Source organism: Rissa tridactyla, chromosome 1 (genome assembly GCF_028500815.1).
Source record: "Rissa tridactyla isolate bRisTri1 chromosome 1, bRisTri1.patW.cur.20221130, whole genome shotgun sequence".
NCBI classification, from domain to species: Eukaryota; Metazoa; Chordata; class Aves; order Charadriiformes; family Laridae; genus Rissa; species Rissa tridactyla.
In genome coordinates, this window is record NC_071466.1 from 184074061 (window position 1) to 184218239 (window position 144179).

A 144179-nucleotide genomic window follows, 5' to 3' on the forward strand; every position below is an offset into this window, starting at 1 on the left:
ATTTGAAGACAAGTATATGAGTTGATTGCTGTATTATTTTAGATTTTTTTGATTACTGACTTATACTTTATTCAGCAGAGTCTTACCCTTACAGATGATCAGGAGGAAACAATAATTACCATTATTTTCCTTTAATCACTGAGATATTATAGTGAAGAGCAGCACACACTTCTAGAGTTGGGAAGATGAAGTCCAAAAATAAAGAAAAAAAAAGATAGGCAAGCACAGCATGGCTGGGAGAGAAGGAATAATATTTACAAATTGGAAAAGACTGAAATAATCACACAGATTTCAGTCATTTCTTTAGAGACAAAAAGACTAGATATGGTGCCAAGCAGTTTTGGTTTTCTTTTTGTTCCTTACCAAGGATGACCCAAACTTGCACTTAGTAATTATGTGTCTTTTATCACCAAAAAAAAAAAAAAAATACATCTTTGAAGTGAGACTCCATGAGCCAATTAGGCAGATTAGTTTCAAAACACACAGAATGCAGCAGTCCTCATCTGTTGACCCTTGGACAGCTGTGCTAATGGCTTTTTCCGTAGATTATCAATGTATTAGCTCAATTACAGCTACTTTAGTTTTTAAAAATGTTAGGAACCTGATTAGTGTTCCCAGCCTAGTTGGAATATGTCGGCTGACTGTCTAGCTGTATCTTCTGTTGCTGAGTTTAAAAAACATAAAGAGGACAAAGACACAGTCAGTGAAGTGGAGCATCAGCTCAAAGTCCAGATCTAAATGTTCCTAATTGTGATTGCTTTAATTGGCTTTATCAACAGAAATTTTCTCTGTAAACAGTGTATTGTTTATTTAAGATACAGCCAGCAACACTGCCAGAAAATGTACGTATTTTTCTCTTACTATATGAGAGTGATGAGTGAATTCTAGCTTGATTTATATTTTAGAAGGTTTTTAATTTCTACATTTTTACTTTCAATATTGTCTTACATATAAAGAAATTTACTTTAATTAATGTGAAAATACAGAAGCAAATGCTGTAGTCATTACTCTTCAGTAGTCATATTTATGTCTTGTCTTGAATTTAAGAATTATTTGTAATAAGGTAAGGAATCTACAGCCATCCATTTCCCTGTTATAGTTATGAGGAATAGGAAACTTGCAAAAAAATAGTAGGGCTTCATTTTAATATTTCAAGAGGAATAAGTCAGCATATTGTATCATAACTTCCTCTCAGCCCTCTGAATATTAATATTGAATCTAGTAAAGGCCAAGGAAAAAAAATATAAGAGTTGAAACATGATGATCTTCAAAAGATACAGAAGCCATGTGAAGGTTATTACATCATTTCCTCTGCTTGCCAGTAATGTTATAGGGGAAAAGACCCCTGGACCAGAGTTCTGCTATCACATTGGTGCTGGTGATCACTGTACTCTGAAATGCGTTAGACCATTCCTGATGAGAGTAAAAACAGTTCAGGGAGACTCGTCTGTGCAAAACACCATGGGGATCAGGGTTCTGTGAAAAATAAATTTATGAACCTCAGCTTGATCTAGCCATATCCCAGGGGTGAACCAGGTTTATGGTAATACTGGATTTTACTGCTTGCAAAAAAAATAGTTCTTACAGGATTTTTCACTTTGATAAGGCTTTTGTTGATTTTTTGGTTGGTGATGAATGCAAACAATGTTTTGTATTTTTTCAATGAAACCTGAAGTGTAAAGAAAAATTAAATTTTGCAGGGAGAAAAGGAGCGAGGAAGAAGGATAGGGAGGAGAAGAGGAAGAAGGAGAGGGAGCGGGAGAAGGAGAGGGAGAGAGAGAGAGAGAGGGGGAGGTATTCCACAGTTGTAGTGTGCAGGAAGAGACAGACGTCTCTAAAAGTAATTAATCTTACCTTACTTAGAGATTTGACAACAGCAGAAAACCCCCTCTAAAATTAATGAAAAGAAGGAGAAAAGTGACTTGACACGTCAAATGACTGAGGTATCAGATACTAGCAATATACTAGTAGAGAGTTATTTTCAAATAGTGTAAAGCCAGTGCGATAGCACAATACATGCATAAATAACCATCAGGTTTATTGTGAGTAGGGGTACAAAATCAGATCTGTCATGTAGCGAATGCATTTCCAGTGAAAACGTTGGATTTAGTTATTGAGCTCATGGAAAAAAAGAGCTCCATTTATTTTCTTGGAATGCTTTCTACTACCACAGAAGAATATTCCTTCATCAAATTTCATTGCTTCTAGATAAAACCTGCAGTGTAACCTTTGCTCTTTTTCTTATTAGTTGAGTGCAATTATTATGTAGGAAAAGACTCATTTGAAAAAGAAAATACACTATGTTGTGCTATGCAAAATTTCAGTAATAGTGCTGATTTACATCTGATGAGGATCTGGGTCCTCAAAGAGCATTACTTATATTATCAAGTGTTATGGATACATTTTTACTTGGATCTATTTTTGCTTAACACGTACTTTCACTTTTCTGTATATATTCAATCAGTTTCACAGTTTAGACATGTGACACATCGAATACTCTCCTTTTCCCCCAAATTATTTGTGACAAATTCATAGCTTTTAGCACCAGGCTTGGAAAGCTCTAGATGATGTATGACTTACATGGTGAGCTCCTCAAAGGATCAAATATCAGGTGACATATCTCTTTTATATACCAGTCAAATCTCATTTGATTCTGTGAAGATAATCTTATTTTTTAAACTACTTCTTGCATTCCGTCAACAATTTATTTTTCCCTCACAGAGTTGAATACAAATATCTAGCAGAAATAAGACAAGAGTTTTCATGGAAAACATATGCCACTGGGAGCAAGGGAAGCTATTGCTAGATGAAAGTCATGATGGTGACATTTTCCTTAATGCCATGGAAATACAAGAATCAGAACTGGAGGATTACTGACTTTGCGCAGGTATTCACTCCAATGCAATGGGCAGCACACTGGAAGATCAGGTTAACGGAGACATGCTGAAGGGTCAGAAAGCTGTAGAGGGCCATAAAATTGAAAATTTTCAGATGATTGCATAAAGAGTTGTTTCAGCACGTTAACCTGGCTTTTGATGAGCTTAAAATATTTTTTTTTTTAGTAGTGGGAACAATTTGTTGTACCTGAGTGTGCCTTTTCAAACTATTTTAAAAGATGTAGAACCCCAACTGGATTTCTTACAGTAAGACTTGAATCACTCTTTAAAGGCTTAAACCTAATTTTTTATTCTCCTCAGCTTAATTCTAAGCTGCAGTCTTGAAGTTTGAAAAGGCCAAGGATGCCTTTCATTTCTTCTGTTAAAGTATGGATTTCATGAAGAGAGTAGCAAGTATGCTTTTTGACTTTACACAACTTCGATTACCACAATGTTTCAGGGCCATTCCTTTAATCTTCTGAGAAGATTCTCTTGATGACTCAGATTATAAGGATAGATCTCATTTACTGATCAGTGCAAGCAGACTAAGTTTCTGACACTTTCATATATACTCTTTTTTTTTAATAATCTTTCTAACAGAAGAGCTTAAGAAGATGAAATATAAAATAGACAGTTAATTATGAATATAGAGAAACTGCCTGAATTAAATGAGGATTGTTCCCTATGAGCAGGAAAGCTTTAAAAGTTGAAATATGAAACATTTTTTTAATAATTAATATTTTAAAATTGAAAGGAATCAAATAGAAATTCAGCTGAAAGCTACCTGGAGAGCTCCACAGGAAGTGTATACTCAGTACAGCAGCTTCCTATGGACCTTCACGCATACATGCTAGGGAAAATGAAAGTGAAGAGATATAAAAGCTGTATTCAGTACTGGGATTTTAAATGATTTGATTGGGAAGAGAAATTTCCTTTTTTAGGGATGAGCGAAAACTTGTCTGCCCTTTTTTACAACCCTACTTTCTTTAAATGTAAAAGAGACCAAGTAAATAGCACTAAGACGTATCTGCTTTCTGAAGCAAATTATTTTCTTTCTTTTGTCTTTAGGAACATTTACAAGATATTGAACATTAAATAAAATGTGTATACAGATGTGATAAAACAACTTTTACAAAAGTATGCATATTTTTATATATTTAGACTATTAGAATTAGAATATAAACATGTATATATATCTGTATAAACATGTATATATATCTATATAAACATATCTATATATATCCATATAAACATGTATACATCTATATATATACACACATGTATATATATCTAGATATGTTCCTGAGGATTAATTTAAAATTGCAATTCACTGCCATCACAGTCAGTTTCCAGAACTGTTACCTGCCTATCCAACTGGTAGATTTTAATGGTAGGATTTACCCAATGAAACATATGGCTGGTATTTTCAAAGCTGCTGCTGACATCTCCAGCTGAGAATCACCAACCCATTTAAAACAGGTTGCAATCAAGCAACAAAACTGTTGGACAAGACTGAAGTTTGCAGAGCTCCATGAAGGCCTTCGTAAGTGTTCAGAAATTCAGTTGTAAATCCAATGCTAGGTTTGGATGCATGTGAGAATGGGCATGTTCATTCTTGCTCTGTATTAAAACGTTAAATGGAGAAGGCATAAACTAGTTTCTTGGAGGTTTGTTTGTTTCAACTGTTCTATAAGGTAATGGGAATAATGTTTTAAATAAAAAGCGCCATTCACAATTACATCACAGCTGGCAGAAACTCTGCGGTGCACCGGTGAGTCACTGTCATGTCAGGCAAGTGAAGGCAGGAGGCTGATTGAGATTTTCATCTGCTCACAAAGAGTTTCAGAAACATGATTGTTAACTGAAGTGAAAAGACTGCTACACTTTGAACATCATAAATCATACAAGAAACAAACAGAGATGACCACGTTCTTTTTGGATTGCACTCATTGTTTCTTTACTGCCTTCTCCTTGTCTTTGTACTGTTGAAATGAAGGCTTTGGGGAACACCTTTTTTTCCTGATCCTGAGAATACACTGACTTCTTTCATTGTAGAGTCCCAACAGGTAACTCATTTATTAATTTGTCATGGCCACATGTACAGATATATGTGGGTTGGTAAAGCTGAAGCAATCACAGCATGTGGCGCTAGAAGGCCTCCCCATTCTCTCCTCTCACTTTGTAGCCTTGCTAGTGAAGAGTCCGAAGCTAGACTGAAGGTCATATGCTGCCTGTGGGGACCCCTCACATACACCCTCTTCAAACTTGCTCACCTTGTACAGGAAGTTGTTGCTTTCAGGTGGATGGAAACAGCAAAATGTGATGGGGTTCAGAGAGCTATTTGTTTGGTGATGTGGATCAGCCAGGCTTAAGGATAGCAGATACAACAGAGATGATGTGGATAATATCTTAGCAGAGATGCAAGTGATATGATTCTGCATTTTGAAGCAAGTGGCTGCTGCGATGTTGATGTTTCACTGAATCTCTACAACATAATATGTCAAAGCCTGTCATGCAGTAGCAGAACCATATTGCAGTAAGATTATTCCTACTCAGCAGCAATAACGTATATATGCAGTCAGAGAATATTTGAGAGACAAGAGTGCATTTGAAAAGCCCATGTGAATGGAAAAAGTAAGAGAAAAGATAGATAAGAACCAGCTCCTAGAGTCCACTACTAGCTTTCAGTGTAGGTGCTGCTCACACGTTACTGGGAAAACAGAGCCTTTCCCCTTTGTTGCGTCCTGTCTCCAGGCTGGGAACTATGAGAGAGCATAACTTACCTTGTGAAATGGAGGAAAAGATGTAGTTGGAAAAGAACACATTATACCAGCTTAGCAGCATACGACCTTGTCTTCAAGAACTGGTGTCAAAAAGGAGCTGTGTTTCAACGCAGCACCCAGGATTGCTCAAAGGAGTAGGAGACCTTATAGACCTTCCTTTTGCTCTACATCCTCTGCAGGTCCACAAAGCTGTATAATGTTAAGCAATTAATACAATGCAGGGGTAACCAGCTGGATTTACAGATGCTTGTTTACATAATAGAAAAGGAGATATGGTGACTGTAAGCAAGATGATTTTTCATACAGATTAGATACTGCTCCTGAAACTCTGGTGCTTGATTTATATTTTTAGCTTCACAGAGCTTTATACGTTCTTTACCATATAATCCACTGGCACTGTTACAAATGTCCATATCTATTATTTCCTATGGTAATAAACCCCACCTAGAAATAAGCAGCTGAGTAGAGAAACAGTTGCCTTTAATTTACTATGTGGCTTTGAGTTTTGCAGAACCATGAAGTTATTTCTAGGCCAGAGGTGTTAGAAAGTGAGTAGCTGTGTGGTACTCTTTCTTCAGGGATGTTAGCAACCTCATGCTGAGAACTTATTGCCTGCAATTCTGTAACAGGGGAAGTGGTTCTTCAGCTGCTACAAAGGTGACAAGGAAAACAGTATGTGTTCTGAGAACATAAAAATATTAGTAATCACTGATATTACACCTTGAATTCATAGGTTTCACCTTTCTTTGCAAAGGTCTCTAGACATAATTTCTTGTAAGCTTAGAAATGTAGGAAAATAGAGACAAATAGAGTCCAGAAAGTTGCTTGGAATTTTTCTAAAATAATCCATAGGATACATATGAAACAATATGCATTGTTTACGCATATTGCAAAAATGCATAATTATATGCATTTTGATTTCTGTGATCCTGTTTTGAAGGGGAAACTTTCTAAATATACAAACTTTCCCATAAAGTCTTTTGATACAGAGAGAATCTTTTCAGGGGTGGAAGAAAGACTCCTGAATACGGTATTCCTGAATCTTCTTATATTGGAAGGGTTTTTGTGTTCCTTCCACCCAAAGATGCTTCCAGCATGGGATTGCTTATAATTTTCACAGGTACATGTGTTTGGTCAAAAAAAATTATTCCATAATGTATTTTGCCATACGATGACTGAAAATTCCTTGACAGAGAAACCTTCCCAAGGCCAGGCATCCTGAATTGGAAAAATCTATTTATAAAACTATTTGATTGGTTCCATGTGAGGTTTGTGAGGTTTTTAAGTTTTTTGGCAAAATCCATCAGAAAGAGAAGTCCCGAAACTAAAAACTTTACATTTTCCTTGGAGATTATATTCATGCACACTGAAGCTTACAAATACCAGAGAAAGAACCGCACAAACTGTTCAGCCTAAAAGTTTTGTGGTTATCGCTTGGTGTGGTTTGAGTCAGAGTGAGGAAGAATCTGGACCGCGTTCAGAACAGACACTTCTTGATGTAACACAGTGAGAGACAAGCCCCTGGACTGAGCACCTTGCAGTACTGAAGCAAACTGTTGCTTAGTTGTTGTGCACTGTGGATGCTTAGCTGTAAGATGGAGAACGTGCAAAAAGTGTGAGGCAAGCAATTTCCACCCCAGGCTCTGTGGTCAGCCGGCTGGTCTGCACTCGGCGGAAGGTGAGAGAAAGGTTGTCGTGGAGGCCTCTCAGTGACTGTCGCTTCGGTAAACAGAAAACACATTGCTGAGTCTGATGACACAGAAGTGGGAATAAGTTATTAACTGATACACAAAATGCAGTTGCAAATGGCTCCGGGGTGTTTCATGCTTGTTGTTGATGCCCTGCACCAACTGCAGAACTTAAAGCAGTCCTCTGTCTGCAAACCCCCGTTAATCGCAAATTCTTGAGGGCAATTAAGTATGTCACACTTTTGAGCCCCTGGGACTATAGACTTGTGTTAACAGCCCACTTGCCACCCTCTGCCAGCTGCACTGAATCTCCTGCTTGGCTGCTGCTGCTGTTGTTAAAGCAGAGTTTAAGAATGAGTTTTTAATATCTTTTCACTTGATTAATTTTAAGACAAAATCTTGCTTTAATAAACCTGAGCGGAGCCCAGAATTAAGACCATTTATTGACACTGATACTTGTGTGAAAAATACTGCTAGAAAGATTAACTCTCTTGGAAAATAATTGCTACTTTGGGGCATTATGCCCCATTTCCAGTTACTTTTTGTATCCAGACCAAACTTCTGCGCCTCTGGGTGTAAGGATGGGAAAACAAATATCTAGTTGGATGAGGCAGTCATTTTCAATCAACTCAGACTGCACCTCTGATACAACAAATCCAGTGTCCGTGTAAATACAAAACGGCTGACTGTGGATTTTATTAATACCCAACAATAAAATCTTTTATTTGCAGTGGACATCAGCTGAGGTAAAAGACAAAGGATGTTATCAATGCCAATCTACTTTATTTAAGTCTTTCAAAAAGCTCTGGATATTGTTTCTTTTCAAAATGATGCATTTCCTATGATATTCCCTAAACACAATTCCGCAGGATTTTTCTGGCATGCAGGTATTAGCAATGTCTTTTATTGGTGCTCCTTCTCTTCGCAGAAAATATTTGCTGTTGGAAGACACATAATCCAGGTGCTAGAGTGCCGCCATGTGAAATGGAACAAAAGGTTGCTATTGCTGGTCTCTGCAGCAGTAAGAATTATCAGCAGGGCAGCAACTCGCTCCTGAATCCCCAGCAGCTTTAGAAGAAGGAATCGCGGGTTCATTCACGTCAGGCAGAAGAAAGAACTGAATCTGTCTCTCTTTATGTCTGATGAATAAAGTGATCATTGCTGAATCCTGTTGTTTCATAAACGGTATCCAACTCTCCCTTTATTTCCATTCAGAAGGTCTGAAATGGAATCGAAAAGCTTTGTTTTGTAATTAAGGCGAAGAAACACTCTTTCTGTGAGGGGAAAAAAACCCTTCAGTTCAGCCTCATCCATTTTTCCCCAATTATTCAGTTCAGTGATTGAACTGAATAATTACACTGCCTAACTGCTACTCATCTATCATTCAGGCCAAACTGGAATTGCAGTTATTAATCATACTATGATGGTTGGCAAAATGTATCACTGTTCCTCCAAAATAAACTCTTTGTCAGTGAAAACTGATACATCTGTGATATTTCAGAAAACTTTGCCATTTCTTTTGGTATCTAGCTACAGGTTTAGGCTTCTACAGGAACATTTCTGAAAATATTTATTTTTGTAAAATACAAGCACAATCTACAAATGCTGAACAGTATCTCCTCCAGTCATGCATTTTGATTCAGTTTTTTCTTTATGGAAACTTCATCATTTCCACGAAATTTCTCAGAGATGCTTTTTATAACATAAGACTGGAGAGTTTTCACTTTTCCAAATGGCTGGAAAATAACTTATTTTTTTCCAATTTTTTTTTTTTACTTACTGTTGTTGTTAAGGCATATATTTTTTTAAAGAAGTTCCATGTCTAGGAGCTAAAATATATTACTTTACTGGATGGATATTTTTTCAGCATGATCAGTATGACAGAAGTTAGGAGGAGAAGAGCACATGAAAGAGGGGAAGTAACTTAACTACCTTCCAGGCCCATTTACTCTAAATTTTGACAAAATGATAAAAATAAAATCAATTAAGATGGATATTCATTTTTACAACTTACTTTTCCTTCAGATATACTAATTTGAAATATTGATTTGCGGTAATTTCCAAATACTACTTGGAATCTGCAATTCTAAAATTTTAAACTGAATTGAAGAGAGTACAGTTCTAGATGCTTTAAGATTTATCTGTGCTAATGAACGTAAAGTGGGTTAAGTGTCCTTAAAATATCATTCTGCCTGAGTGTTTCTGGATTTTCTCCAGGTAAATCACCTTATTTTATATATTGTGAGAAAAACAGTGGAACTGTGGCTTGGCTCAAGAGTTCCTTTGTACAGAAAAGACTGCAAGACTGAAGACTCATGGTAGTCAAAGAAACAGCAGACTCACATCTGTACATCTCAGTTTTGAGATGGTTAATTACATTAAACAATAGGGAGAAAAACAGTTGTTCGAAGGGGTGGATATATTCCAACCAAATATTTGTTGCCGCATGGGATATACTTGCAGTTAGTTTCACTAGGGACTGAAAATTAGAAGTCACTTAATTAAAATTGAACTATTTATTCATCCAGTGAATGTCAATTACCAATTATGTGTCTCTTTTTAATGCACTATATACACCATTTACTTTTCTTTGGCTTATGATTCTGATTTTGTATTTAAATAATAAACTTGGTATTTCTGATCTCTAGAGATCAGATTGTCTTATCTCAATTTAAGAAGTTGAACTGAAACAATGTGCTATGGCAAATGCATGCATACCGGGCCGTATGAAGAGGAAGCATGAGGAAAAATAAATGTTCACATACATACTATTAGAGATATATTATGTGTATTATAATGTATGTTTATTATGTATTAGGAATTTTATTGAATCGCAATGCTTTGAAGTCTTGATCAGAGGTAACAGAACTGTGGAAGTGATTACTGCTGGGCTGCAGTGGTAAATGTAACCTATTAGCTCAATTTGGGATAACCAGTAGTGTTAAAAGGGCTCATTACTAGAATAAAATACCATTTCTGGTAAAACAAAGTAACAGGTGATCTTAGAGACAAACTACAGATTGAGGTCACCATCTATCTTGCCACTGAACTATCAAAATACAAAACCTCAGGAATAGGTATGATTTGTCTGAATTCAGTGTCTATTAAATATTCAGCTACGTATTTTAGTCATGCAATCAGATTCAGTGAGGTAACATACTTTAGGCATCCAAGTGATAACAATGTCTTTAAGCAGGATTAAATATCATACCTGGTTCATTGTGCCAAAGGGACAATTTAACAACTATGTATTTTTAACTTTATTTTTTTGCTTGGTCAATGCCTGAATATGGATTATTTTAGAATATTACAAATACTCAAATATGGAAATATTACAAGGGGCTAGAATCTAACCAAAATCTAAATATATTCTGGCAGCTGAATCAACACTTCCATATCAAGAAGATTACAGATAACATTATTTGAAAATAGATTTTAAAGTTATTAGAATCTAAAAATAAAGACCACTAGCTTTCATAGGCAAAGTTATTTCTTTCTTATTCAATAGTTCATCTTTTAGACTTTTGTTTCCTAGTATCTTATTGTGCTTCTGTGTAAAAGGTGCGTAGGTAACATGCAACAGATGTTAGTATCTCTAATATTAATATTATTGCTAATATCTCCTTAATATTTCTAATTTTAAATATCCAATCACATTCTATAAATAAACACCAATTTAACTTGGGCAAGCAACCATAACCTTAAGTCAATTGACAAATTCATACCATCTGAGAACACTCAGAAAGATGAAGAAGAAACAGTTATCTACATCCACTATTTCAAGACATATGGATAAATTCCTCTTCTGTAAGAAAATGAGTATTATCAATAAATGAATGACATTGCGTGTACATCCAATATAGAAAAACATCCCAATCAGAGTAATGGGGGAAAAATCCTGGTTGTCCAGATGGTATCTGAGTAATGTATGAGATTTAGTCATAATTATGGTGGAACTAGGAATAGCAAGGGGCTGCTGGCATGTTCTGCTGCTAGTAGTATCTTTCCTACAGAGGAAATCTTCCAGTTCTGTTTCTGTATGCAAGGAGAAGTGATTTTGACATCTTAGCTCCATTTGAATAGTGAATCAGTTAATATATCTATGAATATTTACACACTTTAAAAGTGTAAATGACTTACTATTAAAGAGTCTAATAAAACAGCACTTACATCCTTTCAGAAACTTTACATTAAAATTTTATTTTCTTTTTTTTTTTCAATTGTTTATCATACACATTTTTCATTGCAATTTTCCATAAATATATATGGACAAACTTGACATATTAGAGACTAGTACAAGCCTGGAATAGAAGTTAATGAGCAAGTATGCATTTAAATACAATGTAATGCAGTGCATAACCATTTTACAGGGTTAATATACATTATGAACAAAGAATTTTGTCAGGTCAAAAAAAAAGGATTTGGCATCTAGAAAGAGAATGTTATCATTCACCCAGATCTCTTTGGAACATAAATAGCACCTCTAGCTAATAAATGATTGTCAAAAAAAAAGTCTAGCCAATATATTCAAGTAAAAACCGTACTGTATTGCAAAATACAAAAAGGAAGAAAAAAAATTGTTAGTCAGCAACAATGGCCACTGCATGTTTAATTATTGCATAGCAATACCAAGTTCTGTTGGTAGAACAGAACAGTAGATATGGTGAACTTTCCAAGTAGGCTAATACAAGTGAAAAATGCACCTATGTCACACTTCAGGAAGGGTATTTATGTTAAGTACTTAATGTACCACTCTGAAAAAATCTCTCAACAACTTTAAGGTAGAACTTTTGAAGAGTCAGAGACAAAAGTAGACTTTTCACTGGCTTGCCTACTTGCAGGCAAAATAAAAAATCCAGAACCTGGAAAAGGTATGAAAAATTGTCAGTGTTTTAGAGCCTAGTGTTCTGGAGAGTTTCCTGCAAGAATTTAACAGGAATATTGTTTACGGGGCCTTGAGTATCCTCATTCTCCATACTTTTTACAAGAATATCATGTCCCTCAATGCCTCGTATGATCTTGTCATACATACTACGATAGATGAAAACTCAGTCTATGTGTTGCAGTCTGTTCAGAGATCACCTCGTTAATACTTCTACAGCAAAAACAACCAACACCCCTCCACCAACAATGTAGGTTTCACAGTCTAACAACAATGAAAATTCTCAGTGATCTTATGCCACTTTGAACTGAGTCATGGTTGAAATACCAATGTTAGGTAATATTGCAGTTTTCTGAATGAATTGCTAATATAAATAAAACCAGCAGAAACTGAAAAATAATAAAATATACTCTTGTAGAAAACCTTTAAATTTTTCTGTCATTTGCTGAAGTCATTTATCTGCTTACAAATATGCTTCATTTATCAGGCACAGTATGCAACTTACTCTAAGACATTATATATATTTTATATATACATAAATATATATAATATATATAAATTAGAGTTTTATATATAGGGGAATACATATATACACACATACACACATATGCATATATATTCCCTTATATATAGATCTATATATACATTCCAAAAGACATAAAACATTTTCTTGGAAATAACAAAAATGAAGATTATACACTGCTGAAGGAAAGCTTGAAAGGAAATAGATAATTTCTTTTGGTGTTAAACAGATTTGTTCGGATATTTATTTAAATATATCCTCTATATTTTATAATCTACATTCAGAGTTTATGTTTGTTTTTTTATTATTTACATAAGCTATTAAAATAATACATATTGTGCATTATTTCAGGGACTGATTCATTAGGAATATTATGCAGGCAGAGCTAAATTGCCATTTGCCACAAATTCTGCATTTGCTGTGTTATATCTGATACTCCTGAGATTTGATATGGAGAAAATAAGGCTGAAGCCTCCACTGAAGCCACATCACCTCCAATGTCTGATGAAGCTTTTTGACATTGGAAGTTTTTTTTTTTTAGTAGGCTTCAGTGGACTTTGTACTAGGTCCTAGAAGGCAAGAATGGTTTGCAGACTAAAAAGAATATCTTTGAAGAAACAATCATCTCTGTTTTTGTAAAGAGCATATGCACAACAATCATTATTCCTTGGCCCCAGTCCAACGTTTTCTGTCCATCTCCCTCAATTGCCCCACAAAAGCAGGGGCAAGATAAAATTCTCTATTTAAGCTAAACCAAAGAAACTTTTTTTTTTTCAGGGATGCAAAATGCAAAGTATCCTGTAATATTTTTTAAAACTGTTTGGCTGTATTAATTATGTAATGTTTCCATGGAATTACTCTGACTAACTCAGAAATGGAAAGAAAATTAAAAAAAAAATGGAAGGCTAGCATCTCAAAAAAAGGGCAGTAGACTTTGGATATCTAAATGACATGCTGAGTTTTTATACCAGTACAGTGATGTAAAAACTACACCAATGTGAGTTAAATTTTTATATTTAATAAAGCTATGGCAATTGACACAAGAATTTGGTCATAAATATGCACTGCCTTAAAAATAGAACTCTAAGTAGCTTCAAATAGTTGGGAGACTTTTTAATAGTCTGTACAGCTTTTATCATTATGCTTTTGTCAACCGTATTCTTCCAGGGTAGTGCAATTCTCCAAACTTCAATTAAGAGGTAGATGATGAAAAAAAAATTGAACTGCAAAACAACAATATGCAAATTATGTTGACATTACTCAGCAACGCTTATGCAAATTGTGATCAAAAAGGTGATAATACATGCAAACACTTCAATATATATATATATGCACAAATATCAGAAAAGCATTCACCCCAAAAAAAATCCAGAAAGCCTTGTTAAAATTGATATGTCATCTCGGAAAATAATTATTTAAAAATTCCCTTTATATTCCTCTCTGTGAGTAGAAAAATAGTCATCTATAGAGAAATTAACAAAAGGTGCCTCTATTCAATTTTGTTATAGGCAAAATTGTCAGTATCAGTTACAGCATGTTCATCTATAAAAGTGGTCACTGGCTTTGTTAATGAAATCCTGATGGCTGCCCCAAACTTGGCTGTATGTGGTATCTGTAGCTTTTTATGTATCTGAATATTAATACTTGCGGACATCCAGACCTGAAAGTATCAAGTAAAAATGTTGCTTAGGCATTTGAGGAAAGGGAATGACAAGAAAGCATTTAAGAAAAGCCCCTACATGCCAGGCCCAAATTCTTTGTGTTAAATCCAAATGGAGAACAGGGCTGCGCGTGGGGAACCTTCAAGAGGAACAAGAGTCGCCTGGGAGGAACAGTTACATACACACTGCCAAATGTTTTTTAAGCACACTGGATGCTGATATGCAAAAAAGACCATTAAAATTCATGTGAATTTTGAATCACGATGTCAGTGAAATTGCTGCCATTCACTTCAGCAGTAAGTAAAGTTGGACTTCCTCTCATAAGGACAGCATCATTAAAAAAAAAATCTATTTGAAGATACTGTAAGACTTTCCCTAACTCTGTCGAAACAGTTCACAAATCATGCTCCTGAAATAAAAGGATTGTAGTCTGACTACTTATAAAAAGATGCTTTTGTGAAGTTAATGGAAAGACAGAACTGACAACATTGGAACCACAGTTCAATGGCGAGAGGTGGGAGGGTGAACTTTCGATATGTTCTCGAAAAAGTACTGAGAATTACTGGTGAGAAGTCTTTCTCTGGAGTTGGAAAGGGCACCAAAGAAGAACCCTCCAGCTACTAGAGAGTACGATGTCAAAAAACCATAGAGATGTCTACTCTGAAACTACTTGAAACTTAACCTCGATGTTAAACAGGAAAAAATATTATTGATGTTATCCCCTTTTCTACTAATTTTAAAATTTTGGCATTTTTTTTCTTGATTGATCAAATAAGAGCAAGATGATAATTAGGCTCTGTGATATCGTAGCAGAGAAATGAAGAGCATAAGTATACATGAGTATAAATGAGATTAAGAGCAATCTTGCACTGACTGACAGAGACTAGAGACCATAGTGTGTAACAGATGCATCTGGTATGTCTTGAAGTTTGAGAGTACATTTCTTGATTGTAGGGCAGGGGCATCTCTTAGTCTTGACCCTGCAGTGGTCCTGACTGGGGGCGAAGTAAATAAAAGAAACCAGGGGGATTTAGAGAGATGGTATATACCCGGGTCTTCTCCTGAAAGCAGAAATGTAATGATGAAATGATTTGCAGTACAAATTACAGCTCAGTGCAAGTAAGAGTGATATTCAGGGATTTGAAGGCAAGTTATACTCATTTTGCTACTCTGCTGCTCAGTATAGAATTGATTCAAGGCAATTTATTATTATTATTACTTTTAGAAATAAGAGCTACATATACAAGGCAATTGCCCCTTTAGGACCTGTTATTTGGAAGACACAGTTTTTTTTAATTCCAGGCAGTTTTTGCATAGATATGGTTCTAATTTTATTCATTCATCTCTGGATTTTAACTTCCTTAATATTCAGCAATAACAAGAATATTCTGATGTTTTTTATTTTCTTGCTAGTATTATTAGGAAAAGTAATGAAACAGGTATAAGGGAACGTTTCACTTGACACAGTTCATATTTTATATTGCTCCAGTTGCCTTTTACATCATTTTACCTTATGGGATTAAAAATTGCACATTGGTGAGTGGTGGTAAAGCAGTTCTTTCATTCCTATTATTTTTTGACATAACTGACCAGAGATGAAAGAGTAGTAGCTCTGCAGAGGGTTGTGTTTATATAATTTTTTATTTCCTCTGAGGCAGTAACATGATTTTTGTTACTGGTGGTCAGGTGTGTCTATGGCTCGAGGAACCTTGCTTTTCCCTTATTTCCTATGCCATGTTGCTTTGCATTTTATGATCCTGCATAGAACAGGTAAGTTGCCTGCATGTTTCCTGAGAGCCTTTTTTTTATCATCTTTCCTCTAAGTCCATCATTTGTTCAACAGCAACGTTCAACAGACTTAAGTCAACACTTGACACCTGTTGTCTTCTACTCTATATTCTTAATCACGCTGTTTTTTGCAAAGAGATAATAAGCACCTAGCATTTTTGCCTCAGTCATTTTGGTTCATCTCTTTTCAAATATCTCTACCTTTCTACCACTTGCTGTCAAGAGCAGAGTGATATATCTGATGACTACTCTTTAGCTAAAATTTCAGTTCATCTTTTACAATCCAGTATTTATAACTGATATTCCTCACTGTATGAAAGCTTAGCATCTATGAAACTCCTCATCACTTTCTGATTCTGGGCACATAGGGCCTTCACAGGTATTGGAATTCACCCTGTATGTTTGTATACCCAAAACCAGAGGAATAGTTTTACCTCATAGGGTGCTGGCAGGACTGAGGTTCAGAAGGAGGTGCAATGTATTTATTTCTTCTCTGAAGCTGGGGGGGTGGGAGAGAAACTGTAATTTACTGGGACTAAATCATTCTCCTTTATACAGTTCACTGCTCAACCCATATTTTCTCCCCAAACTCTGAAATGGACGTATTTTGTTGCTGATGCGCCTATAAAATTAGAGGACTTGTAGAAGGTGTTTGGTTTTCTTGCACATAATTAGGTAAAAAGTAGGTATTAATTGCTGTACCATGCTGTGAGTAGATTCATGATGGTTCTCCCCCAAAACAGCGCTGAGATAATGAGAAAGTTCAGCGTAACTGTGGTAGTTCATAGTATATAAGATGATAACCCAGCAAAACAGAAGCAAGCACTACCAAAATTTTTAGAAGAATGAAAATAATAATATTGAACACTATTCTTTCTTAAAAGCACTCACATATTCGCTAGATTTTACTAAGTTGTTTCTTCTGTTATTGGTGCTTGAAAGTATATTTAACCCAGCTAGCTGTCTGTCCAATATCTTTGCAACTTTTTGAGATTTAAAGAAGTGCTAAAATGAATGGTATTTTTTTCCCTGAATTGAATGTATGTGTATTCTGCGTAAATAGTGTATGAATGTTTAATGAATCAGACCCTTAATTTTCACAATTTCTGAGGCATTTACATGTATCTCACCAAAACGAATAGCACCTTTCCTCACCTACAAATAGAACAGAAATATTTTCACTTAATACCTTCATAAGCTTGCACTTTTAGCTTTCAACTGCAATGCTAATTTCTGCAAATTAAAATTGTTGACTTATACTTTGTCTAAAGGAACAATTGTATACTTCTTAATTGATATGAGTGTCTGTGTGACATTGCAGACAGAAGACCAAATATCCTGCACAAAAAGGATACGTTAATACAAAGCTTCCAGACTGGCACTTTCAATGTGCCTTGCAGCATTTTTGTTCAAACTGGCATTACAAAAAAGAATTAGCTTTTCACTAAATACATGGGAAAGGGAGGTGAGAACTGGTATAAAGTTATTTGTCTGCAAAAACCTGAAGTTAGACCTTAAATCTCCTCTCAGCAGACCACCAAACAACTCATGACTTGCCAATAAACCCAAGCATCTACTAAGTCATTGCCATGAAACTGGTTCAGGCCACAAAAGCCAAGGGTAAGTATCCTTTTAACATCAGCAGGTTCCGAATCTAGTCCCTTTAGGAAGAAGGTGTCACAGTCCAATCCAGTTCCTTCAGCCATACAGGAATACATAACCAAACAAACTAATTGCCACTCTTGTTAGCAACGTAAATCTTGCTTTTAAATCATTTTATGTACAGGCAGATTTTAGCTTAGTTTGAATTAGTGAGGTCTGAACGTACTTTGTGTTCAAATGTGTATGTTGAAGTACAATGTAGCCATCTATCACAGCTATCACAGGAGGAAACAACTTCTGGAATATATTGTAATTCAGCTGTTTATTGTATTTTAGAGATGGTACCCACCAATTGTTTGTCTTCTAGCCTTAACTTTTACATCCATATTATATTTTTTTTTTATACAGACATAATGCATCTTTTTGATCTAGTGGCCATACAAAAGAGAAAAAAGTTTCAGTGTGCTTCAGGTACTCTGTCTCTTTTGAAACAAATCTTTGAGTTTATATTCTTTTTAGTATCAGCGGTAAATACAATTTGGGCAGATTATTTCAACAGACTTTAACAATAGTCTAAAGACGAACACAAAGTATCTTCCCAAATAAGAGTTAGAGATACTTTTTTCATTAGATATACTTTTAGAACAAAACTGCTTGTCACTGGAGGGCTTTATATATAGTCTAGTTTACCTGACTCTTGATTGTCCAGAGTCATAGTTTGATGGACTCATTTGCATGGAGTCACTACCTCTGTAATCTCAATTTTGTATCACTGAAACAAATAAGCTATAGATAGTAATTTAACTTAGAGTCTTGCCACGGGGCAAAAATCTGTTCCCATCCAATATTGTGACTGATCATTATTACCACAAAACCTGGCCTGTGTCTTGAAGACATATTTCTAATGGAAGTCATAAATGTTGCCTTCTGAGCTATATTGCAGATTAAATATTGGTTTCTCTTTCTGAAGGATCTTCAAGAGCTTTATCAGCTCTGCTGGCAGCATCTTCGTTCTCATTATTTGTTAATGGTTCTGCTTCCTTTGAGTCAGCGTTCTTCTGTGCTTTCTGCTTCTCATCTTCTAACTTCTTTTCTTTTGCCAAAAGCCTGTAGTTAATGGTATTGCCAATGAACAACCAGATACTGGCCACAATCACAATCACTCCACAGACAAAATACATGTACTGATATTCACCAGTAACATCCACTAACCAACCTGAAATACAAAGACAAGAAGAGAGAAAAAGAGTCTTTAGAATAGAATACCCAATACAATCTAGATTTCTTCCTAGGAGAAGTACCTATATATTGCTTGTTTTCGAAGTTGGAGCAAAAAAGCCTTTTCAACATGTTCAAATGGTCTGACATATACAGCGTAACTCTAACGAAACCTGTATTAGTCAAGTTAGCAATTGTTATTGCAATCACTGACAATGATAAAATATTGAAGAACAAAGTAACTAAAGCTTAATGAATAATGACAGACAGTTTTTTAGTTCTTTCATTTTCCTTCTTTCATTGTCTTATTATTTTATTCACCTCCTAATTTTGTTTCCTATTGTTTTGGAGTGACTGTCTGACACTCACGGAGGCTGCATACAGACAATAGGATGAAGAGGTATGTGCCTTTTTAGGCTGCTGTCACTGTGCATCAACTGCTTTCTTTTCATTTTTACTTTCCTGTGACTGGCGAAAGAGATAGAAGGGCTTGTCCCTTCAGCTATCATGCTCAACTGCTGAGTTTTGAACTCTGAAGCACGTACCTAAAAATTACATCCAGACCTCTGAGATTAATTTGGTCATGACAAGGAGAAGAAAATATAACTCTTCTTCCATTTTATGAGCCATTCTTTCTAAATTTTCCCAACTGCCAAATCGAGATTTGTATGTATCTAACTATTTAGCTCTGAACTCTGCTACACTATCATTGAAATTCACAGGATAACCTGCACACTTCAATTTGGTATGTATTTAGATGCTTTTACTGGGTTGAAGCCAGCCTATTCACCTGATACATATTTACAAGCCATCAAATTATTTTAGTCTTTTCTTTATTTCGCAAGCTTAGTATTACGAAAAAACTCAAATAGCACTGCATCTGTATAATTCACCTATTGGTGTAAATTGTACAATTTACTGGTTTTTATCGATGAGCAGTCTCGTAAAGGTGACAATTGAAAGCAAAATTCTGCATTAAAATTACTTTAGCATAATATTTTAAAGGATATGAACTAGTCAAAACTGGGATTTAGCTTTTAGATGTGCTCACCTTCTGTTGTCTCTATTTAACAAGATAAATCAATTATTCATACAGTTATAGGACAAACACATGCTTTTCAAAACTTCTGAAAAGCCAATACACTGAAAAATAAATAGTTGCATATGCTATTGCTCCATAAATATTAGATTTAATGTCTTTAGAGTTAATATTAATATTGATTTCAGAACCTGACTGAAAAGGCTGGATCCAGTGGTCACAGGCTCAGTCCCCCCACTAGGTGGCATAGGAAGAGTCTGCGTGAGAAGAATATATTTCGCTCTACCATTACCAAAATGGATTTGCGTGTTAAAAAATGAGGGAAATCTGGCATATCTTGAGGACTATTAAACATTTACTTGTATAAATATTATTGTACTGAAGTGAGTGGAATTCTTTTGACATATTTGAAATTTCACTCAACAATGCTATTTTCATACAAATAGTGAGAGTAATCCTTAAAGCATTTTGATAATTATAAATGGTTTTAGTCACGTATAAACTTGCTGACTTTTGTGTCTTTGTGGGTATAGTGTATGTTCACAAGGCTGGTAATCTCAGTATCTTTATATTTTCATATTGCTGGGCTTACACTGCAACACACACACACCTTTAGCAAATATTTTTCAGTAAGACTTGAGCATTTTTCTTTAGTGTCTTATAGCATCAGAAGCCTTAAGATTATAAAACTTACTAACAGCATTACTAAATACTGACTAAAAAGCTAGCAAACAGAAAACACTTCAGGTAAGACTCTTCATCATTTTTGGTGCTAGAAGACCAAGTTATAAATACAGTCCAGGCTGCACACCTAGCCTCCCTTTAAGCTCCCCTTACACCTGAAAGAGACAAGATGGCAACATTACCATCTTTTAGTCAATGTAGGATGGTTCATACTCTGAATTGCTTTAGACATATCTGTTGGCTACCGAAACAGGCTAATGGACTGGTTGAGAGTGAGTCTCCGTCGTGAAACCATGCCAGGGCTCAATGCTCCACAGCCCAGGCCCAATCCCACCAGGCCCACACCGTGTCTAGGCTGCTGAGCATGCCCCTGTCCTTTCTGGCACCTCCCTACTGCTTTCTTCTCTCTAGAAATGCCAGTTCTCTCTGTTTAGACAAACTAAAGTTGATATTTTAAATTTATGTGGGTGCTCCTCTAACTGCCATTAGGTTAGAGAAACCACAAGTCACTGTGAGATCTTCACAAAAACCGATCAGTGGATTCGACCAGTTCAAGAGAGTAAGAACTGTGTTGACAAAGAGCAAATTGGAGCTGAATACATGTAAATAAAGGCTGCAAAGTTAGCACTACATGCTATCAGGAAAATACATTTATCACATGGATTTATGGGCCAGTAGAGATATGCTCTTTATCTACTGCACATGTACACATTATATGCCTTCAGATTCTCAAGTGGATCTGCAGCTGTAAAGTGCAAAGATAACTGATGCAGCACACTGCTGCCACACTACATTCCTAGTCACACAGAAAGCATTAAATAACATTAAGAATAATGTTTATATTAATTCAATACTAAATTGCAAGATTATGCCGTAATGTCTGAAAAAAATGGACTAAAAGAGACTCTTACCTCCTAGAGGAGGGCCTATGAGCACAGGGCAACATTCCACGATGGTGACAAGTCCAACTGCACTGGAAAATCTGGCAGCCCCAACGAGGTCCATCAATGTCTCAAAAAGAACACTGCTAACCATTCCAAATGCAAACCCAAAAAATACAGCATATATCACCAAGCCAGTATAATTTGTTGCCAGAGGGCACAAGATATGACAGACACCATTGTACAACACAGCAAAACTAAAAAAGTACTGAATCTTTGGCCGGATAAACTTGGAGTTTGCTACGAGTCCCATTGAAGGCCTAGCAAACATGTCTACAAAGGCTAAGATAGATAGCAAAAAAGCAGCAGAATATTCATCGATTCCCTTGTGCTTAGCATAAGGAGCCAAGAATACTATTGGAGCGAAAAAACCGACAAACATAATGACATTTCCTGACAAATAGATCAGAAACCCTCTGTGTTTGAAGAGGGACAGATCTAGATATTTATTGATAGTTTGCCAAAAAGATTTCTTGTTGTTTTTGTGCAAGGTAGAATCTCCTGTGCCTTTTTCAACATCTTTTTTCGCAGGAGGGACTGTTTTTGGTCCAACAGGTCTCATAAGCGACCCAGCCACACAGCAGTTCAAAAGAAGTCCTCCCAGAATGAGAAAGCTTCCTTTCCAGCCAAATGCATTAAAGAGGAATTGATTGAGAGGTGCCAATGTGCTCAGAAACACTGGACTTCCAGCCATGGCCAATCCATTAGCAATGGGACGCTTTTTATAGAAATACTTGCCAATCATGGTCAAGGCAGGCTGTAAGTTGAATGCTAAACCCAGACCTAAACAACACATAAAAGACAGTATTATTGGAGGTCATGCACTAAAAAACATATCACACTTCTTTCAAGTTATTTTGTTAATGACCTGTATCTAATCCAGTGATTCCCAATGAAGACAGAAACCAACTAGCATTACAGAATGAAATACAGCTTCATTGCTGTCCATGTGTTAATGCCAAGACCATGTCATGGTGACATTCTACTATTTCCCCCTGTACCACTGCAATAAAAGCCAAAACTCCTTGTTGTGTTTCAGCAGTGATAGAGACAGGAGAACTGCAGAGGAATGATGGTATCAGAGCCTTGACTCACCATTTTTATGTTTACCAAGCTGTAATGCAATTCTCTCTTGGCTCATTTCACCAAAGTTATTAAATGTCACCTCAGCTACAAGGAATACAGGGTATATTTAAATGCATAAATCTCCTAATTTCTTATTTCCAGCCCTATTTAAGATCAAACTTGCGTACAAAAGTGGAGCTTAAAATGGCTAATTATTTTGGAGCACGTTCAGCTCCACTTCCCCAGGTATGGAAGTCACTACTAAAGGTGGAGGAGTAGTAGAGGACATGCATGGGAGCAGACCACCCATCCACATCAGTTGAGTGTACAAGCTGAACCTCTAGGCCTCTGTATTAAGACACCTCAGCAATAAGGTCTAAATAGCTGTGCATCTGCTGAATAGCACAGGAGAGAAGTTTTCTTCTCTGATAGGCCTGTTCCTGGACCCTGACTTTATTCTTTGAGTGAGCATTAAGTTTAGGATGTAAAAAATAAGAGCTTTAAGAAATAATCACTGAACAAAGCAGGACTCTTTTAGTTCCAATATAAAGAAAAATGAGCTTGAATATAGGAACAAGTATTATCTCATTCATGAATGACCTGCCAATATTTCACCTCACTTGCCTTCCTTATTCTGAGGAGGTAGTTTTAAAAAAATGCCACAACTTTTGATAAGGAGGTTATTTAATTTACTGGCTTTATGATCACTCTAGTTCATTGCCTTAGGCAATATCCAATATATGAATAATTTTATTTGGGGACTGACCTTGGGAGATTTTAAACAGAAAGCTATTGTACTGAAAGTTGTTACACTTGTCTGTAAGAGTAAATACAAACCTGTATATACAAACCTACAGAAAGCTGGTACTAGCTTTTGCATTTTTACTAGAATTCTACTAGCCTTTGCCACCCCGTTTGAAGTGCAACATGATTGAAAGCTAAAAGAATGAATGTGAGATTCTACACAAAAGACTGTAATAAGTGCTGTCATGAGCCAATCAATTTTTATACCATAATTACAGTGCAGTGTGGAACAGTACATACATACAGCATTTATTGAATAAAATCATCAGTTGTTCCTGAAATATCCTAAGAAATAATTTAACATCATACCAGCTAATTTAAAGGATTTGATAGATCAGGTAGCTGAAATGAACTGATCTTGCTACCTTTTTTTGTTTGCATTTGTACAACGCCTTGCACAGTGGGTTCTTGATCAGTAAGGCTCATTGGTAGAACAGTATTAAAAATGAATCAATATAATAATATAATATAATATAATATAATATAATATAATATAATATAATATAATATATAATATAATATAATATAATATAATATAATATAATATAACAGAATAATTCCTTTTAAACAAGACTCTTACCTCCAACGACACCAATACATAGATAAAGTTCGAGGACGCTATTGCAGAAAGAGGAAGCAATCATACCAAATGAACACAGGATACCTCCTGCTATCATCACAGGCCGGCTACCGTACTTATTCACCAAAATGCTGCTTATGGGACCTGTTGGTAGAAAGAAAATACATTAACAGGTAACAGGTAACTCCATCATACGTGTCTTTGTGTTTAGTTTAGATATGTTGGAATGCCTTACTCTTACATCCCAGCAAAGGCTTAGCTGTTTCTATACTGATTTGTCGTACAAACACACTTTGTGAGTTTGCAGACACATGAGCCTGGATGTGGATATATTGCCTCCATGACAATATAAATATTGATTAGTCATGGAGATGGATCAAAAGATTAAAGACATCAGACAAGTAAGAGGGATTGTTACAGTTCACAAGCAATCAATACTGAGATTGGTCAATGGAAGTTTTGAAAGTGCAAGGACTGAAGAATTTCAAGTATAAGACAGATATCAAAACTCCGCAGAGCAGGTGGAATCTCCAGGCAAGCAAACTAATAACTGATCTTAATACTGTAGCATGTCCTGGACCCCTACTTAAAACTACACATAGACTTAAAAATATTGTCAAATCAGATTGTAAATCTCTGGTGCCTGAGGCTCGTTTTCCCTTACCTCATCCAGAAAGGAGTGTTAATGGGCAGTAAGATGACTATAGGTTGTCTGTGAAAATCTAAGATGTGGTTTAGCATAAAGACCTATAAACTTTGAAAATATTGCTACAGGACCATTTTTCAGTTTCAACTGCAATTCAGTTTATGGTGTAATTACGTCCGTATTAAACAAACTGCTAGTGTGCAATTTAGCATGACATGCATTATATGTTTTTTAAACGACCGTGACTAGAATAGATGGTGTGCTACATATCAAGATTAAGAGGTTGCCAAAGCTCTTTAGGTAAACCTGTGTACCAGCTGGATGCGCTATATTTGGCCCAAACCATTACGAATAGTCTTGCTTTTGCAATAACTAATCTTATCCAATTCATAAATAAATAAAAAACCCCCACCATAATAAAAAGCAATAAATTTCAAACTCAAGACAAAGCAGGCACCTGGCATAAAGTGGAATGCCAAGCTCTACATTCGGTTTTACTGCAAATCATTCACTGTACTCGTAATAGTTTTAAGTCTCTCTTTTTATAAATATCTAAAGGAACAAATGCCAGAAACTCCATGATGTGAAAAAGCTAAATCCAAGCAAATTTAAAAGTGTATTTTCATAGGTACAGTGTTATTTTAGACTCCACTGTTTGAATTACCTTAAACGTATTAAAGTACTACTATGGATGTACTGTAAATGTTAATTATTACTTGCATATAGAATCATAGAATAGAATAGAATTGTCTAGGTTGGAAGGGACCTTTAAGATCGAGTCCAATCATTAAGCTAACACTGCCAAAACCACCACTAAACCATGTCCTTAAGCATCACGCCTACCTGTCTTTTAAATACCTCCAGGGATGGTGACTCCACCACTTCCCTGGGCAGCCTGTTCCAATGCTTGACAACCCTTTCAGTGAAGAAATTTTTCCTAATATCCATCCTAAACCTCCCCTGGTGCAACTTGAGGCCATTTGCTCTTGTCCTGCCACTTGTTACTTGGGAGAAGAGACCAACACTCACCTCTCTACAACCTCCTTTCAGATAGCTGTAGAGAGCGATAAGGTCTCCCCTCAGCCTCCTTTTCTCTAGTTCCCTCACATGCTCCTCATAAGACTTGTGCTCCAGACCCCTCACCAGCTTTGTTGCCCTTCTTTGGACATGCTCCAGAACCTCAATATCTTTCCTGTAGTGAGGGGCCAAAAACTGAACACAGTGTTCGAGGTGGCGCCTTACCAGTGCCAAGTACAGGAGAACAATCACTTCCCTAGTCCTGCTGGCCACACTATTTCTGATACAAGTCAGGATGCTACTGGCCTTCTTGGCCACCTGGGCACACTGCTGGCTCATATTCAGCCAGCTGTCAACCAATACCTCCAGTTCCTTTTCCACCCGGCAGCTTTCCAGCCACTCTTCCCCAAGCCTGTAGTGTTGCATGGGGTTGTTGTGACCCAAGTGCAGGACCCAGCACTTGGCCTTGTTGAACCTCATACCATTGGTCTCAGACTATCAATCCAGCCTGTCCAGATCCCTCTGTAGATCCTTCCTACCCTCAAGCAGATCAACACTCCCGCCCAACTTGGTGTCGTCTGCAAACTTACTGAGGGTGCGCTTGATCCCCTCGTCCAGATCATTGATAAAGATGTTAAGCAGAACTTGCCCAAGTACTGAGCCTTGAGCCACACCACTTATGACCAGCCACCAACTGGATTTAACTCCATTCACAACAGCTCTTTGGGCCCGGCCCTCCAGACATTTTTTTATCCAGCGAAGAGTACACTCGTCCAAGACAAATATCAACAACAAAAGTCTTAAGCTTATGCCAGATGATGCATTTTTAGCTTATTTCCTTATGGAAACAAGCTTCTATAATAGTTTTGCCCTGCGTCTGACTATCTTTTCTAATAGCTTGGGAATCCAGAGACCAGTTTGAAATTAACTTCACCGAAAAGCAAAGATCTGAGTGATGTTTAGATCTTACAGTTTGTGCATTCGTTAAATAGCTTGGGTCATAAGGAGTCAAGGGCAGCATCTGTTTAAAAAAGGAGGTTCCTGCCCAGGCAACACAGACACTGGCCAATATACTCAGCTTCCCACTAGTAAAAGCAATCTATCTTCTTGCCCAGGCAGCTGTACCGTTCAAGGTAGGTGTGGGCACAGAGGATAAACAGGGTGGCTGTTTTACTGGAAAGGTAAAGGGTGCTCAGACTGAAGGCATCAGGGCTCATCTTACAGACACATAAACACAGGAGACCAAGCTCTGCTGCCCACTGAACTGCAGTTTAAGCATAACCGTATATTTAAACCAACAGAGTTGAAAATCCACAGCATGGAATGGCTCACCAAATATACAGTAGCCCAGAGGTTTATTAAAAGACTTTAAATCTCATATGAAGCACTAAAACTTTTCACTGACAGCTTATATTATAAGATACTTAACACTTCTTTATTTCCATTTGGGGGGAAACATTGAGCAGAACAGTGACAGTGAGGTGGGGTTTCTCCTTTGAGGTCATATGGAGAAAGCAGTGAAACGTGAAGGATCGACACATTACACTCCAAACACTTTCCAAAATTATCATGCTTACTTCTCCTGTCTTAATAAACTTGTGCTCTCATACCTATGCTGAAGCATAACTTTGATCACAATTTTTTTATTTATAGAGCTATGTTTGGACAACCAGTAGTTTGGCTCATGTTTGAATTAGAAAGAAAGCCCTTTTGAAATACGTGAACAATACAAATATTTCCCCTGTATCAAAAAAGATCCTTTTAACTTGAACTCATTGTTTAACTCAAAGCAAAAAGTTTCACCCCTTACCAATTAATATTTATATTTTTTAAAAGAAATTAAATTAAAGGCAATTTTCTGAAAAAAAAAAGTTTTAATCGTTATCATTGCTAAACACAATAACAATATTTCACTTCAAAGATACCAGAATAATGTTTTTTTTAATTATTTTCAAGTTCTTTTTCCTGTGATGAGATGAAAGATCTACAAAATTGTAAATGAAAAATTTGTGTAGTATTTGGTAACATTCTGACCTCCCCCCAAACTACTACTGTAATAAATGTTGCCTTCCTGTAGTCTTACTTAAAATGCTCCTTTGCTGATCCTTAGAAAAAAAATTTGTAAAGAGGCATCATAGGAGGTAAATATTTGACCACATAATTTACAGATTTATTCACTACAGGAAACACCTTGAATTGTACCCTTACGTAAATACTTCAGTTATGATGTAGATAGACCTGTCAGCAATCTGCTTCTTTACTCATTCAACAAAGACAGCAGGAAAAGCCAGAAGGACGGGTGTGAGACCAAATGAAAAAGATGAGGTAAATCCACACATAGTAGACTATCAAGTACTAGAAAAAGAATAATGGCATTAAAAAAGATTGTTGCACAATATTGCCATATTGCTAGCATTTTAAATAAAACTATGGATCAAAAAGACAGCATTGCACAGCACTGACAAAGTTTTCCAACATAATCAAGGGAAAAGATGAGCTCTGCTCTAATAGTCACCGCAGAAGAGTACTGACTATAATAATTACATTCTTTACTATTGTTTGACCCATCTTTCCTTCCTTCTCCTGTAGAACATGGAAATGACCCAGATTCTTGTCTGTTTAAGGTTTTTGGGGAGAGGTTTGGTTTTAGTGTTTGGTTGGTTGGTTTTTTTGGGGGTGTCCAGGAATGGCAAGTTCCATAGTACAGTCCTTTGAGGAAGATCATTTTGCAAACAGTTCCTTATTAGGCACAAGAAAACTTGACCTCTTAACGGTGGATCTTAACTGTGGCAGTTAGGACAGGACTGTAAGTTACAGCTTTTCAGATCAAAGCATGCCATGTTAGCCTCACCTACAAGACCTGTTAGCTAGAGGTCAAATATGGATGTATTAATTTAGGTAGGCAGTGGATGAAGGCACCAGAGGAAAGACAAAGCTGTCTGAGGGGTCTGAGCTCTGTACTTCCAAATGACCTACATCTGGAATGTATTATGAATTTAAAATTCCTTTAAACATAATATTCTCTTTGAGATATTTTCCTTAAGTTAATGATGTGTATTTACCACCACAGCTCCATTTATTTTCGGGTTTTCTTTTAGTATATTCCAGTATTTTGATTTAAAATTTGCGCATGTGGGAAATATTAATTGTTCTATAAACCATAAAGTTAGTTTAACCTTTCTCCCTAAGCTATCTAGGAACCCTTCCAATCTGATGAGTAGGTTAAATGTTTTCTTGTGGCACCTATGTATATACTTGTGTTTTGAGTCTCATAAAATGGTGCATATTCATACATTAATGTGTACAAATCTACATAAATTCCAGCTGTTTGCCTGCCATCATATGTTTTATGGCCATGCACAAATTTAATTCCACATCTAACAGCTTCTACAATTATTTAAGCAATGCTCACATGCCAGCATGTATCTATATTCCTTGCATATCTTTTCTTTTTAGCAGAAGGCAGATTAAGCTGTTTAAGTACTGTAACACTGCCAAAATCATGCTATACATTTATGCACGTTAATGCACTAAAGGACTGCTGGATCTCTGAGTCTACTTTCCTGAAGCCTGAAGTAACTACATAACAGATGTTAAGTCAGGAAGCCCAGAAGAATATTTACTGTGATCTCTCCCTTAGCACCAACAAACCCTCAGCCACAAAAGACTACACACTCCCTAAACCAAATTTAAGACCATTATCATAATATGCTAACAGTCTCCTGGTTGTATTTTTATTTTATATCTTTCTGTTTGAGGCAAATGACCAGACTGTGAGAAGGAATGGGACAGCAACTGTAACCAGTGCCACTGAAGAACAGTTTCAGGGCTGTGCAGGAGGACACAAATGCTTTAGAAGAAGACAAGAAACAATTGCAGCTTTTCATACTCTTCCTCATATGTTAAGGGAAAAATGGCAAAAGTTATTTCAGCTATGTGAGCAGAGACTGGCTCGTGCATTTGGGAGCTGTTTATGATGTTTTATACAAAGCCTATAATAACGTGACACCTACGTTCTGTTTTGATGGCTCAGAAGAACCTTCACTTGCACATTTGTATTGTGCAAGACATGAGGACAAAGCTGCTTTCACTGGTCTTCAGTGAATACCAAGACCTCTTGGAAGAAATATATTGCTTACAAATGAGTTTAATTATTTCTTATAATAATAAAGGTAGCAATAATCCGTATTTTCCTCTCACTTCCAAGTTTAACTTTTCAATCACTATTTCAATCTTCCTTCTTCTGCTATGCCATACTGTGGTAAATTAAAAGCAATAAAGACTACATAACTGAATAATAACTAGATATAAAAAGCAGATGTTTTAAGAAATAATCACTTTTTTCCCTTGAAAAGATGCTTATTGTGCTAATATGGTTTAAACATCCCTTGAACATTAAAATTTCTTTCTAAAGAAACATATTGCTTGCTATATTTGAGGAAATGAACAGAGGGCTCAAACTATGCACTATAAATTTAATATTCTTTCTCATATAGTTACATTCTCAGAGATACACACTCATATACATACATCTATCCATTTATTTCTTTTTTCAGCCCTAAGAAAATATACACTTTTAAAAAATGATCTGACTCTGGAGAGAATGCAACAACTTTATATCTAGTATCTCTAAAAGCTTAAAGGATGCAAACCAGATAACAATATTTCCATTTTGTAATACTTTGAGGTAATGGTACAGACAGATCAGTTTTAAGGCCACAAAACAGACTAAAGGAAGATTTATTTGGCATAAAATCTATATCTTGCTCAGCTCTCAGGTAGAATAACATTTATAAGTCCAAATGTATTAGGTACACTCCATTAATTTATAAGAGGAAGAGAATCTAGGACACTAGAATTCTTGCTGCCTTTTCTCTTTTACATCAATTTTTTCTTCACACAATGAAAAAAAAATATTTACTTTAGACAGTTCTCCTGTAAATAGACACTACTTTCTGTGAGGGATACAAAACTGTTCTGCAACTTAAATGGATAATAACTAGTAAAAATCGTTACAATAATAGGAATCGGTTTGTAGCAGTATCAAGCTGCTATAATTGTCTTTTATGTCCTTAATGAGGTCATCTCTGGGTCTATTCTATACGTACATTCACTGTAGAAATGAAAGTTTCTTTAGAAAGTGTATAATCTAGGTTTTAGTATTGAATTTATTTGTCCTGGTTTGATTTCTCACTGCTATAATACAGTGATGTAATTAAAGATCATTCACATCTATAATTTGTTTCAGATACAGACAGTGCATTTATGCTTTCTCTTTTGCTACCTGCATTATTTTATTATGGAACTAGAGATGAGCCTTCTTGATATAAAGGTAATTTTTTAACATAAATTGACAATGTCATACAGTCTTCATAGTGTCACTGATCCAAAGCAACCTGAAATGACTCAGTCTGAACAATTTGACATTTATTTAAATAAAGTGAAAAGCTGAAAGAAGTTGAAAATAAATGCAATAATAATATTTCAAGTTGCACTAATGCAATATTGTAGATTGCATCCTGTCAAGTCAAATGATTTGAACACAAGTCCATTCCCAGCCATCTGCTCTGCAGAGTCAATGCAGCTATCTTTCCAGTCCAGCTTTATTTTTTATTTCTGTTTCGTACAAGGCTGGAAAATCCCGAGGAGCTACAAGAATTAACATTAGGATAAACTACTTGCTAATATCAGTCAGAGTTTTTTCTGCTTCTTCTTCTTCTTTCTTTTCCTTTTTTTTTTTTTTTTTTTTTTTTTTTTTTTACAAAATATAAAATCCACTTGCAGGAACTGATTTGCTTTGTTTGGCAAAGAATCCCCCATATTTTGCTATAGCAGAGCCTTATCTTTCACTTTAAAAGAACTCCTTCAACCACAAAAGCTTTAAGCAAATACTTAGTACTGCTATTAGAATGTTATCTCTGGCATCCAGAGGAAAACCAACTCAAAATTGATTCTGATCATGTTTAAAACCTGTTCATTAAGTTAAAAATACGCTGCTTTTCTCAAGCGGGACTAAATCAAAATACTGAGCATTCTATAACAGCCTTATCTCTAGTTCAAAAACCTTTGGCTAAATACTTTTAGTACTCTTGGACAGGCATTTAGAGAAGGCAGACAGAAAAAAAAAATCCCCCAAATATTGATAAATTTGAAAGTACTAAAATTTTTATGCAACTATTTTGTGTAAGATTCTTTATCACATTTCTGGGAATGGTAACCTGTGTTTCTGACATATCCTGTGTGTTTGTGTAACAGCAATGAAAGTAACATCATTCAAGAATTGTTGGAAAGCTTTCTCTGTAGTTTCTCTGTGCATTTGGCAGGTGTTTTTTTTCCCATTTCATACAACATTTACAACTGTCCGCACTGATTCTATAAGCCCAGATAATATAGTAACCTTGACAGAAAGCAAAGGGCAAAAAATGCTCTTGCAATAAATATCACCAAAAAGAAATGGCTAATGTTGAGTTAGGGTTGCTAAACTATGAGTTAAGATAGGTCAGCAGCTGAAAGCGCAGCATGCCGGGGAGAAAGCAGTCGGTCGTTCAACCATCCATCACACTTTGCTCGCCACTTCCCCTCCTCTAACTACATTTCCTCAGTGTCATTACCCTGAATGCACACATTCTCACTTGGGTCCTGAAGGATCCTTGAATTCTATTAAGCTTTTTATCTTTTGATTACTAATGAGGATTAAATTGACCTTAAGATGTTCCTTAGGACTTTTATAAGAAACACAGTAATCATGTGTGTGGTGACCCCCAGGAGCTTGGCTGATGGTAGAGCGCCTTGACACACTTGCTGCTTCTTCATGGTTCCTCCTCCCCAAAAGGTTACATCTGATAATTTTGAACTGATGTGCTCAAGTCAAGAACACATAAGTCTGGCTGCAAATATGAGACGTCTTTCTCCCGAAATGATCCGAAGAAACAAAATAAGTGAACAGTGGTGCTGGTGCTTGCTCTAAGTGTATTGCTTTTATGTAGAAATTACAAACCCTTGATCTGTTTTGTTATTTTGTCTTTCTTTTTCCCAGCGATACAGCAGAGATATGAACCAAAGGTATTACGTATTTTGATTAAAGCTTTTGGCTTACAAGTTTTTTTCTTGTTTGCTAGTGTGCATATGTGTATGCAGTTATGGACCATGTAATTTAGAAAACATCTTCAAGTTAGCAAATTACTCCATATGAATTTTTAAAAAGTTGGAAAATTGCCTGGTTTTTAATCAAGGAGTAGCCATGCTGATTATTATTTACATGGATACATATCGATGCTTTATATTAATTAACTTTTGCATGCTCTGCTACAGAATTTTTTTCATGAAAGGCTAAAACACTTGATTACAAAGCAGAAGATCTTAAGATGATTTATGATATTTCATTTGAAATCAGCAATATGAAACTTCATAACATTTAATAGGAAATTAGTGTAATCCTATGAGCTCCTGAACACTCAGTGGTTTTCAGAAACATTTATGGTCACCGACTACAAAAAAAAGCTCTGTCCCAAAATTAATTGCACAAATTTCACATTGACGCATTTGTTGTGAAATGAAGTCAGATGCAGCAAAATACTTCAGCATTTTTTAAAACTTTCCTTATTTTTTTATTCCTTTTACCTTCAGTATCACTGAGTAAAGCAGAGCCCATGCATAGATACTTGCAAAAAAATACTCTTTCAACTTGGAAAAAGGCAAGAAACAAGAAAGAAGAAAGGAGGGAACAAGTTAATGATGAGATGGAACCAAAGCACCTATAAGCGAGATGTATATAAACAGAGACATTGTAACACCGGGCATACGGTTTTCACAAAGTGGCCTGTGTGCATCTGTAATGGGGATAGCTGGAAATAGCATTAGCACATGATACGTTCACCACAAGTCATCTTCTCAGAAAAATATTCTTTTCTTCCCAGAAAAATATTCTTTTCTTCCCAGAAAACCGATGCAACCAACTTGTAACTTAAGCAGTAAATGTCATGTAGTGTATCAACATGAACATTAGAAAATTCAGTGGCAGATATGAGGTATTTGGAAGAATTAATGAAAGTTTCCTGCAGAAGAAAAGACAATGGATTTTTAAAGCTTAGTATTTAACTGCAATTTACTCCTCAGGACTTCATAGGCTTGCATGAAACTAAAATTAAAACAGCTTTTCAGACCCAAAAAATGCACTGGGGATTTCACCTAAATAATACTACCGTTGACACACACAATGAACCTGTGCCATTAAAGGTTACTTCTCCTTCAAATGAAAAAACAAACAAGGACTTACTCATTTTTCCTCTCTGGAAATATAGCAAAGATAGTAATACTAATATATAAATATTAGTAAATATATTTCTCTATAGCAGTACTTAATATGAAGGTATTAATAATAAACTTCACTAAATTTATATCCTTTTCAGGGTTTCACCAGGAATTTCAGGAGGCATTAACTCTGCTTCAATGCAAATATTTAGTGGATTTCTTCCAGAGGTCTCATCTTTGAAGTATTATTCATTCATCTCAGTGGCTGCTCCGTCTTTCTCTGTGGATGGTTGCAAGTGAAAGACTTAGTTCAATTTGGTAATATGTGTTTGAGCGCTTGTACTGAAAGAAGCATCACATTTCTGAAAAGATTAAAACAAATCCTATCTAATATGTCTGCTTTCAGGGAACAAAGGAAAATTAATACTTATCAAAACTAGAGGTTCATTTATAGCTTTCCAGTACTTCTACTAGTTTATCTTTCTCAAAAATCATCTTACTAAAAACCTGCTATGCCCAGTCATAGAGAGTACATATTCACACAAACATACACACACAAAAAAATTCCAAAAAACCCCACGACTTCTCCTTATCCAATTGTTTTACTCCTAATGATACAAATGAGTTGTTTTTTCCTGGGATAATAGAACGTACTCATCCCATTTATACATATTTTTCACCTGCAAACTTCTGAACTCACTCTTTCAAGTTTAAAGAACTTGAAAATTTGTAACTGAAGAAGACAGTGTTTAGTGATTTGTGCCTTGCCAATGCAGATTACAATTTCTAGCTACAAAACTTGTCTTTACAGCTTGCTAACTGCATGAACCAGATTGCCAAACAAGTTTAGCATATTCTGCTGTTAGAAAGGGAGAACAATTTTCTGTATTGTTGTAGATCATAAAACTGGAAAGAAAGACAGAGGTTACATTGTCCCATTGTTGTGACCATTGTCACAACTACAATTATAGCAACTTGAAAAAAAGAGATATGTTGTTAATCTCAGAGCTAATTATTGGGAAGAAAAAAAGCAAGACAAACAGTGCTTGCAAATATTTATTTTAATTCTTCATAGACATTTGCCTAAATGATGCTACTTACAAATATTTTCCTTTTTTTATTCTTCCTCTTTGAGGAATGCCTGTCTTTTCTACAAATCTGTGTATGCACATGTGAATACAATAGTCATAAATGTATTCATAACTCACCACTTCCTGTTTATTATCCCCTATTATCATTCAAGATTTTTTATACACCTTCTTAAAAATCTCTGGCTACTTTTCCTGAAAGCAGAACAGTACTTTGTCATTTGAAATCCTAGCAGACATCACAGAGCAAAAAGTCAGAGCAAACACTTTCAGAAGACCTTGCACAGACTATTTAGTAATTCTTATGAACCTAGGGTACATTCTATGCAACTCAAACCATTACATTTTTCAGATAATGCATTCACTGAAAAATTTAGCCAACTTCAGTTAAGATTAATGTTGTCATTTGGATTTCTCTGTCTTCTTGCAATTGCCCATCATATTAATGTTCATACGATATCCCATTTTCACCCTGCATATCACCTTACAGTTTATTTGTTTTCTTCCAGAATAATATTATAACTAGCTCAACTCGGAAATGATTCCTTATATATTGTTACAGGCAATAATATGTAATTTCAGAGAAAGCAAAAGATAATGCTTCTTCCTAGTTGCTCCTTTATCATATTACTTTCTGGTCTTAATTTTGCACTGTATAATTAAACTTAAAATTGAAAATACTCAGTCTACTACCTATGATGTTTCCGTGAACCGCTTACTGAGAATTATGGATCATGAGTGGAACATTAAATCTCATCTACATATTTAGAAGATATGTAATGAGAAGCATAAATCTGGATGTATTTATAACTTGGAAGTGTCCTGAGAAGTCATCATACTTAGGTCATTGACAATAACATTGTAAATTTATTTCCAAATGCATTTGCTGTTTAACACATGTGTATCATTAAGCTTAAAATTTACTTTATACAAAAGTCTTTCTAAAACATTCTTTTATCATTATTTTAATTATAACTGTATTTTTAATAAAATCCAGTAAAACGAATATAGTGACTTTCAGTGGTAACAATTAGAAGCTTAAGAGTGGGAATTTCCCAAATTCCTTTACAGTCCATAAATTAGATCATATCTGAAGAACTGCGTAAAGTAAATATATGTGAATTATCTTCAGTTCACAGCATACTAGGGGAATGGGAAGAGGCAGCAAAGGGGGAAGAGGGAAGAGGGAGGGGAAGGGAAATGGAAAAGGAAAGAGGAGGGGGAAGGGAATTCATTTGTGTTTCAAAGATATCGTACAAAATGGGAACTGAGCATTCTCAGTAGGTTTTGGCACCTAAGGTATTTAGAGTGTAATTGCAGGCAATGGTAATGTATTAATGGGATCATACCAAGTACAGAATTTACATTTTTCCCAGCATTTTGCAAAAGAGGAGACTGAGAAACTGGGGTGAGGGGTGGGGGGAGACACAGTTACATTCAGTTGTCAATTAAAAGTGACAATTTTTGGAGTGTGGTTTGTGGTTTCTTTTTCCTGTTTTCGGACAAGTGAAAAAATAACGTATCTTGAGAAAATCTGTTTAATTGCAGAAATTTGTAAAGGCAACCCTGAATATTTTGTCTTCCATGTCAAAAAGACTAAAAGCAATAGAAACTGTTAAATGGCTAGAAACATGAAGAAAAAAATCAAAACTAGACTAAAGAAAAGCCAAAAATTATAAAAAGATTATCCTCTTAATCAACAACAGTACGATTTATGTGATGGTTTCCATCTTTCAATGCATTTCTTTATTCAGTAACCTTTATTACACCCTGGAGGAAGCAGAACCTTTGGAGAAAACGTGGCGAATAGGCCCAGAATTCTGAAAGCGTCCCACGAGTTCAGATCAGAACATTTCCCAATTTACTTAAACTTTAGACAACCCACATTTAACTGCTTTTTAAAAAATATTAATCTTCAGGAAAATATTTACTGATTAATCGGTAATTTAAGAATGAGTCTTAATCCCTTCTCTCCTCATTCTTTTTTCCTTGCTTCTCCCTGGCCTTTTACAGCAAAATAGACATGCCTGAGAATAATACTCTATGGAATAGAACTGAGAAAGAAATCAGATGCATTTTTTTCAATCTATGCATTATCTCAGTGGATGTCGGTTTACCTTTGCATATTCCCATACCCACCTCACATACATTATGTCATCAGGGTTGTATTTGTCATCAAGTTGACACTTCTAGATTTCTATCTACAATGGAAAGAACTTTACCTGATGGGTCTTTCAAATTTTCAGATGTTTCCTATGTATAGACACATGCTATTTCTTTTTTGGGCTGGATCAACAAACACACTTTCCATGGACTGTAATCAACTAGAACATGATGACTTCCTTTAATGAGGGGGAAAGTACGCCTTCCCCTACGAAAACAATATTTCATAAAATATGACCAAGTAAGGAGTGACAGAATCATGAAAAATTAGTAGAGGAAGCCTGGGACTTAAGCAGTGAAAAAGGAATATATTGTAAGGGAGTTGAGCAAAGGTCTTTATGGCATTTGTGTTTTAGCAGGACTAGAGAGGAAACAACATGTGTGATGCTCTCTACACAGCCCTTTCCCTTGTAGCAGCAGAGGATGTATCTCCATAGAGAAGGTAAAAGGGGGTGTGTGGATGGGTGGGGGAAGTCTAGATCAGGTCTGCTTACATGAACAGGGAATATTTGAGCTCTGCTGCAAAAGGCAACATGAAGCGGCTTGGTGACTTAAGGCCATCTTATTGCACTTGAAGTTAATATTTGTGTGGCTTTTAAAGCAGGCGTATTTTCTTACCTAGTGTGAAGAAATAAAACAATCCACCACTGGCAGAAACCTTATTGTCCACCGAGTAATGTCAAGCAGCTTATTTCTAATGATTATGATGCATCATAAATTCAAAATAAATTAGTGCCCATTAAAATATAGGCTTCTCATGATTTGTATTGCAGATGCTGCCTAAACATCATGCATTCCTGGAGCCCCCTTTCATCTAAGGAGTTATGTTGATGTTCTTCAGCCAGAACACATTAAAATAATCCAATGAAATATACCCGCTTCTGCAAGGATTTAACATGTGTGCCTGTGAGGAGAATCTTCCTTAGGTTTACTAAAAAAAGAATTATTTTCTTCCCACAGGAGGAACTACGTGTCTTTAGTAAGCTTTAACACATCTCACTGAAAAGCAATTGGTTAGAAAGTTGACTGATCTAGGAAATATGTATATATCTGAACACCTTGTCAGGTAAATTTTTTATAACATCAGGAGAAATAATTCAGAAGAAATTCTATGATACAAATTTGTTCTTGTCTTAATCCCATATGCCACTTCAGATCCGTTTCTCTGAGCACAGGGTCAAGTGCTTTGCACTCAGGTTACTGTTTACATTTGAGTAAGTAAATATGAAAAGCTTCTAAATCACAATGGCAATGGTTTAAATAACCTTGCACACTCTTTGCACAGGTATGAAATATCGCGTTGTGTGAAAGACAAGAGAATCACTCCCATGCGTACTATCATTGAGACATGCTATTTGATTTTTAGGGAACGATACATAAAATTAGAATTAGCATTGCATGAAACACTCTTACGCTTTAACATCCATTTTATTCCCAGGCTGAAGTAAACATTTCAAGTCTCAGAATTTTCAGCTCAATTAAAAATCTTCAAATAAGTCACTCTGAAATACCTCAAACATCTTCTGTTGTACAAATAAAGACAATGGCATTCCCATGATCCAATTCTTCCTCTTGGCTTTTCAAAATAATTGCAAACGTTTTATTTCAGGCAATGTGGTACTATATTGCATTTTATTACCACACAACCTTAAAAAAAAAATGCAGCACAACTGTTTCTTAATTTAGTATCAGCCCAATTGCTGGACTGCATTGCTCATTATTGTATGTGCAGTCATACAATGCACATTGGACCTTGCTCTGAGATGAATTGCCCCATCACATTTTGGCCGTGTGGTCCTTCTGCAAGTCCAGCCCATAGGACAGAGGGGTTTGTGGTTGGTTTTTTTTTGTCAAACTTTTTTATTTATATATATTTTCTGTAACTTTCTATGACAATAAAAATGTGTTAATCAAAAATGAATCAGGCCATCAGCCCCTTACAACCACCTCTAATATTGACTACATTCTCTTCTCAAGTGAGAATCATACAATTTCAGGTCACTCCCTGAAAGTGTTTTGCTACATAGTTTGTTGCTTCAGTGAATAATCACAACAATCCTTACAGTCAGAGTGCCTGATTCTCCACTCCACAGTGCACTTCGCAGCGCTGGAATTCTATGGATTCCAATAAATTAAAATTGAAGTTAGGAGGCTCATACTTAAGGTTAAATTGTACTGTCTCCTTAGATTTTTATTTTTTATTCATGAAGCAGAGATAAGCTTACTGACAAATAAACCAAAAGTTTAATCAAATTATTACTTTACTAATGTGAATACCACCAGTTTTACTCAAATACTGTAAATCCTGAAACCTTATCTTTTATATTTTATTTATATTTTATTTTGGGGAAAAGACATGAATCTTTTATAGATAATGTCTTTTTAAAGTTGATATAAATAAAAATGAGATTTCCATGAGTGCCTCTGGGAGCACTTAAATCGTTGAAGGTAAACTGTTAAGAGATCTTGATGTTACAAACACCTATGGATAAACATATTTGCATAAATATATAAACATGTTTATATGTTGACTTTAAGCAGGTGAAAAATTTATTTTAACTTAGAAATTTATGAGATCACTAAGGTGTTTAAAATTAAGCACGTATCGCAGGATTAGCATCATGGTCCCTACACCTGGAATGGAGTCCCAGGCAATTATTTTACATGTCTCTGATAAGAGCATAACATTGTCAGTGAAAACTGTCATTCATCACTTTGTATATCAATGGATCTGTTGTAAGTTTTCCTACTGTCAGCTTTAATTTTTTCCAGTGCCACTAGCCAAAATGTGACTTTAGAACACTTGGCAATAAATTCAAAGATGACTTTCAGATTCACCATATGTAACATGTGAGCTAAAGTTCTTTATCAATAATGTAGCTATTTTACTTTAATTCTTTCACTTTACTTCAATACTTTCATTTTACTGCATTTTGCTGGGCAGATGTCCAGGCAAACTAACTAACTAACTAAAAAGTCTTATTTCACCATAAATAATGTCATGCTGCTTCTCACCAGCTTTAAAACCTTACGCTCCTTACTTAAATGTTTCATGGTAACAGTTATAGAGTCTTGGTTTCCTATGGATTGAAGAGTTCCTGCAAAGACAGTCTTTAGAATATCCAGAAGTAAAACTTCCTGCATTTTGTTTATTTACTTGCTGTTCTGGGAATTACAACAATTCTGATTAGGCAAATAACAACAGACTCAGCTACATAATTACACACACTCAAAGCTTAGCAATGTCACAATAATGAGGGATTAATTCTGACATTTGGTTATATGCCAATAATTCAAACAATTTAGATCAGAACTGCTCTTGAAGATTTTCTGAGAGAAATTTGACTTCCAAGGACACAAGATTACTCCCCCTTCCAGGGAAGACCAAACAGGACACCCATCTTCTCCTCTTGTGCCAGGCCTACCCTGAAAGCCATTGCAGAGTCCTTGTGAAGTCCTGACGTTAACTTTTATTCCTCGATTTAGAATATAACAAGAAGATAAAAGCTGCAAATTTGGAAGCAGCATGTGCGGGACAGAGAAGCTCATTCTTGTAAAAGAAGAAAAAATTTCAGTCAAGTAATTTCTGTTCCTGGAAAAGCAAAGGAGTCCTCCATAGGGGAGCAGTATAAGTAAGGTTGGTACCATGACAAAATTGGTACTGACAGCTGATACTGACAGGGAAGTGTTTGGGGATCTTGTTACAAAGAAGGTGAAGTGTATTCAACTTTCAAATCATTCACACAACAGAAGAAAATATAGATTTCTAGACAGATGCATAGATTTCTATCAGCTTATAATCAGCTACAAAAGAATGTAAACTTGGTCAATCATTAGACAAAACAGCTATTCTCCAAGTTGTGTTTTTTTCTTAGCTGGTGATGGAAGAAAGGGAATTATGGGTATGTGGAAAGTCATTGCAAGATCAGAGAAGATTTACAAGCTAATAGGTAATCTTAAAATTACCAAGTATAAAAACTAGTACAGCTGAGTCAGTGTCATTGAAACGTGTGAGAATTACAACCCATGCAACATACAAGAGGAAGATTAATGTAGAAAATCAAACCTTAACCAGAACAAGCTCAAAATCCCTAACCATGGGTGCATATGTCTAACAGGAACATTCTTAGATTGCAAGGTCTCTAGGGAGAGAAATATAATGTATTAGTATAGGGCAACAAAAACGTAGGGTAGCATCACCTCAGATTTGTGTAAAATGGACATCTAAACTTTTTCTCTAGGTTCATTTAGCACTCCAAAGAGAGAGAAGTCTTTCTAAAACATGATTCATTTGATAAGGTTTGGACATTTAACTTAGGAAGGGATGAATCAGAAATTCACATTTTTATTGACTGACAACAGATGATGTCTAGACAACTGAATCAGATGTAGCTGTCCATGCGGAGGAAGACTAAACACATAAATCCTGTCCATATAATCTCTAGTTACTATTGTTAAAAAGTTGTAAGGGCAGCACTACTTCCTTCAAAGTTTTCGAAAAGTCAAAGGACTTAATGATAAGTGTTTCAAAGTAGCACACACAGAAAACCAAACAGGCACATGTTCCCATCACCAGTGGGAAAGTGTTGCAAGAAGCGTTTGAACCAGATGAGGAAATCAACGTCTTATTTCACAACACAGTCTCCTATTTTAATCACATTCTTTCATTTGTTTGTCGAGTCATAGTACATATTCACCCGAGTGGAAGTCAGGTAAAACTGCAATGAAAATGCTTAACTATTTCTTCACAATTAAAAAAAAAAAAACCCTGGCAAAACTTGTGGAAAAGAAAGGTAAGATTTTCTTTGGTTTGTATGCACCAATGAAATATATATTACCTACTAAAGCTGCAGTTGTTTGTGCTTTTTGACATGTGTAAGCTTAATAGAATATCACTGTTAGATGAAAAGGTTCTGACTGATCAAAAACTCTTTGCATGGTATATATATTTATCTACATGTGTCATACGTGACCTCTGCAAAAATCTTCAAAAACAGGGTGTTTAAAGTAATCATACAAGTTAATTTAAAACCACCTCATACTTTGATTTCTGTAGTTGCCCTGGCATCAGCATAAAACTGTCACTAAGTCCCTGGTCCACTTACTTCTGTTAATGACTATAGATCTACAAATCTTTATGAATCACAGTAAAAATCTCAGCTGTTGCCATTTGATGCTGGCTTAGAATATCTTCTAAACATATCAGTACAACTCTGTTTCCCTTGAATATACCCTTCAAAATAAACAAGGAAATAGTTCTTAGACATTCCAAAACAATGGACCAGTAAAATTCTATAATAAGGTCTTTGTGAAGTGCTGGGTTTATTATTTCATTTGAAGTGCTGGTGTGATTACAATGGTACACACAGACTTTTCCTTCCCCACAGTACTTCTCTGGTATCTGCTTAAATATCTCATGATTCCCAGTTGTGCTAGACCATTGTTTCACTACCTTTGAATTACGCGACACACATCACAAGTACCACCATTGTATGATCCAGTGATATGAAAAACTATATGGGAACTAATCCAACATTATGAGTACACACAAAATAAGCATTCTTTCGTCAAAGTTCTACAAGCTCAACGAACATATCAAAGGCCCGTGTCCCTTGATATCTTTCTTAAACAAACCCAAGGTTTTAGTCCCTTAGAAAATGTTTTCTTATGATGTATGTTATTTATTATTGTTTGACTTTGACCCATTACTTGAAACTAAGTGGGAGAGAAAAAAGAATCTTCTTTGCAGAAGCTGTCAATATTGATTACTTTTATTTATTGAAACCCCTGGCTATAAAACCAAATGAAGATGAAGACAAATCCAAAGCCTTAAATAAGAAAAGAGTGCTTAACTAACGTTCATTATGTAATCCATGTTGCCTACTTGTATGCAAATAAGAACTGTTTTAGTAAAGGGCTTGAGCTCATTAAATTTAAGTTACCACAAATATTTCTTTGATATGCATCAAATCATTGCTAATAACCTATGGTTTGAATACTGAAAGAGCTTGGTAGAAAGCACAGTGGGAATTCTTTGTCACGTAATGTCTTTCCGACAATTATTCAAAATTAACATAAGCATACAATAAAAGACAAAAAGAACCCTTCTTTCTCTCGGTGGCAGCATGTCTTTAACTTTGAGACTGGCTGCCTGAGTGTGGCTAGAAAAGCAACTACGTTTCGTGAAAACTTGACAAAATTGGATCCCCAAAAGGCACTGACTATTTAACAATTAGATCTTATCTGTTCAGCCAAACATAACAAGTTGCAGGGTAAAAAACCAGCTTGCTCTTATAGATAGGATGACAAACCTGTTCGAAAAAAATTTGTAAAACCATCTACAACAGATCTGCTTTTTCTCATCTTTCTTCCCATGGACCATTTTAAAGAGTGTTTTCTAAACATTAGGGGAGGCCTCTGTTTAAAACAGCTATTGCTACCGCAGAACACTGCCTACATGGTACAGTTCTACTAAAACTCAAAGCCTTCCAAGGAACACAAGAAGCGACTGTATTACCCGTCAGAGCTTTATCAGGCTTTCTTAGCATTCAGGTCTTCTTTTTAAAAACTGAACTGCTGTAGATTTATAATATTTTTGTTACTCTTGATACCTCTTTTTGTACTTATCTCCATTTGCTAGTAAGATTCAGAATGCTCTGTTCTTGCGTCACCTCATTATGACTTCTTTTCCTTTATCTGCGAGTCTCAAATTAACTTGACATGGATGTTTTACATATATTTTAGGCTAAATGTGAAGTATTCCCTTATGCCCATGACACATTTGGAAAGTTGATAAGTTCTGCTTTCAAGGACGCTCTAAATGAGGTTATTAAAATTCAACACTTTGTATATTCTGATGGCGAAAAATGCTTGTCCCTGACAACAAAGGACAAAGGTCAATTTAAGAAAGCTTCTCAATCTCCTTATCCATGGCCACTGAAATGCTTGCGCCAGTATTTGTAAAACCAAAATAAGAAAATGTTACCAGGGAGGAAAAAAAGTGTAGGAGCCTAGGTCCTGTCCAAAAGTAAAAATCCATAACCATCTGTTGTTTGTGTTACATGGATTTCGCAACTGTCATCTCCACTGTGCACGCCGTTTCATCTTCACAGCAATATCACCAAAACACCCACTGAGATAAAATCACAAATATTTTGAACATACCATATGATATGCTATTTTCCAAATTAATATTTGACAAAGTCCAAATGAGAACTTGTCTATAGGTTACTTTTCTGTTGTCACCTGAAAAATCCTTTAAGGGTTTGCTACTGTTTGGAAATACTTAACATCAAACTTGAATAACTTAAGAAATACAGAAGAAGAGCTATTAAATGCTGCATTTTTTAATTATAAGCATGTTTTGAAAAACGGTAAAGGCCACTACTTACACTTATATAGCATCTTTCTGCAAAAGGGGTCTAAAGGTCCTTCTTAAATTATTTACTTAGAAACATCATCTAGAATTTAAATGGACCTTTCTTTTTTGAACTTCACACCAGCAAGACTATCCCAGATTTCACCGCTGAGTATGGCTTGAAGGATTTATTAGCTCTCAAGCTAATCTCTATAACCCAATGTCACACCCAAAAATTTATTTTGGGGAAAAAAACCAACACCAGACAAACAAAGAAATAAAAACCCCAAACTGAAATTGTCCTTGGAAAAATGACAGAAAAAGAGTTAAAGACAAGTGAGTAAACCAACTGCTTTTTCCCTAAGGAAATTTAAAACTCAAGGTCAGCTGTGTCTGAAATCACCGGACCTGTCACATGGCTTTCATAGCTGCCACTAAGGCTCCTATCAAACCTACGCTGAAAGCAATGAAAACATTTTTAATGAAAACAGATCAAGCTCCGATAAGAAGCTCTCTAATCACCTTCGGCTGTTAACGCTGCGCAAAGTGAGAGGTGAAGTTTTGAAAAAGAGAAGAAGGAACTAAGAGAACTTGAGGTCAAATGAATTTGAGCTTTTTCTTGAATTCCTTAATGCTTGTGCATGTTAGAGCATAAATACAGCTCTATGAGTATATGAAAACACATATAGTTTATGTATATAAGAATCCATACACGCACACACATTTTACATACATATGTGTCCATACACATACAGAAACACAGGTTGCCCTGTCAGGATAACTCAACTAATTCTATTTTATCCCAGCTCCTGTCCTCCAGTAACAAAAGTTTGGTGGTCTCAGTCACAGTCCCTTGGGTGTGGGAGTCCATCACAAAACCATCACCCTTAATTTAATACAATTGACAGTCTCTGCTCAAGAGAGGCAGAAGAAGGAGTTGCCATGGAGACTGAACTATTGCTCTTCTCCAGAGGATGCTTTTTTCAAGTATGGGCTGCACAGTAGAAGCTGTGCAGTACCTGTAACCTTGATCACATCACAGGATCTCAGTTTTTGGGATGGCTTTTTAGTAAACTCTAACAAACATCCAGAAGATGGGGGGGGGGGGGGGGATGGGAAGAGAGAGCTTAAGAAAACAAACAAACAAACAAACAAAAATAAACAAAAAAAAACCAACAAAAATGAGTACAAAAGTGTGTATTATGCCAGACTGAGAGGGGGCAAGAATTTCATATTGATTTGATTTATCAGATTTGTCACCTCTGCTTAGTGCTTTCCTAACAGGGTGAATGCTGTGCTTGACCTATTTGCTGGAATTAACCAGGACTGCAGGAGACCATATGGATTGCCAGATGGTCTGCTATAATTTAATGCCATTTATTCTAAGTATGAAGTAAGTGATAAACATAATTAACATTCTTTTAGCTCCTTACTGGATGCCTTTTATTAGTTTCTTTTTTTTTTTTTCCTCAAGCATTGAAAGGTAAGTTAATACCTTGTTACTGAAACACAGATGCCAGCTAATTACTGCAAGAGGCTGCAGCCTCCAAAGCAAAAAGTGTCTGCACAGACTCTAACTTATTCACTGACCCCACTGTGATGATTAATAGGTTGAATGCTAAGCTGTAATGAAGATGACAGGTCTTAGATGTTTTCAGGTTACCTTAATTAGTAGTATGATGAAGAGAGTGTTTATCGCAGACGTACGTACCACACTTCATAGTAAACAATACACCTTGTACTCATGTTCTGGACGTGTATTTCACATTACAGCACATCAAATGCTAAGGAATCAAACTACCTTCAGACAGTAAAAACAATGGAGTGATTTCCTTCAGAAATGTTTTTCCCGATTGCTATTTCATATTCTGCCAATGATTGTCTAAATGGCCTATTTTTTAGGAAGTGATTCTAGAAAAGCTATGGCTTCAAAGAGTGTTTATATCATGCAGGGTCGTCATTCTCAGCATTTTAAAACCAGGAGTCTGTAACAAGATAGCCAAACAACTTTGCCTACTGTTCCTGTGCTGATAATCTTCACAGTGACTAGGGCAGGTGTTAGCAGAATGAATAGTAAACCGTTTTGTAATTTTTCGTGTCAATGTACAGGTGAAGTTAGCATGTTGGTACTCAGAACAGTAAAAGAAGTATTAGACAAAAGGCAGAAGTACTGAATGCTTTGTATTTTACATGAAAAGTTGTGCACATTGAACTTCACAGATAAATGACCACAGCTACATGTCCCGTGATTTGCATCTGTATTGTTAATAAAACTTGGGTGCACTTTGAGATGACAGAAACACTGTAAATTAAACATTGTTCAAAGATTAAAACAAAAGAACAGCACCTGCGCTATAAAGCAAATCTGCCCTTAGAAAAATCAGCTCCAATTAGAAAACATGGTGACAAAGAGTCTGTGTCAAAAGTCACAGCATAGAGAAAGATGACACAAACTCTGGCTTTTCAACATCTACGCTCTTCCCTTGTTCTAGATGGGTCCAGCACTTGTTCAGGGGCCTCCAGAGTTATACATGTACACTCCACAGTGCAAGCGCTGATGTGTCCTTTAAGAAGCAACTTACATTAGAGGAGACCCGAGTGTGACAGGACATACCTCCTCTTTTACTTCACTCTTGATTGCATTAGTTCAAGTTACTTCTTCACCCAGTGAATTCTGGTCAATCACTTGGTTATTGCTGCTGGTCCTATAAAATCCTTTATGATTCTCTACTTGTATATGAATAATTTATGAACCTCTACTAGTATATGAATATAAATGGGATCAAAATATCTGAAGAGCAAGCTTTTGTTGATATTGACACCGCTTGTCAAGACATCTTTATAAGGTCTCTGTCCCTGCATTTGAAAAAAGGATCCATTTTTCCATCCCATTAACTGAAAAATATTTACCTGAGGTGCTTAAGCTAATCCTATGCTGTCTGCAGGTTCATTTTTATAGTCAGAGAGGAAAAATGGGTACTTAGAGACAGCAACTCAGGTAGTCTGAATTCCTCTCTGTAGGCACCTACCTTTCTGCCCTGACTGCTAAAGGAGCTCGGGTCATTCAGGTGTCAAAACTTACACAGGTTGAAATCAGAGATAAAAAATTACCATGCTAAAAACGAGACTTCATGCTTCCTTCCGCAGGCTGTTTACTGGATCTGATAAGACCGTACTTTGCTATTACACAGAAAAATATTGGAGTGATGCTCTTCAGTGATTATGGATATTGAATCTCAGTGTGCTATTGGCACAATGTTTTCAGTTTCTAACCATATACATTTATACATATGAACATAGACATACACACATACCTATATATAAATGTATGTGTTTAATTGCTCCATCATTGCGAACAGTCTGAGATGTTCCAAGTGGTTACCTCATAACATCCAAAGAAAGGGCAGTGCCAGATCTATCGACTGAAATATCTCTTATTCAGACCTCTGGACTGACTGAAAAAACGTTTTGCCTAATTAGCACCTAGTTCCCACCAATACTTAACAAAACATACTCAGAAAGAATCAAGAAATCAAGCCAACTTTAACAGCTAGGCTTTGAGGTTGATAGACACAAAACCTGCCAAAGCAGGTTTGACACTTACTACTTAAACATAGCTTTATACTTTAAAATCCTTTTTCATCTGTCTTGTTCTTCGCTTGCTTGCTCACAAGAAAAAAGACATCAGAGAATTTATGTCCACCGTTCATTTCAGTCCCAAGAATAAGATTGTCTGTATCTTAGCTGTCATACAGATGGCACGGATGAAACATGGCTCTTGGCCTAAATGGAAGGTAGGATTTTATTTTAGGACAAATAGGGGCAAGATATAAAACCCCTGTCTACAGAGGAATACCTGTGCCTGACTAATGAACCTTCATTGCCATAATAATTTTCTGTTTAAGCTCCATCATCTGATCTACTGAGAGATCTCACCCAGGCAGTGGAAACTGAGCAAATATATCCCCAGTTCCAGGAGAAGTTGCTTGGGCATTGCTTTGATGGAAAATGTGACTCAGAAACTGTGAATGTAGGGCAAAATTGCAAAATAGAATTAGGTAGAGGAACAAACAAAACGCCCTAAGGGGAAAACAAAAAGGAAGAGAAAACAAAATGTTTTAAAAGAGAATGTAAACAGTGCTTTAATGATGATGTGGCTACCAGTACTCTCTGATAAAGTATGATACAAAAAGAAGCATATAGTTGGGTAAATTCTTTAGGTAATAATGATAAAATCAGGTAGCAATTAACTTTAAATGCTTTAAGACCATAGGGAAAAAAAAAATTATGATATTTGCAAATTTCGCGAATGTCTTACCTCCTGCATACATGACAGCCAACATAATCGATGATATCCAAGCTATCTCACTATATGATGTGTGGAAGATTTCTTGTATTTCTTTGAAGAATACCGTGATGGCTTTGGGGAATGCATAGGAAAATCCAATGGAGATAAAAGCCCCAAAGACCACAACCCATCCCCAGCCTCCATCTGGTGGTGGGTACTGTGGTGCTCCTGTTGCTGGTGGCATTTTTGGTCTCTGTCTCTTCTCCAACTAGGCTGAAAAAGAAGAGAAGAAACAAAGTTTCAAACAGTTTTCCTTTTTTTTTTTTTTTTATCAAACCGCAGTATTCAATCATCATCTGCAGGGATTATAAAGAATCCTCAGAGCAGAGACCGATTTCTAGCTTTCATGTGACCACAAAACGCAAGTACCTGTTTTTAGAAGCAAAATCTGTTCTGCCAAAAAACTTGTGGCGAGAATATTTGTAATATCCTGTTCAGTATGTGGCAACTGCTACAAATCACTGGTCTAAGTCACTGAAGTTGTATTTGCAATTAGTCACTTATTGGAAAGTGACGTGTTTGTGTAGGCTAATTTACATAGCTCTACTATCTGCAATGTGGATTTATCATAGGAATGAAACAGGAAAAAAAACCAAACAAACGACCCTGGAAATTGGACTTATAGGAATTAATGGAAAAAGAGTTACAGTAAATTATCACTAAATGCCATTGTGTTAGCAAGATTTACTGGTACCTCATCAAAATCATCAGCAACTACAGCAAAGAATAAATTTATTACACAGTTTTTTATGATATGCTGTCATTATCCAGTTTTTGACCATTGTTGATATCCCTTGCTTATTTCATGAGAACACCTAAGAAGCGGGTTCTAAGCAGAGATTTAAAATTCCCTGTGTGTCCATAAAATAAGTGCAAAATATTACAATTCCATATTGTACTCTTATTTTTAAAATTTTCGTTTTCATACTAGTTGATGTCGATATTACTTGCAGGAACGAGGTGGAGCTTGATGGTACTATTTTTGTTCTGTTTCCACATGTCAGAAGACATCAGGAAGTCTTTTACTAATAACCTCACAAACTTTCCACAGCTGTTCTCTAATTTAGAATTTACCATAATAGATATCACCAGAGTGATACAGAGACTCTTAGAGGTGCAGCCAACACTTTCAGGCAGCTCAAGACATCATAGGTAATCCACATAAAACTCCTAAGGCCTGAAATAAATTGTTATTATCATCCTGATATCTAAAATCTTAAGCTTTCTACACTCTGCACAACCTTTTCAGAAAACATGTAGTACCAAGAATCCATTTTGTAATTCTGAGATTTTTCCACTATCAAATCCCTTTATTATTAAACAGAGCTGGAGTCCACCGTGTTTTCTTCTGTGTAATTCAGCCTACACAGAGAGCGTGAACTGAAAATTCCTCCTTCCTCCCTGTTTCTTTCTTGGGCATTTAGGCAACTTATTACTCTCGATTGGTCTCCTGCCATACCAGTATCAAAAGCTGTGAATGATAACAGTGTGTAGGTTGCTGTTATGCTTATGATTACCGGCAAGTTTCTATGTGATTTCTTCTATGCCACTTACAGCATATTCCAATTTCTCGCAGCAAACTGCATTAGCAGTGGGAGTGATAAGATTACCGTAACAAAAACTAAAAAACGAACTGTGTCAGCTTATATTAATCTCTTGGGATAGTGCCTGGAGTACTTTCAGGGTAAACGCCATGTAGCATTGCATGCAATACATGCCACAAAACTTGCAAAGTGTTGCTTTTAAGATTATCTATCACTAGCCTAGCCCCGTGATAGAAACCCTCTTTACTGCTGATTCTCCACTTTACTGAAGGTGATTGTAGACGTCACCCCGATACTGGCAGACCTCCGGCAGGAAGCTAAGTCAACTACTAAAACATCTGGCTTCTATGCAAGGTTGCAAATGCCCAGGTAGTTTGGCTTCTGCATGATATCATACAGATTTGCTGTTGGCAGCAATAGGTATCTATTGCTCTGTACACAGAGCATATAAATCTTTTTATATGCATGTCCAGAAAGAACCTCTGCCATGTACTTTGTTTCTGCTTATCCTAGTCTCAGCTTAATATAGATCACACAGATCAGTGAGGAAAACCTGGGCCTTCCACCAGAAGAAGCTGGACAAGCAGAGACAATTCTGGTTGCTAAGACTTAACTTTGGCAAAGCAGCTAAATACCAGTTTGTTTTTGCTGAGTCAGGGCCCATTAGAAGGAGGAGTATCTCAGAAAGCCCACAGTGACTTACAACACACATAGTGATGATCGATTGCCTTCAAAAGCACAAAACCTCAAATTGGCATGAAAAGCAGAACTCTGTTTCTGTGAAATGAGTGACAGTAAACAATCGAGTTTGCTATCTGTCCCAGAAAGCTGTTGTTCCGCTCATCTGAGAAAACTTTTGGTTATTTCCTAAAAAAGGTTAACTATTGTTTTCTTACACTTCAAAGGTTTGAGCATATTTGTTTTCATATTTCATATGCACATGACAACACTTCTATCTCTATTATAAATTTTAGTAATGCCACACAACATCAAGGCATTGCTCTCCATAAAAATGGAAAGGCATTATCAATTTTTTGAGGAAGCACTCCTCTTCCTAAAAATAACACACAACCACTTTGAAAAATCACAGCCACCACACCAGTCAGAAGAACGCTGGAGGTTCCTGAAAGTCACTAAGGCATCTGCGCTTTGGAAAGATCCCATTATATCCATCCCTCTAGGGCAGCAGAACAGTGCTCTGGCAGTTCAGTGCTTTCCTCCCTTCAAAGGCTTCACAGTAAAATAAGGGGGCATTAAGGAGACGAGCAAAGGAGTACTGGCTGCTAGGCATTCCACTGTCACAAAGAAGAGCCTGGATCATTGTATCTCACACCTCCTGTTTATCCCACAGAGCAGAGTTAATAATAGCTTCCCTGATGTTCCTTTATGATCGTGATAGCCAACTTTAGCTCCAGTTAATAAAAGGTGAAAAGGAAAAAAATAATAAATACATGTTTGCTCCAGGAGGAAAAGTACTAATTCTGTCAGAAATGTTAACTCCAACATCTCAAACAGCCCATACCTGCTCAGGAGCTCCCTCCTGTAAAGCATCTCTCTCCTGTAAAATCTGCACTTAATATCCCTGAAACTGAACTCCTCCTAAAGCAGTCTAGCGCATTAATATATCTAGCTCTAATCTAAGCCTAACCAGTAAGATTTGGGTAGTATAGGTAGTATACAGAGAAGTGAAAAGTCCATTAGCAATCAAAACAAAACAGCACTTTAGATGAGTGGATATAAACGTTGACAAGGGAGGAGGCAGAAGAGGGGGGAACGAAGCAGTGATGAGCAAAATGACTTTTCAGAGTTCTCAGAGCTTATTATGGGCTGTGAAGAATAAAAGAAATACAGTAGGAAGCATGAAAACAGGCACGTGTGACGATGTTCATGTGAAGGACACAGTACCAGACACACACGCACCAAAAAAAAAAAAAAAAAAAGGCAGCACTTGTGTAAATAAAGGTCACCACCAGTGTTTTCAGTCAGTCATATGAATTCCATCATGTGCTTAAAGCTACCGGGCGAGCACTGCTCATACCTATGCTTTTATAGGCAAGCAGTGGGTGAGGAACGCTGCCTGCCCTCTGCCCAGGGAAGCAGCCAGGGAATAGTGACTGAAGGGCGTCCTGAGTGAAGCCATCGATCTCCCTTCTCTCTGTCAGATACAGAGAGGTTGCTCAGCCTTTCCATACCCTGAGTCAGACTGTGCACAAGGATTTTCTCCTAAGCTCCTTCTAGTTCCCCTGTATAAATCCCATTTATGTAAGCAGTGAACAAGAACATAGCTTACTGTAGTAAGAGCTACATGTGTCTACTCACAAATAGTAGGAGAGAAACAGGGCAAGAGGACACTTTGAAAACATCTGATAGGCAACATTTTTATTATATAGGTCTCAGTGCATTTGAACTTAATTAGGCAAATGAGAAGTGAATGAAAAAGAGAAAGAGAAATAGGGAGGGAAGGAGGAAAGGAAGGAGGAAGGAAGGGAAAAGAAGAAAAAAGAGGAAAAAAGAAAAAGAGAAAGCAGCAAGCAAGCTACAAGGTCAAACTAAGAGCAAATGCTACAGACAAATAATGTATCTTGATATCATGCACTGCAGACTTCAGTCAGTCATGATCAAACTGTTCAGACTGCTCTTGTACCAATGCTTCATTAATATTCTGCAGTTGCCAGCTGCCAGAATCAGCTATCAATACAACAGCCTGTCAAAGATTCTTCTGAGGAGGGGTTATGTTGTTCTCTTGTCTACAGAGACTCTGATTTTACCTTTACCTAAAGTTTTAGCTTTGGTTTTTTGCAACATTAGAGTAACTGTTTGCTTTTTTGCTTGCATTTTGTCTGCCTTGTCCTCAATGTGCCCCCTCAGCACTTGGCTCAGCAGCCATTTGTCCCAGAGTAAAGGAGCTGGTATGTGAAAAATCTGTCCCCAGTTGCTGCAGGATAGTAGGAATATTTGGCATGTGTGTACTGCATTCCGGTTCCACACAGTAAGCCACGGACCGCAAAAAGCTTTGCAAACTTCTGCAAATTCAGTCTTAGAACATCCCTGTGTGGTGAGGTGGGCCCATGCCAACCTCATGAAGTTCAACAAGACCAAGCGCAAGGTCCTCCATCTCGGTCGGGGCAATCCCAAGCATCGAAATAGGCTGGGCAGTGACTGGCTTGAGAGCAGCCCTGAAGAAAAGGACTTGGGGGTGCTGGTGGACGACAGGCTCAACATGAGCCGTCAGTGTACACTAGCAGCCCAGAAAGCCAGTCGTATCCTGGGCTGCATCAGGAGAAGCGTGGCCAGCAGGTTGAGGGAGGTGATTCTCCCCCTCTACTCCACTCTCGTGAGACCCCACCTGGAGTACTGCATCCAGTTCTGGAGCCCCTACTACAAGAAAGATATGGACGTGCTGGAACGCATCCAGAGAAGGGCCACGAGGATGATCAGAGGGCTGGAGCACCTCTCCTATGAGGACAGACTGAGGGAGTTGGGGTTGTTCAGTCTGGAGAAAAGAAGGCTCCAAGGAGACCTTATAGTGGCCTACCAGTATCTTAAGGGGGCCTACAAGAAAGCTGGTGAGGGACTTTTTAGGATGTCGGGTAATGGAACGACTAGAGGGAATGGATTAAAACTAGAGATGGGTTGATTCAGACTGGACGTTAGGAAGAAGTTCTTCACCATGAGGGTGGTGAGACACTGGAACAGGTTGCCCAGAGAGGTGGTGGAAGCCCCATCCCTGGAAGTTTTTAAGGCCAGGCTGGATGGGGCTCTGAGCAACCTGATCTAGTGGGAGATGTCCCTACCCATGGCAGATGGGTTGGAAGCAGATGATCTTTAAGGTCCCTTCCAACCCTAACAATTCTATGATTCTATGATTGAGAAGTATCATCCACTTTCAGGCATGGGAAACAAATATAATAACAGGCTAAATAACCTAAGTCTCATCCCAAATCAGTTGCATAGCTGGGATGTGGACTAATATCCAAGCTGTGAGTTATGACTGAGATTTTTAAGTACATGTGTGTTTTAGAAGCTCATTAAGTAGCAAATGCAGATTAATTGTACTGCTTAATACTTGAGTTAGGTGCACAGGTGGGTTACAATGTTTGCTTTATAGGTTTGAATAGTCTGCTGCTCTTACTTAACCCTAATGAATGTTAATTACATTGCTGTATTTGAAATAAATGACTTTGTGGTAGCATTAGTAAAATAATGAGCTATAAAGGAATTATACTCTTATAAAAGATCCTTGCTTGGAAGCTGCAAAATTTTCAATTTTCTTATTTTTATTAACCGCTCTTTAACGAGTTCCAAGCAAGATGGCAGGATAGCAGGTATTATCTCATCAAATGGTATTGCCTCACCAACTTTTACAAGCTATTGTCATTATATTGTGGGCAGTATTCAGTATTTGAAGAAAAAAAAAAAATCTCCTGTTAGTTTTGTGAGAAGGTTTTGCTCTAACTTGGAATTTTTTTGTGGAGAAAGGGAGGGCGCAGAAAGACTCTGACTGAAGGGATCAAGAGAGTTTGTTCTCTGCTTTTAGCTCTAACTGCCCAGTTCTGGAGGCAAAGTAGCTCCTAAAGAGCCCTGGTACCCAGCCTTAAAGAACTGGCTAATTGTCCCGAAAGATGAGAAAAGTCTCCATTTTGTCTGAATGTCTGTATTCAGAGACTGAGGGGTATGCGATAGATGAAACCCAGGTAGGTGAAAGCTACACTCAGAATCTGACTTTACTGCCTTTTCTCCACTGGGGTCTAACCTGCAGGACAAATACACCCAATGTAAGACCACAACTGTTAAAACATGCCCAGGCTGTCTAGCATTTTAGAAGGCTGCTGGTTTTTGCAGTTTCTCCAACAGCCTTGAACCAAAGGGCCATGTCTGTGAATGCCTTCCAGACTTTTATGTGACAATAAAATAAATTATATATATAGTATATTATATTAAATTGTATTTATGGTGCTTACGTTAGGATTTACTATTTTTGCTAGAAGTCTAAGAAAATTTTAATAAAAAACCCCCAAAATCACCAGCCTTACTTAATTTTAAAGCCTATTTCACTTCAGTCTTTAATAGCACCATCTCGAACAATATTAAAACATACAACTACAGGTATTCTAAGTATAAAGTTATATCTTACTGAGAAAAAACAAAATTTATTTTTTCTTGAAGAGGGGATGAACGAACTAGTTCTTAATATTGACATCTATGAAACAAACATGGAGTTCTTCAAGCCATCCATAATTTACAGTTAAAAATCAATATTGTACTGTACTTGTCACCTCACTGAAGCAGTAACAAGACAAGTATGTGCTTGAAGAGAGTGTGGGAAAGTAATAGCCCCTCACACATCCGAAGCAGGCATATTAATATCATTCTTCCAAATGCCTAGGAGGTTGGCATAGGCAGGCTCCGTGGAGGGAAGCAGAAGGGAAGGAAAGGCACATGTTGTAAGATAAAAATAAACAAACAATCCAAATAATTTTCTTTCTTCTTAGGGTCTGGCACTGTAATGAGCTGATTCTTAGTAACAGCATCAGCTGAGCAGATAATTGGATGTAAAAGCAAAAGCTGTTTGCTGAGTTAAACAAGGATGATTACAGATACGGGTCCCTGATGGCTGTGGGAATAATGAAAGTTCTAACTCACTTTTACCAAGAAGACTGGAATAAAGGCACATACCATGTAATTCCTTCTTCCTGTTTGAGGACTCAAGATAGGACTACCGAGGCAGAAGTGAACCCTGTAAGATATTGCCCTATAAAACGCAAAAATGTATAAATAATGCTGTAAGAGTGTAATTAAAATCCCATTTGTACTAGGGCTCTACCACATCATGGTTTAAACAGAGGCTGAGGCCAAAAGCTATTATGAAGTCAGTCTCTACTGTTAGGTTTTTACAGAACTGGAACCCCCATCTGAAAAAAATCCATTGAAACAGTCTTGGAATTGTTGCATCATTGAAATCAGATTTTGAGCACTGCTGAGTCAGTAGTGAGATGACTAATGTAATTCGTCAAAACTAATATTAATGCAGCATTTATAATTCATTGGAATTTTGCTGGGGAGGGTTTGTTGGGGATTTTTTGGTTTTTTTAACCTCATATCTTCTGCTGCCACATTCTCCTGGGAAAACATAATCTGTATTCACAATCCCAGCTATGGGTTGGACTTCCATTCATCATGTCTTCTGTTATTACCTTTTTTCATTGACTTCAAGGGAAACCTAAATGACTGGCTTACTCTGGATGACTAAATGCCTAGATAAGTAAAGTTAAGTGAAATGAATTCCAACTAAAGTGATTGCAATTCTGTTTTAATTACTGCAAAAAAGCAGTCAATAGGATATCTAGCCTGAAGAGGCTGGCACTCCACCCAAATTGAAGTGCACTGAAGTGAAATGTTGACGGCTAAATTGAAAATGCCAGTGATCCAGCCTGAAGAATTAATCAGTTTTAACAATAAGTTGATTGAGGTTGATGAAAAATTCTGCATACCTGGAAAAAAATAAACCATCAAACTAATCAACTTTTCAAAAAAAATCCAAATCAAAACTTTGTGGTGCCATTAAAGAACTAGTTTTAATAAGCTCAGTTAAACCATTCCTTTATAACTCAAAGTGTTGGCTCCCTGCACTGCAAGAATATTGATCCACTTATTAATTCATTACTAAACATTTGCACCATCCTTTAAATTCTACTACGACCTCCCTCATATTTAACATGATAGTTACCAGCTTTACAACCTATTGTATAAGCTTATTATTTTACCTCTGTATAGACCAATTCTGAACCATTTTTGGTAATATAAGCCGTTTCAGTACATCAGCACATTCATCATTAAAATTCACATTGAGTGAATATTATAAAAAAGAAGAATACCCAACATAATGGAAGTCATGTAAATCTGGAGCTGTATGTTTGATGCATATTTTTAAAAGTTCTGATCTTTAGAAGACGGGAAGTTATATTTTCTCTTACTTGTAATATTTTATAAATGGAAGAACTAAGGTTTCAAGTCAGTGTTAATGGAGTTGTCTGCACAGCTGCTGCACATTGCTTGAAAAATAAATAGGACAGTCTTTCCAAAGCAGCAGATTTTCCATTATTAATAATAACAGATATTCATTTTAATATCATTCTCTCAATACTAAGCTGCAGAAAAAAAAATATCAATGATGGGAAAAGCTAGTTTATTCTTAAACTGTGCTATTAGTTAAGGTTTTCAAAATCCAAATACATCGCTTTTTACATAAATAATTTGGAAGTGGACATATTTAATTCCTTTATTGCTAAAGATAATATTCACATCCAGCTATCACCCTAATATTTGACATTATGGATGTGCAATAGATTCCAGTTCAAATTCTGCTGACCCTAATTTCTGTGAACTTTAACAAAGTTACTCTGTGCTCTTGAGATAAGAAACCAACCACTGGCTGTCTTCTCTACTTCAGTATTACGGCCCACTGTATTTTCTGTATGTGTCCTAGCACCCACCTAAAGTCTGGCCTGGATGCATCATCTCACACACACTGGGAAAATATTTTTCTTCTATTCTTGTGCAGCACATGACTCCCATGGATGGAAATAGTTACTAATGCTTAAGTCTCAGTGACAACTACTTAGATTATGTAATAGGAAGTAAACTGATCTGGAGTCTGTTCCCAAGAGCATATGACTGGAAACACATAACAGGCCAAAGCTGGAAAATAACTCCAGTCTGCAAAAGCTTATACAGTGTTCACATTTCATTTATTCCTGCCAGTTTGGAAATTGTTACTCGTTTAAGAAATAGTTTCTATATTATTAATAAAATGGAAAAAGTTAGGAACACTTCTGATGACATGGAGACTTTCAGAAGTGTGAACTGGGAAATCTAATGAATTATCTGTCAGCAAAACTACAGCTAAATTATGTACTATATAGAAAATTACATAAATAAGGCCAAAAGGAAATGGTCAGAACCATCAAAACTTACAATGAGGAAAATAGCTTTTAAAAGAAATTACTTGGAAACCATTGTATCTTGGAAAAGCCAGAATAGTTTCTGCAATTGTAGGTATCCAGTCTAAAAAACTCTTCAGGATTTAGGTCATAAGCAAGAAACTATTCAGTTAATGTAGATTTTAAAAGCTGTGTGAGAGTAAAGAAAGTAAGCCATCTATTTGTATGAAATAAAATTGATGTGTGAGCTCTTTCTGCCAGGGAAAGTTAAAACGTGAGCCACTGATTCCAAGCACAATATAGCCAAAAGATAAATTAATCCAGAGGTCATTCCAGAATGACTAGAATATATTAGGTCCGTAGAAAGAAATGAAGACAGGAAGACAGGAAGAGAGGAAGAGAGGAGAGAGGAGAGAAAGAAAGAAGAAAGAAAGAAAGAAAGAAAGAAAGAAAGAAAGAAAGAAAGAAAGAAAGAAAGAAAGAAAGAAAGAAAGAAAGAAAGAAAGAAAAAAGAAAGAAAGAAAGAAAGAAAGAAGAAAGAAAGAAGAAAGAAAGAAAGAAAGAAAGAAAGAAAGAAAGAAGAAAGAAAAGAAAGAAAGAAAGAAAGAAAGAGAGGAAGAGAGGAAGGAAGAAAGGAAGAAAGGAGGAAAGAAAAAGAAAGAAAGAAAGAAAGAAAAGAAAAGAAAGAGAAAGAAAGAAAGAAAGAAAGAAAGAAAGAAAGAGAAAGAAAGAGAGAAAGAGAGAAAGAGAGAAAGAGAGAAAGAGAGAAAGAGAGAAAGAGAGAGAAGAAAGAAAAGGAAGGAAAGGAAGGAAGGAAGGAAGGAAGGAAGGAAGGAAGGAAGGAAGGAAGGAAGGAAGGAAGGAAGGAAGGAAGGAAGGAAAGGAAGAAGGAAAGGAAGGAAGGAAGGAAGGAAAGAAGGAAAGAAAGAAAGAAAGAAAGAAAGAAAGAAAGAAAGAAAGAAAGAAAGAAAGAAAGAAAGAAAGAAAGAAAGAAAGAAAGAAAGAAAGAAAGAAAGAAAGAAGAGAAAGAAAGGAAGGAAAGGAAGGAAAGGAAGGAAGAAGGAAGGAAGAGAAAGAAAGAAAGAAAGAAAGAAAGAAAGAAAGAAAGAAAGAAAGAAAGAAGAAAAGAAAGAAAGAAAGAAAGAAAGAAAGAAAGAAGAAAGAAAGAAGGAAAGAAGGAAGAAGAAAGAAAGAAAAAGAAAGAAAGGGGAAGAAAGAAAGAGAGGAAGGAAGGAAGGAAGCGAACTTCATCCAACCTTAACAGAAATTTATCAGAGATGAAAACTTTTATACATTCATAAAAAACTGAATCAATGTGGCTTCATAAAATGAAGCAGAATAATTCTAAAAATGTCAACATTTTTTCTCACGGACATAGTCTACCTGAGAGTTTTTCAAAACAGAGACACTAATTTTCATTTTATTAATCTCATGATCAGTGATAACCATGTCTCTGAAAAAGCAAAACATGACAGCAAGGTATGCTCCTCACTCCAAACGTCTCTGGATCCAGGCAGATAGATAATCATGCGGATATGTTAACATGGTGCTGGTGTTTGGGGGCCATGCAGGGGCCATCCTTGAAGATGTACTTGTCATTTCTTAAGTACAGAAATCACATTTTTAATAGCACCTTGAGGACTGTACAGGGGAAGGTAGCACCTCTAACCAGCTAGCATTAAAGTAGACAGCGATGTCAGCCTTTCTTATGCCGATATTTATGCTGGTAAAAGATTGTAAAAGAAGATCTATTCTTATTGGATAGCCCGTAACTTTGAGCACAGAGCTAAGCAAATGAGGAGGTATATACTTACGTGGAACAGTGTAGCACTAACAGATACACATGCTATCTCTTGATGGCTAAACGTGGCCAGTAGAAGCAGAATAGCTATGTTAGCTCAGAATCCCACTGAGGCAACTTAGCTCTACTCAGGTATCATGGCATTGTGCTACATAAAATAAGTACATGTATGATGATTATTTGTCCTGTCTGGAACATGATGATAAAAAATTCATTTGAAGTATGTACCAAAACTAATATAATTTAGGCAATGTTTTAGCATAAACAAATACAGGGAAGGAAGAAGTTATGTTTTAGCATAAACAAATACAGGGAAGGAAGAAGTTATGATTGTATTTGATTTCCATGGGAAGGAAGAGGATGTTTAATTACAAACTTACTATGTACTTTGTCCAAGTGTTAATGAGATGACATGCTGATATATATACAAAACAACTTTAAAGACCAAGACAGTTTAATCAAATTCTGATGTGTACTCCTCCACCCATTGTGAGAAACTGGACATGGGGAGATCAAAAAACCTCTCTTGTCTATTATGGAGGACACTTTTTCCGACCACAGTACACAACACCCGAAGAATACAAAATACTGCTGTACCTCTCAGAGAGTAGTTCTACAACTATTTTGCACCAAGCTTCAGAATTCATCAAGAGTTGAATATAAATCACATTGTATATACATGTATCATTTGCAACGTTTTATTCTGCTACTTACTAAATCCCCATAGAACATCCAGAATATCTGTGTGAAGCCTGTGGTTCAGCTCTGGCACAGCAGCACTGAAAAGTTGTTTAGTGCTTGTCAAGACACTCAAAGAGATGAAGAGATGACCAACCACTGAAGGATGCAAGAGAAGGGCTACATAATTCTGAAACCCCTCCCCTCTCATGCTGACATCAGGAATTTCTGAAGAATCTAGAAAATCCAATATTTTTTCCATAGTTTTTCACAATTTCCATTTAATTCCAGCACTATGCATTTATCTTATACAACATCCATTTCCCCAGCTTACAGTGAGGAACATAAGCCTTTTGACCACAACTCACCATCTATCTTAGCCTGTTACAAAAGCGCGGCTTTCAAACATTAAGACAAGAGAAACTCCTTTTCCTACTGCAAATGGATGATCCAGGCAGGCCACTGTCTGGGTTGCAGACCCAAAAAGCAGACCTGAAAACTGAAGTCCTGAAGCGCAACAGCCTGCTAACTACGTGATACGAACTTGCTATTGCAATAGTTCTGGTTTAGCTGGTAAATTACTCATTTTTGACAGAGAATATGGGGTAGCATTGCTTCATTACTCAAAAGCAATCTGATAAATCCACAAGATGCACTTTTGTTGATATGTGCTGGACTATAATTGTAAAACTCCCATGTTCCAAAGTGCTTTGCTCCACATAACCCTTCTTTGCTAAAACCACACCAAAGTAAACAGACTAAAAAGTCTGTTAGCTTTTACATTTCTGAATCATCACAAGGAAAGCTTTACATTTCAGATTGTTCTCCTGTGAACTGAGATAACAACACGTATTATTCTCATCATTGAGACTCTAGATCAAAATAATTCAAACCCTCAAAACTTTGTTTCGCTATAATAGCTGCAATAGAAACAGCAGTACAGTTGGGGTTTTTTTATAAAGATACAGCAAATGAGACAAGAAATATAAAGATTTCTGTGGTATTTGCAAGTTTCCAATTAGCAAAAGGGCACAGTAAAAATATTCGCAGAAGAGACTAGTTAAATCATATTTACCTGAAACCTTAATAAATCAAGAGCAAGCCCTAACGAATGTAGGGCAATGAGCGCATCAATCTAAGCAATGACTCTGTTGTCCCTTTCAGGACAGAAATTTAATCAGTTCAGAGGCAAAAAATTGAGTTGTGTTTTTCCTCGTGAAAAGCATACACACATTTGGTTGTTACCATATAATTTCTACTGAAGGCCAATTTACACTTAAACCCAAGAGTTTAGCCAAATTTTCTACATGTAAAATTGTTCATAATGTGTAAAAACATGTATAGTACACCACATAATATTCATTTTGTCTTGACAACAAGACAAGAAAGCAGCAGTGGAGTTCTGTGAATCTCAAGGTTTTTCCTTAAGAAAGCAATACAATGCTGGGATTCACAGCCTAAAAGTGTATAGTCCACAGGAGATTACTCTTTCAGTCTTCAAAACAATAATACCTTTCTTTGTGTACAAAACACCCAACTCTGGAGTTTATATTTTTTTCTAAAACCTTTAAAGACATCTCTTTTATTTGTTTCTACTGCAGTCTTAAACTATTTTTCTACCTATGCATAGGTATGCATAGACTATGTACAGACCTCCTATACATAGACTTTTACTTTCGCATACAGCCCAACTGACTTCAGAGGGGTTTAGATGGATTTGAACTACAAATCCATATTTCTAATTGCCATTTAGCTAGATCCTTTCTCAGTCAATAGCTGCAGATGAAACAACAACCACCTTCTGGGATGACCAGATTTAAGTAAGAATATTTTCTTTTTCTTTACGGATTCTTCTCCAAACACACTTTTCAATATTTCACTTATCTCTCAAAATATTACTGGATGTACTGCCAGGTGTTCCCGAGGGGCGGTTGTACTTGTTTTAATCCGTTTGATTCAAGCACAAAATCTGTTTTCTGTTCAACCTTAGTATTATTATTTCCTTTTCATTGTATCTTGCATTTCATATATTAACCATGCGATTTGGGTTTTGCTCTTTCCCCCCCACCAACCCATAACTTATATAGGTTGAGACTCATTTCTTCAGTCAACAAAATGTTTATACTAAGAGACAAAGATTGGGTAAAATGAACTCTGCCCTGACTCTAAACTAATCTGTATGGCTTTCATGTATAGAAAGAGCACGTGTTGTTCCTTCCTCTTCTCTCTAGTATAATTTACTGATTCAAAAACTATGTCTGTAAAATGCCTCACACATTTATTGCACCATTTACATGATAAAAGATGCATATGATGGAAAAACATACCTAAGTTGCATTTTTGTGGCTGCGCATCTCAGAAAAATGCACAACGTATGTAGGTGGTAGTACCTATGAAATGAAATTTGAATGCACTTCCCTTTGTGGGGAAATGTGTGATTGCCCCCTGCAGAATAAAGCTGACCATTAAAAGATGCTGCACTGATAAACCTTGAACGTTTAGGAAGTTAAAAAAGACGGTAACAGAATGTACCTGTTCAGGAAACCTGAGCAAATATCAGAGTGCAAAAGGATGAAGCAAATAGTGTTGTTTTCATCTCCAAAATGTGAGCAGAGCTATGACTCATCTTCTCTGCAAAACAAAATAGGTCTTTGAGGAGAAGCACATGTGATATTGTCTAGTTTTGGCTATTTTTGAGTTTTTCAATTGGCTTGAGCTTCTATATCTAAGCTTCCAGATCTAAACCCGCCTTGTAGGGCATATGCATTCTATAAAGTCACGCATACATTTGCAGTACGTGTAGATTACAAAATAGCTATTATTATTACCTATAACTGTGCGTATTTTAACTGGTAATTTAACACAAAGTACTGTTTAATTTTCCACCAGTCAAAGAAAAATCTTCATCTTTTCTAGCACCATCCCTAAATAAGACTATTGTAGGATTTTTTTATATGCTAATTCATAGATTTTTTTACGATTATTCAAATGAAAACAACATAGTAATGTAAAGGTGATGTACAAATTCTGTACATAAATGAATAAAATATTTTCTAATGTACACTCCTTCAGCCGTATTTCTGGAATAGACAGAGTGGGGATTCCTTACATTACAATCTGTCAGTTCAGTAAAACTGCAGAAAAGCAACAGAACAGAATGCAAAAGTTTGATTTTGGATGATAGCAAACTTTTATGTATTTCTGACACTTTGCACACCCCACATTTGAACATGCAGGTGGTGGTTTCGAACAAATGCATTTTTATGTATCTATCTCCTGCAAATTTAAGCATAAGTGCTTACTGAAGGAAAAAAAAAAAAACCAACCCAAACCAAAACAGGTCCCTCAAGAATAAAAGATTAAACCTGTTTTAAATAGAACAAGTACTGTAATTCTTGAATTTTTCTTAGGCATAAAATGAACAGATTGAAGCTCTGCACTCAGAATACTTGTTTGGTTATACTGGTTTTGTACTATTAGAGCAGCCAAACACAGATGTAAGATAAAATTACATGTAAAATAGATATTAAAGGAATACTTTGGTAGACTCAAGGATAAGACTGAATGATTACTCATTAGTTAATGCATAGCACATGTATTTCAGACCAGTGGCTGGATCACCTAATATAAATTGGCCTTTTATAAACACTCCTGTTTATCCCAACTCCTTAAAAGATCAAGAAAAAAAACCCTCTTGAAAAATATATTTTATCTATCTGCGTATTTCATTGCTATGGGCTGCCCCTAAGAAAATGTTGTAAAAGGTTACTCTAACCTTTACTCGAGCCTTGAATCACCCACGTTTGCCCTCATCAAAGCTTTTATATTGCTACCTGAAATTCACTGTAGTTTGGCTTATGCATGAGGAACACCTCCAAGGTTTATTAGACAAATACTTTAATACAACTACCCTAGAAGTATTTATGATTTTAAAAAAAAAAATAATAAAAGCATAATTACTTTCAAGTTAACATAGTTTGAAAGAAAAACTTTACAAATAGTATCTTTCTCTAAAAAACCTAAGGTGACATGCAATATCCTTTGTGCATAACGATTATATAATGCCAAAAAATAATTTCAAATTGTGAAAATTACTTAGAAATAGTAATGATGTTGACATGAGCTAGACAATAAAGTTGTGCTTGTCCCTCCTCCATAATTATATAAGGAAAAATTAATTTAGAGTTACATATTTTACATACACTATATATCTACAAGTCTTTATGATGAAGATATGCACAGCTACACCCTACTTTAAGAAAATGCTTTCTTTTGTCTGTTAACTGGGCAAAGCACTGGTTTATTTGCTCTAATATATCTTACATACCTGCTCTGATGTGAAATAATGTAATATCACTCTACTGTTTCCTGCCAAGTAACTACAAAATCATTGTTAATTGCTAGCAAAGCACTTGAAAGAAAGTGTTTATTTAAGCAAAGCAAAGATGGCTCTAGGGCATATTTGCACCATGGGACTTATGTAAAATGGCTACTATCAACCTGACATGGAGTCTTTATCCTTCTCAATTACAAAGAAAGACACATTTTACCAAAAAACCACTATCCAAAATAGTAGTATTATGTGCATTCCAGGATATTACACTTCACAGAAGAGTGTGACATACAGATAAATTTAAATATGATAACTAATTGTAGATCTTTGTTTCTTCTGGATATCCATGCTGAGTAGCTGAATGTGAAAACCATGCAGCCTTTCTGAAGTACGATGTTTATTTTACAAATAGGTTGATGTACACAGGACGGGAAACATGAAGCAGAGAGATGTATTAAGTCTTTCAAGGTGTACATTAGCTCTTTCACCCTGGAACATACTTCCACTCCAGTATGAGTTGATTGGTATGTGTCAAGTTGATTGACACATTTAATTCTTCCTTTTTTGCAGTTCTTTGTTTTTAGTAGATTCCACTGTATTTATTCTTTCATCTCAATGATGGATTTTTTTATCATCTATATTTATCGTATAAGTGTACCAATAGTATTAAGTATACACCTGACAATTTTTAACTCCATGCCTGACATGGAAGCATAGTCTTCCAGTCAAGGCAATGACTGAGCTTTCAGGTGACCTGGACCCAATCTCTCATTCTGCATCAAACTTTTCTTGTAATTTTAGGCAAGCCTTTCATGTCTCAGTTCAACAAAGATCTTAAGAACGCACATACATCCACTTCTATTTCAAACAAAACATTTAGGCTCAATACCTTTTCATACTGATTGTTGGCTACGGGTGGCTAACAAGTCTGTAGCGTAAGGACGGTCACTTCAGGAAAATCTGAATTCTATATATCCACGCCCAAAGCAGCAATTTCTTCTGCTCAAGCTAAATTTTGTTAACACTTGCATTTTCACAGGCCAAAGAATAAGAGATTATTGCCTCCAACATAGGACAATTTTATCAAGATGGACTGACAATGTCCTCCTGAATAGTCTCACAACTGAAGTACTCTCCTGAAATCGAAAAGATGTTAGCTAGAATTTACTTGGACAGAAAACAAACCTGAACATTAGGTAATGTTCTAATCATTGAGTAAGTGAATTCCTAAAAAGGAAGTGCCAGTGCCATTTAACACAACCAGTAGTGCGATACCCTATTGACCAGGTAACCTCTAAAAATGTAGAACAGTCCAGACCTATCAAATGACCTCATCTTGGTTACTGAATGGACCCCAATGAGAGTAAGACATCCAGCACAGTAAAGGCTGGGGCATTTCTGACCATGCTAAAAAGAGAACATTATCATTCTGAATCAACTAGGAAAAGAAATTTAAGGGCCTTTACTATCTTGCTCTTTGAGGTTCTGATTACTGAACTTTATATATAAGCTTATGTTTATTACCATGTATGTATGAAGCTTATATATCAAGCTTACATATGAAGCGTATACTCCTTTCTGTATCAAACTTTATTGTAGCGAATTGAGGAATGATGATAACTGGCCAAATACATGTCTCTAATGTAAATACCAATCAAGACCATTTTCTCCAGCCATGAAAAGCTCTCCATTTAAGTGCCTATATATGATCAGTTTTGTTATCTTTATTTTTTCCATTAAGGGAATCCAGTGATGAGTGGGAATGTTGTAGAATATATTGCCTATCAGCTGCTTCTTTCCTCTTTTGGTCTTCAGTGTGAGAGAATACGTATGCTTCTCAATGGCAAGGTCTTTAACACTGTATTATTTTTGTCCCTTAAAACTGCCTTTTGCACAAGCGAATGTCAAAACCTATTTAATCTATATGCATTTTTAAAGTGTTTACCGTGGTGACACTGTGCTTAGAGTGGTGTACAAAGATTAAAAAACAACAGGCAGGCTACCAGCAAGGAGGCAGTGGAATCTAAGTGTTCTAAGTGCAGTGATACCATGAAGTTTCTCTGGAAAAATCGAGGGATACAGAAAAAAATGAGACTCTGCACAAAACTTTGCAAAAGGAGAGCAGTAGTGGGGAATCCCAAATTTCAAAATATTTTTTTTAATTTATTTGTTTTCCCATATTCATGAAAAAGCGTCAAAGGTTTATTTACGCAAATAACCTGAACTCAATGGGAAAAAGGTTATTTTGGAAACACTGTTTCTCACTCTCTCTTTCAAAAAAAAAAAAAAACACCCAGATTTTTAAATGTAACTTTCCTATTTGATCTAGCACACTCATTCAGGATTTACAGATGCGTATATTTTGCAGGGTGAACAATAATAAGTCTTTTTTAGCTGAAAAAGAGATAAAAAGCATTAAAACAACATTTCAGGTGAGGGGAATTTTTAGTGATATGAGCAACCATAAAAGGTTAAAGCTAATGTTTCAGACTTTGCAAAAATATTCCCCTTTGTCTACAGTGTAAACTTGGCAATTTCAATGCCAAATCACGTTTTCAGTTGAGAGTGAATGAAGCCTAGTAGCAGTGTTAATTTGTTGATTATATGATAGCAACAGTCTCTCTATAGTTTAACCTACATTATTTCTCTCTCCTAGGCAAAGATTAACTTTTTGATTATTCTAAATTCAACAGATTCCATCTTCAGGGGAAGCAGAAAAGTGGAAATCCAATGTCCAAGTTCTTCTACTAGAAAAATACGACATACCGATTTTGAAAATTTGAAATCATGATGTATCAATAACCTCTTTCTTTTACTTGTTGCAAACGAAAGATGCAACCCATAAAAGACCCAGTATTCATCCCAAAATGTAAGGATTTAGTGAAAAAAATAAAATCAATGCTGGCTTTGGTGTTATATGTCACTTGGCTGAAATCATACACGCAAAGTCCACACATTCAGCCCTACCCAACCTATTGTCTCTTTGTATTTTGCACCACGAGCAAGTGCTTGCTAAAAGACACGGGAAGAGGAGCAGATTAGCATATTTTCTGTGCCAAAGTAGAATTTACTCATAAAAAAGAAAAAGTTGCCATGAACAAAACAAGAAAGCATTTTGGGGGATTAGCATGGCATGTATATTTTTGGAAGCCTTGATTGTATTTGTCATCCATTCTGCCTTCTGTATCACCACATTTATCTTATTTAAGCTGTCTTTTATTTCTCCAGTATTTTAATATCTGTGCTCACACTCAAGGATATCGCAGAAGGACTCAGCTGAGATTTCAGATGAAATATTTGGCATCACAGCAGAACAAGGTCACCTTTTAGCCTCATGACTAGTGGTTGTGGTTCACCCTCATTGACCCTGCCTGTACTATATTCTGAGTTAAGTCATGCAAGGAGGTGGGAAGGATTAGGCCAGAAAATGTAGGCAGGCTCAGTAACGTGTATAACCTTACGCACTTCTTAGAAAAGAACCACCTGGCTCTCCCCTCTGAGTAGGGTTTGCTTCTTTCCGTGGTCTTTCAGTTGCTTCTTCATTTCTGCTCTTTTCTAGTCAAGCCAGAGAAAAATTCTGTGCTTTCACACAAATAATTAAGGTATCTTTCCTTTGTACAGTACAGTATAGTCACAGGTATTTTAAAAAAAACTATTTGTGGCTTGCTGTCACACTCTGCAGCACTTTTTCCGAGAGCTGTTCTCACCTCAGCTGACCAGAGAAGAATGCCACAGCATTTCTGGAGAAGAACTGTCACGCCAAACAGCTTTCAACTGTGAAATCATTCAACAGATTTAGGAAACAATGTAGATCTGGGCCAAACTGCTGGGTTTTATTTGATAGAATTTATCCACACAGAATTACACAAAATTTTAACAGTTTATACCTTCTTCATCAAGTGGTCTCATTAAACGCTAGTTTTAGAAGCGAATATAAAATAATTTCTATTCTCTGTAACCCTTTTCTTACTCTTTAGCTTGTTCCCTGGCATCCAGCATACACCCAGTTGTTTCTTTGCAATGATCAGATTCATTATTTCGTGCAAGAAATAACAGACTTGATCCCCTTTTCCAAAATACCGCTGGCTAACAGAGTAGCGTGAGCACAGCCAAGATCAGCTACAATGAAGAAAACTCAGCAGCAGGATTGTTTTTTATCTTAGAACAATCAGGTCCTGAATCAAATTAGAGAGGAAGAACGGAGGAGTTTATAACTAGGCTCAGATGATAGGAATATCTATCATAAACCTTTTTCCTTCCCTCAATTTTAAAGGTCTTACACACAGGAGGGGGTAAAAAAGAGGGGAAAAAAATAACGAGTCTTTATTATTGGAACAAAATTATGTAAAACTTTGCACAGATTCCTTTAATAGCAGTTTCCAACAATTAAATCTATATGAAATTGGGGCTATGAGTTTCTGTTTCCCCCAACATGTCTCTGAGACAAAAGTCACATGAAATGTTAATGTTGATGCCATAGCAGTTGAAGAAAAAGATATTGAAATAGGTAAACAAACAAAATCAATATGATTTTAAACCCCTAGGAATTAATTCTCCAGACTCATGCTCTCTTTGAAGCACGTCTGTCTCACCTGTTCATGCAAATAAATAAAAAAAGCCACCCCGGAAAAAAGAATTGCTCTCAAAAATTAAACTTTAAATGAGGAATCAGAAAGGATTATTTTTAAAATTGACCAGTTATTTCATGAATCTCAATTTCTGAGTAATCAACTCATGTCATGACAAAAAGACGACTCATTTTTAGAAACTGTAGAAAACTTACACTGTGCAAAGTAACACAGTACAGCTAGGGTGTAAGGCAATAGGAACCTGCTTCTGTATTTGCAAGGCACTGACCAAGCTTCTCGTACAGAAACTAAAAAAATTCAGTGTATTTTGAAAGCAAACACATCTGCATCTGTATAGCTCTCACCATCAACTGATCCCAAACATTACAGGAGCTTTAGGCTTAAAGATGACTTTTGAGCGTTTATGAGTTGAATATCTAGATTTCAGATTAAAGCTGCCTAAGCCTGACATATTTCTGCCTGAGATTTTCTGGGCAGAAATACGAGCATCTGTTTTATATGACAAAGAAACAGAGAGTCTCAGGTACCGAGCTGCAGGAGACCACTGTGGATCCAAAACAGACATATCTGAGATTTCTGGAAAATTGCCAAAAGTTCTAAAATTCTGACTTGAAAAGATTTCCAGATGAGAAACAAGGATCTGCACATCAGGGTACAAATATCTCCTATATGCACTGAACTAGGCTATAGCCTAATTGCAATGAAATACATAGATGAACCCTTCCTCCGTCTATTCTAATAGTTCGGATAATACTTATATGTTTCATATTATCATCTGTGTTTCAATTTGCTTTTGGCAATCCCATTTTCCATCATTCATCCTTTCTTCATCACTTTGTCATATAAGAAAAAATAGCATTTAGAAAGAATTATTTTTGCACTTATATATGATTAAATTCCTTATGGTTTCTTTTTATGAAGAAGCAAAAGAATCTTATTTAGAAATTTTCTATTAATTCAGAATTCTTCAAGCAGCAATGCTGTCCACTTTACTTTCCAATTTTAAAACTAAAATTTTCTTTCTAAGGACATACATGAAACTTCACCTTGATAACTCAAAAGAAGAATAGGATCAGAGTATTTCATATCCGAGACATTGATTTATATGTAGAAAAATCAATTTAAGCATATTACATATGATATGTAGCATTTTATGAAATGTGAGCAACAAGGCAACTAAAGCACACTGACAAACACTGGAAATTACATCAAAAGGAATGAAACCATACCAAAACAAAACTAGTCTTATTTTACTTTTATTCCACACACGGTACCTCAGAAATAACCCTACATTTTACAAAACTTTTTGCGGGACTTAAACTACAAAACGCTTTGCTATTACCTGACAGGGGTAATTAATGATCCATCAAAAATGACGAGGAAGTAAATTTTATACTAACAGAGTCATGTGCAGAACCACCCTCAGCTGGCTGACTCCAGATAAATGAACAAAGTCATGCCATAGTATGTCGAGGCTTAAGTACAATTTTCCTACTTGCATGGTATGCCTGTGACAAATACAGCCTGAGGTTTCCAACAACAGACATGCTGTTATTATGGCAACTGCACAGGGTAATAAAAGAAACCTCGTGAGAATCACACGTGACAAAAGTTGAAAAGAAAGTCACAGTAAATAATTGCTTCTCTGAAGCTGGGCCTGCTGCTACTTTTTCAAGTATTTCCATGACTGTTTGTTAGTCTGCGCAATACACTAATTCTGCAATAAAATAGTTTTTATTAGTATTACAGGTGTGCACATGATATTAGATGCTGAAATGAGAATTTTGTAAAGCAGGCTTTAGGCTAGAAGAATGTATTGATATTTGACTATTATATCATGATAGCATCAATCCATTTATCTTTAATGGACTGTCTCACTTACAGGGCATAGGAAAAAAATAAAATTGAATTCTCTATTCATAAAGATGTTAGGATTACCAAAACCAGGAAAAGGTGGATGTATCTTTGGGATTTCCACGAAACAAAATTGCATTTTATCCCAATACCTCTTTAAATAGGTAAGGCACTTCTCATTATTAATATATAGACATGTGAATTTGATAGAAGAAAGAGAAATCAAGGTGAAAATAAATTAAAGAAAAGATGAAATTCAGCATAAAAATTTAAAGAAAATGTGCTGATAGAACAACAGGTAACTTTGGGGCAATATTAAACTAATGCAAAGTAATTTTTACAACTTGCACTGCTTTCAGATTTTCCCCTGATGTCTTCTCCCAGAAATATTGTCTACAAAGAGATGAGGATCTTCTGGAAACCTAGCACTTCTAATGCTGGCTAAACCTTTTCAGTTCTGAGTAGGCAGAATCACGTTTGTACTGTTTATACTGTGCAACAAAAGAAAAGATCAAGAAGTGGATGAATGTCGGTAGCCAGGCACTTCTGACTCATGCTACAGGTTCAGAAAAATCCTCTTTCCAATTCATTACAGAGTCAACATATTTCAGAAATCGTAGTACTTACCAGGAATAAATAAACAAGCAATGCTCTGAAAGCAAGTTCAGACACTGTCCTCGTAAAAGAATGAGGAAATAGTGGAAGTAAGCCTTCATGTGAAAGTACGCCTCTCTCTTACATGCCATTTTGAGATATCACATTGAGATACCTCAGAGACAAAGATCTAGCTCACCAGTTTAAAATTGCCCCCACACTCATCAGCAATGTTTTTTAATCTGATGCCCCCGTACAGGTGGCCATCAGGATACAGACATCGGGACACTCTGTACTTCATGTGGACATTTCGTGTCTCATATAAAAAGCCAGTAACTCCTTCATGACACTGGCTTCTATTACCAGATACCCACACACTGAGCTGTGTGGCATCTGGAAAAACAGCTTTAGTAGTATCTTGGTTAGATAAGGACAATGTGAATGTGTGTATTTAGACAAAGGAAGAGAAAGAAAAGGGAGAGAGAAACAAAACGTGCAAGAAAGAGCGAGGGAGGGAAAGAAACATAGATAAAGTGATACCTGAGAGAGAAGAAAGTTAATTTTCTTAATTGAGGATTAGCAGACAAGGAAAAACAGTTTCAACTTCTGCACTATTACCGTTAGCACGGAAAGAGAGATGAGGAACTTATATTTAGCTACAGAGAGACATTTCCCTAGTGAATAAGGAAATTAATGCATACCTACTTTTCTATGAACTTAAGGTTAAATTGCCCTTCAGACACCTCTCTTTTAGAAATGAAATGCTCCTCAAGAATAGATATCAAGTGTTATCCCATTCTACAGAAGCAATTTGGTGACTCATCTGATAGGACAGTTGCAAGAATTAATGAAGCTGCATTTCTGTCATTGATATATTTCATTGTGATATGTATAATACTTCTACTTGTGAAGGATTTGCTTCTGTAATTTCTCTTTGAATCTCCTATTTCAACTGTATAATACCCAGCAAATCATCAGCCTTACAGTATGATGTGATTACGCACAGGGCTAGCACTATTTTCCTCAGTTTATATATACTGCTTGAATTACATTAACTTTTATTCTGGAACTAATTACATTTTCCTATATTAACACATCTCAGACTGTCTCTGCTTTAGTCAGTCTGTTTAACCAGCATTGCATAAGAATACTGGGCCCTTGAGCCTAAAATAATGTATATTTGCTTGCCATTTTCTTCTCTTACTGCTATTGCACGAGTAATTCGGCTGCACTGTGCAGCCAGATGTTAGTACATACTGTTGATCTATATCATTCTTGACAAGTCAAAAATGAATATCATGGGATCACTTTGAACAAATAAAGTACTTACTGAGGGACAGAAAACAATGTGTCTTATGTGAGGGATGCAATGCATCCCACAAGGCTTTTTTATAGCCTGTAATTAACTCTTTAATAATTTCATACATTATAGAAAGTCCTCCTCATAAGTCAGAGATTAATTACTAAGCAAAAAATTTTAATGTTCATTCCAATGGTGTATTTCATACTGATTAATACAAACTAGTTTCCTAATAATACGTGAATAGGGTTCATTACTAAAGCAAAGATTCCTACTCTATGGAATTACACTCCTGCTCACCATTTTTCCTTATTTCCAAGATAAAAATGACTCATTTGGAATTTAAATTTGAGGACATATCAGTAATTTTATGTATCACAGTGATACTAAAACTCAATTCACGCTCTCTGAAAAGTCTTACAAAAAATAAAGAATGAATTCAAGCCAGTTAAGATACAGAAATAGACATCCAAAAGCACTTAAATGGTTGTTTTATTATACCAATATTTTAGTACAGTGATGGTCTACTTATGACTAGTGATTTAAAGTGTCTGTAACGCCAGATTTGGTTAAAAGACTTTTTAAAGATTCCTGATTTGTCATTAGGTGGGATTTCTTCTCCCTTTTCCATTTCTCTTTATTTCACTATTCAATATCTTTATTTTAAATGCCTGCTTTGTGGGTATGAAGGTGCATAAAATGAAAAATTGCTTCCTCCTCAGACTATGCTTAGATTTCTGATTTGCAGAAGGTGTAATTTTGCCCTCATTCAAACAGATTTTTTCAAGTGCTGACTTGTACTCTTAAGATGAGTGGTTGTTATAAAACTATCCGGGTAGAAGGAGGATGGCTTTCCCTCTCACATCTTAAAGACTTCTGTGTTTGAGCAGCTAAGCTTAGATAACCATGCTCAAAAAGAGCTGATTCTCCTTCTTGTAGCCCTATCTCAATTGTCTTATTACAGAAAACACCAGAAGGAAGGTTTTTTTGTCTGCCTCTCATGGAGCCTTCTTCATGTTGTACAGTCATATACTTCATATTGTCTTCATGCCAGGTACCTCCTCAGTCTTTTTGTCTTTCTACTGCATGTTTCAATGATGCCTGCCATCATTCCCTTTGTGCAAAGGGATAAAACCTAAGGGGCTCAAAAAGACTTTCTTTCCCACAGATCAACGGTTCTAGTTTTACTTCTCTGCCTCCTTCTCTCGACCACGCACACTACCAGTGCAGATTGCTTGAGTTGCACACCACCATCAGGCCATCAGCTGAAGTTATAATGACCTCAGGCTGAAGTTACATCAACCCGCCATCTAGAACGTAGATTAAGTTTTTCTTCTCCTGGTGCTCTAATTCAGGTGTCTTCAGGCAAGGGACAGCCAGCAGCGTAGGCATGTGTGCGAGTTACCTCCTAACTTCTGGGAGCGCTGGCTGCTGCGTGCAGCCTGCCAGGGGCTTCCCTTCCACCAGCAACCTGGGTAGCCAGGCTGCACCAGCATGTCTCCATGTCTGCATTCCCAAGGAAGTGCAGGCTGCAAAACAAACACAAAGACCAAGCCAAAAACATTCACACTATGTTATCTAATGAGCATCCCTTTTTTGCAATATCCGTTCTATCACGCTCTCTCACAAATACATGAGGTTTACTGTCAAACCAGGGCAAGCGCTTCAGCTTTAATGAATCTGATAGCAATGAGGGAGAATGGAAAAGTGAATTAACACTTCATACAGCCACCACAAATAGCCGCCTAGAATAAAGTGGAATGCATGAGAAGTCTCTTCCCATCAATCTAAAGATGATGTAACGACATCAATCACATACTCTTGCTGTTCTATGTCTGTGACACTGTAAAAACTGAATGATGCAGAGAAGGATAGTAGGTAAAAACTACTTGCTATTTCTCACAATAAAAGGATGAGGAGCCACTCAAAGAAATGATCAAGTAGATTCTTTAATGATGCATGTTTTTAAGGTGAATCCACCAACGGTGAATTGTATTCCATTCTACTTCCCTAACGTTGAACCTTGCCTGAAACCTAGGGGGGAAAAAAACCAAACAAAATCCCACCACCCTTCCTTTAGAAATCCTCAAATAATCCTAGCAGCCATGTCACCATCCCCTTCTCTCAGAACAAACAATAAAGAGGTGTTTTCTTTGTATTTTATCCTTCTTCCACAGGTCTGGATTTCAAAAGACACTGTGTGGACTGCCACATTTTGCAGTCACTGTCAAGATTATTTCCTGAACGTATTGCAAAATTAACCATTCTGAAAAAGGGAGAGTATTATTCCCAAATGTGGTAGTTAGTCCTTAGAGACAGTGATGAGAGCTCTCTTGACACAAGCCAATGGTAAATTTTATGAAATATAAAATAGGTTGTTAATTACTAAGCATTGTAAACTGGTGGTTACGAGGAAAGCACTCATTCCTTCCAACAATATTCTCTATAACAAACCTCAACAAACAATCTCTTTATCTCTCGTAACAAGGACTGTATGGTTCTCTCTAGAAAAAGACACTCCAGCGATTCAGTGGCACAAACACATGCTAAGTGTGTTTTTCTGGAGGGGAGCTAGAAAGCTCGGCACACCCAGGGACTGAATTCTAGACAGGCAAACAACTGCGAAGTGCGCCTTCCCCTTTTGATTCATGTTTGTAGCTCAGCTGCATGATGGCTCAAGAGCATAACTACGGCTGTCAGGCTGATCTCCTGAAAAGGAGGGGGATATGCAGGACAGCTGGCCAGCAACAGATGGGGATATGCTGTTCCATCTCGCGGGCTGGTAGAGCTCCTGTTGCAGCACATGCTGTCCAGGAAGAATCCTAACTCTAATGTAGCACCGGTCTTGCAAAGGAGGCCTGGCTTTAAGCCACAACCAAGTCCTAGAATTCAAAGTACTTCTTAAATTGCTTATCTACTCCTTAAACAGTCCAGTCATTTATAGTTCAGATCAGTTATTTTTGCTGGAAATTAATTAGTTCTTTAAATCCTTTTTTGTTTAAGTAAGGTGAAAGCATGCCATAACCTTCTCCGATTTTGTGAACAGAACTTGATATACCTGTTGACAGCTTAAGATTTCTTGTCCTTGAAGGAGAGAATTCTTTGCCTTTCTAATCACATGATAAATTCAAAAACGTCATCATCAGTCCCAGTCACCACAAGGATGATTGCTTTCATTCATTCTGCTTTACAGTAACATTGGCTTCGACCATCAATTGACTTCTAAAATAGTTAAGCTGCATTAAAATTAGACTGTTGTTATTGAAATTTACAATGAACTGAATTTATCTTTTATTCATTCTCTTAACTTTGTATAGACACCTAGAGTTTAATTCTGTTCTTCTGATATTTCAAATTAAATATTACTTGAAAACCAAAAAGTAAAACTCATTTGAAAACTTATAGAAACAGAAATGAAGATACCAGTTCATTTTGACCTTCCGAGTGGAAAGAAATGAATAAATTAAACATTCATACCGTTTCTCATTATCAAGGCAACTGGACGCAATTGGAGGGAGCTCATTCTACTACGCAAACTCACCCTGACCCAACTAGTGATTGTATGTCAATATAAATTACCATCTTGTCTTATCTCCTTAACATAGACATACTGTCTATTATGGATAAAGTTATCTATACCATGCCATGCAAACAATATCAAAGTACAGTATTCATTTGTAGTGCGAGATTCACGCCAGGGTTTAAATTACAAGACATTAATGTAAACTAATGGAAAAGCGGAACCAATATCTGAATATACAAAATGTGACAAGCAAGTTAAAGGGTATTACAAAATAGGATTTGGTTGAGAAATACTGCTTCTTTGCATTATCATTTGTGGCACTGCGTACAAAAAGTGTTATAACTTCACAGTGTGTGACAAGACACCTTGAGCTCATACTTGGCAGATTATTAAAAATCTTATACAAAAGGTGCCTGTACAATCCCACACAGAGCCATAACTGTTCAGCAGGGCATTTTTTTTCTTTATGCCTTTTTCCTCTTTTAAAATGTTTTTCAAGTAAAAGAGAAATATATTAACAGTGATGTATAAACACAACTCTGTAGTCAATCCTTTTTAAACACACAAATGAGAAAAACAGATATGGTCTACTATTAATTAAATGCTATTTTTGCATTATCTATTTCCTTCTTTTTTTTTTAACTGAAGGATCTGTTTACAGAAATACATATACAGTCTGACCCTTTTGAAATGCCTTCTGACTTCAAAGAAAATCTGTCAAGAACAGGAATGTGTGTTTTACGGCTTCTTCCTCATTGTCAACAAATATTTCAGTATTTGAACTAAAGGAGCAATTCTTGTGAATGCTTACACACAGCATTTTAGTACTTGTGCATATTCTTACTAGACCCTACAGCATTAAGTTTCACTCTGATGAGTCTCTTTAAGGGAGTCTTGATGAAAAAAAACTACAACTTTGCATAATGTGCTCGATAAAAAAAACAACAGGATACTCAGAGTACTCATACAAATAAAATTAATATTCAGACTAAATGTTTACAGATGTGAGCCCTTAAACAAATGCAGTGAGCTAGAATTGAGTTTACCTTACTCTTTTAGATACTAATTCACCCTCACCACAAACCAGAACATAAATCAGATACAGTTCTAACCCAGAAAAAGAAGTTGAACTTGCTGAATAGAATAGTGCCATTTTTATGTCTTCTCTTTCTCTGCAGTCACAGCCTACCCTTTTCCTTTTTCATGATCTTTCCATGCTTATACAGTTCAAGGCACGCCATCAGCTTATCAAATATCAATTTCTTTTTAACTTCTTATTAAAATAGTTAGAATTATTATTCTAACCTATTATTGTTTCTCTAGTTTCTTCACGTATCAGACATGACCATTACTGTTTTACACACATGTAGTAACATATAGTATCTACACACATATAGTATCTACTTAAATCAAAATTCCATATCAGAATTCAAAATCTAATGTAAAAGGACAAATATAAATGTATTACGATTTACTGCTGCTAAACATATGATACTAATTTGCTGCAGTATAACGAAGGAATGGAAATCCGATGATGGACATAGTTGAGTGTTTTGTCAGTTTTCAGGATCTTCAGGACCAAGCATCACATATGGCAATTTTATTTGAGGTTGATGACCAGTTCCATTTGTCATCTAAAAGAACCTGATTTTATCAGTTTTGTATTGTTTTGAGTCACCAGATGGCACTTTTCCCTGCTCTTAAGACTTACCATCTGAGCATGTAGGAGTTAGATCTGGGAGAAGCATTGCCAGCTGAACTGAGATTCTGTATAGATGTGGAGTACGTTACCAGTAACGGAACACTTGTCTTGTTTCAATCTTCCTCTTTAGCTGAGAAAATTCTTTCTCAAATTAGTTGCTGTAGACAAGCTATGTCTACAGAAGTGGAAAAAAAAGAATTTAAAAAAACTCACTTTTGTCAACACATATGCACTGCCCAGGGACATTTTCTAAAGGATTCTTTCACATTCCCCACAAGACTATATTTAAAGCTGCACTTCTAACTTGAATAAAATTATATTGACAAAAGTAAATACAACTGTGTTGAAAAGTTTGTCCACTTTTAAGTACTATCATTTTGTTTCTTCTATTCTGTCTATGTTAAGTAATTTCTCTCCCTTGTTTCCATGTGCAATCCAGAGGAAAAAAAGAAAAAATCAGAAAAGTATGCAGCCATGGCAAGAGCCCTCAGTGAAGTACAATCATGATTCATTATCATCACATACTAATGGAATATCTCAGTGGAAACACCATAAAGCAATGTTTAAACATCATGCAGTGATTGCTTTAAAATGTCTGTAACTACATTGCACACACATCTTTCACTCTCCTGCTTCCTTCTGTTATGGGGGTCAAGCACAGCCATTCCTTTCGCTGTGACTTTGGGAAGAAGAGACAGGCTGATTTAATTTGTTTTCCCCTCAACTTCTTTCCATCTTCTAACTGTTTAAGGGGATAGGGAGTTGTACTGGTAAATCAATTTTGTGTGACAATCTGAAAAACAGTTTTTTAGGAGGTAAGTTAAAGCAAAAGGAATTTTCACCATATTGGAACTTCACTAAGGTTGCATGCAGCATCAGGATAAATCACTTGTTCAAACATGGCTCCATTATGTAAGGATTTGGGGACCTCTCTACCATTACCCTGTAGGAATACCTTTCCATTATCTCCTTCTGTTTTTCCTAAAAGGCAAGTGACTGGTTTTTCACTGTTAGAGGGTTACAATACATCAGTTCTACACAAGGATGGGTCTATGTGAATACACACTGGGGTCCCAGTCACTGGTGAAAAACAAAATATTACTTATTTTTTGATCTTCCCAATATTTTCTTTTTTTCATAAATATTTTATGAATAACATTCCATGTAGAAGTATTGAGAATCATATAATGAGCAAATACAAATGAAAAAATACAAAGTATAAAAATGCCCATGGGAAATAAGCGTGAAAACTGTCACCATTGACTAGTTTTGTCATTTTTTGTTTTGCAGTTTGGCCCATTTAAGTCCATAGCCTTACTATGTGGTAAGCCATCATGGTGCTTCTGCCATCAGAAAAGCTGTGAAGATGACCGACAAAATTCTGGCCTCTAAGCCATCAGCCTGCTCTAGTGAAATCAAAGGCAGCTTTGCACTCGGTCTTGAGCACAGTAAGAAAGAATTAGACCTTGAGGCTTTAAACTTTGATAACAGGGGTGACAAAAACAGTACCAAAAATCACCAGGTTATCTCCACGAAATAAACTCAGTAAACTTTTCTCCAAAATTATGTATGATCAGCCATTGTAAAACTTCTAGTGCATTAACTATTGGCAAAACTGTTTAGGTTGGTTGGAGGTTTTAGAGGCGTTGTTATATATGAAAAACAGAATTGGAAATTACTTTTGCACTTCAGTCAAAGGAATCTAATAATTTCTAAGTGCCTACAGCTAAAACTAGGCACAGAGCACTGAGTTCCAAGGTTGCAAAAGACTGAAGCAGAGTTACTTGTGTCAGTGAAACACCCACCCACACTGCTTGCTTTAAAGTAACGCCTCATTCTTTATTACAAAAATCTCTGGCACTGCAGAAGACCCAACTGTGTAAGTGCTCAGCAAGGCTGAATAGCCTTAATTCCGTTGCTTGATTTCATGCAGGGGGATTATATTATTGCTGCCCTCACAAATCCTTACGAAAATAAGATGTTTATCATGAAGACTTGTCTTGTAAGTAAAATTAATACTGCATTTATAAATTGCGTGTTACCTCAGAACACATGGGATTAATTCTCCGTCAGCCCACTCTAGTCTTCATTCCCACACAAGCTGCCACAGCAACCATCTACCTCGCCTGCTGCCTCAGCTATGTCCAACTTGTCTTCAAATCTTCTCCTGCCCTGATTCATCTTTTTCCATATTAGCTGTGAGCTTCCTGAGCTTCTTCAAATCTGTGTTTCTGCCCAACACTTTGCTTGCACTCTTTGTCACTGTCCTAGCATTCCTCTAATTCAATCCAAGTCACACAGGCACAGAACCACTCCCAGAACACCCTTCACTCTAATTCCGATTTACATTTCACATCCATCAGTTCTGAAGTCTGACCTGAGCTACACTGATGCTTCCTTTTCTTTACAGTTTCTCTTTAGAAGTCTCATCTTTGAAATCTTTATTATCTCCGAAATGTTGGCAAAATACATGAACAAAAAATGTCAATCAAATCTATAAAGCCTGACAAGACCAGGGCGTGTCACCATTCAGTCATTAATCCTTGTTATAACTTTTTAGGAGTAGAAAGAGTGTAAGAATATTTCTTCTTTAAAGTCCCTCACACTCTTTTGTCAATATATGCTAGATAATCATTAAAAGGCCAATAGCAAATATTGTGCAACATGCACTGGAGCATTGACTTGTCTTGCATTTAATTAATCAATTAGTTTTGCATGGATTACCACAGTAATCTGAAGCTACCTATTACTACTAAGTAAAGCCAAAAAGAATAGAAAAACAGCACATTACCTGGCAGAGCTCTGCTCTCCAAGACAATAATCTGAACTTGACAGATACAGAGCCTTTGTTCAGTTTGAACATTTAAGGACTCTTTGGAGACCTGATTGGCTGATCATCACACATGATGTTTGGATGGTTTATTTTGTGTGACCAATTGCCAATCCAACAAGCATCTCAAATTACTGAGGTTATGGTGAAACTCAACATTCAGAACACGATCTCACAGAAGGGCACCCTAGGTCTATGAACTTTACGTCGTCTCTTTAGGATTTCTTTCACAGTTTCTTTGTGTGACATGCAGGATTTTTCCTTATCATCCTCTGTGCACATTGAAAAGTATATTTAGATGCTATAGCCTTTAAAATGACTGCTAATATCTGGGTACACGTGAACATAGTTTTTGCCTAATGCTCAGCATGTACTGAGATGCTGGGTGTGAACGTGGCTTTTAAAACATATAGTAAGTTAAGACTGGCATTAATACCATTTCATTCAACAAATTATAAATGTAATAAAAATGCTCTAAAGATCATCAACAGAAGCTTAAAGGCAAAGTTGCAGGCACTCAACACAGATAACATTGCAAAAGTCTAATTTTTTTCTCACTTGAATAAAATTGTCCAGCAATTAACAGTAAATATGCAATTAACTTAGACTTTTTTAGACTGCTCCATTTGCAGGCATAGTAAAATACCGCATTAGCCTTTACAGAGTAATTAGAAACTTCTTTGTATTAATAAGCAATGCTAGCCACTACATTATTTAAAAAGCTGTATTTTACTGGAGATAATGTGGCATTTGCTTCAGAGCTCCAAAAGTTATTTTCCATTATTTCTTAACTTATACAAAAACTCACCATTTTTGTGTAGGAAAAAAATTTAATCATCCGCAATACTGATGATAAAATAAACACATACATAAAAGGCAAGTTGTACCTTAGACCAAATCATAACTTCACTCAAGCATTCTGAGCTTTTACAAATTCACATCAAAAGCCCTTCCTTTTTAACTGCAAAAATGATGTTGACTATTTTGTGGGAGAAGGAAACAAAAAGGTGTATGTTTTTTTACAATTGCTATTTTTCACCAGTCTTGCCTTGACCCAATAAATCCTGGAAGGATGAAACTGCATGGAAAAATTAAATGGGAAAAACACGCTGATGACTCAGATTAAAAAAAATTAAACTTTTTCTTGTCCTAGATATTCACTATGCAACTATTATTAAAGTCTCCAAGCTCTTAGAAGTGCTTTGTTTGGGATTTTTAGGCAGTCTCTGGGACAAATTCTATGAGAAAACTGCTGTTATTTTCACTGCCCACCACTTTGAATATTCACAGGGAAAGAAGCAATTCTCTCTATGAGTTTCTTAATTTATCTGAAAATAATGATGCTAATGATGATCTGCATTTCTAAGACCTGTGGCAATCTCACATGAAAAGTGAGAGGAGTTCTAGCACTACTGGAAGCACACCCAATATGAGAGTTGCTTAAAGGAAAAGACCAGCCTAATCATAAGAAAATATTATCATTTAATTGATCTCTGTACTGTCTAAAACTTTAATTTGAATCTGAAACGGCTCCTTCGGGAAGAATGAAATATATTAGAGGTAATAGGTGGCAGTGATAGGTAAGCCTCTAACGCCAAACGGCGGGGAGGACTCTGCGCGGGGTGTTCGCCTCAGCACTGAGGACAACGGCAGGAAGGGAACATGTTTGCTGACGCAAGGACATAAGAAGAGGACAAAAAGGAAGTAAACACGGGTCACTGAACTCCGACGGAGACCCTGTGGTCACAACAATGCCACATTTCCTATTATTGGAGAGAAATAGGAAGCGAGGCTTTGTTCGCGCTGGACACCCTCTGTTAGATTTTGACAACTTGTGTTTAGTCCCGGGTACAGCTTCTCACTTGTGTCAGCAGAGCCGTTCCCCCCCGCCGTGACCTTCGGTGGCAGGCCCTTCCTTCCACAGGATCCCTGTCCCGACCCGGGCCAGGGAAAAGAAAATCACCTCTGGCCTCAAGATTTCTGCATCCGTGAAAAAGCAGTCACAGAAAGAGGGATTAACAGCAGGTACCACTGTGGTGTCTCTAGAAGGTGATGCCTCAGCTGTCCTCTAGGGACCATGACAGCATGGTCAACACCAGCCAGCACAGCACAGCACCAACTTGGCATCACGGTGGCGGAGCACAGCTGCCTTTTGTCCACCCGCTTCAGAGAACAAACAGAAGGGCTGAAATCTGTGCCTACACCAAGGCTGATCTTCTGAATTCAGGGAACCGAGCATGGGGTAGAAGGTCAGAGCTAATGTTAAAAGTCTGCTTCTGAGTGACAGAGTTAATTGGCACAGGGCATGCCAGTGGCAGGCAGCTGGCCTGCAGTTCACTGTCATCTTGAACTTGACAAAAATAAAAGTTAATACAGCCTTGGACGGTTGTCTATAAAAATGTATAGACATCAGGAGGGCTATTACTCAACTGACTGTACGAGACTATTCTAGCAGTGTATTTTGTGAATAATAACGGCAGTGGGTTTTAAAATATAATACAAATCCAGCTACTCAAGAGCTCTTCTGAGATAGGTGCCTACACGTAGTTGCTTTACTGCACCTTTCTGCCCACTCATGAGCTTAAACTGTTAAAATTGAAGTAAGTTCACCATAACCTTTTAGTCTGGATGCCAATAGCTCAGGTTTGCTATTCACTAATATCTGTTCCACCACAATTTCTGTTTATTAACAGGCACTTAAAAAATAATCTCTTTTGCACACATAACTGATATTGTTAATATTACAGCACAATCTCTCTTTCAGTCACAATTCAGGGATGCCGGTTTTCTTGAAAGAATGCAGTGGCATTAGTACTTAAAGTTATATAGCAGTTTGTTCTAATGACGGAGGTTTGGTCAGAAGTTTTTTTTCTGTTGGAGTGTTTGTTTGGGGGGTTTTTTTGTTCAATCCCCTGCAAATCCTCAGATATTAGGTGACAATCTCAATTTCTCCTGTTTCTCCTACTAGTATAGACTTTTATCTCTTCACATTTTAGGGAAGATTTAAGTTTGTGATAAAGGTCTGCAAGATATTCACAGAATTTGTGACTCTTTCTGATTTAAGAGAGGGATTAATCACAGCCATCTTTAGTCAGTGCTGACATCTGCATGTGATCTGGATACCTACGTTCCAGATTGACTCAAAATCAATGGGCAGAAATGAACTTCTGGGACACATCTCACTGACCTGTTTTATACTTAAGCTATAATGAAATGATACATGGCCTACAAACGCTTATATCTCTCCATTGTAAAAGGTGAGTCTAGATAACTAGCTGAATTACACATACCTATGCTACTGAACTCTATATTTGGATGAACCCAGCCCTATTTGCTCATAATACACTTTCTTGGTATTGCAAGGGACCAGAAATAATGACCCAGTTCCTTCTACCATTTCAGTGTTTCTAAATCTGAAGTGTTTTGGGGTAGGTAGGAGGAGGGTTTTCTTGGTTTTTTATTTAACTTATGAAATACGAAAGTGAAAAATATATGTTCTGGATTCTAAAAATGTTCTTTCCATCTTCTTTGAAATACATCCACAGCTTAACAGTATAGTGTTGAAATCTGAAATTTTGCAATCTTTTCTGTGTTGCTGAGAAAAATAAGTCCAGTTTGGCTGAGTAATGAGTCTCTGAAAAGCATGTGCTGCAATACCCATATTTTGTGCAGGGTTTTATTTTGCTGTGTTTGTAAAATGTGCAACTTAGCAATGTTGCATTACGAACATTTTTGTGGCTATCATGGCTGCGTAGAAGAAAATTTATGGAAGGTGCAGATAAACTATCTCATGCTTTATGTACATAGCAACATAGCCAACTAATACGATCTTTTTTGAAAGTAAATCTTCAAGTCAAGTCTTATATAGCAAAAGCAAATCTCTAACTGTCTCATTAGACAAAAATACAATGACAAATTTCATATGTGCAATTTTAATTCGTAATTTACTCAACTAAGTCACTGCATAAACCATCAAATTAAAACTTGAAACAATGTTCAATGCCTTACAGAACATAGAGGGCAGCGTACCTTATGTAAAGACTGGACAGTTGCCCAGAGCTGCAGAATTGGAAAGGCAGCAGTTTTAGAGCTGACTTGTGACTGCACTGATTAAATTGCTAATAGGACATTAATTTTTATAATGTATAAATACTTTGTCTCTGAGGTTTTGTGAGTCTGTACATAATAGCTGAATATGTGGCATTCTAAAATTCTAGAAAAACACCTGGTATTAATGTGATTTCTTGCAAATGCTGGAGCGGAGGCAGCAGAATATATTTTACTCAAGGCAATGAAACAGCTAGGGCTGTCTCTGATGGTACAGATACCAAATATGCATCAGGGACAACTGACCAGAAAAACAGTAACCGTTTGCCAGAGAAAAGCTCAAGAATTCCACAGTAGATCTGTTTGCAGGAAAAAAGGCAGTATTAATTTAATGCTATTCTCTGTGAATTATTTAAAAAGTATTATTATTATTCAGGCCTGAAATTTTGTCAGTTTAGGTAACTGCAGATACACAAGAGCTTGAGTAATAAGATATGCCATAGGGTGTGACAGTGCACAAGTTTGAGTGTGTTAGGTATGAAGAAAATGCAAATCTGAAAGGTATGTTGCACGTCACACTGCCCAACATTGTGTGAACATGCAGCCTTTTGGGCTGGTTCTTGCTTGATTCTCCTGTAAGCACTCTTTTGCAGTGGTTAGCATCAAGGGATAGTATGCAGTGAATGAAAACGACCATAAGGAACCATGAATAGAAAACAGCAGGACCAGAGTACCTGGGCAATGAGAAACACAGATTTTTCTCGTCTGTCTCCAAAACGGCAGTAACTCTCCCCTCTCGTACGGGACCCTTGAGAATGAGACAGACACACTGATGGATTAAAACCTGCAGCACACACAGGGCTGCATGTGCCTGTGCACAAGCTGCACACACACAGGCTGAAGAGAAATATCAGTAGTTTCCTTCTCACCACCTGTACTTTAGCACCTATTGCAATGGCACTGTGGCAAAAACACATGCTCCTCCACCAGCCCTAGGCTGTTAGCCCTGTTAGCCCTAGTCTGTTAGCGACTGCTGCTTCATCCTGCTCCATGGGAACACTTGCTGCCCTCCCTCCGCTCTTCCTCCCTAATCCCCCATCCTCAAAGGCTGGAGGTCTCATTCCCCCTTGCTCTATCAGCTCTCGTAACTCAAAAACTTACCAGCATACAAAGTCCAAGGTAAGGAAAAACTACTCCATAACTGACTTAAGGCTTGCTTACCACAAGACTGGTACTTCGTGCTTCCCCTGGTGCCTTGATTTCCCTTCAGTTGTCCTCACTATCTTGTATTTAAATGTATCTAGATGAATATATAGATAATCATACACAAAATAATGCAATACCTTCAAAATAATTTTTAAAGCTACTTTATCTGGGCAGACTTAAGTCACAATTATTTGAATATCACCTAATGCCTTAAATAAGGAAGTATAAACTCGGCCACTAACTTTCTTAATTATTAAAAACACTGCAGTAGCTCATGAAAACAAAGTATGTTCACATCACTAATGCTTGAAATGTTTCTTTTTTACTCAGATCACCTTATATTCTTATACCAAATCACTTCCTTTGTCTTTCATAAATTAAAGAGTAGAAAAATATCTTTTTCTAGTCAGATCAGATAATGTATATGAGCCCAATTCAGTGGCACTGACTGTGTATATGAGACTTACTAAGTATTAGAAAAGAAAGGGTGTTCTTCAGAGGGGAGAGGACACTGTGAGGACATTGCAAAATATAAGCAAAAAGGAAAGTGAGCTTGAATGAAGCGGTATTACTGCCTTCACTGGCATCTTAATTTTTAATGGTATCCATCTTGTGAAAGCCTGTAACTCTTAGCTTTAACTTAGCAAATCTTTGTAATTAGTTGCATAATTATTACGTTAAGCAAAAAATATTTGTTTCCAGCTTGTAAGAAAATGCAAGATGGTCTCCAGCTTGAAAGTTTATGATTTACGTACACATATATAAATTGCTAAGTATGTGTTATATTTGTTGGAGGTACACTCAACTTTTCAGCCAAATTTGGACTATGATTAAGGGAGGTATTTAAAACAAGTAAGCAATAAATGTAAGTGTACCTTATAGTGGGAACAGGAGAGTTGTACTTAGGTATACATTACTTTAACATATAAGCATAGAGATAAAAACATTCAGCAATTGAAGAAGTAATTTTGTTTAAAGACAAGAAGGAGATATAACAATAGTGATTAAAGGGTGCAGTACAATGTCTTTCTACTTTGCCTAGAGGGGCAGCTGTGCTGGCAGAAGCTTTCACCCTGGAGGGATCAACTCTTGGCTGTAGTTTCTACCAGGGTAAAGCAGGTTTATTTTTATGGGCAGAAATCCACACAAATCCTGCCAACTGAGGCTCCTCAAGAGACAGACAAATTTTATGCAACTCCCAGCTGGCCTGAATACCGCAACAACAGCACCTTTCCCTTACAGATCACTTTTCTTTTTCACTCTCTGGGCTAATCAGCTTCTTTCAAGCCACCCTCAGTACGTCTATTTGAGATAAATGCAACACTTAGCTACCACAGGTAAAAGATTCAGATTGATGTACAGGTTCACGTTAGCTCTACGGCAGCTATTTTGTACATGTGTGGTTTTTTTTAAAGACAGTAAGCCTAGCAGTAAAACATACCACCTCTCAAAAGTCAGCCCATGGTCCACAACAGAACTGCTCAATCTGCTCTAACACTTATGCTGCTGCATTTTAGGATTGAAATTAAAGCCAGTGCATTCCCTCCACTTTGAGGTACAGAGGGTTTTTTAGGTAGCTCATGCTACTCTGGCTTTCTTCAGAAGAACAAGTCGGTGCATTGCTGGGCTGCCTGGGAGTTAAAGCCCAGCAGCCTGACAGCTTATATCATGTACCTTTCCTTCTTTCTCTACCTTCAAGACCTTGCGTCTTCTCACTGCTGTCACCAGCCTTCCTACTCCTGCTTGAAGAACCAGTGCAACACCCTCCAAGACGTTACCAATTCTCTGAAGGGAAAAAAAAAAAAAAAAAAAAAGAGAGAAATCAAACACCATCTTACATAAACTCTTCTCTCTTTACGACAAGTGACAGTCTCTCGTGGTTCCCGTTTGCAGAAAAAGTAGGCAGCCCATTTCTCCTCAGCAGGGCCCAGACACACAGTTCCACCAAATGAAGAAATAAACAGGGATTCCCTCTGGTGAGGTCAGAGGAGCAGATGCAAATGACCCTGGGAGCACAAGTTCAACCAAATACAAAAGGTTTCGTGCTCAGTGGGGTTTGGTTAAATAATTCAGGTCCAATCTTTTAGGAACACAAATACAAACCATTCCCTTCTCAATAGGGTAACAGAAACAAACACACAAAGTTAATGAACCCAGCAGGGATTGACCAAACAGTTCAAACTCCCCTTTGGAGCAGTGAGAATAGCTAGGAAGCAAACAACCTTAGTCACTTGGCCCTGGAAAACAGAACTTGCTCTGCTTTCATTGGATGAGTAAAACCTCCCTTGATTACACGAGTCTATCATTCTTTAGGGGGCTAAATTTACTATTAAATGCTGACTAAAGAGTCATCTATTCAGTTCTGATGTTTCATGTGCTAAGTCACAGCAATGGCAGTGAAACGTCTTCTCCAAGCATTTGGTCCCTTTGTTTTCTTACCGGGTCCATAATCTGCATCTCCTCACACTGTACTGCAAACATGCAAGTTCCCTTCCTTCAGACCCATGCTTTCTTTCACACTGTTCTCCTTGTATGAAACACTTTTCCTTTTTTATCCATCAGTGTTCACTACTTCCTCTACGCATCTGGTTATGAAACTGTTCCAAAGGAGTCGAAAGGATCGTATGGAAAATATATCCACATGTACCTATGGTACTCATGGCAGACCAATATAGCCTGTAGGACACTGGGATAGGTTTCCCAGAGAAGCTGTGGATGCCCCTTCCATGGAAATGTTCAAGGCCAGGCTGGATGGGGCTTTGAGCAACCTGGTCTAGTGGGAGGTGTCCCTGCCCATGGCAGGGGGGTTGGAACAAGATGATCTTTAAGGTCTCTTCCAACCCAAACCATTCTATGATTCTATAAAATACCATACTGCAACACTAGAACTTCCTGAAACATCAAACCAATCTACCCATGCTTCTTTTTCCAGTGCTTTCTTCTTTTACCCACTTCATCTAGTATTCAGCACGTTGCACATTTCTTCCTATTTTTTCTATCATCACCTTCTGTGTACGTATATATACATACAATTATTTCTATTAGAAAAACTATCTCCTCACTCATATATATTCAGTTGACATAATGAGAAGCAAGTAAATGCTTCTTTGAGACTACACCAGAATACAAGATTCTCTGCTTTCAATACAACTATATCTGCTGTTCAAAGTACTTATAAACGAGGCTGTTCAGCATACAGTTATAACTTCTGATTTCATCCTGCAGGAGTGTTAGTCAGAAGAGAGAGTTGATTTAAAAGTAGGATTTAAGCTTCAGTTATTAAGAGATAACAACCTACTTACCCAGGATCCAGTAACACTGAAATTAAAGATCCTAATTTAGGTGGCTAATTTAAGTTTCACAAGACTATTGTGCTGCATACAAAAAGCGTTGTACTTATACACCTGGGATAAAACTGGTAAATAGGGGAAAAGAAAAAAAAAGGGGGGCGGGAAGAAAAAAATTGTAACTACCTTATTAAGGTTAAAAACATATTCTGGATCCTCAGTAATACATATCATCCAGTATTCTGTAAGAATCTGATTCTATTAGACTAGCAATTTAACTATAATAATTTAGAAGTAAGCTTGGACATGGCAACTACAATAGCTTTGCTAATTTTTCAGGAAATAGCTACAAGAAAAAAAAAAAAACATGGCCTCATAGCTAAAATACATCTGTATTGAAAACACTATGATTTAAGTCATCATTTTAGGTACATAATATTTCAGCAATGCTAAAGTATATCTGTAAGTGCAAGCTGATTACCTAGTTAAGCAAGAACATCTTGTTTCATTAACATCTTTCTATGTTACCACATTCAGAAGAAGAACCTATTTTAATCATGGAAAAGACAGGCTTTTGTATCCTATTACATTAGGAACACAATATGACCGTATTTTCCAGGGTTCATAAAACAATCAGCTTTAGTATTAAGCATAACGGTGGAAGGCACTATTATTTTTTTAATCACAGAAACAATTCTGAGCTGGGAATCATCAACTGGATCAACACTCCTGCTTGCATGTGGATGCCAGAGTACGCAGCCATGTACACATGACATATTCGCATTTCACATGTTAGAGCTCCTTTTTCATGGCACACATGAGAGGGAGTCACTGGCGCACGTGCACGTCAACTTAACGAACAGGCAGGCTGGCATGGGGCCTCCTGGTGCTGTACAAGCCATAAATCATGAACAATCCCTTTTTTGCCCACCTACTGCTAAAGCACCTGAACAAATCCATATTGCAGAGTCCATGCTGGCTCCCACTGAGGCCACAGGCCATCATTACTCAAGTAAATCTAAATGATGGTTCTAGCCCTTATTTAATTTTACAGTGTGAAGTGTAATGGTTTTCAATGTGTTTTACATTATTTGCAAAGTACTTCTGGAAGTAAAGATATTCTCAACCACCAGGCTAAACAATGACCATAAAACTCAACATTCGTCTTTTATTTTCAAGGTTGCAATATTAATGTTTTAGAATTGGATTGCTCAATTGTTTGTTAATTTTTTTCTCATATCATATTTCATATTCATTTCTTTATTAACATCTTGTTTGATGGATATACTGGTATACACAACGGCACTGCAAAGAGTGCATCCCCATTTGGAGATCAGATAACATGACTGTCAACAACAAAAACCTTGCTATGGCCTACAATTAGCACACAGAAATAATAAAAGCAAAGGCCAATATTCCTTCTAGTCCTTTCTCAAAAATAAAACCCTAAAATTTAAAAATCTGAAGACAACTAAAAACCACTGACTGAAATTATGATACATTATTCCACTTCTGCTAGCTTGAAGACATTTGCCTCTGTGAAATTCCTCAAAATAATAATATTTCCTCAGGTTAATGTCTTTTTCCCTTTTACTCTGTTTTCAGCTTCTACATTTGTAATTTTTCTGAGGCTACATTTTTTCTTTACTCTAATCATAACACCTGAAAGGCAGAATTAAAAAACAGAAGGGTAAAGAATGTAAACATTTGTAACTCTAAAGATAAAAACAGCATTGAAAAAAACATAAATACTGGTTACTATGGAGGAGCACCACCTATGCCTTACAAAAGCTGTCCTACCAGTGAGCACGTCTCTGACAATTTCCAGTTTTAATGTGGAAAACCCAGTATGCCAGTAGGATGAGCAGAGCGGAATAGTAACTTGATCTTTTACCTTGAGTTTTTTATTCTAATAAATGGGGAGAAGGAAAACGCTCTCACAGAAAGAAGCAGGAGAAGAGAAGGACAGAGAAGATGGACACCCGAAAGTATTTGTTTGGAAACAGAGAAATAATTTTGATAATAATTATGAGAAATAACTTCCATTTAAACTAACCAGACAGATCAAAGCAAGTGATCCAACAGACTAACTGAGTCTTGAAAAGCAGTCAAAAGAGTCTCTTCAGCCAATACTAGGTGTAAACCAGGAGTAACCCCTTTTAAGCCAGTGGAACTGCTCGAGAGGGAGCTCAAGTTTGGACCTGGAGTCACAGAAACAGAGGAAATGCCAATCAAGCAACCCTGACATATTCTTTGACTGAGAGAAAGCACCATAGTGCTTTTAGGTCTCAGTTTTAAATGCCCTTCCTGGATTTCTCAATCTCATGTGAGTTTGGTCCTTATATTCACTAGCTTTGCTTATAAACCTATTTCACTATTCTAATGTAGCTCAAACTGAAACAGGCCACGCATGGCTCTCATTATACACTACTGTTGTTAGGTATGAATGAGGAAATAAGCTAAATTGAAATAAAGCATGCTCATATCCAGCATAACTACGTCAAAACATCTCTTTTTGGGTAACTACATCAGAAAAACAGGAGAACAAAAACTACCTTATACCTCTAGCCAACATAATTATATCTGCACAAGAACAAGAAAACAGGATCTCCTTTTTTCTTATTCTTCACAAATACAATGCATACTTCATGCTTTGTAAATACAGGCTATTACGGCATATTCTTTTCTACCTATTTTCCTTAACTATACAACCCAGAGGTCTCAAAATACCCAAGCTTTTTTTAATGCTTGCTAAAATCTCTGTTGAGACTTCTAATTATGGACTATTGAGTCCCCAGATTCACCTTTTGTAGTGCTGGTGAGAAGGGAAAGACACTGCCAGATGGAAGTCAGGGACTTAGGACCCCTGTGCGATACAATGAGCAGAGATCTTGTAAATTCCTCAGGGCAGAAAGGAAGCCGTCAGCTTAACACTATGTAAGAATTATTATAAAGATGTGTGTCTTAAAAAAGGGTCTGGTAATGGGATAATAGACCCATTGCCTTCTTCAGCTTCCAGCACCAATTTCCCTCCACAGTCTATTCTGTTCTCTCCACCTGCTCCCAGATGTGACCCCGTTGCTTAAGTCTCTGTCCTGGGCACATTTTTTCTGTCTCTGAAACCAGTCTTCAGTTCCAGTTTGCGGTCCAATTCCCATTTCTAACATCAGCAGGAGGCATTGCTGAGAACACTGGGTTCAGTACCCAGTTTCAGACCCAAATCCATCCCTGGCATAGCATGCAAAAGCAGTTAACTTCTAGAAAAGATTTGCTCAGTGGAGAGCGTACTCAGCAAAGGCAGAATTGTCAAGGAATTTAGGACATAAAATTCCAATTGTTAAGAAATCAGACACCTACATTCCCATGAGGAGATTATTTACATCATTAAGTTATTCTTTTTTCTTTCTTTTTTGAACCTGCCCTGAGGGACATATTAAGAACGCAAACTATAGGAGCTCAATTTAGTAATCGCAGCTCCTATGGTATTTTAATTCAATAGCATGGCAAACTGTGGAGACGTCCTACATTTTAAGTTTTCCAATTTCCATCTCTCAGTAAGGTCAGCAGAGAAAAGCCACTATGTCTCTCAGAAGCCACGTTGTTATAGTTGGTAGCTTGAACACAGTCCTGTGTCACTTCAAAAATTCTAACCTTCACCACTAAATATTTATATCATTATCCCAGAGATCTGAAAAACAAGGCCACAAAGCACTTCCTTTCTACTGTTAAAAAATCTACTCTAATACAATTGATTTCAAAAGCAAACGCTGAAAGTGAGTACATTTCTCTTTCTGCAATACTAACCAAATACATTACAGTAGTAACTGACTTTGTTCAAAAAAAATCAAATATGTATTTTACACTTATATTTTTGCTATTTTTGTCACCAGAAATGGTAAGTTCTTTTTGGTTTGCTTCTTCACATGTTTTTAGGATTGTAAAATACACATTTGTTCTCAGTATTTCTTGAATTCAGAAATCAAGCACTGAGAAGTACAAGTCTGAAGCTGACACTCTGGGTTTGATACTAACACAAGAGACAAAATGAGATTTCAGTCTCCTTTTTGCTTGTACCATTTACTGCAACAGTGTCTAAGTGATAAGTGGCGAGCATGAATGCTAAAATCTTAATTAATCTATGTCTATGAAAAAAAATGGTTTCTATCTTTTGAGATGATGCAGTGCTGCTTTGTGACTGATGCTACTAATTTCTATTGCACAGAACACATGCAAAAGGCAACGTACACTGTTGCACTGTTGTTACCACCACTGTAGTGACAGCAAATGGCTAAAGTTCTTTGATGCCAAACACATGTTGAACACCATTACAACACTTTGTCGTATGCCAAACTTGGGAGTGCTGCCAACAGTTTGCTATCGCTGAATCCATATGATGGAAGGGCACTACAGAACAGTGATGCCTGAAGCTGCAGCAGGAGTTTGCTAGCACATGTGGGAAGATAAGCTATTCTAACTGACCAGAACTTTAAAAATATATAAAGGTAAGACCAGCCACAAAATACAGGAGGTGTTCTGAGCTGTCTTCTGTACATGTGCTTTCCAAATGTTCCCCCAGCACCTTGATCATCACCTACAGCTGAGTTTTCCATTGGAAAATTTTAAAGAGAGATAAAAGTGAAACAACTACCAAGGTTGCTGGAAAGTGTTCTTTTGGTGGATACAAGTGTCCACACTGGAAGAAAGCAAACACTAAGCAATCTTGCACGTTTGGGCAACTCCAGCCCACGGAGTTTTATGCTTTGACCATTAAAATCAGATGCTGTCATTATCTTTCATAGTAATCATATGAAAAGCATGTCAAATCCACATATTCTGATATATTCCAACTTCTACAATATTTGGGGTTTCTGTAGTTTGTCAATAGCTAACTTAAAAGTACAAGTTTTCTACAGTCAGAAGTTACTAGCCAATTCTATACGATTTACAGTATTATTCAGAGCGCTGCTTTCTTGTTGGGTGGAACTGAAATACATTCAGTACTTCATATTCAATAATCATGACACCAAGTTAAAAGAAAATGCATCAACAGCTAAATTAAAAAAAAAAACAGGCTTAAGTTTGTTTTCTACTGCTTCCTATTTTGTGAATTAAGACTAATTCCATTTCTTAAGATTTGAAGTCTTAAAACCACAAAGAAAAAGAATATATTATGCTAAGGCCCCATTCTTTTCCATTAATTTTCCGCCTTCATTTTTGGGAACTTTTTAATTGACGTAATGTTAATATCCTTTTGGAAATACTTACTCAATTTTTATCAGCAAATGCACTTAATGTACACCTCTGATTACATATTACTGCAAATGCCATGAGACAGGAAAGCACCATGTTCCAAAACTAAAAAAAAATTATTAGCGTGTAACTGGGGATTTGACCTTGAAGATAACAAATAAAGGAACTACTTAAAGACACTGCATAAACTAAAATTAAGAATATAGTCAACAAAAGAATGACCTGATGACGATGAATCACTTCCCCCGCAGACACAAATATTATGAATTAAAAATCTTGAGATCGCAAGGAAAAAAGAACAAAATGAGATTCTTTCTAGTTTGTCAGCCACCATAACCTGGTTAGCTAGACATCTGCTCTTTAACAAAAGCTTAACGTTGTCTTGATTGCTTGACTATAAGACCAAGAGCAATAAGAAATATCGAAAATATGTGATAAACTGTAAAGCCAAATAGAGTTCCCCAGTCAGTTTGTCCAACATCGTCTGTTCCTCAAGTCATGGAATATTATCTCCTTACTCCTATATCCCAATTACTTTTGTTTGAATACTGCAAACTTTTCTTCAAATGTTCCAAGATTCACAAAAAAATTGTACAAGTTGGCACAACAGCTCACAAATACATGCAAGTCAAGGAACGCAGGTTTGGACGGAGATGCATCTGTGGGACGCAACCTGTTTCTCACTTTCATTTGACACATAAAACAGTTGGTCAATGAGGTCCTGTTTTCCTATCTAACTTCCTCCTTGGTGCTGTGCAAACATTAGGCCTTATATATTACACGAACAGACATAGAAACTAGTAACATTCTGTATCAATGATTAACGACTATGACCTAACCCTTTTTTAATAAAAATCAAAAGACAATTACATTTTCATAATCATAGCGACCTTGAAATAAAATTCATTTAACAGTACAAATCACTACCACAGAGCAAGAACATTCTTCTTTTTTTGATCCTCACGTAAGAAAATGGACAGCTTTAACTCTGGCAAGTGGTGTAAGGGATACAATTAATGGAGAATTATATTCAGACACCATCTTTGCTAAAGCAAACATCTCAAGAAAAATGCAGCTCTTCAAAACCATCCTGTGATGTTGTAATAGGAAAAAAAAAAAAAATCAGGTGAGCTGTAGTGTCTTTTCTTGAACTGGAAGAGGTCCAATAATAACCAGAGTTACTGGGAGCAAAACCACCTGCTCATCATAAAAAGAGGACAAGACAATTTACTTGAGAAACAAAGGATACCAAAGGGGACTTTTTTGTAAAATGAACAAAAACAATGGGTGCCAGAAATATATTTCTCTCCCTTAACTTGCCTGTCCGTAAATAGCAGCATCTCCTTTAAGGCTGCCCAAAGGATGTCCTGCCTCCATAAAACTCGGATTCTGGAATGAGGATTTTGCCATAGCAAGGGCTGAGTGAGCTTAAATCCAATATATTCCAGAGAAGTGACAGACAGAATTAGGTTAAAGAGCAGGAAGATTTTTTTTTATGTACTATTAATGATGCATTCATTTACACTGAAAATTGCTGAAACAGAATCCCACCTCTCTTCACTGCAGCTGCAGAGCCACACTGTTTAACTACACCCTGTTTCTTTGATGTTCCCCTTTGTAATATTGCAAAGTCTCCCCCTTTACATGTAAAACTCCTGTTCAGATCAGTTGTATCACTAAGGAATCCAAAGAGTTTTCCTATCCACAAAACGTGTGAATTCAGTTTTCTGCCACCCATGAAGACCACAGTTGATATTTAGGCTATTCTACATCTCCATCATATAAATAAAGAAGGCTGACTTCATTAACCAACATCATTTACTGTTGCCATAGAAGAAAATCTGTAACCTCCAGCCAGTGTTTGCCTGTTCAAAATTATTAGCTGCTTTGCTCTGGAGCCACTGAGATTGTAAACACCATATTGCAAACTAAACTAGCTGGGCCCTTACAGATACATGGAGTTACACATCTATAATAAATTGCACAAATAATAGAAACATCTGGAGTATAATTTCTTCTCTGAATTTATTCCACCATGTGGAAGGAGTAGATAGTCCGCACTCATGCTCAAGTATGATATTCAAAGTTAGCAGTCAATAATGGAAGGAGAGAGGAGTCTTTAAAAATAAGAAGGGAATCACTTATACATTATTCCCAGATTTAATACTTGTACATAAAAGCATTTACCACTTTTATTGAACTATTTGTCAGTTTTCTGCTTCCTTTAAATATCAGTCTACATCCCTCTGTCTTGAAGACTAACTTTCATATCATGATTCATCTAGACAGAGCTGAGGCAATATTTTGTTGGCTCGATTGGTGTGCTGTTAAGTTTATGGCCCCATTCCTGCAATGGAAGCTGCAAGCACCTATTTCATTACTATTTGATAAGTAATTTGAGAGCCACAGATGGATGTCACTATGGAAACACGAGTGATTATGATAAAGCCCAATGAAACAAGAACGGACGCCTCCATGAGGCTGCAGCTTCCTTCTGTTTCTTCCTTTTTCCCAAAACAGCTTTCAATAATAATTTTGGTAAGACTCCTTTTCTGAAAGCTCAGACTGGCATCTGAAAAAACAGCTATCTCTAAATGTTATTCTTTTTTTTGTTTTGTTTTCCTATCCACCTGACTGGAAAAGCAATGGAGAACCAGTGTCAGTTTTGCATCCTTGCAGGACTGAGAAGTAACATGCCCTCCCAGGAGTACCAGGGGACTCTCTGGTCTCCAAAATATGGACAGGGCAACTTCTCGGTCTTTTCTAAGATTGCTTGTGTGTCTTGTAGGTGCCATTTCAATAACCACAAACCCAGGACACAGAGGTCTCCATAGGCACTGAGAACTCCTTTTCTCTTGGGATGATTGCCCCCCACCAGGGAGGCTCTTCAGATTATTCCCTTCAAGGACCTTGAGTCCACCATGTGCTAGCAGAGGTCAAGTAAAGAGAACGATGGAGGAGTATTGTGCTCACTCTGGTACCAGTTACACCAGGAGCTCTGTACACAAACGCTAACTAAAGCCAGCAGTGTCTGGAGACAATAATGCCAGCACTGTCAGGCTCAGAGCAGCCCGGAGCAGGGGAACTAGTGCTACAGCTGGCATGGTGCAGCAGAGGGTCCATCCAGACCCACCTTCCCCAAGGTCATCCCGACCCCTGAGCTACGACATCGGCGCTTCTTGCAGGCCCGTTTCTGATGACGGCAAGGGCGGCAGCACGTTTTTTCCTTTGCTGCTCTCCCCGCCGCGGCTCCCCGCCCACATTTCCCAGCGGAGCTGCCCCCTCCCCGGGGCGGGGGCGGCCGGGACCGCGGCTCCGCTCGGGGCGGGCGCTGCCGCATCCCCCAGGGGCTGCGGCGGGAGGCGGCCCCGGCTCGCCGCCCCGCCGGGATGCGCGCAGGAGGCGGGATCGCGCCGCGCTCCCCCCACCCCCCAAACCCCCCCGCTGAAGCTGCGGCCTCGGCCCGGCCCCGCCGCCCGCCTCCCTGCCCCGCTGTCTGTCAGAGCCGGGCGCCCACATGGCAGCGGGGAGCCGCAGGGCCGGCGGGGCGAGCGGCGTCTCCCTGCAGTGGCTGCTTTGGTACCGGGGGGGGACAGCGCCCGCGAGGCATCCGTCCGTCCGTCCGTCCGTCCGTCTGTCCATCCATCCCTGCGTGGGCGGCGGCTCGTTTGTGCGTGTGTGTGTGTGTGTGTGACTGACAGTGCGGCGCGCACAGCGCGGGGGGCGGCCGCCCTCACGCAGCCGAGCCGGGGGCCACGCCGGCGCGCCCCGGCGGCGGCACCCCTTTCTCCGTCCCCCGGAGCCCTCCCCGGCGGGGGCAACCTCAGCGGCCTCGCTGCTGCTCCTCCTCCTCCTCCCTCCTGGCGGGTAGGTTACGTTACCTGGTCTCTAGCTCGGGCTGGATCTAATCCCGCGGCCGCCGCCGGCTCCTCTCCCTGCCGCGGGGGTGAGTGGGCTAATTAATTTATTTATTTCCCATGAGGTGTCCTCGGCAGCAGAGCAGCGGCGGGACAGCCCGGGCCGAGCGGCAGGGAGGGAGGCCCGGGTGCTGCTTGCGGGGCCGACGGGGCGCCGCTGTCCCGGGGGTGCTGCCGGGGAGCGGCCGAGGCGCTTCAGCACCGGCGCGGGGGGGCGGGGGCTGCGGAGGAGACGCCTCCCGGGCTGCCCAACCCGGCCCGGCGGGGGCGCGGCGCCCGGCCCGGGGAGACGGAGCCAGCGCGGGAGGTGGGACGCGCCGCGCCGGGTTGCGCCGGGGCGCAAGGACGGGCGGACAGGACGGGCCCCCCGGAGCGAGGCGTCAGCTCTCCCCCGCCTACCTGCCCGCCCGGGGCCGCCGCCGTGGGGTCCCGCAGCCGCCGAGCGCGGAGTTCCCCCCCCCACCCCCGCGCCTCACCTCGCTCGGAGGTGCGGGCGGGGGAGCGTGCGCTGGCTGAGGGCTGGGAGGGCACGGAGAGCCCCACCGGCCGCCTGTCGCGGTCTTCGCCTCACCGTTGGCAGCACAAGAGGCGTCCACCCACCACCACCCCTCCCCGGCCCCACCCCGTCCTCCTCCTCTTCAGGGTTGGGGATGCCAAATGTTTCACATTGTAAGGCTGTTTGCACTCGCTGTTCTACGAAAAGGTTACAAAAAGGCGCATCAGTTTGCTCGTTAGGGGAAAAAAAAAGAAAAAAAAGAAAAAAAGAAAAAAAAAAAACGGAAAAAGCCCCAGAGATCTTTTTGTGCTAAACGCGGGAACTTTGTTTTCTGAAGCAGGAACTGAAATTTCTCCAGTCAGCAATGAGTTGTTGATTAAAATCGTGGTCACATCTTCCTTTGCCCCCATTTTCTCTCCCTTAAAAAAAAAAAAAGTTACAAGAACTGTTTTGTATATATCATGAACATATTTATGAAAGTGGCCACTAAATTCTCCAAAAATTCTGTCCTTAAGGCTAAAATCCTGTAGGGAAGAAATAGAACATAATCATATAATTGCATAATTACAGCCTTTACCATAATGCCTATTCTCATGGGTAAAGGTTGCACATTATGAGCAACATTTAAAGTGGTGTGAGTAATTACAGTTGTTGAGATTAAGTTGCAAAATGTGTACAAAAGAAACGTTGTTATCATGTGATTTATTTTTTTTTTTAACTTTATTGCATGTTCTTTGTTTAGCGAGAGCTTTATGAATAGGATCTTCACAGACATGTTAGGAACTGAGACTGCCTGTGTAGAGTCATAGAATCATAGAATTGCTGAGGTTGGAAGGGACCTTTAAGATCATCGAGTCCAACCTTTAACCTACCCTGACAAGAGCCACTTCTAAACCATGTCCCTAAGTGCCCCATCTACCCTTTTTTTAAACACCTCCAGGGATGGTGAATCCACCACCTCCCTGGGCAGCCTATTCCAATGTTTAATAACCCTTTCAGTGAAAAAATGTTTCCTAATATCCAATCTAAACCTCCCCTGACGTAACTTGAACCTGTTTCCTCTCGTCCTATCACTTGTCACCAGGGAGAAGAGGTCAGCCCCCATCTCTCTACAACCTCCTTTCAGGTAGTTGTAGAGGGTGATAAGGTCTCCCCTCAGCCTCCTCTTCTCCAAGCTAAACATGCCCAGCTCACTCAGTCGTTCTTCATAAGACTGTGTAGGGAGAGGAAGAGAGAGAACTTGGGTTGTAGTTGTGCATGTTCCAGGTTGCTCAGCTGCTGGTGAAGGAGGGAGGGGCTTGGTAGGGTCATCCGTTTATTTTCCATTAATACTATTTGAATCCCTTAACTAGCATCAGCTACAGTGAACAAAAAAGTTTGAAAAATAATCTGGAAAGGAGCATGGCACCCCAAAAAAATGCTGCAGCATGAGTGGCAAAACACATCAAAGAATCTGTCCACAGAGGACTGCCATCTTGAAGCACAAATTCCATTGCCTATGAATCTGTTTGGTTTTGTGTGAGAAGTGTTAGGAATTATTCTGTGTTGTAAACTATAACCATTAAACTGACAACATAGACCCAGAAATCTCAGTAATGTAAAATTTTATCATTCCTTCTTTCTCTAGGATACTATTTTTATAATTAGTGTATCACCTGCTTCTACTGCAAGTTCTTCAGATGCAGAAGAGAATACTTTGTCACACGTTTGTAAAGTAGCCAAGTTGCTGCATTCTCTGGGCAGATCCTGTCACCGTAGTCATAAAGAGCAGAAAGTAGTTCACTGGGAGGCACAGCAAACGCTTTATTCCTGAAACAGACTGAACAGTTTGGAGTCATTTTGTGACATCACATAAGCTAAATAATAACTCAAGTGATATGCCAGAGTCCAGGGACATTTTTAGGAGCAAACATCCACGGTGACTGCCAGGGCAGCTCGTGGAAGTCACAGTTCCATTAATTTAGGTAGCAGTGCCCGTCATCTCTTGTGCAAGTGTGTGAAGGGAGCCTGTGCCCATCATCCCCACAGTCACAGTGTCTGTCCTGGCAGCAGGTTGCACTACAGGCTTTGGAAGACCAACAAGCACTCAAAAGGGGCCCACTGAGACAAGCAGAGGGAAAAGAAAACACTAAGCATACAAGCAAAGGAGGCTTGGGTACAGATGCCCATGGTCAAACTTTCTGTCACTTCCAGGCAGGCCCACAATTACAGGATTAAAAATGTGTAAATTAGGATGAAATCTGATGTAAGATCTTTCATAGAGAAGCTGCTAGTGCTGAAATCAGTTGTATACTTGGCATTGCATCTCTCTTCAAAATATTCAAATATTTTGTATGCCCTGAAGAAAATCATAGGACATATAGAACCTCAGACAGTTCCTGTAAAATGCAGAGCATGGCTACATTGTCATTTACAGTGAAATATTAAACTTCACATATTGTTTTATAGAATGTTAGCAAAGTGATTTTCAAAGGGAGCCGAAAATTAAATACCTGAAGATTGAAATGGTACCTGGTCTTGATTGCGTGGTTCTGTTCCCTCTACTGATGTGCCTTAACTAGAGTAAATATATATTTATATAGATATAAATGTAGACATTTTTCTGTAGATGTATACAATATATATTACAGACGATACATTTTACTCAGTGATATATGTGATAAGGTATATCATAGACACTGTAGTTGCTGTACTACCTAGTATATACTGCACACTATGTATACTACAGTGCTGCATACGGTACAGATGGATGTTTTCTATGTTTATATATAAGAAATCTGTATTTTATTGTATTACATATATTAACATATATACGTAAAAATAGTAGATTATATTAACATATGCTAACCATTACATAGGCATATACATTTTCTGTAAATACACACGTGCTTCATGCAGTTTCTTTCTATACCTCTTTTCAGAACACCCTCTCCAGGAAAAGTCTACGCGTCTTAATTGACTTGCTGTGTGCTTCACCGCATTTTGCGTTTTCTGACCTGAAGCAGAGACTGAGCCCAAGCTAACTGCAGTTACAACAGTGTGTGATTCTGGCCTACAGTCTGCACAAGTTTAGATACAGCTTACTGTCTGCATCCTGCTTAAAGTCACAAAAATTACCATGAGCCCTCAGACTAAAATTTGATGTATGATTTTATTTTTTATGTGGACCTCAATTGCAGTGGCATCAGATTTTTAAAGTGAATGCACTTCTCTGCCAGTGCTGCATATTGAAGGCTCTGAGTGATTCGGTTCCCTCTTGCAGACTGGGGAAAAAAAAAGTAAAAAAAAGCAAGAAACTGTCATCATTCTACATCCTTCCAAGTCTGGGAGCACCTTCAATGTAGGAAGCCCATTATTCAAAGTAAAATTGTTCACATCCACCCTCTAAGGGTATGAATTAAAAATTTATTAGTGATACTAATTAATAATTTACATGTGAATTTCAAGAAGCTAACAAAGGTTCAGAACTGTGTGTGCACGTGTGTATGTGTCTGTGTATGGGAGGGTGGCATTCTGTATTTTTCAGTGATCTAATTGTAGAGACGAAATTAAACAAATTTATCTATATCTAGACTGTGTGTGAAAAGAAGTCATACATCTGGTTATTCACTCTGTGTCCATTCGATGGTGAGATAAACTTCTGGGAGGCTGCATGTTATACGCTCTCCTGTTTCGGTTAATAACAGCTTGATGGCATTTTACTGATATTAACGGAAAAAGTTTTTAAGTATTATTTTTCAACCAAGAAAAAGAAAATACTGCAAATGTTAAATACCTAATGGTATTTTCTGGGACTCTATCCACTAATTATTTGGGTAAGTTTCCCAATGGAATAGTCCATTTCCCCCCACATGCCACTTGTCATGCAGTTCCATTTGAACCCAAAATTTTACGGGTCCTCTCCTAAGCTTAGATTCCTCTGCTACGTCGCAGGTTATGTCTTCTAGTCACAGAGGTTCATGTTTATGATTGTCTTTCATTCTGGTCTACATAAGATTACATTCCGATTACATTGTTTGGGTTTTTTTCTGGACTGATTTCTGTTCCATAAATACACAACTCCTCTCATGTCTATTATGCAGCTTGGTGTGGTCTGCATGCTCGTCATATTCAGCAAATCCACAAGGTGTTGTCATTAAAATTGTATTGGTAAATCACCTAGACCACCTTCTGTAAGCTTTGTATCAGCAACTAATCATTGTCAGCCCGTGTCTCACTCTACCCTCATTCATATACACAGATAGCACTGTCGCTAGCATAAAACTTTAATCCTAGTTCTGTTAATGAAAGAGATATGTATACTTCAATTTTTGTGATAAAATTTGTAAAATATGATTCGACTGTGGAATTATAATGATAAAACATAGCCAAAGCATGTCTTTCTATTGAGGTCAGTTTTCTCTATAAGCATCAACCATGTCTATTCCAGGCCCAATAAAATTCTTTTCTTTTACAGCTCCTGGGGACACAGAACACAGCACATTGTAACTACAGCAATAGACTCAACTGCAAAAGATTTCTATCAGGCATCACAGAGAATTTGAGGCAGCTGGCAGTTATCAGCTGAAGCAGGTAGTCAGTAGAAGTGTAGAAGATAAATAGATAATAGAAAAGCAATCTGGAAACCTGGGAGAGATAATAAACCTCTCTTCTAGAAGGGAGGTAACAACTCGGGTAGGTCACTGATGAACTCAACTCCTAGATCAGTGCTGCGTCTAATACTGCTGAAAATACAGTAGCAGTTCATGCCTGTCTGCTCTGAAGTTGTATTCGAGATGTTGTTGGAAATGCAGTTTGACATATTCAGTTATAGAAATCATTATTGCAGTAAAGTGAAGAAGGATCATACTACTGGAAGACAGCTGACCAAAATCCTAAGGACACCATGACCCTCCATTAAATTACAGTTGCCAGAATAGAAAATTGAATTACACCCCCTTCTTATCCTGCATGCTGTTCTGTCTATGCTGCCGGTGCAACCATTAGGTAATATTCCTCCCATACTGCCTGTGATCACCTGTGGGGCAAGTGATTTCTTTTTGGTGTAATTTCTACTTGTCTTAAAATAACTGATCCATTCGGTTTTCCCTACCATGAGCACAAAGAAGAGCTGTCTGTGAGTAAAAGAGTGTGCTGTTCTTTGTAGCTGGATATTAAAACAGTCCTACCAAACATCTTTCTCTTCAGGTCACACTTACAATTCTTGAATTCCTGTCTATGGAAAAGTGTGAAATTTTTCATGAACATGCAAGGAAACATCTGATAACTCTTCTTGCTGGGTTCTGAGATGTTGTAGGACTATATTGGTGGTAGGGAGATAGCGTCAGGAGATATTTCTATGAGAGTGGGCACAGACAAGAAGTCTGTCAGTAGCCTCTTTCCACCAAAGAAGTGATAGAGTTGCTCCACTGTCGTCTGTTTTTATGTTGTTAACCTACTCAGATGGACCATACAAAGTAGCTGATGTCAGTGAAATGTGAATTCTTGTGGAGCTGAACAACAAAAGACAAAAAAAAGACTTCTGCTGCTTAGTTTGCTTTGAAAGATGCTTTTAAAAAATCTGTTTGTGCCACAGGAAATATAAATCATTCTGTGTTCTGAAAGAGCATAAACCAAGACACTTGCATCAAATATTTTTAGAGTATTAATTACCCTTATTAAAGAAAGTCCTAACCAGGAAAGCAACATATTATATTCACAAAAGCCATTAATATATTAACATATTATATTCACAAACTCCATTAATATATTAACAAAATTTACATATGTCCATGTTGCTAGCTGTGTAAATAATGTGTATCCTTTTAAACAGTCCTCTCTGTAATTCTTAAAAAGTAGCTAATGTACATGTTTTTATGTATTGCTTTAATACTTGTTTTACAATGCCACTGGACATGAATTAATTGTGTGCCTCTATAAATTCTTCCTCTAGTGATTGCTGAGGGTGTTTTTCCTTTCATATGTCATTCTACGACTGCTAAAATAAGAAAAGGCCAAAATTTCAAAGCTTACATACATTAGAAGTTTTAAATGATCTGCTATTTTGAGGCCTGATTCATCTTTCCATTGTGTCAGTATAATCCCAGTCATAGACTCTGGGCAGTCAGGATCCCTTTTTTTCATCAATTTCCCGGTTCAGATATTATACAACTGCAAATTACTACCATTGTGTTATAAAATAGGCCTAACTTCATTAGATTACATAACTTTTTAGGTAGCAGGAGAATTTTCTTTTTGACTTACATATTTGCATTTGTTTTTAAAAGAAGATGAAAGAGAAATAGCAAAAAAATATAACTTATTAGATACAATTCTAGAATGTGCCTAAATATTTATTATATAAGATTCCTGTATATCAGTAATTATCAGCTAACAAGATATTGACAACATGCCCTAATTGGTGCAAATAATACATAAGGAATATATGGAGTGAGAAGTAAGAATGCCTCTCTCCCAGGGAAGCATCCTTAGCATTAGGATAGAAGAAGATCTTTTTTTACTTTTTTTTCTCTCTCCCATGAATCCTTTGAATGTTTCAGTCTTTTTCTAGACTGTGATCCAGATGCAACAGGAAAAGTGGAGAATAAATAGCCCAACTCAGTCTCAGGCTACATAACACACTGACATTCAGGAACTCCTGTAAGAGGTGTAGACAGAGGGAGGTCTTAGCATCTCTTTCTGGTCAGGTTCCCTAATTGTGCATAAAAGGAGGCATCTTTCATTATCTGCTTGTGCTCAAAAGTAAATTCAGTGCTCTGAATCTCAGGGGATGAAGGTGTCTGTTCTGTGTAGGTACATGAGTTAGGTAAGTGTTCAGACAAACATGGTTGAGCGTTCCCAAAGACGCTTGCTGTACCACCAGTGGAAAAGGAAAGGCTTCCCTCCCTAAGGTTTCAGAATTTCCTTGTGGAGGCACTTAACCCACTGACTGTATGAGAGCTGGGATACTTAAGGGACTAAGTCCGAATCATCCTGCCAGGCAGATGTTATAACACTGGCAGCTGTTAACAGTATGAATACAGCCCTTAAGAGTACATTAGTTTGCAGAAACTTAAGCATAAATGAGCATACTCTGATGGGATCGCATTCTTCACTCCAGGTAACGTGAAAACGCAACTCCTGACTTGGTCTATGGAATATCATGAACATCTTGAATATTATGAGCACATTGAGAGCACAATTAATCTTCAGTACTTTCATTTGTTATTCATTGTGTTGAAAGTACTGGACTATATGATCAAAATCATACATGAAGAGCTTTTACTTCTTTCCTTTATGTCTTGTTAAAATCATGGTTTTCTTTGCAGCTCACCTCTGCGATAGTCACATTTTCTCAAAGTGGGTAATACATAACAAGTAGAAGTGTGTTTTGATTACTGGCGCTTTGCATGCTTCCAAACTGGAAAAATCCTCAATATGTCATATATTTACTTTCTTTACTGATTAGGTTAAAAAATGTAGTTCTGCAATACAAAGAAATTATAAAAGATTTCAGATGTAGTGATTTATTTAAGTTTTTCAGATGTAGCGATATGTTTAAGTTTTGGGGCTACACACCCAACAGGTCCTTCTCCCAACATGCAAATCAACACCAGGAGACTTCTGAAGAAGCAACCCCTCGATACTTATGTGTGTGGTTTTTTAAGGATTATTTAAGTTGGTAGCCTGTAATAATGGGAGACTGGAGACTGCATTTGTTGATGTAGAAGGTTACTCTGAATTCGGTGTCGGAGTGTCTTTCTTACCTGTTCCATGTGAATAAAATACTTTCTTGTAAACATAGTTTTTCATTTCCTTTGTAGTGATTGTATATATCAGGGGAAGGGAAGTCCATTGTCCCTTATCCTAAAGATTTTTATTTCTCACAACACCTGTTTTGTTTTAGAGCACTGGGTTAATCTGAAGATCACCGGCTAATATACCAGAGAGGAGATTTGAATCCAACCATCAGATAAAAATGGAGAGCAATAGCAAATGACACAATCCAAGTTATGGTTGGACTAAGGCTACATAGGGAGGCTACTGACACAGGACAGCTATAGAGACAGAGCCTAGACAGCTGCAGAGCAGTGGCAGCCAGCCAGCGCTCCTCGACAGATGAAGTTGAGGCCAAAAGGAGGAAGACTAAAATCTCAGCTATTAGCCGCCCCAATATAGAACAAACAAGCTATATAAGAACCTTACATACTGTGATAAGAATTACAACAGGTCGTTGGTAACAGAGGCCTTAGAGCTTCTTGTGCAACTTTTCAAATGGAAATTCTCATAGCCAAAGTATTTTAAAAAGATTAGCTTTTGAAACTAAAGGTCTAAAAATTGTATACACTAGGTACATCATAAACAATTTTGGCCATCAAATATGTCATATACCGAGTCATCAAAAAAAGGCCGTGGCTTGACAGGGACATTTCAATGTATGCAAAGATAATCCTAGCTATCCTTTGTCTGTGAATTAGAATATGTGAGCCCAGGTATATTGGTTTTAGTATCCCAGCTAGCCCACTTTTTGTGATGGTACACTGTGTCTTGTGTACTTTAATTGTTCTTTGAAGAAGCAAAAATTATTTATGAAAGCCTTGTTTCTCTCTGAAAGGCTATTTTTCAGATACAATCTTAAGCTATGCGCATCTCCACTGGCTGAAAAGGTTACTTTTCCTATCCTATTTATAAAGCTTATTAATGCTTTACCAAATAATTGCAGACCCTAACACAAAGGCCTGGCAATCGAAAACCAGACAACAGCTCAAAGAGGAGGAGAAGAAATGCAGTACAAAAAGATCTCTGCAGAGAACCCTTAGCTGTCTGTGACCCTTCCCATTATTCTGTGTAGGATATACTCAGGTAGTTTGGATCAGCCATGGACACCGATGATGTCTGAAAGAGTCCTCTTAATATTTTCGATTTTCCATTATGAAAATATGCTATAGAACAGTGGTATCAGATATGAAACATACTTACATTTTTTTTTAATATTAATATAATTATTTTTCATTAAGTTTTAAGTCATTTGTGCTGGATATGATGTATAATTTTTTTTCCTGTTAAATCCCAAAATCTTTCCTGATAAGGGCATCCTTTCTCAAAGTACATCTTAAAATAGAATAGCTTGATGCTGTGGATAGCACTTTGACATTGAAGAAAACCAGGGAGATGCAAACAAATTCTAGCAAGCCTGGAAGTGGTGCCTGTATACTTCAGAAATGGTTTGACTCGTAAGTAGATTAATAGGCTGCACAGACAGATGGATCTTTGAAAGAAGTCAGTGAATTAAGGGCAGACTATTACCCTGTAGCTCCCATTAGCCTGCACATTAACCAGATAGATCTACAGATATTTCTGTTCCATACAAATCACTGAACAATGGATATAGGTTTTATATAAAATCAGCACGGCCATAAAATGGAATGTAGGAACATTTTACAATTACTGCAGTTAGAATGGCCAAAGCTTTTGAACACAGCTTTGTTAGGATTTTTATTCTCAAGAGCCTACCACAAATCTGAGGTAGCTGAACATCACAGACTTAGGTTTCTTAGTATGGTGATTTTGTGCTCAGTAATAATTGATAAAACCAATTAACAATTTGAAGTAAAAATATATTTTGATATATCTGATGATAGAAAATATACCTGATCTTGGCTGAGAGCAAAGAATGGGTAAGTTGACCTGGTATCTATGATTGCAAGCTGCTGTTCCTCTCCTTCATCTTTCAAACAGGGATCAGCTGTGATGACAGATACAGTGAGATTCAGCAGTCCCTTCCAAAGGGCTTGTAGTGTTCTGTGTGCGCAGGAAGGTCATAGGAAAGGTCAGCAACGTCCCAGATACTGCACATTAAAGAGTTCACTTGCAGGGGGGGAGCCTCTGCCAGACACATTTTGGATTTCAGTTACTTTATGTGAGATTCATATGACCAAATGGAACTTTTGCAATGTAGCAGCTACATCGGAGCCAAAGCATCTAGGCTACTCTCATTCTCAGTGGTTAGAAGTATATATATTAATTTAATAAATGAAGGATATAGTTAATTTCATCAAAAAGGTCTAAAATGAGCCAGAGGAATTGTGTTCTGGAACTGCCCATTTGTCTCTGTTCACTACGAAGACAACCCAGGGTGTTAGTACAGATATAAACATCTGCAGTTTAAGAATCTCAAGTTAAATGAAATTAGTTCCATCCTAACTTTTCCCTTGTTTGTATATTACCATCCTCTTTGAGAGAAAAATTGATGAGTGGCTTCAGAACAGATTTATCATACTGCCTTTAGCTGATTTTTGACTGTTTAATAGTTCATTATATCCACTCTGTTTGTGGCCTGTAGCACGACTTGTCACAGGCTTCCAATTTTGGCTGATAGTTCTGCACTAGATAAGCACATTATTAGTTAAGCTTAAGAAAATAAAAACAAAAAGCCATTAAATTAGGGATGAGAACTTAGGAATTTCCAGACTAATGGACTTTCTCCTATAGTCTCCAACACTGAGCGATGACAAGGACGGAAAAGACATGGATTGTGTTGTCTTTCCTGATTTTACTTTAGATATAGTAAGAGAAATATCATCCCGATTCTCCTGCCCATCAACTTATGCCCCTAAACATAAAGACTTAAAACTTTGTTGGTCAGTTCAGTATACTTTAAGTGCAGGTTACTACTTTTACATACTCCATACGGACTATTACTGGAAAAGCGTGCTTTGAATAGATCCTGTAGTGTGGATGTAATATCCAATAGAAGCAAAAAAATGGCACAATTTTGCTCCACTCGTATTTGGTATAAGGTATAAAGAATCCTCTTACAGATGGCTTGAACCTCCATAAAGCTCTGCAGGAGCAGGGATGCTTTATGCATTGACAAGTCCAAAGCTATGGCTAATGAACCCAGGCCAGCAATGCAGCTACCATAGACCTGCCCATAGCTGGCACCTGATCTGTGATATTCATGGAGAAGATATTTTTCTCCTGCATGTAACACCTGTTTGCCAAGTGTATTCAGACTTGGCACAGGTAGAAATGTTTGATGCTCAGCTATTTTCTGCTTTGATAGGAAATATTGGTGTTTGGTGGGGTTTTTTCCCATGTACGAGAACCATATTCTCTGTTTCTTACAGCCTTTATCAAATACTTAGCTAACCCTAGTTACAAAAATACAGTAAAAGAAATAATATTCATTAAAAAACCCTAGCTACCGGTCTTCTTGTAGTGATAGTGATCATTTAGAATTATCAAATAAAATAAGGCTTGATTTTCAAAGGGGACCAAATTGGATGTATATATAATGAATTCAATTTCCATTTATGTCTCAGTGAGAATTTTTAAAGGAGAGAAAGATGGAAAAATTATAGACATTTGTTTAGAGCAAGCACAATGAGACTGATTTGTTGTTTATAAACCAACACTCATATTTTGTTATTCATACATGACTATACAATTAATATTGCATCTTAGAGAAGTGTGTTTGTTTAATCCTTTGTCATACATTCCTGTCAATATCCTAAATGAAAGGGATGAAGATAGAGTGGTTTAAAAAAGTAAAAAAAAAAACCAAACCAAAACAAACAGCCTCCACCCTCCATCCCCCATCCCTCCCTCCCCCCATAAAAAACCAAACACCAAAAGTTCAGATGGGGAAAAGTTCTCTCTATACTGGGGTAACATTTAGGATAATTTACTGGTGTTTTTCTGAGTGTTTCACTTAGGTGGTGTTATGGTAATGCTTTTATTGTGAATTAAGTCAGAAGTGCCCAGATTAGCAAATGAGTGCTTTTCTAGATCTTAATAATGAAAGATCGATAAGTGATTCTCAAATTACTTGTGACAGATCTCAGCAATAATACAAGAATATAGTTTTCAATTCGCTTGTGTACTTCAGCACATTTATGTCAATGAGACTGATTATGTTTTAAAGCTGTGCAAAGGATTGATTTTTCAATTTAGCTTCTGAATTAAACAATAGAAAAAAAACATTCTGAGAAGCCAGTGGGTTGAGTTTCCTTTCTTATTTTTTTTACTTTAGGTCCCAGACTGATGGGAAAAAAAATCAATTAGTTTGAGGTCAAAGTATTTGTGGCTGTGTACAAATAGTTTTCTTGGAACACAGGTAAGAAAAAGCAAAGGAGAAGATGTACCAGATCCAGACAAAGCTGCTGGAGAAAGCCGCATATTTCTTTCTGTTGGAGTGTTAGAATGTCCGCCTCTGTTGTGCAGCCTAGGTTTAGTTTTCACTTCACCTTAGGGGAATTAAAACTGAAAATCCTCTAATCCTAACTGCCAAGCTGTGAACGGTTTTGTAAAGCGAAGAACAATTCTAGCAGAAGTAGCAGAAGTCTTATCTTCTTTTTTTCCCTGCATTACCCTCAGAATATCTCTAGCTTTGGGAAAAGGTATTAGTTTAACATATGAAATAAACTGTTTCAGATTCCTACCCTCCATCAGAAAGAGAACAGATCCGAGTTCAGACAAGCACTGTAACAGGTGGAGTGTGGAGCAAGCAAAGGCTGGGAAATCTATGGATAGGATATCTGTATGTTGGAGGTGCTCCATTTTGTGTAAGACATCATCCCTGAGCCAGAGAGAGCAACAGCTTGACAGCATTGGGTTCATGAAACCCTTCGGGAGCCACTGGATTTAAAAGCACTAATACAAAAGCTCAGTAAAAGGTAAATATGATCTCCCATTTCTGCTTTGTATTCTGAAGTTAGGATGCTAGCCTAGGATCTGGGAGAAAGTTGGGAATTTAAGCAGAGACTGGCAAATTTTGTGTGAATGTCAGAAGTGCTAGATTAAGCAGGCATAATGATAGTTCTACATTTGTGTGTAATGAAATTTTCAAAATTCTGGTAATGAGCACATTTGGCTTGCACTCACATCATTTTGAAGTGACTGAAAATGCATTTTTTGAGGAATTTATACTTTGTCAAATCATCATCAACATCATCATTATCTCTACTCATCTCCGCTCATCTGACAACAGCCTTAGCCGCAGTCCTTCATTGGTTTAGGATAGAGCAGAATTAAAGGATACCATTGGGAACACTTGGCACAATGAGGGTGTTTGATATGGAGTAGGTTTCATTTTGCATTATGTTAGTAAATTACTGCAGTTACAGGAAAGGGGAGAAGGACTATTTCTAGTTCCTCAAATGCACCAAATGTTGGAGTTACAAAATTTAATTGTTCGACTTAAAGAATTGAAATGCATAGATGCAGATTCAGAAAAAAAAAATGTTAAGATGCTGATGCGTTGCAAATTCGTAACATGACTGTATGAACAAAGACAATATGGCGACATGGCAGTCACTCCCTGTAGTCCTCTGGTCATTGGGTTTAGTGACATATCTGACTCTATTTTTGCCACAGTCTGTTTTCTTTGTTTTAAGGTTTAGACATCTATATTAAAATAAACTCATCTATCCCAGAGTTCCTCAATATTTCCTTCCCACAATTCCTCACTTCAGGTGGATTCATCTCAGAACTTCTCCTCTCTGGTAAGCGTCACAATCTCTTATACTCAAATGGGGCACAGTATCAACCATATCCAAGGTTTGTCTTCGCAGCCAGTTTACTCTCTCCTTATTCACATACTTATCTTTACCTTATTTTGACAATGGCCTTTTTAAATTAAGCTCTGAATTAACCTTTTTGAAGATACAAATATCTGGTTTGGGTTGGGTTTTTTTCAAGCTGCAAGTTGCTCCTGGTAATTATTATTATTAGCTACTTATTGACTCAAGAAAGGATAAAAGTTATTCATTCAAATAACTCAGGTTGTAAATCTGAGAGTGAAATATTTTACTTCACTGCGTGATGTAGTTAGGTCAACTTCTCCATTAAGTGTACTAATACAAGCATCTTCATTAATTTATGTAGTTTATGCTGGTTCTTGATTGAGACCATTCACAATAGTAGTCAACCATTGATTTAATAATACTCTTGGGTTGAGTCATGCACAAAATTATGTTTGAAGCACACCATAAAAATTATGCTAAAAAACAAATAGCAATTCCTTCCAAAGTTGATGATCCTTTGCTGCATTTGCAGAGGCCAGGCAGATTTCCCCCCAGCACTTTTTTTTCTGCTTCAATTTCCTACGCAAACCAAGAATATAATTTTGACCTCCTTCAGGTCTGGGTTCCCTATTCCCTGCAGCTATTCTGATTCAGATAGCAGCCTTTATAGTATTTTGATGGAGCAGTGTCTTTCTCTATGACTTCTAGAAGTGATTTTGCATGATGCTCTTAAGTTGAATTTTGCATTCCTTACTTTCCACACCTGAAACAGATCAAGATATCTAAATATCAGAAGGCACATACTATTCAGTGAATTGTAACTCTGGAGATGTATGTATTCAATTAGCACGTCTCTTTTGGTCTAAAGCTTTGCACATACATATATGACTGCAGAATTACTTGGTCTTGAGCAGTATTGCCTTCTCTACATCTGAATTGTGTGATGATGTAGAAACCTAAAGACTGTTTCCCAAAGGATCCAGTCTAGTAACTGTACATCGGACAGTCTCATGGACTGGCAACAGAGAGTTCAACCTCTGCCAAGCCACAACCTCTTCCTTCAGAAACCATGGTTGGGAAAAGAGATGCGATTACTGTGGTGTGTGCACTTGGCACATTGTTTACAGGCTGGAGTATTCTGACGGAAGGCAATATATATACATGGGGTTTAATCATTGCTCCCTAGACAATTTATGCACATTAAATTAAGTTTGGGATTAAAACAAAATAATAGTAATAAAAATAACAATGTGAATGTATGGAGTAGATACAAATCTAATCTTTCTAGTGGGGTGCTTTGAGTATCCCTGACAGCTGCAAGCTAAGCTATAGCCTTGTAGGTAGGGCATTTGCTTGAGATATGAAAGCTGTGGATTTAAGTTTGTTGGGGTTGAAGGGAAATAAATAATTCCCTGCAATATATTTATGAAATGTGCTATATTCAAAGGGTAGGTAGCATCAGGTGTTTTAAGAAAGGTGAGCCCTGCTTGATTATTTAGCCTAAGAAAAGGACTTAGCATTTGAACACGAGAACAAGGCTCTCTAGGTTTAAAAAAAAAAAAAAAAAAAAAAGTGATTGGTCAAACATACCTATTCACCTTCCCTCTACACTCTCTCCATACTGAGAATGTGTTACTCATGAATAGCTAAACCTTGCCAAGTTCAGTAACTTTCTGCATCACCAGTAGCGCTGACCTGCACCCCCACTCTGGCAACAACTGCTGACACCTGTACTTGAAAACAGGCAAACCTGTAAAGAGCCAGGGAGCCCTCTTCAGCTCTAAGGCTGACTGATATAAACTGGACACATCCATGCAATATTCCTAACCTTGGACCAGTGCCTGGGATAGTATCTTTCAATCCATCAATATAATAATGACTTTCCATTTTCTTTACTTTTTCTTCGGTTAAAATGTTAGAAATAATGAAAGAACATTGCGGCCCCCTGGCATCTTGTTTTCAGAGCGTGATGCCGAGGGCATCTGTTATAGGTTCTGGGGTGTCATAGACAGAGCATGTGGGTGTATTTGAGGTACAAGACTTGCTGGATGTGAGCGGGGATGGGAAGAAGGTTAGTAGAGGATATCAGGGTGGAGAAAGCTCTGTGTGCCGGAGTGGCTTGGCTCACGCAATCCCAAGCATTTTCTTGGAGATAGGTAGATGGTACAGGTGAAAACCATACCAGAGAGTGTGTTAATAATTAAATGGTATGAGTGTTTGGGTTCAGGGTTTGAGCTTGGTCTCTAGTCCTATTTTATTTAGCACTGTAGACATAGCCAATTGAGATAAGGTTTTACTGCTGGGCTCATTTTCTCCTAATCCAAAAAAATGCTCAAACATGACTAGATAAGGAGACAGAGGCAGATAACATCATGCTGGTTTCATGAACAAGGATTCAACAAAGATGGCAGAAAATACCTGCTTTTCCCATTCACAGCTGAAGTAAATTATGATTTTACCCTCTGCTCCACATACACGTTTAGTGGATTTTATTAGAATGGGAACACTGCAGGGACACCAGAGCAGAAACAGAAAGTAAAACAGAAAAACAGAGGTACAAAGAAAGAACTATGAACATTTTATATAAACCCAGAACTACAGAAATGGGTAAAGAGGAGTCTTAAATAGGACTTTCATAAATACAATAAAGATTGCAGTAATGCCTTGATCCTAGTCCAACAACAGATCTTTAAGAAGGGCTATGAATGTTAATACTGTGATACTGCATTTTATTCAGATGTTTGTTTTAAATAGAAGATCAAAATCATAAACAAGCCTAGAGATACATCAGTAAAACAGAAAAATGGCTTGATTTTTAAAAAATGAACTAATCTTTGGCTAACCCTGGTGTCCAAATTTATTTGTCTTAAAAAATATGAAAATAAATGTCATCCTGTTTCTTTGAAAGGCCTTGAGACCATGTATTCATAAAGTACAATAAAATAATAACTATCAGATACATTCAGAATATAAACAACGAAACATAGCAGTTTAATTACTTCTTATTGTGGGTACAGATTTTTACATTAGCGCTTTATTCTAAGTGATGATTTTGTAGATTGCTGAAATATACTCTTAGTCTTAGTGTTCCTATTATTTATGTGTCTTTGGTTGAAAATTATTATAGACAACTCACTAATGGCAATAGAAATGACAAGAGACTTTGCAATTGGCACATTTACAAAACAAAAGTAACAATACATATTGTATCATGTGAAACCTAAGGAAAAGTAAAATAATTGTAATTATATTAAAATTCATCTGTGTTTTTAAAATGCAGAACATCAGTGTTGCGCCTTGAAAAAATCTCTTTTCATGTCATTTTCCTCACAACACTCCATGCTGTTGGTTTTGTGCTATGTTTATTTAAATGAATGGTAAATCACTTTTTTAAACATTATAGGTGATTATCAACTACATGCTTGTACTATTTATTTCAATACGACAAATTTAGTGCTGAGACTACACCCTCAAGCAGGTGCATTTTCTACAGTAGAAATGCAAATCTGTAAAGGACTGAACTGTCAGAACGTTCTCCATGCAGGGCTTTTACCTTTCAGTTCTGTTACGATTTCTGAGAGTTAGTCTGAGAGGTACTTCACAGAATAATGGCCTGAAGTGAAGGAGTGTTGATCAGGCCTTTTGTCATTGCAAAGTAAATCATCAGCCTGCTGTTTTTAGAATCCCACGGACACGACTCTGAGAAATATTCTTTCTAATTTTTCAAGGGGATGAGCAAATCTGCGAGAATTGTTTGCTGAGAAATCAAGAACCCAAGTTGGGAAGAAGGGGTAAGGTATAACTTTAACACGTTTAATTCCTTTGACTATCCCCACACTATAACTCTATCTACTTCTGGCAAGGGCACTGGCCTGGTTTTTTTTAGAGCATTGACAGCCATATAAAGTGGCAAAGGTATGGAATCAAGTACATTATTTACTAGCAAAGAAGACAGTGGGAAAAGCTTGAATGGCAGCTGTACGTCCTGCATTAACATCTGAAGATGAAGATCTGAGAACAAATCTGTCATGAGGGCTTTGCACTATAAAGACCTCTCTTTCAGACTGTAGCCCCGAGAACCGCAATCACATGCTGATGAACCTGAAAAATCCAGGTCTCTGCCGTAAGTAGGAGAAATAGTGCTGTACTTCTTCTTCCGATGGCAGGTTACTAGCACAAACTCAATGAACTTGGCTTAAGTGAAGTATGTGTATGCTGCATTAAAAGACTCTTACACTATCTTGCTTAAAAAGATCTCTGATCTGCATAGATAAGATGGTGATGATCAGCCTTAGCCATACAATCAAATAATTTATTAAGATAATGGCTTTCTTCAGATTCTGTTTGCTACTGTTTTGTAAGTTGCTGCCTTGGAGATGCTAAATCGTGAGGCAACATCATTTAAATTAATTTCCTCATCTATGTGCAGTTCTTCACCTCAGTCAACAGAGACAAATATTGGCCCTACATGATTGTAAAAGCATCGGTTTTGTTCTTATATAAAAGTAAAGCACCTTGGAACTAAACAACTAGCTGCCAAAGCTCTTTTTTTTTTTTTTTCTGGGCTGATGTGATATTTTCAGAGAGCACGAAAGACTGTTTTTTGCTGTAATCGGGCACTCTCCGCAGGTGGTGTTACTTGACAGTGAAACTGGGAAAACCTCTCTCTGTCCTTGTGTCTTAAAAGGCAGGAAACACGCTCAGATGAAGTGTACAAATATCACTGTGGGTGAAGCGAGATGGCCAAAATGCACTCACCAGGACTGGAAGGGGCTGCTGTGAGACTTGGTGATGAAATGTCCTTTTTATTAATCCTCTTCATCAGGAAAGAATATACTTCACACAACAGATGTCTTGACTCAAGGTGTTCGGGAGACTCTGTGAAACCCTTGTCAGGATGAGTGTGAATCATTTTTTGGAGGGGAGAAAAAACGCAGATTAATAAAAAGGAGAGGAACAGCTCAACGTCAGAGAGCTGTTTATCTGAGAGCTACATTCGGCCTCCTGCTGCATGCGATTCAGAGCAGAAATTATAATGTTGGTCTCATTGTGCCTTTAAAAGCAGAAATCCCATTTTGAGAAACTCCAATGAGGAGAAATTATTATACGTGTAATTGTGTAAATAAGCCAAGTTATGCTGTAGCTGAATTTGGCTCAGAATTTTATGTAAGTAAGTGCCGTATTTCCAAGTAAATGGGAATGAATATTTGACAGCAGATACTTTCCTTGATGACATAAATGTCTCATACCTTATTTGCCAGTAGTTGTGGTAAATGTTCTGGCATTTTTCCTATCTATGGATGTTGTATATCCACAACATTCTTCTGCTAACTAATACATCAGCTGCAGTATCACACAACATGGGTTTTTTTACATGTTATGGCCGAAGCCGAGGACAGCGTTTCAATGGATGTGTCTCAGTAAACAAAGGAGTGGCACTCTTGACTTCAGAAATGTAAAGCGAAGCTTTTGTTTGCTTCCTGTGTAAGGTAATGTCATTCTACAAATAGATTTGGCCTTTCTTCTCATAGATAATAAGTCTACCATTATTTTCTAGAACCCTCTTATTTTGTAATTTGAATTTGAATTTCATCTTTAAAGAAAGAATGTACAGGATCAGTAACAGTTGAACCCACATTTATTTAATAAATTGTGAAAACTACAGAAACAGTAATTTATATGGAAGAAAAGGCTGATTTTTCTGGTTAACAAGTTGGCAATTCCTATTGCTAAGGATTGAATTTCTATCACTATAAGCTATATTAACACGGAATTAGTATATTGTAAAAGCTGTGAATGCAAAGCTTCATATTAAACATCAACGTATTTTATGACATAGCTTTTTATCCGTAACTTTTCTAATTTGTAATGAAGCCTGGTAATAGTAAAAATAGCATTATGCCAGATGGGCAATAAAAGCAATAAAAAAACCAAGGGGCAGGTACTTGGATAGAAAAATCTATGAAATAAGTGCTTACATAGCAATGAATTTGAACAAACAATTCCAGAACCACTGTTTTTCTTTCTGTTTGTGAATTATTTCCGCACATCAAAAACTCAAAAGAACATCATATAAAGAAAAGGACAGATATGTGGATGTAAGCATTGTACCAAAATGTTTCTGAAGCTGATTCCGAGCAGATGCAGAATGATCTAGGTAACTGGTTGTTAAAAACAGCAGATTAAATTCATCACCATGCCCTTGGAAAAAAATACTGGGAGCTTTTTGGTTAGTTCTCTGGCAATCTGACTTGATGGTCAGTAATGGTCAGAAGCCAACCACAGTGATATGAATTATTAGCAAAAGAATGTAGAGCAAAGCAGGAAACATAATTATACCAATGTATAAAAGAGGTATTTTGAAGTTGTAAATATCTCATGAATTTCTGAAAATGCAAACACATAAAACTCTCCAAATCTATAAAAAGAATGTAGAAGGATGTGTGGTGTGATAAGAGGTACGAAATTGCTTATGACAAGTGAAAAATGAAATAAAGGCATTGGGGTTTCCAAATTCTGATTGCTTTCCCTTCAGATATGCAATTTCCAGAGTACATGTCTGTCATGTTTCTTTATGAAAAGAACAAATAATTTAGTATATTCCATGATGCACTTCAGGATTGTATGTATTTGCTTTAAATTAAGTGTTTGAAAATGAGACACCTAAGTCTTAGCTATTCACTTAGTTATGGTATCAAATCAATAGGAGTAAATAGACACTACAGAAAAGTTTCGTCTCAGCTAAACATGTAATCCAAAATTGCTCCAATTAATTGCCCTTGAGATGTCTATTTCTGTCCATTAATTTTAAAGATGGCTTAGAGTGACCACCTCAGCTACAGTAATGTGCTACTGGTGTTTCTGCCATATATATGTAGCCCTGCTTATTTACTATATATACAACATACATAGAACATATGCATAACATCTATATAAAATATACATATAACAGCTCAAGGACTTTTTTGGTTTCGGTTTATGCATAGAGACAGAGAAACAGCACAGACAGCAGCCTTGCAAGCTTCCTCACCTTGTTGGTCTTCAACATTATCCAGAAAAAAATCCTCTATAAAGATGAAAGGTTGATCAGTTTTCACTTTACTTCTGTGATGGCTAACTTGTCACCAACTGTTGGCCATTATTTTATTATACAGACCTCTAGCCAAGAAGAAATAAACTACGTAGCAGTTTATACAAGAAAAGCCTGAAAAACCAGTATCAGCTGGGGATACAGAACTATTTCTAGCATTCATTTGCAATAGCAATGGGGAGAGGAGAGTCTTCATATTGTATGTACTGTTCAGCTCTTTACGGTGGTCTGCTTATTTCAAAGAAGCTTTACTGTTTCAAGAGATGTTAGTAATTACGGGAGAAAACATATTTCCAGTGGAGTGTGATGATTTGAATGGAATATGAAGACATGAAATAATAATAATGGCTAACAGGTCATGGGTTAATGAAATAGTTTTTCAGTTTCCTTGCAAACCATGGTGTTTTTTCCTACTTTTGAAAAAAATCAGAACGTTAAAACCTGAGTGTAAAGAGTTGGTTGAAAAGATTGTAATTAAAGTTCAGAGCCAGTTGTAGTAAGAGTCAGTTATAGCCAAAATATTGCATTGTATACGTGGGTAGGATTTTTCTGCATGGTTTTATCAGCTTAAAGCTGTAGTGTTTCCATTTTTATTGTTACCTGAGAAATCCATTTCTAGCATAGTTTGTTCATGATGCTACCAAGCCGTTGTAAGTACATAAGATTTGTCCTTCAGACACTGCATAGCCTTCCTGACAGATTTTGAAATGATTTAATAAAATTATTGTTGACTTTGGCATGCTTAATGGTCTGGAACCTTTTTGTATTAACCATTTGCATATTCCTAATGGATGAAGAAAAACTGCGAGGTATATTCCTGTCAGCTGTTTGTCAGTCATAAATATCACCTTATAACATTTGGACAGAAGAGCATTTTTTTCCCATATTCCCTTATCACATGTTTTTTCTTCTTGGTTTTCTTCACTTAGCATTACCGTGTATCTTAAACTGAATTTATGAATCTGGTGTGAAATGAGGTGCATAAATATGCCTTTTATTGTATATTTATGCACAACATGGTAAGGTTGTGAACCTGAACCTTTTATGTTCAGTAGGAAAAGTCCAACCTAAAAATACTGGAGTTTGATCAGGTCCGGTGAAAGCACAGTCTTATGTTAAAGGAGAAAAATCAAAGTATCAGGAGTGAGCGTAGATTTAGATATGGAAAAATATTCAGTAGAATTAATTAACGTTATCCTTTTATACTTAATGAGTGAATATAAAAGTTATTTTATTCCAAGCCATTATTATTCTTTATATCCCATAAGAACTGGGGAAAAATGTACAGTGATTTGTAGTATAAAGAAGAGAAGTTATGTTTGTGCTAGAATCAGAAATATGAAATATGTGGTAATTTCATTCTTGGAGTGTCCCTTTTGTTATCACAACTATTACATTTATTTTTTATCAAGTAAGAAAGATTATCTTTCATCTTAACAAATGCCTTGCTCTTTGGCTTGCTAATGAGAAAAAATGCCTTTCACAGCAAATTTAGTTGTAAATTTTGTCAGGAGAAGTTTGCCCTATTTAACGTAGTTATTTTCTGGACTTCTCTGTGTTCAGGGTATTACAGAATGCTATTGGTATTTTTGTAAATTTTTGTGATATTATTAGTATGGTGTCAGTACATACATGGGACAGCGACACTGGAGTTGGAGAGAGAAAGTAAAAAAGAAAGCAAAAATGCTTTTCTGTTCCGAGGAGTTAGTAAACTCTCACGAATTCAGAACTAAACTTCTGGGCAGTAAGTGGAACAGGAGAAGATCCTTCTGAGGAACAGTTTATTGCAAAGTTCAAATCAATCAAAAATAGTTCAAAACAACATACATTCTAGATTTTTTTCCTCATGAAAATGTTTTTTCCTTTCCAAAGTGAGACCTGTCCATCCTCCATTAACTAATATTTTTCAAACCTCACTGCCTCTGGTCTCAAATTAATACCCAAAACATGAGACAGCTGTACAATCAGAAAAGGTCTGTCTCTGTGTCTCCCATTGAATTTCATTTTCCATATATATAATATGTATAAATATTAACTGAAGAATAGATTTCAGCATTACCGTGGTCCTTCACAAGAGTGAAATCTAGTTTCAGAATAGTTTCTCGGTTTCCCTCTCTCAACCAAGAATATTTAATCATTTATATGAAAAGAAGCAACTGCATAGAGATTTTAATGCTTAAGACAATGACCTGGCAAGTACAAAGGGCAGGTGAGTTGAGGAAACTCTCCAAATTTGAAATAAATATTGGACTTTTTCTTAAATCTACAAATCTGCAAAGTTCAATACTTTGTCAAGGGTACATAGCACAGCTGTATGTAGCCAAAGGCATGCTGCAAGCATGGAAAGGTAACCTATATAATAATGTACAATATGTTATTGGGTGCTGAAAAATGTGTGAAATGTTTGAGAAGGAGGTAGTAGTTTAGTTCTGTTTAGAAGTGCAAATTAACTGAGAGTTGGCACATAACTTATTAAGAAAGCTTTATGAGATTTCATGAGATTTGGTCAACAAAGATCAAACAAGAGACCCTGTTGTACTGAACTTGAAATGAAGGGTGGCATAGCTTATGCTGTGTTTCCTCATCTTTTATGTTCAGGGTGCTTAAACCTTATCTGGAATCTTTGCAGATTTATTTTCTAAACTTTTTTTTTAATATATATGTAACATGAGTTTTCTCTGCACTCTTGACATTCCCACTTATTTTTCAAGCATTTCCTTTCACACCCATGTGATCTATGCGTGGCCTCCATTCTTCAACTTCCTATCATGCAAATAGGCCTAATACCCCCATTAAAATAAAACAGGTTTCTCCCAAGTCTTATCTTAAATAATTATCCTTATATATTGAATTCTAATAATTTCTTTCACTCCTTGACAGATTGCTCTATCTCTACAACATAATGAATTACCTGTGCTTCACAAGCATGGCCGTGAACAGAAGCTAGTTCATAGATGTTCTCTTTTTGTAATGCCCCTCTTCAGAAGGGATTTTACAGCTCTAGCCTCGAGGAAACCAGCCATTTATGCTGAGGGACATGTAGTCCAGAGCTCTGCCTGTCATCTTTGTGAGTGTGTGTCTATTCCAAAAGAAGAGTGACTGATTAAAAAAGCGTTTTGTTACATACTTACTGAATTGGACACACACGTAGTCTCAATAAGAAATAATAGCTGTCTTACAGGTACTCAGTTCCCTAGCTTTTGATAAGCTACAATATCAATTCAACAATTTTTCTTCTGTTTTTCTGAAAAACTATTATTAGCAAAATTGAAAATGAAAAATAAGTCTGTGACAAATAAGGTCAGCCTTGCTCCTAAATATGATTTGCTCTTAGCGTTCTGGTATTACTGTTATGGCTATTATGACATTTCTATGAATAAATAGTTCATATTATAAGGAGATCTATTTCCATTCCAAGTAATGCTTTTTTCATTTTTCACCAGAAATATTCAGACAGAATGTCATTTACAAGTATCACCTCATTTTTATGTTGCAATGTTTTTTTTCTGTTAGATACTCACATACATATTTTTACATATATAGGCACACATATATTCATATATATTTTAATACAATTTTGAATCTGCCAATTTGCATTATGAAATCATATAACAACTGCAAACAGAGCAAGCAATTCTTGTTGCATCAAAAAAGACTCAATATACGAACTATTATGACTATAATAAAAAATCATGACAGTGAAAACATTAACATTTCAAATCTGATGTTAGAGTGACAAAATCCCCTTTGCAGTGTGTCTTTACATACTTCTTCAATCTCTCAGAATCTCATTTTTCTGTGAAAATTCTGTCAAAGAAATGAATGCAGTATGTTTTTAGGTAAAGCTGGAATCACTATGTTTAGAGCTCAAAAACAGACCAAAGGAGAGCTGTAGGAGTTAAAGAGAAAGGAATTCCTTATGTTTTTTCCACATATGAGACTCTACGGAGCATATGTTTGAATGAGTAAGAAAATAGAGCTGCAATGATTAGACAATTTAATGTTATTTTAGAACAGTTACTGCAGATGAGCAGAATTTCTGTGAAACGAGAAGACAGTCAACCAGTTTAAGTTTGCAGGTATAATCTCAGAGGATAAGCTGTGCCTCATAGAATATTTAGCCTTCTGCCATCATGAAAGTATGTTCTTCTGTTTTCTATTTCTAGATGCTGAATGCCATACTCATAGAGATTACATCTGATTGCAAAATTTCAAAGCAACTGGGTTTTGTGTCCGTATGCTGTTATGGAGAAACATGTACCTTAGGTACCAAAGCTAGAAAGATTGTTGGTTTTGGTTGTTGCTTTTTTTTTTTCCCCACAGGAAAAAAAAAAATGTATTTGACAGGGTAAACTTTACATGTTTACACAGTTGAATAAATTTTTTACAGGGAAAATATCAATCAGTTTTCCATTGAGATGTTCTGGGATATGTGGAAGACATACTTACTAAAATTAATCTTATATTTGCAGGTTTTTTTATTTTGCTCTAGTACGTAAAATGAAAACAAGTTTTAGTTTGAGAAAACAATGGCTGCCTGCAACTATGCCTAAAACATATAATGTGGGAACACTCAGTCTGGGTCATTGGACACAAACGCGTGTTTGTGTCCAAAAAACCAGGAGTGCATTATCTCCTTCCCACTTGTGACCTAGTTAACGTAAAAGGAAATCTGGAAGTGTGGCCAAGCCAGGAGCCATGGCATGTTTCCCATCTCCCTAAATCAGAGAAACAAGTCTGCAGAGCATGATGGTTGTCTAAAAGAAGCCAAACTATACTAAGTAAGTTCAAGTATTAAAAACATAATTTGACTAAACACATTCCCTTGTAGAGATTTCCGAAAAAGTCATTAATAAAAGAGATGCTGTTTTGGCAATAGAGAACATCTCTTAAGTTTGAATACTTGCAAAATTAAAGTACATACCAAATTACAGCTGGATTGGAAATCAGTCCCTTTTTGTTGTGATTGCTTACTATCTCATGTCTCTCCTTGAAGTGCTTTCTATAGAAATATGAAAGCTAATTATGGAAATTTTCCATTTTCTTTTAAAGGACAGATAACTTCATAATATTTTGGATTACTAGTTTATATTATACTATTCAAGTTGCTAACTTAGTGTACGGTAATTCCTTGGTATTATCTTCTCTTTTCCCAGGCAAATCTTTCAAGCTCCATGTGTGATTAGAAATAGTCTGTATGAAAGTATGACAATTTGGAGAAAAGACAGTCCAATTTACCAAGAAGAAGAAATATTCAATTAAGCAAGAATCACTCAAAATGTCTTGAATCTTTGTGTGCAAGAATGCCCCAAATAACAGATTAAAAATATATTTGGGCCTATTGCTTCTGTGGAAGATGACTGTGTGACTACTAGAACTGATACAAGTGAAATATGCAGAGTATTTATCGTTACTGTTCACTTAGTGAAATTGGAGTTTCAAAGAGAAACACGTACATCGAATAATGTGTGTGGAGCATTATTCTATATTTTGTCATTATTCAGTGGACTTTCTGAATGGAATACAAACTTGTACTGTCCTGTTTCAAGTTTCTCTAACTGGTTTTAAATTTGTCTTACACTAATGTAATATGCACTGTACTTGGCTTTGTTGAACCTCATGACATGGGCCCACTTCTTGAGCCTGTCCAGGTCCCTCTGAATGGCATCTTGTCCCTCAAGCATGTCAACCACACTACTCAGCTTGGTGTCATCTGCAAACTTGCTGAGGGTGCACTCAATCCTACTGTCTATGTCATTGATGAAGATGCTGAACAGTACTGGTCCCAGTATGCACCCCTGAGAGACACCCACTTGTCACAGATTTCCATCTGGACATTGAGCCATTGACGACTACCATCCAATTCCTCATCCACTGAACTGTCCACCCATCAAATCCATATCTCTCCAATTTAGAGAGAAGGATATTGTGGGGGACCGTGTGAAAGGCCTTAGAGAAGTTCAGCTAGACACATCCATTGCTCCTCCTATTATTTTACCAGTCTTGTTTTCCACCCTACTTTTCTTGGTGCCTTTAAGGAGCTAGTGCCTGGCTAAACGATCCTGCAATTTTACAAAAAATCAACATCTGCCATCCTACTTCCCCATGAACTTTAGCTTAACAAATATTTTGGACCAGATCTAGTTATCAGCACCCATGTAAGGAAATATATCAAGTGAGACAGCCAGTCCTCCAAGTCAAGTATATCCCGAAGAACCCTTGATAAGAGGCATTCCAAAATGCATTTCTGTAAAAAAGGATAGAAATGTTTGTGTTAGTTACCTACATAACATTATTGTGCCTGACTGCAGATGGCCGAGGCTGTCCTGCTGTGCTTTTGGAACCACTAGTGATTTAGATTAATGGTGTGTACATGATGTAGAAGAAAAACACAAAGCTTAATACATGTTTTAGCATTTTAACTGTCTTGAAAATCTTTTCAACTGTATACTATTTCTTATAGAACAATTGCAGTATGACTATATCACTGAAATTCCTCATTACTTCAGCACTAAAAACCTGTAAGGAACAAAAAATCTCTTTTTAGAACATTTTCTCAGGTGATAAAAAAAGGCTTTATTTCCTCTTCTAGTCAAGATAACTACTAAGGTAATATGGACAAAAAGAGTTTTGTTCATCATTAACTTCACTTGCACTAAGGGTGGAAGATCTTTAACTGGTTCTTTGGAACATGGTTTTAGAAATGTCTTTGCAGTGTTGGTAGGTTGTGGAGAGCTGTTGTTCAGCAGTGAAGGTTGGGATCTTTATTCCTGGACTGGAATTTGAATTTGAGTGAGTAAAGCTGAGAAGTCTTCTGAGGAGCAGAATTTGTTTCAAAGCAAAGTGATAAGTAACGGAATACAGAAGCAGGAGTTGGGGAAACTTTGCTTTGCTTTTTGGAGCCCCAGGTAAGGACATGGTAGAACTGTATTTTCCCCTTCAAGGAAATAATACTGCAAGATGCCATTAATGTCCAACTCTTTATTGAAATGGAATTTCCTGACAAGAAGTGGGAATGCAGCAGAGTGTCGTCAGAGCTGGGAAGTTTTGAGAAATATAATTCCAAAGGCTGGATTTGCTCATACATTTGTAGCATCTTCTTTCTGTGGTGAGTGGAAGGGGTTGTGATAGTGTGGGTTTATTGCTGATAAAACTGTATTCTTTGACAGAACTCCATATACTGTACTAATAGTGTAAGTACAGAGAAAAAAGTGGCTCCAGAGAGGCTTGTTTTAGAATATGAAGTAAGAGCCATTGTTTTGTGGTTTTGCTTTTATTTTGTTTTTCTTACAGAAATAGAAAGGGAAACTAATGTTAATGAGGATTTGTACACAGGCAACAGATGATAAAGAGGTGTCAGAGTGTGTGTTTCCATCATGAGTTTCTTAAGAGACCAGTAGGAAATTAACCTAGACAGCAGTCACAGCCAGTTCATATCAGGCTCCCCTCAAATTCTCCTTGCAATAAAAGCAACCTCAGCTGTTGGAGATATAAGTGGGCTGCATAGGAGATATGGAAGACAAACACATTTGGAATTTTGTTGTTGAAATAATTTCTGTTAATTTTTATTATTACTATTATTTTCTCATAACTGAAGATACTCTTAAGTAGCCTTATATCTATCCTCTATCCTATATTCTATGCATATTTTATTATAATAATTTAAAATTAAGAATTAAATCAGGAGTTTGACATAGAATTAATACTTTATTTCTTTTTTTTTTTTTAATTTCTGTCCTCGGCCAAAAGTGTACAATAGAGTTCAACACTGAGTTTCCCTCTTGGATTATTGCAGTATCCTTTTACAGTATAAGAAAGATCTTAGGTCTCAGAAAGGCTTCACAAAACCTTTCCATGTAAATACCATAGTGTAACGTATTTTGATATATCATCTTCTTTAGATTCCAGACCAGTTAGCCAGATTCAGCCACACACAAGTCTGTGTTTCAGCTGAGAATTTCCAGGCTGTCTGTGAGGTGAAGTGTGGGTCTCCTGTTGACAGTACTGAAGACTACAGGGACTTCATTAGATACAGTATGTGTAGAAAAAAAAGGCGTGTTTATAGATGGTATCTAGAGGAATGGCACAATAGGGAAACATCTCAGTTACGCAATGATCCTTTAGTAAGCCATCAGGATTATCAGGATAACAAGGTACATAGAGGAATGGTTTTATCTAATGTTTTCCTTATTTATTTATTTTTTTTTAATTAACAAATTCCCTCAAGAAACTCAAGGTATAGCTATATGTCTTTCAGGAACCAACATTTAAAATCAACAGTCTTACCTGAGGAAAGGGAGCAAATAAGAAAACAAGACTACAGGCCTAAAATTTGGGGAATCATAGGAATTGTAGGAGGTGACCAACTTTTTTGATCTTTTGAACCCAGAACTTTCAAATGGAATAGGTGAACTGCTTATGTTCCTTGATGTTGGGTTGTAGAACTTAGTTTAATAATAATGAAAATGTGATAGTATCTCTGCTGCATCATCCAGCATTATTAATTGGGGGGAAATCTTGTTAAAGTTTATGAATTGACAGTTTCTAATTCACAGTTAATTGTTTAGTTAAAAAAAAAAAACCTAGAGAAAAAAAAACAAGCTAAATTTGCAAGCTTTTGAAATGCATTTGAAAAGCATGATATCATGTTACAAGATGCGTGGGGCTACTCCTATAGAGAGAGATTTCTATGTTAAACAGGGAGAAGTGTGGTTAATTGTGAAAGTTGTTGCAATGGTCAGGTTGCATGAGCACAATTTGCAGTATTCTCCAACAATGGCTTTGTCCAAATTGAATTTTGGAATTGTAAATTTTGGATTACTTTTGGCCAAAGCTTTTGGAAATAAAATCCTTGTTTACTTGGTAATACAGTTGTCACTAGAAAGATTGAAAGCATGCCCATGGGGTGATGAACAATTCAGGAATGTTATGCATCCCAGATGGAAAGGTGGGATTGACCAACCAGAGACCTCCTCTCTACACCACTTCTCAAGGAATTTATATCTAACTGATAGTCATGTGGAATTTAGCTCTGCGAATAGATGATGCAGCTGGAGACATGTAACGCAACTTCTGTTATATGATGAGGCACATCAATAAAAGGAAGGACTATCAGTACGTTAATCAATTATCAAGTCAACAAAATTAGTTTTGGGCAAAAAGTAACTAATAGGAGAAGTCAGAGGTTATTTCCTGTAGAGGTAGAGTATTAAAGAAGCTGGTGAAGTATTGTCTTAAGCACTAAGTTGTTGCCTTTCATGATCAAGACAGGTAAGCTGCATAAATACCTAAATGATGAGAATGAGTGAAGAATAAAGGCCAGTATTACCAGCAGATATTGCAAGAGCGAAAGAATACCTGTGAAAAAATGCTTTTGTTATTTATAAATATATCAACAGAATAAAAACTATAGGAAGAAAAATAAAGTAGTAACCTTAAAGGATACTGCTGGCATATGATCAAATTATTATAGAGTTACCATGAATCTATTTAGGCTGAAAATTTAGAAGCTGCCTTCACACAGGAAAAAGAAACTTCCTTAGACTGATAAGTTCACTGTAATCAAAAGTTTCTGTGGATCTTTCATTAGTTTTCAGTGATGCTTCTACCAAATGTCCTCTCTGTAGAGAAGACTTTTTATTGCAGAGATAGGGTTTTGAAAAAGAAAAAAGGAAATGTAATGATATTGCCCCTTTGATGGGCAATGAAATGTTGTCTCCTAGAGCATGTACACATTGTTTCAGACATACTGGAATAATTTTAGAAAGTGTAGCCTGTAACCATTTACTTAGAGATGACCATACTAGACCAATACAGGACAGGAGATTGGGTTGGCAAGATAGGAATGAAAAAGATACTAGCTCACATTGCATGTGAATTTGGGTGTCAAGAGTAATAGAAATTTTGGGGGTTTGTCAGGTCAGAACTTTTGACAGCATGAAACTTATCACTTCAGTCCTGCATTAGCTGCAGCTTGTTCATGACTTGCAGTACCTGTACATCAATGTTGTCTGTACATCTTTTAAAAAAACCCAAACCAAAAAATGGGGACTAAATAGGAGCATTCTGAATAAAGCAAGGATATTTACCAAGCCTATTGTTATATTTTTCCCAGGGTCCTTTGCACTGGGTAATGTTCAGTGTTGACAGTTTATGTTTTGAACAGGTAGATGAGATAAAGTAAATTAATTTCACTGCTAGTATGCTTTTCACTTACAGGGCAAATATATCTATATCAATGGTTAGTACAGAAGGCAAGGTATTTTAGACCTCTTAAATAATTATTTGGCTTGAGCAGTGAATAATATGGCAAGAATAGGTAGGAAATTTTATGTTGCATTCTTATTTTTCTAGAGGATTTATAGATTATGACAGTCCTATATGGTGAAAACAATACTTCAGGGTTGGTCTTACACAATGGCTTTGTACTGAATTTGAACTGAAAGTAGTGACTTATCCATCTAGTCTCAGGCGAGGGTGATAACGTGGAAAAGACGGACCATGACACTTGCAGAAGAATGACCTTAATTGAAAAAATTTTTGGTTCCATGGGTATGTTTATACAGCCTCTCCAACAAAAAACATGCAGAGAATGAGAATGTTGCTTAAATTGTAGAGTTACATATTTCAGTACTCCAGAAAAATCAGTTTAATGAGGAGAGGCATAATTCACCTGACATTTTAGGGGAATTGACTAATATTTTGAGGTTTTTTTCTGTTTTTACATGTAGATGTGGTCAGAGATGACTTATGACTCATTTTCTAACACCACTGGAGGTATGCCATAGAGCCTCCATAAAGATGTTTTCTACCCTGAAGACACTTTGATAGATTTATGTGCATGATGCAATATCGTGCAGAGATATCCAAGTCTATTGTGAAAGAGCTAGCTTGGTTACTTGGTTATCTGAGTATTGTTCAGCCAATACTAATATATCTTGTTTCTCAGACCATTGTACTTCTGCTCCTTTGTACGGCAGTGCATTTGCCATTAAAGTACAAGTTTCTCATATTGTATTAAGCTGTATTTCTACTGGAGACATTGCAGCACTGAGGTCCACAGTCTAGGAAAATAATATTTACAAGCATCTCAGGTAATATTTTTTGACTCCTTTTGGAGTTTTTGACTCATGCTAAAGATGGTCTTGGAATACCTTTAAAAATAAAAGACAGCCCCTGAAATAAACATATATAAGACCTGATTCTGGGACAGATGATCTAGATGATGAGGCTGTGAAATAATTCATAGAATCATAGAATGGTTTGGGTTGGGAGGGACCTTGAAGACCATTTAGTTCCAACCCCCCTGCTTGGGCAGGGACACCGTCCACTAGACCAGGTTGCTCAAAGTCCCATCCAACCTGTCCTTGAACACTTCCAAGTGTTCTGTCCTAATGCCTGTATTGGAGACCCCATGGTTTTTCCATCTCGTCTTCTTGGTTTTAGAGATAGCAAAGGACTATCAGGGAAATTGGATAGAGGTTACACATTGTAAGTTTATCCTGTTACATATTTTTTCTGAAGCCATTAAGTAATGTCTATATGATCTATGCCACAGGAATATAGATTTCTGTCACACACCCCTTTAGGTAGTCTCCAAATATTCCATTACTATACACCAATACCTTGTAAGTATCCAGATGTAATAGAAAGATGAGCATAAATTATTATGAAATTTATCAAGAGTATATTGGACAGTGACTAGAGAAATGGAATCTCACAATCCTGCTGATAGCTTTTCACAGCTCTCTGGCCCATCTTCCTTTCTTCATTAAGTTAAAACAACAATCTGCCTCCATTGTAAAGTTACAGTGAGTTTTCCTGATGGAATGTTTTGTCTGAACGATGGAAAAAATGACAACAGTTACCTAACCACATTTCTGTTGCAGATGCATTTATATGCAGGTTCAGCTTCACAGGTATTGCAGTTATTATGTAATAGTTGCCACACTTCTCTTTTAAGAAGACATTGCTTTTTCAGTTCAATACAGACATTCTCTGACAAAAGAAAGTGTTACATTAATGCTGAGTTAAGGTTGCCTGTGGATTTGTGCCCTAAGTAAGGATCAGGACAGCGAAATTTAACCTTTTACAGCCAGAAAATTCTGAATTATAGGATGTGAAGTTGTTAATCTGCCATTAAAATGGCCTTAAAATTCCACAATATACAGATTTAAACTTAGTCTTTGCCAACAAGGTCATATTTCAGAGGAAATAAAGCCCTTGATAACTTTAGGACAACACCTAATACGTCCTTTTAACTTTTTAAAGGTGCGGCTTAGTGAACTACAATGAGCTGAAGCTACCCCCATGTGGGTTACGGATAGGAACCAACCCCAAATACGCTGTTTTACAATCCCTTGATACACTTCCATAAATTTAGTTGATTTTTCTGCAGGATTTTAAATCTCACAACACTAAAAACTCCATGACAAGAAAAGGCTTGATTTTTATTGCACTGATATTGGATTAAGACACACATATACCTCTCTCTCTCCTTGAATACATCCAGTACTGGCTCAGACCCAGATCTCTTCGTATTGCCAAGCTGCTCCGTCTAATCCCTTCACCATTCAATATCACTGCACTTAGCACAGTGAATCCAGCTGAAATGCGTGTGGATTTTTGCCAGCTGGGGAGAAAGAGTAGAGCCAATGCTTCAATGACATGTACTTCAGCATTATTTTTCTTAATATTCACAAGTTACATACACATCCGCTCCTTGCTGCCTGGTTTTCAGATATCTGAAAGTCACTGGATTGAACACTCTGGAAAGGAACATCACTGTACTGATATTTTAAATCCTGGTAAAAGACATTTTTGTCAGGCATTTGTTATGTGCCACATGCTTCAGGTCCAAACAAACACTATTTTGATACATGCCAAGGTAAATTGCCAAGAAACATTTTACAGAGAGTGTGGAGAAATGGGAAGGGGGATTATGTGGCTGCTTGGAGCCTCTGTACATATTTGGGGACATGAAAAAAATTTTATGGAATAGAGAAGAGTGAGAAGAATGCATGGGATTCAGTAAGAAAAATAAGGTAAGGTCAGAAGATGCTTTCATGATTTAAAGCTCTGGGGTTGAGATCTGAAGTAGATGACAGACACAAAGGGTTTCTCTGTAATGCAGCTGACAGAGAGATTATAGCTGTCCTGGGACTAAGCAGTAGAAAACAAACACTGTGAATACTAGAGAGAATGAGACCAAGAACAGAATCTGCACGAACTTCAGCAGACAGTTTAGCCCAAAAATAAAATATTGTTTTATGGATTTCTTTTGAACTTTGGGATGTCTGTGGCATTGTTTTGTATGGGGAAAGTGAATAGTTATGTTCTCTCTCCTAAGAGAGAAGTTTGTGACTCGAGAGAGAAACATATTGCCAAACCCCAGTCACCCAGCAAAACATGAAAAGAGAGTATGATAACTGATCAAGGATTTGGTAGGGTCTGTGGAAGCAAAAATAGAATAAATGTTAGAGAAAATGCATCATTCATCTCTGGTGTGGCTGTGCTGATGCAATGACATTGTACAAGGGGTGATTACTGATGAGGTGATGAAAGGCAGTAGGGAGCCATGAATAAGGATATCTAAAGAAGGTCATAAACACATGATTCTTCAAAAAATGAGAAACCTTAGAAACATTCCGTTTTCAAACTGTTGTGCAAGGCTTCCTTTAGGAAAATGACTTTTTAAGTATGGAATCAAAGCAGTTCCTAGTTCCCAGTTCCCTTCTGTTAACGAAATACATACTCCAATTTTCTCCTTGGAAAGAGACTACACAGTGAAAAAAAAAATCTTTTCAAAAAATCCATCAATGGCTTTGCCAAAGCTGTCAAAGTTTATAACATTATGAAAATGAAGTACCAGATTGCCACACAGTCTGGATCATAACATACAAGGTAGGTGTTTTCATGCTGCAGGATAATTACAAATACATCTCCAGTTTCTACCTGCAGGAACAGCTACTGAAATTGCACATCTGTAATTAACAGAGTAACTCTATCTGATAAAACTGTTGGCTGAAAAAAAGGAGAGAAAGTAAAAGAGAAAACAAAAAGTACAGATGCTGTCTTTTAGACACTAATTTGACTGTGCACAAAACCTTTGGAGTTCTAGATTTTACCCAACAACCTTCTAAATAATGTTTTGTCTCAGTACAGTTTTAGAAGTGCATGGTGGATAATAGCATGACTCTGAAAAATTAATAAAAATACCCCAGTATAGGATTTTTTTAATAATGCCTCTATTACTGTAACACAGAGACTGCATGTGAATATAGTACTTCTACAGCTGTTGTTAGGGAGATGAATGTAGAGCTAGATTGGAGTTATCAACATTTAACTGTGTAATTGGAATAGCAGTGCTATACAGAAAAAATATCACCAACTCTCAGTGTCTGGGGATAGTCAGGATTTCTGGATAATACTGTTATTTCAGATCTTTATAATAGTGCATATGCACCATAATGTGTAGTCCACTGTCCCAGATGAGCTCGTGAAGTTTGAATCCTCAACAACTTATGTCTTTGGAATGCAGTTTTCATAACATGGTCTATGTTTTTATTCTTTCTAGTGTAAAATATCCTCCCCATGATATAATTCATCACTTCCTAAGACATTATCAATATTAAATAACATTTTTCTCACCTACAATAAAAGGAGGCCAGATTAACCCTAATATTGAGATTTTTTTTTCAAGAGTGGCTGCTCATCAAATGTATCTCACCCAAGATGTCAAAATATTTTATTAATTTCTTATATGTAACATCTTCTCTCATTTGAATTCTGAATGAAGCAAAGACAGACCATGCAAAACCTAAAATTGTGAAGCCCTGAGTTCACGGTAATCATTTCCTAACGTGGATACTTTGTGCTGATACTTTGTGTTGCTTGTTGAAATTGCAGTTTTATTTGTTATCTACCTTCTTTTAATCTGAGATAATTCCTTAATGGTATTTTTCAGTGGTGTTAACAAAGAAAAAATGTGTTCTGTTTTTTTTTATATAACATAGACAAGTTCAAAGTTTCTTATAGGAATAAACAGTCTTTGAGTTCATATTGCTTATATTATCTTTGGTTATTTTTCCATTTAGAAATTTCAGCCAGTGCTTAAGCTTCATTAAAGTATATAGCAGATATGACTTACTGTAAAGTCATTAATAAATAAGACCATTTTTAATTTTCCTAGCCATTAACAAGTAAGAACAGAAGGAAGGGATTTTGACTTCCTACATTTCATGAAGAATTTCTGTCATAGATTCTGAACTATGTAATGGGTATCTTAAAATTATGCAGTTATCTCCATTCAGACCTTTGCTTACATTTCATGTATTGTAGCAGCATCTAAGGAATAAGAAATTAATGATAAAACTAATGACTATTCCTAAACTCTGAAGTAGCACATTTTATTGCATTCTGTAAAGAAAACTTAGCAGAAGGAAACATTTATTGCTTGTCATTAAAGTCCTTTAATGATGACAAGTATTATTTATGATTCATGTCAAACAAAGAAATAATGCTAAAGATCCTAAATTATGGAAGAAAAAGAAAGAAACTAAAATCCAGGTACCCACTGAGCTCAGATTACTTTTCACAGTGACCCACAGACTAGCAGTCTTCAGAATTGAGTGTATCATCACAGACAATAGGGAGATAACAGCTCCTAATATAAAATGGATCATGGTTGTATAGGGATTTGTAAACAATATCAAGAGTACTTTAAAGAGAGTTAGCCTCACCTAACTGAGACTCATTGCTGGCACCTCCAGGGAAAGAGGGAATGCTGAGGGAATGTGCAAGTAGCTCCTTTGAATTAGCTTTCACATGTGTAGTGTAGGAGTTATTTCTAGAGGTAATCAAACCTCAGGTGATCCGTTTGATCTGGTTGAGCATCATGTGTGATCTGAATCAAGTAATCAAAATAAAATGTAACCAGCACTGCATTAAAGAGGTGGATATAAAGACATCCATCTTTCTAGGGCCAGCCTATCTGGCAAATCTCATTTATCTGTTTTGAACAACGTAGGCTTTATACCAAAAAGCCCTGTCAGGAAGTGAAGGATTTGACAGTGTTAGGGATGTATGTTTTAGTGCTTATCTACATTAGTGCAAACTCTGAATCAAGGTATGCTGCACCATTATGAAGCTGAGCTTGCACACACAGACTGTAGCTCAGTCAGCCTCTGCATACTGACAAACTCAGCCTGTTTTGGAAATGTCATCTTGCCAGTAATCACTCATTTTCAAGAAATTAACTAAAATGAATATGAATTGGCCACACTCCACTTCAAAGGAATACACAAATTTTTAAGACTAATTTCTCTCAGGACCCCCCACCTTCACCCACTCTTCTTCTGATCTGTGAATTTTGCATTGCACTTTGAATTATGACGTATGACTGTACCTATTTCTCCTTTGGGCAAACAGCAGTGAGGGGAAGAGAGGAACATGGGCCCTATTGACTCCTCCCATACTGCCTTTCATAATCCTGAAAGCAAAAAAATTTGTTCCTGATTCTAATTCCATATCTAGATAGCTGTTTGTGTATGTATACTAATTTAGGCAAATTTCCTAGCTAATTCCAGCTATTCTAGCATGGTGAGGGGTGGTATTGATAATTCATTAGCAGTATCTAATCCTCGTTGACACAGATGATCATAGCTACAATGTAGATTAATCTTCAGGGGTCTGCTGAAGCAAATGTAGCACCCCAGAAGTGGAGATGTAAGAGAAGGTGTGAGAAACAGAAGTAGTAGTGGAGCAAAAACCAAGACTTCATAGTGAAAATGAAAAGAAATAAACAAATTAGCTTTAGGCAAAATGAAAAAATGATCAATTAACATGTAAAGCTTTTAGATTCAATATCTCTGTCCGTTCAGGGCAGTATATTAAAAGAGGCTTTTTTTCTCTACTTCTATTTTAACTAAATCAAAGAAGTAACAGACACTTTAAACATTCAGTATTCGTTTAAGACAACCCACAAACATTTTATTAATTTTATCTTTTATTGTTTGAATCATCTTTTTCCAAATTCCCTGGGAGATTTCAGCCATGTATCGTCCACTTGTTTATTACCAATTGACAATTACTGAAGAGAACCTTTTGAAGATTGTAAAGCTGGTCGTTCAAAAATTGATGAATGTCAGAGCTGTTTGTCTATATAACCTTATTTAGATTTTATATGGATTTTGAGATAATCTTTAATGACAAAATTGCTTTCCAATTTTCTGCCTTACCAGTAAAAACAGCGGTCTGTGTAAAAGCTCCAGTATATACTGATATAGCGATAAAGTAATAATTTAAATGCCATATTAGGTAAAGGGATGGAGAACCACATCTTCAAAATAGGTATAGATTATTGGGGGTGGGGTCCAATATTGTAATCTAACTCCTAATCTAACTCCTGCTTCCAGTTCCTAGGCTGTATGTCCCATCTCCATCCTAGTGCTGGCTTATTGGCTTTTTTGTTTGCTTGGTTGGTTGTTTTTTCACCCCTGCTGTTCTGATGCATGTCTGCTGTTTATGGAATTAAAGTGGGAGAAAGCTTTTTACGTTTTTGTGGGTCAGAATACTTTATTCCTGCTATTTTTCTCATTGAATAGGCATATTATAAGGCCCCAAAAACTGCTGAGTTGGCAGAAGGCATGCAGCAGAATTGGGAGTTCCACACTGGAATCTATGACATCAACTTATCTTTAGCCACGCTTTGAATTTTCCTTTAATTTTTCTTTTTTCTTTAGCAAATACAGAAAATATAACCTTCCCAGAGGAGGGTCCGATTTTAAACCAGACAATTCCTACCATTTTTATAAAGAGGGAAGAAAAAAATAGGTAATAATAGTCAGAAATAATAGGAAACGTCCAGTACTTCTATTCCCTTGGGATTTAGTCCATCTAAGGAAATAATTATTGATGGGCATATGGACTGAAACACAGGGTGCATCACCTTCATAGCAGATTCGAAGATCTCCTGGGTGAATAGGCTCTTCATTCCTTCTCTTAAAATTGAGCCATTCTCATTATGCCTGTGGACACATAAAAGAGAAAAGGGAAGAGGAAGTCTGACTGTAGTAGATTATCAGGGCATTCAGCTGGGAGTGAGGGAGATGATTCTAGTTCTGCCTAGCAGGTATGATAGGCAACTGGAGTGCCAGCTGAGAGGTACCTAAGTTTTAGTGGAACACACTGTGTGTCTACAAGGTAATGAAACACACCTTTCCTGCACAGAAAAAGCAGCAGCAGGAGAAAACAGCAAATGTATCGATGGAGACTGTTCAAGAGAGCTACATCTCCAAAACTGAACATTACATCAAGCATACATGGACACTGAAAAGCAACCTATTGTTCTGCCTGCAGATGCAGGAAGAAATGTGGTGAGTAACCTTGGTCTAGTGCAACATAAAAAGATTTAGACTGAGAAGCAGGGAAATCCTTCCCACTTTGGGTGATTTTAGCTAGGTGCAAAGATAAATCAGATCTTGATAAGATGGAATTCATAATCATTTGGGAAAAAGAAACACCGAGGCCAACAGGTCAGACATGCTTTTTTTATAGTAAAAAAAGGCTGCATACTGTAGAGCAGAAATCCTCAACGATATAAAATATCTTTCCAAGACATCTTTAATAGAAGAGTTAATACATCAGCAGAATATGAAACAGATAAGAGAACCCAGTTATCCAGGAATACATGTAATAAAAATAGTCCTACCATGCTTAAAAGAAACCTCTCAATCTTAATCATAATTTAGGTAGATTGGTTATGTTTGGTATTCTAGGGAGTTCAAGAGCATGCTGAATGGATTCTTTCTTCAGTAGCTAGATTTCAGTGGGAGGAGATGATCACGATGAATTTGAACAACGATGGTAAAAAATTTTGCATTGATTGTGATAATTTTTTTTTTTCTTTAAAAAGAAGTTTGTGAGATTTTAATACTTTGTTTGGGGAACAGTGGCTCTGCTGGCTCGCAGTTAGAGTTATGCTTTGTACCTGAAATACAGTCCCAAAAGATAGAAATAGTTGAGGCTATTCAGATCATTGAGGTATGACAGAGAGGACAGTCTAATGTAAGATGAAACAGTGCAGGAACATAACCAGACACTCAGATAAGCTCTGAAAATGGCTCTTGTTGCAGATTTAAAACACAACAACAAATATAAGGTTGAAGAAATCACAGAATTAGGAGAAGTGTCTTGTGGGATATGCATAAGTCTCAAAAGGGCAGAGGTGATTCCTTGACCTATAGAAAGAAAACTATATACAAAACTTTACAGGAATGCTATGTTTTGGGGAAAGTTTTTATCTAGTCCAGTTGTTTTCTTAAGGGCCTTTCTGAATTAGTAAAAGTGCAAAACAGGTAAGAGATACCAATCAAAACATGGAGTTTGAAATTCTTACACAATTCAGACAGAAAGCAACTGTCCTGACATTCGAGTACAGTAAGTGCCAGACAAAGCTGTCACCTGATGCTTCTAAGCAGAGCCTTGGGGGCACACTTGTACGAAGGCAGGGTGATCACTTGAGACTCGTAGCATATGCTTCCACAGCCTGGCCTGAACCTGAGTGTCGGTGTGCAGAAGTAGAAAAAGGATCTCTAGCTGAACTGTATGCAGGGAAGAAAACATGTTGATTTCTTTTTCCCGAGGGAGACCAGGTTTGGTAGAAAAAGGTCATCAGTTTTGAAAGATGACTACAAAGAAAGAAGTTATAAAAGTCTTCTGGATTTCAGAAACTTTTCTTTTTCAGTTTCAATTGTATGATTTACAAGCAGAGATGAAAGAGGGAAAGACTCTAACAGAAAACTTGTTTTCATCTTGGGATAGAAGTGAAGTAGGAAGACATAGGAGTCTGATACTGGAACTAGATGAGCCTGCTCAGAAAAACTGCTCCACAAGGTGCGACAGTCCTCTTTCAGAGGATATGTTCTGTCGCTGCAGAAGCCGCAACACAAAATCAAACTGCAAAGATAATGATGGCCATTAATACCTTGCCCTTATAAACAACTTCGAAGCAGGTCTTTGTGACACAAATGATACTGTATTTGAGAACAACAGGCTTTCTGTGTTGATTTCAGATGGTTGCTATTTTCCAGATGTGCTAGTACCAGAAAAAAAAATATTAAATGTAAAATCAGTTAAGCTAAGTTTGTAGTTAAGTTACAGCGTAATATCCTTGAATCTGATCCTTTCACCTGCTCAAGTGTTGTTCAAGTGAAATCAGAAATCAGACCTTTAACTATTTAGCCAAAAATAATGGTACTGTATGCTGTTGTAAATACTCTAAGAGATTGAGAGGAGTGTGTATGTATATATATCTACATATATATGCCATATATAGAGAGGGGGGGATAAAGATGGACAGAGGCAGATAGGCACAATGGATCAAATCCGTTAACACCATAGAACTGAGTTTATGTGTATATTATTTAAATAACATGTAAGAATATGGGCATAGAAAATAGTGGTCTTTGAGGAATGTTGCCTTATTCTGTGGAGGTGGTAGCTAAACAAAAGCAACTGTACAAAGAATATAAAACATATTTTCAGAGCCTTCATCAAGAGGAGACGGGAAAGTGGTGGACTCTGTGTGCCTGTCCTCTAAAAAAGAGCAAACTGTAGAGTGCAAAAGGATCAGAGGAAGTGCTGGGCAAACACAGAGCAAATATGTAGTAGTGTGTATTGTCTCTTTGAAAAGGGTTGTTGAAGGACAAGTAATGTGTAACTTTGTGTTGCAAGGCAACACTCTGGAACATTCTTGTAAAACTGGTTTGACTTCTGCACACAGGGAGAGCCAATTTGGATACAAGGACAGGTGCAGACCTTACCTCCTCTTTTTTAGTTCTTAGAAAAACATTTGTAGTTTGCTTGATAAATAACAAATGTTTGCCTTAGAAATGAGTCCAGGGACAGAAATTTCATTACCTGCAGGATAGCTAGAGTGCAGGACAGGTTCCTGGATCGTGAAGGTCATGGGAAGCTGTTGTGCCCACCACAGCTCCTAGTTTTCCTGCCAAGGAAGCCATGGTGTGTCTAGTGCATACTCAGGCCTTGTCTTGGATCTGTACGGGGGGAAATGGGAACTTGGAGTGAGTAAAAGGGCACACCAGCCCCTCAGCATCAGTGTTTAGTTCTCATACATTAACAGACACCTAACAACATTACTTTGCCCTAGAGGCTGCCCAGTTTCTGTCTGCTTAGTCTGATCCTTAATTCTTAGTCTAGTTCCAGTGAACCTAACCTGACTGCACCTGTATTCTTTCTTCTGTTTTATTGTGGAATATACTCTTCTCAGCTCAGAAGCTCCATTCCCTGAAGCCCTGCTAATTGCCAGTCCTTTTCTCCTTGTTTTCTTCTTTCCTATCTGAGATATTCTTCAGTCCTGTTTTCTTCTCTACAAGATCTATACCACAACCTGCTCCACCATCCCTTCATGTGCTCCCATTTTTCCTTGCTGAGTCTTAGGTTGGGATCTTATGTCTTCTTTAGGTCAATGTCAAGTCTTCCTCCTCCGTATTTCTTGCAGCCTGGAGAAGCAGGGTGTACCACAGACAGCCGAGACAGATTCTCTATTCTTTTTTCCAGTTCTAGCATCTGTGCAGTCCCACTCCTCCTTTCCTGGCTGTGAAAATTGGAAAGTGAAAAGTCTGACTTTTCATATAGTGAGTCCATAGCTTTGGTTTACGTTGGAGTTATACGAGCCTGTTGCCTAGTCCATGACTTACTGCAGAAGCTATGAAAGTACATGCAGTCTAAAAGCACTCTGAATATATGAGGGGACTGAGCTGCCCTGCAGACCTGGTGCCTGTGCTGGCTGGTCTGGAGCTGTAAGAAACTCAAATGTGCTAGGGATCTTTATTTCTCTGGCAAGTCTTTATTAAGCTTGTATCGGTGCTGTCAAGCCCCTGAGGGTACTAACAGGCATCATCTGTCCTGGCCAGCCTCACCTGGGGTCCCCCACCCACATCCTGCCTGTTGCTCCAGGATCCTCATTAAAGCTCGGGTCAGGGCTAGCAGTCCTGGTTTAAGCTATAGTGTAGTTGTACCTGTGTTAAGACCTGCTTCTGGCCGACTCCTGGATGGATCCCCAACCCTGGGTCATCACTCACTCTCTCTGGGGCTGTCTGCAGACTCTGTTAGCAGCCCTGCCCAACATGGTCGGCCCCAGCAGGACAGCAACCAGTGGGCTGATGTGTCTCCTGGCTCCCCAGCCCTGAGGGAGCAGCCATCCCTTGCTGTGCCCTGACACCAGTTTGGCTCTCATATATGCAGTTTGGCCAGTCTGAAGGCAAAAAAAAATACATCTGTATCAAATGTTGGTGTTAAAACAGAGCAATGATACCAAAAGGGTAGAGAACTGCCTTCAGTTATCCTTTCTCCCCACAGAGCTTCACAGTTTGCAGTTCCATGGCAGCTTTAACATCACGAGGAAGTTATTTATGGAAGGCACTGTAGGTGGAGAAAAGAAAATTCCATCCCTTTGAAGAGCTGGCTGCTTATGCAGTTTGTCCATGTGCTAGATATCTCTCGTAGGTGTTTGTCTTCATGGCAGATTTCTGTCAAATGTTGTACTACTTCCTGCAGTGCACTGACTCTTCCAGCCCTTTACTTGGGTCCTGACCTTGATTATACACTCCTTTTTATCGATAATAAGTGCAGGCTTCAAAAAAAACCTTGTCATTGTACTTCTTAATTCCCTAGCCAGTTCCAGATCCTTCCTCTCACAGAAAATGTGTGAGATCAGTACGTGACTTTTGGATTTGCCTGAAAAAGTAATGAAGCATTTGGACCTTTGGCTTATGCGCCCTTTAATTTTATTCCTCCTCCTCCTCACAGCTTGGATCATGGAGCTGGAGCTGAGGGAGCAGGCGGGCATGCCTTCAAATTCTAATTTGCCTTCAGCTGTAGCTTTTCTTGGCACATGAATGCAGTCCCCAAGTGTCACTGCTGAAGTGCTCCCATTCATGCTGTTTCTGTAGCTGAGCACTTACAGCATACTGATATAGGAGACGCTCTTTGTTTAAAAAAGTATGCAGTATAGTTTTGTACAAAAGCTGTTACACTGGGTAACTATGGATTGTCTGAGGGGCTGGATGAGTTAATATCTAAAGACACTTTTCTTTCTGGTTGCAAAATTTTCTTTCTTCACACTTCTTACTCTTTCTGATTTTTGTGATCTTACTCTGTTACTTGATCATTGTTTTGCCTGTTTACGTTGGGTAGGAGACTGTTAGTGTATTGTTTGTAAATGACGAGTTTTCAAAGAAGGATTGACTTGGGGTTTTTTTCATTTCTTCTATTTTAGGTTTATCTCATTTGCTAATTATATCAGCTAATCTTTCCAAAAATTTGACTGTACTGCAGGTCTGATCATATGACTGGTTTAGTTTCTTATGAATCTGTGATCAGTTTCTCCTTAAATACAGGAAGGGCAGGGTGAGAAGCGCAGTGTGCAACTTCTATTTATCATCTAGTGAACAAGACTTTTATTTAAAAACAGAGATTTTTTTTCCCCTTTGGCTTCATATATTCTTCTTTCACCATTTTAAAAATAATGCTTTTTTTTTCCCCAAGCTTTCAAATTGAAATAGCAACAGCTGTTGAAGGATAACTTCGCTTTCCACATTTTTTATCTTTATAATTAAAGTTGTTTTGAGCCTGCAGTATTTATATCTGAATTTCACTCTCTAGTGTGG

General features: G+C 37.2%; 1 protein-coding gene and 1 long non-coding RNA gene across 5 annotated transcripts; one reads left to right on the top strand and one right to left on the bottom strand.

The window, feature by feature from the left end:
* Positions 1-11521: 11521 nt before the first annotated feature.
* Positions 11522-99623, bottom strand: SLC16A7 (solute carrier family 16 member 7). 4 transcript variants are annotated; one of them, XM_054205091.1, is made up of 7 exons: positions 99363-99623; positions 88619-88729; positions 81653-86546; positions 48974-49216; positions 24135-24278; positions 21656-22468; positions 11522-19019 (listed from the first exon to the last, which is right to left on the bottom strand). In XM_054205091.1, the coding sequence occupies exons 4-7, from the start codon at positions 49185-49187 to the stop codon at positions 18748-18750; spliced, it is 1443 nt and encodes a 480-aa protein (XP_054061066.1). In that variant the 5' UTR covers positions 49188-49216; positions 81653-86546; positions 88619-88729; positions 99363-99623; the 3' UTR covers positions 11522-18747. The 4 variants fall into 4 exon arrangements, with proteins under 4 accessions (XP_054061066.1, XP_054061074.1, XP_054061056.1 ...); XM_054205099.1 differs by lacking the exon at positions 81653-86546 and having other exon boundaries at positions 88637-88729; XM_054205081.1 differs by lacking the exon at positions 81653-86546.
* LOC128910972 (uncharacterized) lies at positions 98995-107633 on the top strand. The gene is made up of 3 exons (XR_008466955.1): positions 98995-99348; positions 102816-103284; positions 104351-107633. It is a non-coding gene; the product is annotated as an uncharacterized LOC128910972 (long non-coding RNA).
* The last annotated feature ends 36546 nt before the right edge of the window (positions 107634-144179 follow it).

Excerpts from the sequence above, each read along its gene's own strand:
- SLC16A7 (XM_054205099.1), bottom strand. The coding sequence starts at position 49,187 with ATGCCACCAGCAACAGGAGCACCACAGTACCCACCACCAGATGGAGGC. Across the intron at positions 24,279-48,973 it reads GGCTGTCATGTATGCAGGAG|GTCCCATAAGCAGCATTTTG; the intron begins GTAAGACATTCG and ends TTCTACCAACAG. Across the intron at positions 22,469-24,134 it reads ATGTATTGGTGTCGTTGGAG|GTCTGGGTTTAGCATTCAAC; the intron begins GTAAGAGTCTTG and ends TGTGTTGTTTAG.